Raw genomic sequence first — 136,146 nt, 5'->3', positions numbered from 1 at the left:
GTCTCGGGCTATGAAACAGAGACGGCAGATGGCAAAAATAAATAGAATGCTCGGAACAAGCTGGAAGATCGAAACTCTGAACATTTCGAAGCCAAAAATGAGCAGCTCATTCCCGCCAGAATAAACGAATATGGAAGGTAACGTGAAAAGAAACAACGGTGCAATCCACGCCAAAGAGATCAGATAAATCAGCTTTTTATTTGTCATGCGTAAGAGGTACTTGAGAGGCATCGTCACTGCTAGGTATCTATCTGCTGTCAAGACGCAAAGATTCGCCGTTGAGGAATAGAGAAATGTATGGCTGATTTTGAACCAATTTCCTGTGTGGTCGACGGGTAGCTGTGACGGGAAGAAACTTGAAACGAAAAGTAGGGGAAAATAGCTTAAACCGACGCAGAAATCAGCCAGTGCGAGGGACAGCACAAACCAGTTTGATGTTACACGAAGTTGTGGTCGTGTAATGATCAAGTACATCACAAAAACGTTTTCAAAAACAGTCAGGACTGTAAATAACCATCCAAAGATAAAAAACCACATTTCAATCATTGTTTTCGGATGCTGATAAAGTCCAACATTGTACATTCGAGGCTTAATTGATCGATATGACAGTGAGCTATTCCTGACTGTATCTAAAAGAAAACGAACTGCATTTGCTTTTAAATCGAAGTCAGCCTCTTACGTTTAGGATCCAGGCACGATCAAAGCAGAAAAAATTCAACTGTTTTTTGCAATTAGCAATTGACGATAGAGTTAATTTACCATACGCAAGTTTCCTGAACCCAGCTGCTTCATTCGTGCAATAATTATGCAGCCAGGTGCAAAAAGTTTTGCAATTTCCTATTTTGATCAGCTGGATTTGACACAGGGTTTTTCAAAAAACCCTCAAGCATTTCAACTTTATTTGGCGCCTGTGACAAGGTTCTTGAACTTTCCAATGAATTTTGAAGGGGACCCACTCATTTCGTTCACAGAGAACATAAAATTAGATTACTATCGTGTTCTCTTGTCAGAGTTGTCAGGGGGCGATCACGTAATTGTTTCAACATCTTGAAAGTGTGCGGGGTAAAAACTGACGACACTTCAACTCCGCTGAAAAAAAATTCTTCAAATGTACCGTATAACATCAAAATCTTGCGGGATTTCCTGGTTGAAACTAATTTTTTCGAGTTCTGTTCAAATAAAAAAAAAAATAACCAACCAAAAAATGTCAAGAATGTTTCATATTTTCTAACTCAGAAAAGCCATATGCAGAAAAAACCGACAGCTTATTAATAATTCTTAGATATATGTATACTTCAATGTTAGATATATGTATACTTCAAGTTAGAAAAAAGAGGTCGAACAGACGCTTTATTCTCATGTCGAAATTTTAAAAGATTTCAATGAATGTAGTCAATTTCCCCTTGTTCTTTCTGTGTGATATTTTTTGGACAGCTGTCCGCATCAGAGTAATATTTTGTTCTTACGGAAGGAAACTCCCTCAGACTTATTAGGGGTTTACTTTCGCTGACAGCTCAAAGACATCGGTAATTAACTACATCGATAGGATCAAAGTTGTTGAAAGGTTCTGGAAACAATATTCAGCGGCAAAACAACACTTACGTCATCTCTTGACAGCGAGCTCATGCAAATATACAGGGCCTTAGAGGGATGATAAGACTAATGGCTAATCTCTTACCTTTCTTGTTAAAAAAACAATTTTTTACGGTAAACTTTTTTCACGACCGACTGTTAAGAAAGAAAATCTTTAACGACAACAACGAGATCGCGGTGAGACAAAAACTTTCAGGAGCAGAAATATAGCTCCACACGCACGTGCGTTTGAAACTTGAAACTTTGAACATTTCAAAATCGCTTAGCCATGCGCCGTGAACGTGCATTTAAAATTTTACACCTTTCTTTGTTGTCCTCTGGAAAACAGCGACATGAAATGGCCAAGCTTGCATCGTTGAAGACTGGAGGCCCTAAGGGAAAATAAATGGCATCTCTCTTTCGATGACGCCTGCACAAGTCATATCGAAGAATAGGTCTTAGGTCATTTATGAAAAATCATTTTCAAAATGAATTAGTTTTTTTTTAATATACCGTCGAATTGAATGTTATCCCCAGCTTCGCTGGCGATAAGTTTATCGCTGTGTAAGTTCCTTAATAACTGTAAACGGACGCGTTAGAATTAACAATAGCACCCTGTAGCTTTCGTAAATCCAGTGCCACAAGAAGATGGGGTCATTGGTCGTCAGTAAATTTTAGCGCTGATATATGGAACGGTATAAGATAAGCTTCGCGTCGTGGTTTCCTACGCTTATCTCGTGTTCTCCCAACCTCCCGTGTGTTTACATCAGGCTATGTAAACACGGAAACCATTTTACATTTCTTCAATATTTGATGCCGGATGATTAAGTGATTGTATATACTCTTTTAATCTTATACATTTTTTGTATGTTTAACTAGTTCTTAATCTAAACTTAGTATTCTTCTGAGGACCCTTCTGTAAACCATTTCGTGACGTTGGCGTCCTCATTAAAGATTACTATTATTATTATTATTATTAGCTTGCAGCTGTAACCCCTAGACCCCTGAGTGATCAACACCTAATTTCTCCTTTCTACATCAGCCCTAAATCAACCATTAAGGTAATGAGAATGAAGGAAATGACCGCTGACCTAAAAAACTCTTGATTGTTAAACAAATTCTCCTTCTGGTTGCCGCGTGAACTTTAATAAATTCTCCTTTTCAATACGTTAGAAAATGTATAGAGAAAAGTATGGAGAATATGCATGTTGATGTTAGGGTCAGCGAGGAATTATTTTCCGCTCTGTGCTCTGAGTTGCTCTTATAAAGATGACTTTCAGGCTATTTCCGTAAACTTTGAAATTGAATTTTTTTTTGCAATATTTGATGGCGAAATGCCTTTGTTTCTCTTCTTCAAAGGAGAAAGGTATATTAAGAGTAAGTTTCCGCACAACCAACAGAATTCCTTATTGACTAAGAGACTTTCTCTTGTTGTTTTGTTGCTCAGACCCCGCCTTGTTTTTCAAAACATATGGAGCCCAGCCCCCATAAGATTTACAAGTGGCTACGAAGGACTGGGCGAAACCCTGCACCTCACAGACGAAAACAAAGATGGTGGAAGGGAGTGATTTTGTGGAGGAAAGTCCAATTGCGAGAATATCTCACAAAACGTGTTTATAGGCACGCTTTTTATAAGCGCGTTCCAAGCCCAAGATGAGCAGGTGGAGGATCGTACGGTTCGCTAGAGATGTGACTGTAGGCGCTAGTCGCCTCGTTGGAGTCACAGTTGTTCGTTTTTTTATGTCATGTTGTACAGTTTTTGTGATCCTGTGGATCGCTGTATTTCTGTACGTCAGTTTTTACTACGCTTACATGCCAACCGTTAGTCATGTAAGGCCAGTGTTCCTGCTTTTCAAGTAAGTTTGCCCTTTTTTTTTCATTGTCTTTTAAGCTCGGTTATTAAGAAATAGGCGCGTCGAACTGTTTCGTGAATGATAATTTTTTTTTCGTTTCTGTTTACGTTGTTTTAGCTCTAATTGCGATGATTCTCGAGGGAAAACTTTATGTTCCTTCCCTGAAGCCAATTTATCTCTGAGCACTGGAGAACGAGTGAGTAAAAATTTGGAAGCAGTTTCATTGTAATGTTACCGCGAGTAAAACTCGTGACTTGTTGATCCCTTTCATTGTTCTGCACAGTGGTGTTGAAGTCCATTTTGCCCTCGCGCAAGGATTATCCAATGTTTCTCTGTACGATTTCAGAATTAAGCGTAGATTAACTGGTTTAGTGTACTGGCTATTGTTAGTTCTCACCTTCACATCCTAAGCTGCCCAATTTTTTTTTTCCCTGTTTGATCCATTGTGTCTTGAAATACTGTACACTACATGTTAGCGCCCCAAATTACGTTGATCGGGGCTTACAAAGCACTTATCAAATTATCACACTTTTCACTCGTTTTTTTTTATAGATATTAATGAGAGGGCAGCGCTATCAGGTTTTTCTGGATCTTGAGATGCCACATTCTCCTGTTAATGAAAAGCTTGGTTAGTAATCAGTAAATGACTGCCAATAGTGATCTGTTCATAAATTCTCTTCACAATTTTAAGATGATTTCAAACAGATAGGTATTGAGAATTAGAGGAATGATCAGCTTTTTTTCAGGACTTGCCCAGTGCATGTAAGAAGAATTAGCTTTTTGATCTTGGCAGTTTAAGTTAACCTTTTCATTTAAAGATCTGTTCACTGTATGTTTCTCATAATTTTAGTTTCTCCTTATCATTTAATTTTATCTTTTATATTTATCTATATTTTAGCTCCTCACTGCAGGTATACATGCAAAATTTCCCAGTCCTAGATTTTATTCACTGCCATGAAGCTTTTTCCAGCTTTTTGTGTGAAATGGAACAAATGCAATATTTATGTCGCAATGTATTGCACAACCAATGATAACAGATTTTGGGGTCTAACTCTATCAAGTGGGTTCTTGAGGTGGAATGAAATCTACTCTACAAGATAATGTTTTTAATACTGCATATCAGAAAAAGTCATTACTGTGTTTGGAAATGTTTGGAAGTTGAACTTAACAGTAAGGTATTCAAATCAAAGTAACATTGGAATATCTTTTTTTTTCTGGTCATTTCTCCATTTAGGAATGTTCATGGTTAGAGTAACCTTTTTATCTGAATCTGGAAAAGTTTTGGCAAGTTCAGAAAGATCAGTGAGTACATATCGTAGTTATATAATTTTTTTCACTCAAGGGCTGAATTTCTCATGTCTTACAGGTTACAGCTATTGAGATACTGCACTTTTTGTCTATGTAAAATAATAATTATTCTCCAATGACCAAGTTAATATTTTTTAATAATCCTCAAGACAAAGTCGAGGGGACAATTTGATAATATTCATTGAGCCTGAGGGAAATAACTGTACAGTTGTTCAGGTACTTTCAAATTCTGCTGTAAATTTTTTTTTGTTGTTCAAACTGTTCTGTAAATTAAGATAGCAGTGAGCATTTTCTTTTATCATTGTTGTTACTTGTATCTAGAAAGGCAATTAGTTTCCACCAGAATATAACAAGATCTTTTAAATACTTTTGAGAATTGTTAGGCCAAACTTGGCAGCGTCCTTTGTACTCTTTGGAATTGAATTTTGTCAGTAACATTGACGAAAAGCAAGGCAGCCATTTTAGAGTTTAATGTCACCTCAATAATCTCCTTGCTGGAGGTGATTATAGTGGTGACATTGAATGCCAGTGGTGATTATGGTGAGATATGATTCAATCTATGACCATTTCTTTAATCAACTGAGCTATCATAGCAATATGTTTTTTATTCCTTACTTGAACAGGGCATGCTTCATTACAAGTCAGCCTTGTTACAATCTCTTGCCACTGTTTTTTACTCTCTGCCAATGGTTTTGGGTTTCACTGAGGAGAAACAGATTGTGCAGATAAACCTGTTTGAAGAATATGTCGAGGACTCGGTATGTATATGATTTTGTTTTGAACCAGCTTTTCACAATCTCTGTTTATCAGTTTTGGTTGCTATTGATTGTCCCTATGATTTGTTGATAAGAGCCTGTAGCTGACCAAAACCACCAACTAGTCTGCGATCTTCAGCCAGCTACTGTTACTTCATTTTTCAGTTTTTATCATCAGTCTAGTGCTATTTGTCAATCTCAGCATAAAATTATGTGAGCAGCATTGAGTGCCAAATGGAAATAAAAATAATTTCTGTAAGGGTTCCTGTTCTCAAACCATGCAAAATTTTGTGTTTTTACATTGTTGTTTTTGCAAATGACAGCTAAGAATGCACACAGTTTAAAAACACATGTGCTGGGCAATTATTCTGCCCATTAGATATTTTGTTTTGTTGTGTCCTTGTTGCTGTCACCGTGGTAGTTTGCTCAATATCCCTAATGTGTTAGAGTGACTAGCATCTAATTTCTCCTTACAATATCTCCTGTGAATCAAACATTAGGGTGATGAGAATTATCGAAATGATCAACAACTACAGAAGCTCTGGATTGTTAAGCTAATTCTCCTTGTCAGCACCTTAGGAAATGTATAGCAAACAGTATGGAGAATATGCATACTGATGTGAGAGTGTAAGGGGTTAAGGGGATGGATGTTGAATTAGATCTCATCCTGCTTTGTTTCGTCCTAGTATCACCCAGCAGTTGGGGCCACTGTGATTGTACTCAGCAAAGAAATTGAAATCTACTCTGCTGCCCTGAGGATTGAAGCTCACTTTGTGGGACTGAGGTTAGTTCATATCTCTTCCGTAGGGGGTGGGAAAGTAGGGAAATCTATCACGTGACCGCATTAGTTTGTCATAATAGTATAAATGAACGAAGCTTCTTCAAAGTAAGTGCTTGCAGGAAATTTCTCGTCTATTAACCCTTCCCATTTTGCATGCTTCGTCTCTAGGTACATCATGATCAACTGGCCTGTAACATCAGCTTTACTGTCAATTACCATAAACTTTTTCATCATCAGCGCCGTGTTCTTCTTCGCGTACAGCGCTTTCTCGCCCGACTCAGGCTACGAAGAGCACGTAGAACAGCCTCAGGCAGATTTAGACACCGTCACCGAAGAACAACAGCGCACGCTCTCACGAAGACGAGCCAGAGGGGGACTGGACAGGCCTGGAACCGAGGATATTCCCTCGGCCTCTTCAACCCGGCCGCCCAGGACGGGTAGGTTGAAGCCCAAAAAACTTTCTTCGTCACGCACCCAAGCACCCAGTCGTACAAACGGAGGAATGACAAGATGTGCCTCCTTTCCTTCCTCTAGGTGGGACTGGTGCATTCTTCAAAGGGCTCCAACTTCGGCTGCACACAAGGCACCCTGTTCCCTCCATAGAAACGGTCCGCGTTACCATAGTAACGATGATCTGGGTTGCCGGACGGGCTTTTCGTGTCCTGGTGTCGTTGCCGATGGGGATGGTGAGTATGGCGGCCAAGCTGCCCACTTCCAGAATACTCGGCACTCACCAGTCGACACAGAACCCTACTACATCTTGAGTTTCCGTGAGGGAAAAGCGTGGAGAAGTGAAAGGAGGCATGGTAGTGACAATGGCGATGGGTATGCTGTGGCACAGTATAGATCCAGTAAGGATGGGTATCCTGTGATGCGACAAAGAGCCGGTGACGATGTATTTCCCGCTCTGCAGCCTGGCTCTAGTGGCTTGAGATCAAGGCGCACCTGGAAGAAAGTTCCGGAACATGACACAATGTCTAGTGGCAGCTCAACAGAGTGCGTTCATACACGAAGGAATCGGCAATTACTGGGGGCAAGACCTCGTGGTAAGAGCTTTGATTCCGTACGCGGATGTAACCACCCTGCATACGGACGTGATTTTGATCATAACTGCCATCACGAGTGCAGAGATGGCAGTGATCCATCTATCTACGAGCACTTGCACAGCAGGGTTCCTGATGGTGCTGCTTCCTCGTCAGAGTACCTTCACAATTTGGCCTCAGGGGCCGTGAGCACACAGGACAGTGGTCTTGTCTCTTCAGAACAAAGCGTGAATCGGCCTGTAAACGACAGCGAGCACGGAGCGTCGATACACAAACGATCGGTGAACAAGACTCGAGCCAGATTTGGACTTTCATTGAAGAGGATGCTTTCAAAAAAAGACGACAAGTCCTCGTGATGAAAATGTTTTGACGCTTCACCTTCACGTGTTTTATTCTTCTTCTTCTTTAAAACGCTCCTAAGTTTGACGCTTGTCTCTGATTGTTCGTTTTTAATTTTTGTGCCTGAATCACGGCCAACCGTAATATTCCTGAAAAAATCGTCAATACCCCTCTCAAAATCAAGAATTTTTATCCACACACAGAGAGACACCTTTGTTTTAGAGAGGCCCGAGGTGAGAAACAAACGCAGTTTTTTTTTTAATTGCTTCAAAAGCATCGGTCATAATTGTGATTCATTTGTTGGTATCTCCTGCGCAGAAATTCCTTGTATAAGACAGTTTCTTGTTACCTTGCAGACACAAAAGGCGCGGGACTTTTCTTGTTCCTGAAAAGTGTGAAAAGTGTGCGCCGAGGGTAATCCGTGTTTAAGTTTAGTCCTGAATATTAGAAATTTTGCGCACTAAAGTTTTATCAACACGGGCGAAATTTGTCGCCAAAGTCAAAGTCAACTTGGAGGGCGACTTATCTAGGTTGTCGTAGCGTATGTTGAGATTACCTTTGTTGGATCCATGCATGGTAATTGGAAGTTTACTTTTCTGTTCTTTTGGCATGTGCGCTTTTTCATTAGCGATTTTAGTATGTAGCGTCAAACGATAGATGAGAAGGTTCATCTCAATTTACCCCCTTGGTGCGCATGGCTTAAATTTGTCTCAGTACACAACTCTTGAACGAATAATTCAGGACTATTCTTTCCAGAGGAGTAAGATAATTGTTCTTGGCGCCCTTTTAACTGAAATATTGGGCAGAAAATTTTTGTTGACAGAGGAAGGTGCGTTGATTTCGGTGATACCAAGGAAAAGAATACCGATGAGAAATTCTGTCACGGATAACAGACTTTGTTTTATTTGAGACCCGTTTTATTTGAATAGATTGTTTTACTTTTTCAGATGTTGTGTAAATTAAAATGTTTTGGGTTCTTGGGAGAAGATTCTTATTTAAAATTAAATGACATTAATAGAAAGGTGTTCTACATTATTTGTAGAAATTCTCGCGCGCAAGAACTATTGTCAATAAGGTTAGATATATGATTTTAAAAATTTAAAGTCACTTAAGGTTAGAGATAATAAAATTGACTTAATAGGTAATTCAAAGACCGGCATACTTGAAGAAATTTTGAAGAAGAACTTGTCGAGATAGAAGATAAAGCGGAGGAAAATCTTCAGAATTACGAATCCGGTTATCAGTTTGCAAAGTTGAAAGACGGACAACCACGTAGAAATACTTCCCGATGCCGAAGCAAATGGCACAAAAATTAAAATCAAGAGGGCCGTATAAAAACGATTCAGGGCAACAGAGTCAATTGCCATCCATTTTTTTTCTGGCAAATCAAAACAAACAGCGAAGCAACCGTCGATCATGTAACGCGCGCTCAATTTTTCAAACGAATTTGGCGCATTCACTTGGCATAAAAATTTCTATGTTCATGTAAAAATCAAATTGATCAAAATTTTCCATTGCTATAACCTTATTGATCATAAAAATGACGTCAAAAATGTTCAAAACTTTGCAGTGAAACTACTCGGCTGCGTCTTGTGGTTTCACTTCAGATTTGAACATTGTTGACGTCATTTCAATCATTAAGGTTATCGACGATGGAAAATTGTAGTCAATTGTTTAGTCAGATGCACCCATGCGTTAAACGCATGACCCTCAGCAAGGAAGAACGTAGTTACGTTAACGCTGAACTGGGCAAATTGTCTCTTGGTTGCAAAAATTTACTAGCCATGGATTATGTACGCTCCTCTCTAATTAAGCTAGCGAACCGGTTTGAATTTTAATTTCAAATTAGTTTCCTATGGTACTTGCAAGAAGAATTTGACAATAGAGAGCTTAATCTTTGAGTTCGCGATAATTTCCTTCATTCTCATGACCTCAATGTATGCTTCAGGGCCGATATTGTAGGGAGAAATAAGATGCTTATCACTTGGGCATCAAAGGGTCAAACAGTGATTACTGCAATTAGCTGATTTTGCAGCCAAACAGCTGTCCAGGAAGATTTCCTTTTGCAAACGAAAAAAAGAGGAGACGCAAAAAAAGGTCTGGCATTAATTGCGAATCTTTTGCAAGTCCTTTCCAACGGCCTGGTAGAGTAAGTATTCCTCGTTTCGTGCCGGAAACGAATATTCGGAATTTACTGTGTATTGCGGATTCTGAAGCTCAGTACATATAAGAAAACACTCATATCCTTTTAAACCCGTCCGATAATTGGCAGTGATGCAGCTGTCAATCACCGTGGGATATACACAATGCGATTGGTGGATTTTATTCCATTGTTTTGTATGTATGTTGGTTATTGCTAGTATATCACGAACGGAAACTTAAATTAGAAAAATCAGTTTTAAGTAAAAAATAACTTGAATTGATTTTATTTTTTGGATTAACCACAAATAAAGATAGACAGGAAAACTTATGATGTGATAAATAAGTGAAAATAAAACAGTCTATCTTGGCCAATTTCCTAGTTTTCATAACAAACACAAAGTTCATGTTCGTCGACGACAATGCTCGCGTTTAAGACTGGAATCAGTTTCCCTTGTACGTTACTGGTGCATAAAACCTGAATGCATCTTTCTCCTACCAAAATTTACTAAACTGAGTTTTTGACAGTTAATTCCAAATCATTTCATCATCAAGATGCAACCTTTTTGAAGTGTAAGATTTAAGTTTCACTATTATGAAAGTGTTCATTGTGGTGTGAGCTACCTCCGGTCCGAAGCCCTTAAAACAATGTAACAAAAAGAGAATTCATTGGGCTTTTATCTTCAATTAGAGCGTTATTTTCAAATTTAGCCAATCGCAGCAAAGTGCCGAGGACTAACGTCTACAGTTTAACAAAGCAAAGAAGGCTAGCTCACATCTTTTCATTTTCAAAACTTTCAAGTTTTACGCAATCTGTTCAGAAACAGCTGTGAATTTCGGTGGCAGTTTTTAGTCTTGCGAGCGAAAGGTGAAGAAGATGCCTTTTATACGAGAAGCGATTTCCCTTTTGGCAGTTTGTGCTGTTTTTTATGGGTTAATTACGATTTTATTCGCAATCTATTGCTGCAGGATATTCGTTAAATGTGCGAGGAAAGGCAACGATATGGAAAAGAATGCTGACGACCTGGATAGATCCATGGAATTTGAGAGCATTACCGAAACGTCGGTGTGCATCGACGAGTCCGGAAATAGGACCTTCACCCATCAAGGGAACGTTAATATCTTTCAGGATGACAACAAACTGAGAAGGTTAACGCTTTCGAATCTCGACCAAGGAAACAACCTGCGGTTCTCTCAACCAGAAGGAAAAGACATGAAAAGGTCGAAAAAAGTTAAAAATCACGAGCAAACAGGTTCCGTACGATCTTGTTTGTACAACGACTTCTCTATGGACACACGTCTTTAAACGCGAAATTCAAATTTCAACCGGTAAATTTACCTGTTTTTGGTGTTGATCTATTTATGTTACACATTCAAGACTACACATCTTGGTTAGAACTGTAAGCAGAGACCGCTTTTGAATAATTTAAGAACAGCCTTTGTAAACCGACGTAATGTAAAAAAACGCGATGGTGAAATTCCCGGAACTTGAAACAACGGAATAGAGAGGCCTTCCTTGTTAAACAAGTTCAAATTTTCCTGTAACTTAATAATTGTGACGGTACGTAGATTTTCACGAATTTCGTACTTAATGACTAAAAGATATATTATGTTATTGTCTTGAACTGACAGGATCGTAATCATATCAACATTATATTTAAAGCAAAATTTCACCATTGCCGGCCTTAAAAACAAAAATAAAGGGGAAAAGTTAGTTAAGAAACTGTAGTGCTACATCTGTGAGGAGAGACGGAGGGGTATAACAAGATATTTTGGTTTTATCGTTTTGACGAAAGAGCCAATGCTTCAAACGTCAGCCTTAGAAATTCTTCATGGTGGACAATTTAAATTGAATACTAAGTTACATTCTTTTTGAAAAACTATCTCAAATGTTACTGATTACTGTGAAACATTTTCTCTGTCTCATATTTTCTTTAACTGTTATATTATCAAATAATCAAATAACATTTTCCGCCCTCATCACTGCATCAGTACCGCCATATTTAATTTCGATTCCAGTCTCTTCCCTGGAGCCTCCCGTTTTTACTTATGAACACGTAACGAAGGAGACGTGGACTCTGGGAGAGAGTTAATTTTCGATCCCAGAGGTCCTTCCAAATTGTTGTCGTCAGTCATGCGCGATAGAGGAGAGAGCCTTGGGGAATGGGATTGCGTCTTATGAATGATGAGCGCTGTTTCCATATATTCACCATACGCGAGCGCATATGATGATCTTAGGAGAACTGTAGAGGTGATAACATGTTCCTGTAATGTAATTGAAAACCTCTACTTCTCAGCCAACTCTATACCAGTCTCGAACTCGTGCATCAAACCAGTTTTCCTGACTCATTATGTTACGAGAATCTTAAAACTTTACTCTCTTCACCAGCGCCTCTCAGTTTTCTATAAACGCAAAGGGAGGCTCTGGGGGCGAGATGGAGTCAAGCGTTATCTCTTCAATATCTATCAACGGTCTTCAGGGAAGAAATGTTTGCTCCATCCGTTAAAAGTAAACACTCTCGTAAGGCAAATTGAAAAGCTTGTGATGAAGTTTTTTCTCCATTTATTCAAACTGTCAGTTTCATTTGACATAATAAATGCGAAATACATTAAAGACACCTTTACTTTGACGGATGAGTTGACAAAGTTTCGACAGATAAATCAATTTAACCTGATGACGTATCCGCTTGCTCTTAAACAAAGATGGTTATGACCGGAAAAGCTTTTAATTTCCGAGTATAAGTTCCCATCATTAACGCGGCATTTTATACTTCAAAATTTAAATTTCATATGAGATTGGGCAACAAAATAAGTGCCAATCATGATACGATCTGCAATTGAATGAAGCCAGGAAACTTATTTCTGACTAACGACATTTTGAAATAACAATAAAAACAAAAAGAAATGCCAATTGAAAACAAAACAAATAAACAAATGGAAACGAGTTTTTAAAAGGCCAGCAACATTTAATATGCACGAGAGATAACGTTGCTTACCGGCCTATGGGTTTGATGAAATTATTGTGATAAGGTTATTTTTAATACTTCGAAACTAGCGCATTTATTTTCGATGAGTTTAGAATCCAGCGCGGAACTATTTAGAGTCTGGAAACCTTGATATACATTACCGTGGTTGAAAATGTAAAGAAATCGATTTGAATATGGTACTCTGTAGAGAAAAGGTAAATTTGTTCTGGTGCACGTGGGGTTTCTTGTTACAAAAAAAGAATAACAACCCCTTACCAAGCTCAACAATACAGGGGAGCAAAAATCGCCTGTAATGTTTGATAGAGTACGTGGAAAGCCCACAAAGAAAATTAAAGCCATGTCTTTTCTATTTGTTTTAGCGGTCTAATTTTTTTCCGGCTGGAAAAGCTGAAAATATAAAGATGACGGCGAGCAGTATGACTCTCTAAGGCCTTGTCTTTCTGTCAGTCTGTAGACAATTGGTTTGATGTAAAGATCAGAAATGGAAATACAAAAACTGACTTTTGATATCGACAAATTGTGAAAACCTTTTCGAAGCCATATGCCATTTTTCAAGGAGTGAGCGGAAAAATCAAATAGTTATTTAAAATTCAATTACGTGTACACCGCAAAGCACCGAGTGTTGACGAAAAAAAACCGGTTGCGACGGTAAGAGTGACTTGTTCGAAGAGCAACGTTGAATTGTTAAGGATTTGGTCGTTAAAGCTGAATTCATTTGGGGTGCAATTCGAACTGAGCCACGGGGATATCAGTAGATTAATCAGTTCGAGAGAAATTCACTTGGAGTTCCGTTTTGAAAATAAGAGGAACTAAAAGTGTATCCGACGTAACAAGATTCAAGTCAAAAGACAACAACTGTATTTGAATTCCACGTTTTAAGGAAACAAAAAAATGTGTACAGGCTAGAAGGGTCATCATATTTGGCGCAGGCATCGTGGATTTGAAGTCGACTGATTTAAAATGTCAGATGCAAACGTTTCGCCCATCGTTGGACAAGAAATATGGGCTGCAGTATCTGTTGTGTTTTGTGTTGCGGTTATTTTGATTTTTCTACTCATTTTATGCTGTGCTTACCGAAGACATCGAAGGGTTAGGGACCTGACTATGTTCATGCCAACAGAAAACACTCCAGCACCATGGCTTGTTTGTAATGGTAAAGACAAACGCGAAGATAGTGATAGATTCACTTCCCAAGTGTAGGGAGCGCGTTTACATGATAAATATACATCGAATACATAAAGAAAGATTTGACGATTTTCGTTGTTTCACAAATACTACGTAAAAGCAACAAAGATGGCTGATTCATCTGATGAAGAAGCTCTTAATTCCGAGCCGTTGGCAAATTTATTTACCTTCACGAACCTCGGGCCGGGTAAAGGGAACACAAGTTCACAGAGTGAAACGATGGCGCGCAAGTTCGACAAGCGTTTTGAATGAAAATCGTTGCAGACTTCAGTGAGGAAGCAGGGTTGGATAATAAGATAAAATTTCCCAATTCTACTAGGTCCTAACTAGGTCAAAGATAAAAAAAAGCTTTATGGCGAAACATTCTGTTAGTCTTCAAACTATATACATTTCTTTAAAAATGAAATGGACACACTTGTCCTTTATAACTAACCCACAAGCTTTCTCCCTAAAAATTTCGTGACATTTCTCATTTTTCAACTTGTGCGTAAATTAGCCGCTATTCATATGCTGATTTTTATAACCGTTTGATCTTTGGGAGGTTATACAACAATTCACAAGACAGTTTAAACCTAGTTAAAACAAACTTCGGTTACAGAGGGTTTACATAATGCAATATTTCATTTTTCCTTTTTTTTAAGAATTAAATGATGCACCGAAAAACTGAAAATTTAAGTTTTTAACGTCAGTCATTCACTAAAAACTACAGGGAAAATGTACTAAGCGTGCGCTCGACACTTTTGAATTTTCCCCCAGGGCAAATAATTCATCTATGTTAAATTAAGTACATTTTGATTTGCTTTGGTCCACGTCCACTTCTTTGAATTTAAAAAGAAGTTTCTGTTAAATAAGAAAAAAAAAAAAAAGACGGCAGTGGAATTTAAGACAGTGTTGATGAAAACTGAATTTTTTTTATTGAAAACTGTTGCAATTGCCAGTTTTCTTGATATAAATGTGTTAATAAAATGCTACAACTAAAGTAAATAATCGAATGCCTTTGACAGATACATAGAATTATTATCATTTTTAATACTAAATGTAAGGCACAAATTGTAAATGCCAGTTTGTTCGCATCAGGCAATCAGTCAAGTTTTATCAACAAATTTGTCTTTCATAATGCGCTTTGATCTTTCATCTTGATAAATTAATTCATTTTGAATTCAATTCTTTATTGCGAATGTGTTCTGCGTTTTAAGTGCGTCAGCGTTGGAGAACCTAAGTATATTATTGCGCGAATTGACGTTTCCTGAGTGAAGAGTGAAAACATACCGGCGGGTTTAATAATTTTCTTCATCTGTTTTTTCTGGCGAGTTCAAGCCTTAAATAATTTGAAATCTGAAATGTAACCATGAAATAGTTCTGACACCTTTTCGACTCGGGCTTTGTGGCTTAGCTTTTTGACATGATTGTAACAATTAAATGTTCGCTTTAGCGCTCAACAACATCTGCATGCATTCGCATGAAGTAGATTCACATAGAATTTGAAAACAAGTTAACTTTGCGAGACAATGCACAATGGTTCTCTTCCCCGAAAACCGCGAAAGAGAAAAACGAAATTAATTCAAAACTCAGTGATCCAGATACTTGAAAACATGGTAAATGCAATTCCTATTAATGAGTTGAAATCCCGAATGCTCTTTTTTCAACCAGCCGCGAGTTATTGTGTCGTCTTGAAACTATATTGCGAAACGTAAGGATGCTGAAATTTTTACATTTTATTGATATTTCGCCCGAGAAAACGAGATGAAAATATATGAATTATACGCCATTTAATAAATACCGTCAAACTAAGCTCTATGTCTCATGGAAAGAGTTCCCTTTTAGATAACGTAAGCGAAAGGGAAGCTATATTGGTGCTCTTTGGCTTCTCGGAGGTTAATAATACTTGACTACAACGACCTTCGAACAGTCTAATCACGTGCGCGCAAATAGACCGTATTTTTTATCGGTTTACTGGCGTAATAGACCACGTAGGATGTTGAGAGAGCAGGAGAAACGGTTTCCGAATTACTCGGCTCCTGCTCATGAGTTACAAAAGCGCCGGATAGAAAATGCGGTCGTTGCTTTCATAAAATGAATTTTAACGAAACACATTATGTTTCAATTTTTTATGGGTTTACCATTTCTACTTGTCAGGGCTCTTTAACGACACTTAAAATTCAGGGTAATAAGATGACATTAGGTTTTTCGTCATCCCTTCTTTACTAAAGAAAGCTATTTTATATCGCTAGACTAAAATAAGAAACTTAAAACTACAAGCTGTTTGAAAACCCCTCTTTATTTAGTGAATATACTACAAAATTTAATTAAAACTTTGTGCCTGTCGAAAAAGACCACCAACGTTTTTGATCATTTTTTCCATGTTAAAGTATTCTATCATTAACCTCTCTCTTCTTAAAGGATTTTTTTCAATCTTGTGGCGCTAAGCAAAATATCCCTCAAAAACGAATAGTCAAGAATAAATTGAATAAATTGAAAAGTTAATTCAACTCCAATTTGAAGAGTTATCCCTTAAACATAAAAAAACAAACAAACAAATAAAAAAACCCAATATTGCCTAGAGATCGCCCATTATTTATCAGTGGGGAGGGGGGGGGGGGGTGGTTGTTTCACAACAAGATTTACCTGATCCCCCTATAAGGCTCTTTAGAATTCTAATGACCCATCATTGACAGTTTTAATTTTAGAGTTCCTCCCCTCCCCTTCCATGTTAGGTTATTAAAAAATCTTGGCAATTAATTTCTCTTAATATTTGCAACAAAGTCTGCGTAGCGAGGCTCCTTAAACAGGGAAGAGGGAGGAGGAGAGCGGATTCATGGGATGACAGAACACTCCATATTCTATCGTCCCCTTCCCCTCTTCATACTCTGTTAGTGACGCCTGATCTCCTCCCCCCCCGTTCTCTCTGAAAACCACGTGCCCCCTCAAGTCCTTACACTTCCGCTCCCCCCTAAGACGACTGATAATGATCGATTCCTCAAGAACTCACAAATATTTCTTTAGAAACCTCTAACCGTGTTAAAAAAAGATAATAATAGAACAAAAAAACAACAAAAATAAGGTGAAAAACCCCCGTACACAGCTAACGTTAAACGGAAATTCATTAAACCATCCGTTACAACTGTTACATCTCACGTTGTCAAAACGAGTCTTTTTAAGGTATTCTTGCAGATCAGTTCTCTCTGATGTTGAGCGTCACGCGTTTACTAGTCATTGCCTCACGATGAATTTCCATCTCAGGCCAAGGTCCTTGGCTTATCAACAAGCCTTTGGCGCGTAAAATTTTCAGGAGAAACATGAGGGACCAAACACGTGACTATAACTCTGAGCACGCATTCTCAATAGCGCCAGGCTTTTGGATGACCAATCATTTCGTGTCAAACTGAGAGACGTCGAACCTTCTTTCTCATAAAGAGGGCTCTTAGATGGCGAAAGTGGCCGTGCAAAGCCTGGACTCCAAGGGGGAGTAGGCGCCGGACCCACACCACAGCAAAGGCTCCCGGGCGGACAAGATCGGCAGGGGGAGCGGACTGGGCGTGAGGAAGGGCTATGACTTTCGAGGATATTCTTAGAGCCTGGTAAAGAGCTGACTGGGCAGGTCATGGGAGGGACTGGAAAGTAAAGATGAGAAGCTGGAGAGTAGAGTCCTTCATGTGGATAATAAATGCCTGAGTGGTACGGGAACGACGTCCGAGGGTGTTGGCGTTCTTGTTTTCGATGTTTCGCCCGCCGATTTTGAAACCAGACCTGAAAAAAAAATTATTTCAATCAGATCTTTACTTGCTTTTAAGAAGTACTCACATTTATCGCTAAATTTTATCTCTACTGTCTCCCGCGCGCGGTAACTCGCCAGCAAAACGCGATGATGCATGCACTAGGATCGCGCCGACTCCAGTCGAACATTGAAAAGGAAAAACATATTTTTTGAATCAGTGAGCATTGCGTAAATAGATATTTTACTACGTGGACAGTAGTGAAACGGAAGCTTAAGATAGTTTAGAAGGAGAACAATAGGAACATAGTGACAATAAAATACAGAACTGAAAGCCAAATAAGAATATGCCCTAAGGGATAATAAAATAAGTGAAGCATGCACCTTACAAAGGACACGACGCAATCATCAACAGACACGTGTATTTACAATGGCGTCGAAATAATCGTGAATCGTAGGGAGATTAATTTTGTCTCAAAACTTTTATACAGCAGATCCAATTTCTTCACCGAAAAGAAAATTGCTAAAAAGAATTACGGTTTTTATTTTAAAAGGCACAAATATAGCCCCATTCTTTTAGTTGTTAGTATGAATTTCCGGAAGAGAAAACAATCGGACAGGTTTTTTTACTCTTTACAAATGAAAAGAAGAAAAGAAGATTTCAGGGATTAATTTCGAAATATTACAACGGAATTTTGCAGGTATATGAACACTTGAAAACCAAAATTAACGAAGTGCGAAGATCTTGCAGCCATTTATGATCAATTGTCGTTAAAACGAGAGCAATGAAACTGGGTTTGAAACTTTCTGTGTTACTTTTAATTTGCAATCTTCAGTAATTTCTAAGCACCGTTCTTTGGTCTTTGTTAATTAGGGCAAGGTGTCTCAGCATGTCAAAGTACATGATGTTACAGCACAAAGAGAAAGGCTTTAGAAACTCTCATGTGTATGTACTACTGTTCGAAAAACTAAAAAAAAAAAACCAAAAACGAATCTGTCCGCGAGCGAAAACTGTTTGATCACCCCTTTAGCCATGTATTTTTCAAGCGAGAAAACCCAATTGTAACACGTGGCACGCGTAAAGCTCAGCGAGTTCTTTCCCGTGCCAATAAATAGCGTATCATTTCAAAAACTCACAGCTCGCAAATATATCAACCTCATCTTTTATTTCAACTTTTGTGCGGAGTGGTAAATTGTTTGTCAAAACACGACAACACAGCCTGCATTTGAATAATAGATGTTTAGGAAAACTCAACCCAGCTTATTAACTGCCTACTCGACTAATGAAAGAACTCTATTCTCCCGCCGAGATGATATTCAACAGGCAATACGAAACTTATTTACCTGAAATATTAATAACACGTGCCATACGGTAAATTGTATCAAAAGAGCTAATGAGCTATCTGTTACACAGCTTATTCTAGGGCAAAACTTCCTATCAATAATGATCAATTATCACAATAAAGTACAGAATCGTCCAGAAATTGACAGAGCTCCGCTGTAGTTTTCCATTTTACAATCAGAAACGTTGCCATTTATACCTTCATGTATTTTACTTGCGTAAAACGTAAAAATTTCCGTCCTGGTTTCAGCACAAACGTATAGGAAACGTAATGTAAGACAACTCATCGAAATTTAAGAGGTGTGTCTCTAAAAAGAATTGATTAGACCAAGCTATTTAAAATTCTATTTGGAAAAGGAATATTTAGTTAAATTTTGAATTAGCCCTGTTGATATAACGGTTCTCTGGGTCTGAACGTGTTGTTCTTATTTGAAAAATAAACAATAGATTAGTAAATTCATAATCATAGCTGGCTCAGTTTCTTTCGACATCACGAAAGCAGGTTTGCGGTAAATGAAGCGTTGCAAATTTGGCAAATTTACACATGGAGAAGTCCCAAATTCGCTTTCATAAATCTCTTTATCTCTCTGTTTCTGGTCGGGACTTAGTGAATATTTTTCACACAAGGAATTCTTTTTAATTCGCCGTTACACTAATATCCAAAAATCTCAAACGGTTTCTTAAGACTTAAGAAGTGGCTAAACGAAGCGTACACGTACGCTCATTGGAATTAGGCGGCCGTGTGTAAGAGATTGGCTTTTCTTCACCGCTCTTGAAATTAATCAGTTATCTGAGGCTTCTATCAACAACTGCGACGAAGTTAAATTCGTTATCTTGTTTCAATTTGACCAAATGCTTGTTCTGCTTAAAAATTTACGAAATAGTGCGGGTTCGCTTTGAGATTGGACAAAAGAGTCATTCAAGTGGGTAATTTCGGAAAAACTAATTCTCTGCGATTCGAGATTCACCAACAATTTGTGTAACCGCTTAACTAGCAAGTACGAAAAAATTATCTTCAATTATTTTATTCACGTTTTTCGGCCAAAGGTTAGTGCCAAATTTTTTTCAATGTTTATTTTAACTGCTTAGCAGGTTGAGTTCTGTCAAGCCCTTCACACCTATCGGACAATACTTGTTTTTCAAGTGCTTACTGTTTATTAATGACATCCAAAGATGAATGAATTTAAAAAGCCACTTATGGTTTTTTTAAACTCTATTTACTAAGATATTCGATCAAGCCATAGACCTCAGCCTAAACCTCAGAATTATAACATGTTGCAACAATGAATCCGGTGTAGAATTCGCCAGAAGAAGTTTGACGCGAGCAAAAACGCAGCCGTGTTCTTTCCTAGCGAATTTGCCCGATAATTCAATTTCCACTTCGCCCAGACCTCCGATATAATAATTTGCTAATGGCAAACTTAAGAAATTGTAAAAAGTGTCATTTGCGTCTAAATACGCTTTCACAAAACAAATGCCGCCCTTATTCATATTGATACAAAAGGTACTCCTTGAATAATAGATGCGCGAAATTCTTCAACTTAGGTAAACAGAAACCTTGACAATTTGCCCTGTTCTAGAGAAAACCATTGTATTCTCCAGACGGACTAGATAAGACGCCTACACTTTGGACTTGAAAAGTGGAAACATTTTTCTTCCCTGACCACAATAATTTCTGCGTTCAATTTTAAGGCCTCTTGAGTCAGATCGATGCGGTAAGTTTACTTTCCGTAATAACTTCCAACAGCTGCTAATTAAACTGTCTGTTCACACCATATACACACGTGCGCCGCAAAGCAGGTGGAAGCTTTACTGCGCTTGCGTGGTATCGTCATAAGCTAATTTAAGCTTTACAGATTAACACTTAACATTTCTCTCAACAGAAATTCTCCTTAAAGCGACGCGCCCATCAGGGTCAATCACCAAAAAGTGCGCGCTTTTGAAATAAGTTTAATCCCAGCGCTGTTAATTCCAATTCTCTTTTTTCCTCGAACGTGCAGGTAGCCCAAGATGTTTTTGTGTCCTTTTAATTGAAAGTAATAACAAAAACAAAGATAGCTATTGATTCGATTAGCCTTGGCCGCCCATGAGCGCAGGCCTAGAAGACAAGAAATAGAGAGAGAGAGAGAGAGAGAGAGAGAGAGAGAGACAAGAGACAATTTGTGGTTCTTTCAAGTTTCGTACCTGTACTCGGGCCTCGTTCAAGTTGATTCCCTTTGCAAGCTGTTCCCTCGTGAATACATCAGGATACTGGGAGCGGTTAAATGCTTCTTCCAAAGCATCAAGTTGAGCCTGCGTAAATGTCGTTCTGTGGCGGCGTTTGCTGATGCTAAGCTCTTCTGTTGATGTTTCTTCTTCTTCTCGTTTCCTCTTTGCGTGGAAACCTTTATGAACAACGTGAATTAACAAGCACGCTTGGGAATTTTTTCAAATGCTCACAAAGTCACCAACACAACCCAAGTATCTTCGATTTGTATTCATACCAGTAATGAAAAGAAAAAAATGTCCACAGTAATATTGGTAACAGCTTTATATTTGAAATAAATATGAGTTTTATCTATTCCAGAAGAGCTTTGTGGCGCGCAGCAGATTCCGTGCTGTAAATAGCAGCTTGGTCTTCTCCAAAATGACATACAATGAGCTTTGTGCCACAAGCAAGCAGTTACAAAGGAGAGACGTATCCTATATCCTCGACCATTGACTTTGCAATGAGGTGTTACTTTGCTTAATGTTTTCTGTGTCACTTGAAACTTTTCAACATTACATTATAGCCTGTCTGATCTAAATTAAGAATTTACCTTTTAATAAGGGGTCTTTGACTTCTATGTCGTCCTTCTCCTGCTTGGTATGCATCGGATTCGATTTCTGATCGTCCGAATCGGCTGGAATTTCCCGGTGGAATTCCGAGACACTGCCAAATTGCGAGAAATGGTCTCGATCTGACATGGCGCTCTAAACCATTCGCGTACGACAAACCTCTCTGGGCCAATGTTAGTTGCAAGTGTAAGAGAAACTGTCGAAAGATAATTGCTTTGTAAAAACTATTTGCATTGCAATGAGCTTGTCGACCAATCACAGAGCTGTGTTTAATTGTGTCGCTGTCTGGCTTGTCTTTGTTCCCATCTGATTGGTCGAGAGTCAGTGCCACAGTAGTAATTTAATTAGATTCAATTGATAGTTAAGAGCCTATTTGGGCCATCGGTCCCGCTGTTTTGTTTGAATAACGTTTTGACAGAAGCTATTAAGCGGCAACCGTCTGAAAGAAATAACACCAAACTCCCTCCCCGGGTGATTCACTAAGGTCCACAATTCCATTAATCAAATTAGCGACAAACAAAGGGCTTTTCGTAGGACGGGTAAACGAATGTATTTACAAGCACTCCAGCCCGTTTCTGCTCTGTCGCTCAGGGCAGAAAACAATACAAACAACTGACAGCAAATGTTTGCTCTCGACGCAATTTATTGGTTGACGCGATTTGGACAAAGTAAATCCACTTCAAAGTAGATAACTACTGGCCGACGCTCAAGATAAATTATAGCAGGTTTAATCTTGGAGATAAGCCTGCAAATTATCTGTGAGGTACAGAAAGACCATTTCATTGAACAAAATTAACAATTTGCATGTTATTATCTTTCCTAAAAATTCAATTAACTTTTTCTCTCTTTTTTGGATGTTTAAAACGCAGGTCGGTCGGACCGTCCTCACAGGTGTTAAATGAAGTCTAAACAAGAGGTACGCGACTTTATATTTACCTCGCAAAGGAATTTTATGATCCAAAGACTTCAAGACTTTGTTAGAAAGAAGACGTGGGAGATAATATTCAATTGGTAAATGAAATTCACTCAAGAAAACCACTTTTAAATATTAATTAAAATCCATCCACCAGTACACGTAATATTTACTTGGCAGAATAAAGTCAAGTGCTTTTATCAACACGCGGCTTTGAAAATTTGCCGAGATTTCAGTGAAAACACCCTTGAAACTCACAAAGGAGATTTCGAAGAAAATTTATCTACGCCCTTAACTTGCGAAATACTACTTCAGGCGTTTGTAATTCAAGGCAATTTATTCGTTGCATTTAATGTCGTCAATTGCCAAAAAGCCTTTGAGCTAATTACATTAAAGGAACAATTTTAATATCTGAATAATTTTATCATTAAGAGAGTCTGCCATGACTAAAAGATCCATCAGGTGATTTTTGTTTTTTAACATTTTTGAATTTTTTTTAACGTAAGCAAAACATGCAAATACAGATGTCTTTGTAAATGTACGTTACCCCCGTAACTAGGATAGGCCTGAAAAAAATGTAAATTTAAAAAGCGATTTTTAAGAAAATTGTTGAATTAAACAGGTCTCTCGTTAACAAGAATTTTATTCGTTTGTTCGATTTTTTATCATCGCAAGGCTCCAATTATTAAAGAAGAAAAAAAACTTAAGAAACGAAACTGGCTAAACTAAAGTAATTGACTTTAAGTAAGCAGTCATAAATATAGGCCTGTTTTGGTTATAATTAGGATTCTTAATCTTTAATGATTTGGAGCAAATTGCTTTTGAGTGTGGCGAGCCGAATGGACCTGGAGGAAAAATGATAATAATTTATCGAGCAAAGTGGCTTGGTATGAATAGCGAGGTGTTTACAGAAACCTCAGGTTTTTGAGAAAAAAAGTGAGAACGAAGTAGATTATCGACCTTTCCGAAAGTAACTAAGTAAACATTGTTTTCATGTTGATAGCTTCGTAACCATTTCAAAAGATGTCGGCAAATTGCCCACGCAAATTTTGTTAATTCTACGTTTAGTGATAATGAGTTTCAACTACATAAAGGATGTTTAATCGATTGTATTCAACTCAATTGTGAGGCAGATCGAGAAAATTTCTCTTACGCAGCACGAATTTAAAAGCCTATCCAAAATTTTGGGCCGATTGTGGCGGAATTTAAGCAAAAAGCCAATTTCTATTTTGTACAAACTTACCACAGATAACAGTTTCTTTCGAATTGTAGATAACCAAATAATTAATCTTAACTTACTTGAACAACGTGCTCGAAAAATATAACTTACAAAGTAAAATTGCTCATTAAAAACTTTCATTGTCCAATAGTTAATTATATGAATTGTAAAATGTATTTCTAATAGGGTCTTGGGATAACACAGATTCAAAACATTACTGCTTCCCTGAAGAAATCGTGAATTCACCAAAACAGACTGAATCTTCTTCTTTGAAAAAAAGTTTTTAAAACAGACGAATCAAAAGAACCTTTCATGTTCCGTAGCGTTTAATATTTTAAGCGTGGAAATATTCAGAACTTTTAAATAAGTTTATCTGTTTAATTATTGTTAATAACGCATGATGTTATAATTGATAAATATTGACTCCTTCTTCGACCGTAAAATAACTTTACGTTTGGAATTGAAATTGGTAATTTCAATCACTTAATATTTGAAATTTAAAATCTTATTTTAAACTTAAACGCACATCGATCAGTTAAACTGTTCATTAAAGAACTTATTGTAACGTTTGTTTGCATTCTCATGTTTCATTAAACCTGTGAATGGCTTTCAATTTTGCAAAACTCCTCGTCCACAAAAGAGTTCTAGAAGGTACCTGCTTATTGCATTTTTCAAGAAGAAAAAAAACAGTGACCCATGAAAGAAAAACAAAAAACGCAGAGTTACTATAAGCGAAGAGAAGACATTCTTCCTACACAATTATGAGAAACAAATAGTGGTGAAAATATATATTTTTAAAAGGAAAAAGTCGTAAAACTCATAAGAGATTTGGATGAAAACGTCACTGGTGTTTTACAACTTCACCTGCCTTCGCACTAGTAACACATGCAAATGCTGCCTCTTAACTGAACAAAAACTGCCGTAATGAGATACATCAGCTAAATTCAAGTAATCCTTCTATATTTTACAAGCTCGATGTGAAGCTGTTAAAAAAATTAATGCAGCTATCACGACTAAACAAGCCTAATTATAACTATCAAGAAAACATGTGTTTTTCAAAACCGGGAAATTATGAGTTTAAAAAATCAGCTTTCAAATTCCGACGTAAGAAATTGCTCATTCAAACTTATTTCGTGCTTTTTATTACAAAGCGACAGCGTCAGGAGCAGGTACAAAAAATATAATTTTTTTGATGAAAACAAAAAGTTCTGTTCTACCCTTAAGTCTAAAAAAACCGTAGACAAATAACTTTGTTATCAGAGAACAGAAAAGTTGAATATGGAAACATCGTTTGAAATGAAATGCAAATTCAAAGAAAATTAGCCCTAGGGATATTCAAAGCTCATTGGAAAAGAAAGAGCGCAAAAAAAGAAAAAAAAAGTTTCCTATTACAGTCAAATTATCTAACTACCCACGCAAGATCCAACCTTAATGGCAGTTATTCACTGTAACTTCAAGCGACCTTTTAATCAATTAGATCGAAATTTCTTTAATACGATAAAGAAGAGTTCTTTCTCTTGAAACTGCTTTGTTTGCCACTTTGCAATTAAAACACAGTCTGCAAGAGAACTCGGCTATTTGGACGGAAAGAGACAAATTTGAAAAAAAAAATTGTTTTATCAATGGCTTCAATCTGAAGATCTTTACTTCACGAATTTAATCCGTGTTTAACAAAGTCAAGTTGCTACGTGAAAAGGTGTTCATAGATAAGGTTGTTGAGACTAAATTTCCTGGAAACTGGTTCATGAGTCGGTTAAACGTTTCACTACGAAGATTATCCCTTTTAACTTCACTGAACCACGGGCACGCTATGATCTGCAATCAGGTTCGAAAATTCACAATTTTTGTAAGTCGTCGAGATGAAACGTAATTTATTCAAGCTTGTCTTTAACTCAAATGGCCTTTTAAAAATTTCTAAATGAATGGTTTCTAGTTTAGCAATATGTCCATAAATTTCAAATTCTCTCGAAAGGAAAGATCAGCATTGAATGGAACAGAAAGCGAAACGTCTCAAAATCGTTTTCTTAAGTTGCCTTGATGAACGAACGCTCGCAGATTATTCGACTTTCAATGAATTAAAACTTCGCCCGAGAGACAGCGAAATTTTCCTCGACTGAAAGACTGGTTAAATCATTGTTATGCTAATCTTTTGTCCAACAATTACCTGGAGAAGACCACTTTAACATATAACGACAATGAGTTTAAAACAAAGACAAAAGTTTTTACTATTTGCTCGCTATATCTTTAAGCAAGTAAACCAACCACCGTCGTGGCATCTTGATCACCAAACTTTAAAATCCAGACCCTTCATTCTAAAGTCGTTCGCACTGTCCTCAGAGGCAAATTCTCTTGGTTTTGAAATTGCAGACTGGTCGTCAAGTACTCATTGAAATTGAATTGTTAGATGAAAAGGGGTTAATTAGTCTGTCTGTGGAGTCTTCTTTGAAAAGAAAATTCCATAGGAAAATTTTCAGTCTCTGGAAAAGTTCATAACTGACTATCACAGTTTTAATACCGTTTCAAATTATAATTTAGGTGTTGGTCTTGATAGTAAATGAGCTATATTTTCTTAAAATTCACCCGCAAAAAATGCAGTGTAGACTTAATGAATCTTAAACCCCTGTCTGAAAATTCCTTTTTTTAATTTCCGTTTTTGTTTCTGTTGAGAAAAATAAACTTAATGTCAGAATGCGGTGATAGTGCTAAACAAAAACATGTGGGCCAATTTTATATTTATAAAAATTTTGGACACAATTCAAATGTCTTTCATAGTCTCATGTGATGACCCGTAACCACGCAAGTCTGATTCTACATCACGTTGTGTTTACACCTTCACTAAGAAGGGTTAGAGTTCTTTCAGCGATGGAGTTACAAGCTATGGTAACCTTTCTTCTTAAGCTCATAATTGATTTGAAAATTCGAGTGGAATTTTATATATAATCAACAATTTTTGAAATTGCCCTTTTTGGTACCAACAGGAAAACTGCATCTTCTTTCACTCGATTCTGTTCTTCTTAAAAAGACGTCCCGAAATAGCACAGCAGCCATTTTGGATATTACCGCTTCAGTAAACATAAGTATGTGATATAAAAAAGGGTTGACTCAAATTCCCCGCCAACTCGAACAAGATCCGATTTTCCTTGGATTTGACCCCATTTTCCCATTCATTATAATGACCATCAGCTAACTCGACTTAAATCGAACTCCCCGTTCACTCGAATTAAGTTTACCTTCCCTTGGCTCAGGTTTAATTTGATAACTCGAACTTAATATGAAAACTTCGGTCGTTAAATGTCTAAGTGTCAGAGCAGAGCTAATTGACACGCCTTAACCTTCAATCGTGATGGAAACGAACGTGATGAAATTTATGAAAACAAATTAAATGCATTTAGCTCAACTTCCCGACCTAAAATTTCTCATGAAAAAGTTCTTATAGAACAAACTAAAAGACTGTTGATTGTGCAATGATGGAAAAATACATGATTCGTTATCGACTATTAACAGGATAATTAAAATTCAACAAACCATAACAAACGTGAAGACCACAACAAAAACAGTATGCGCACTGCATACTGGCCAATACTGGGTCTTTAAGTAAACAGTTATTAAACCCCTGCTACCATTGTTAACTTTTTATTGTTCATTTCCACTCTTGAAAGGGCCGCGGAAATGGTTTTTACAGACGAATTTTATTTACAAACAGCATTTGTTTGACAAATATATCTTTTATAATAGAGGTCTTTAGTTTCTTTGACGAGGCAAATTGTTCAAATCGTTTAACCACATGCGCCCCCATCGTCAACAAATTAACTGGCACATGGAGCTCTCTTTTGAAAGAAAGAAAGCCGCTGTAGGTTTATCACGGGCGCAGTCGCCCCTCACTGAAAGCAAATGTCAACGTTGAAATTGCAAGTCCTATAATGTAACCTACAAGTGCTCCTATCACACAAGGAATGGGCCACACCTGAAAAAAATGAAAAATATGATTCATTAAGTAGCTTTTTGCTTCACCCACCCATTATTAGTATTAATATTATTATTATTACAATTATTATCATCATAAAAGGATGAGGATTCTCTTTGTTGGCATGAGTGAGGAAAAAAAACACTCAGCAGTGATTTATTATGCCTGGAATTTGGTAAATAGTGTCCAATGTTCCTACAAATATCTATCAGAAAAAACTCAAAATAAATAGCCCCAGTCCTCTCCCGGCCTAACCTGCCAGGGTCTGTCCCAGTCCAAAGGAATGGGAAAGGCTCCAAGCCATGCTCCTAACAGTGTGAATATAATAGAACATTGGAAATATGCTTCAGGAGTACCATCTGACCTGTAAATACAAACACATATAATGTTTATCATGGTCTCACAAAAGAAAATGTGGAGTGAAATGAGCTTTATCACCACTAAATTCCAAACCCTTCATCATGAACAGGCCAAACAAGATTAAAAGGGAGCTTTGTCACTTTCTTTTGGAAAAATGCACCAAGTCCTGAATTATATTGAACAAGACGCCTGGAGACATTAATGTGGGATGTGTTGGTCTTTATCTTCAGTCACTCTGGTTTTGTGTAGAAAACAATAAATTTAACGCTGACTCTTCTTATTACAGGGAATGAAATCCTTAAAATTTAATATATGCTTCATTGTTAATTTTTCTAAATTCTTGGTGTTTGCCCACATGATGGTGGAATAGAACCATGAATAAAATTTATCTGTTGATCAATTTTCCAAGTTGAAGGCTTTAACCCTTTACACTCTAACATCAGTATTCAAATTCTCCATACTTATCTCTGTACATTTACTAAGGTGCTGACAAGGAGAATTTGTCTAACAATCAGGAGTTTCATTCGTTGGTGATCATTTCCTTTAATCTCATGACATTAATGTGGGATTCAGTGGTGATATTGTAAGGAGAAATTAGACACTAGTCACTCTTAAGGGTGAAAGGGTTAATGATGAACAGGGACAAGGGGTTTGAAATTTGTGACATGAAAAAATTTCCTTGGAAATGGAGATCAAAAGTTTTCACTAGTCCAGCATACTTATCCATAAACAAGAACCTAGCACTTACCAAGAACTGAAAAATATCCTAGGAAAGAGTTCCAAATGTGCTCCTAGCAGACTACAGGCAGGAAGGACAACTAAATGTGACATTAATAATGCCCAGCAGAAGGTTTCCTCAGTTTGTCTGCATAAGAGTTAAGATAAAAGTCGTCAGTGAAGGAACAAGGTAATTTTCCATAGAAACTGTGGTGCTGGGTCAATGAGGGGTATCAGAAGATAAGTTGATTTTACCAACTAAGTTTAAAATGTAAATTGGCCTCCACAGAGCAGTGGCCCATTGACATTATCAACTCAATTATCATAAGTGAAGGTTGCCAAGCAAAGCCACTTGCTAGTCTGCCATCTCTAGCCAGTTACTTTCAACTCATTTTACAATAATTGTTAATGAACAATTATGCAATTCATAAAATACCATCAAAAAATCTTTTTCCCTGCAGCCATTTCCTATTTTGGACTTACAGGTACTTGGTGTTCCAAGCATAGCATGCATGCATAGCTTCAATTAAAAAAAAAACAAAAAAACCAACAGAAAAACAAAAAAAAATCATACTCTGTGATTGAAGCTCCAAACAATACAGCAATAACATGAAAAATTGCAGCTGATCCAAATACAAAAAACATAAGCTTCAAAACTTGGGCTATCTGTAAAATGACAAACAAAATGATTATCCACATTGTGTACGGCATCTATGAGGTGTTATAAAAATAAAAACTAAAGCAATCTTGATGATCTATCAAAAGTAAGCGAACATCACAAAGGGCCATTAAGAGATAGGGCAAAATTTCCACACAACCCCATACTTCATTATGCATCCACATATGGGGCTTTGTTATTCAGTGTATCATTAATAAGATGTGGATGAATAATTAAGTATGAGGCTGTGTAGAAATTTTTCCAGAAATAGAAGAAAAACCATCAATTGTAACTGAGAGAGGGAAATTTAAGTCAAACGAAAACCTAAAACACGAGCTAAGAACTTAAGGTGACAAAAGATTTCAGAGAAAAGTTATTCAAAATTCTAGTTAGGTTAAAAGTAATAATACTAACCAAGTTAGCATTTGAGCTGATATGTTCATGAAAAAAGTGACAAAACACAACCCCTTCTTGCAAAGTTAAACCATGTCTTGACAAGGTTTAGCCTGTAAGGAGGGCTGAGTTGATCAAATACTTCTCTCACGTGTACCCTTTAAAACATTTGACTGGATACCATTTGTTGTGATTCAACCCAAGCCAACAATTAATAATGGTAATTGAACTGAGTGGAGTGCAATTTGGGCTTAAATCATACGTGTGATTTCAAAATTGAACAAGCGCACGACATGAGTTCAATTTGAAATCACAAGTATGATTTCAGACCAAAATTACACAACAGGAGGTTCAATTACTACTTTATAACATCCATTTTGAAATCACCCAAATACAGGACTTGGTCAGTTCAAATATTTAATTACTACAATACTGAGCCAGTTTGAAATTAAATTCATCCATTTTTTGGGAGGAAAAAATAAGAGTTTTGGAAACGAAAGTTGAAAAATTTGCCACATGATCCTTCATGTCTTTCATCTTCCTGCAATTTGATCGGTTACTTTAAACAAGCCTTGAAGTCTGATTGGTTGTTTTGTTTTTAGTGTAGCCTCCTCATTGGCTGGAAAAAAGGTGCAATTTAAAGCAAAAAATGGTGCAATTCGTGAATAAATTGCACCAATTAGAGCCAATCAGATTACAGGGACCACCAGTGATTTCAAAATGGGTGTAATAAACACCTAAATAAGACCAAATTTTCCCAACTTTAGCAGCGAAAAGCAATGAGAGAGAAGAAGATTAGATAACCATTACCAAGTCAGATCTTGAACTACAAAAGGGGAAAAACTCACCGACAATCTCATCCTAGATTTTGTACGGATAAGTGTAAAACACAACATGGCAAACACGAAACAAAATAACCTCAGAGATGCTGCTGAGCACGTTAATAATGAGACAGAAGTTGAAGCAAAGTTTGAAACCGCAACAGAAGTCCACGCCGCCAATACTTGCACCAAACTAATGGTAAAAAAGTCTTTTGTAGAGTAAAGATGCAGAAACGCTGGTGCAAGGCCCGCCATCTTGTGATCTATGGTCCAGACTGCTCGCGTCCGTTCCTGACCGAGTTCCAGTTTCTCCTCGAAAGTAAAAATTAACATAATTTTTCGCTGTGTTCCTTGTCTCGCGTTTCGTACATTGTCCTACAGTCTCGGGTTGGTTTATCACTGCCTACCCTTTAAATTTCGACTTGCTGACAAATCAACGGGTAATAATAATTATTATATGCGTACTGTGATGTACAGTTTTGTTGTGGCTACTGCCTCCCATGGCATGCTCTCTCGGGAGTTTTAAAGAGAAATTTCTAAGGCAAACAGACAAAAGGGCCAATTACGGCAAAGGCTTCCACCCTAATAAAAACAACTTCTCAAAGACCAGAACGTTGAATCAGCCAACTCATTCACCTAACAACAGCACAATTGAAGACTTTATTTAATTCTCACTGATTGGATATATTTTTCATTCACAACAGAAAGCAATCTATGATCCTTCTTCTTTCACTGGCGCACGAACATAGCGACTCAGTAGCTTTCTTCGCAAAATTAAAAAGTAACAAACTTCTACTGCTACGAAAGCTCATACTAAAACAAAAGTAGGTGTATCACTAAGAGAAATTACTTCCCCGTTTGCACAAGCTAAGTGTGAGTTTAAATCTATGTACAATACAGCTACAGGCAACGAAACAGTATCTGCCCCCTTTGTACAATACTGAAAATGATGTACATATACAACATATTCCTACAATTATAAAACGGCTGTACAGTTTCTTTGCAGGTACAGGTTTTCAGGTAGAAAAGCATTTGCATAATTTCCTACCCCATTGAAAAAACAGAAAGCTATTAAGTTGTTGGATAAAAGTCAGTATCTGAGTATCAAGCGCACCTACCCTCCCCTAACCTAACATTAATCCCAACTTGTTATCAGTTGACTGTTGATGGATTAAGGGAGGGGTAGGTGGGCAGTTGTTCAGATACTGACATTGAACCAAGTCTTTCCTCCGCAGATAAATAAATGTCTCCCTTAACGACAACACACAACGCAAATTTCTCCCTTGCCTTTGAAGTGTACACTTACATTCACAACTATGACTACAGTGAATTTTTACCGAGTAACGGCTAGATTCTAGGTTATCAATCGTCTAATGTAGAGTCTAAATTAAAAGAAAAAAAATTGAATTTCAATCCTAAAATAATGACTACGATACTTCATGTTCAAGAACAATGCTGAGATAAAGTGAGCCCGCAATTATGTCAAAAAGTTGCTAGGCAACTGAGATTATCCGTAGCCCAAGCCTAACGTCACAAATTTCCGAATGGTCCTTATTGTTAAACCTCCGAACTCAATTTCGTTTTCTGATTGGAGGAGAAGTTGGGAGGTGTGACAAAACTTTTTAGAAACTGGCCCCACGGGAAACAGTTAGCTTTATTTCCTTGGGGCCAGTCATTAAGTGCTTATTGTGCGCACTCCACTACGAAAGGTAATGACCTAAGATCATAAAAATTTTTCATCGATCGTTAAGACACGGAAACAAGAAGCCAATAAATTCTACTATTCCTTTACAATTTGACCTCCTACGAACTTGAAATAAAATACTAAAAATTGTAAAAGGTGCAAAACAAAAGGGTAGAACAGTTTGTAATCAAACGAATAAACTGTCTAAGGCTTTGCCAACAGACATTCTTCATCTGACCAACAGACCAGATATCTACCAGCATATATAATAGACTATCAAAGAAGAGATTCTAAAAACGTCAACATGCTTTAACTCTCAAGGACTTGCTCTCCATTTTTCCGCGGCCTCTCGTCTAGCATCGGGAAGGATTTGATTACGGACTCCTCCCAAGACACTAGAGGTGGCCTCTGTAGCCAGAATAAAGGGCTGAACTACGGTCGCTGGGACCTGGCGCAGGACACCACCCACAGCACCTGTTACTCCCTTCTGTTCGTGTTCATCTTTAGCCACTTGAACAATGTTTGTGGCTGTTTGACCCAGTCCCTGAAAACCAAAGAACCAGTATTTTTTTAAAAAAGTATTTTTAATTCTTGTTTTCTCGTCGTCATATTCCCACCAATATCGTAGCTCCACTTTCTGCACATAAACACACACACAACCCACAATTCCTCCAATCGCTCTGATGAAGGGCTAACGCTCAAAACGTCAGCATTGAAACTCTCTACGGTGGCCAATTCATGTTATCAACTCTGTTGATAATACTAAATTACCCAGTATTTTAAAGGTCATTCAGAGGTGTTGCATATTTTAACTCACGCGACGGACTTCGCCGAAAGCAGGGACTGCTAGTGGTATTAATAATCTAAGTCGCACAAACCATATTTTGAAATTAAGACGGCCGGAATAAACCTGAAATTTGAAAGAGCTCGTAAAATAGAGTGATAATGATCCTATAAGGAATTTTAGCGTGTATAAAATATATGTCTGACCTCTCTGAAGACTTGGTAGGCATTGGATACTCCTTCACGTAAATCAAACGGCTGTTGTGCCAGCCGATTCTGGCCCCGTTTCACTGGAGAGTCTGGACTCACTACGTCATATGCTGTCTCTGCTGCGGACTGAAAGGAAAACACATCACCCCGAAAATAAGTAAATGGGTAAATAGATAAAAAGATAAATAAAATAAAGAAAACACTGGAGAGGCCACTAATTCCGAGAGTATATCGAAGAGATAGTATTAAAAGTAAATGCGAAAGTTCCGTCTGCCAACGGTTCACTTGGAAGAAAAAGATGAGAAGGAGGGGGGGGTGATACCTTGAAGTCTGCCGCTTGAATTTTAACTATTACTAATAACAGTATTTTACCTTTTGAGACTGCAAGAGCTTATTTTGCATAAATTTGTTCACCACAGGAGTCACATTTTGAAAGATAAATACTTCCAGGTCGAGCTAAGTAGGTACTGTTACATAATATTCCGCCTCGATGAATTTAGTGGTAAGCACATTTCTTTTGATAAAGAAAAAATTATCTGAGGTTTTCATCAAAGCTACACGCTAAGCAAACTCACCTGCTTTTGGCTGAAATTCACAGTGTTAAATTTCTTAGGACATTTCCTCTTACCTGTATTATCTGCACCACTCGGTTGGTCAGTTCAAGAAAGGCCATAGCAGATGAAGTAGTGAAGGAGTTGGCTCCCCTCTGCAGCCCCCTCATGACACGCCCATCCCGCCGGTACTGATCAATAGGCAGCCATACCAGGTCCACTAATCCCTGGAACAGCTGAAGAAAGGAGTGCACAGGACCGACTCCACCCAGTATCCTAGGCAGTTGGGTGCTCCTTATGTCCGCAAGCCACTCAGACAACGCGTAGTTGATCACTCTGTCCATTCCAAGCAAGCCGCTACGACAACACAGGCGTTTGAGACGCAGCTCAGAGCAATTGAGCTGACCAAGACCGATTAACAGACCAGCCAAGGTGCCCTGGAGAAAAAGAATTCTTGTAAGCGAGAATAAGGGCGAGCGAAGTCGTATAAGCATTAAAGCTGGTACCCCGATTTTACAGTGGAACGCATATGGGAATATCGCTACTGCTACTGAAGGCGATTCTTGTTCATCGTAAGAAACCTCCGAACAATTCGTCACATTTTTATGACGGTCTGCTGGCAGCCGTTTGAACTTCGAGATCAAGGATAACACTTGAGGATTCAGGCCAAACCTCGAACCAAGGCTTGTGTTCTGCTTCCAGTTCCGGAGTCCAGCGTGCTCATCGCTCGACTACATATCTCCTTGCCCAAATCTCCCGCCTTTTAGGGGTATTGGGGCGAGAAAAAGGTGTCCACTTCAGAATTGTAAACAGAAATTCAAAAAAAGACCTTCCTTGAAACGTGATTTTAACTTACAAACAAAACAAAACCAGCATAAAGATTATTTTCTGTGACCCATCAAACATCAAACTCATCTTACCTGCTCCATGTCGACTCTCTTTCCCTGATAATCCAACCTAATTGGTACCTCGGGAGAAAATATAAAGGACCGAAAGAAGGTAGGGGCTGGCTGGAGGGTGTCTGTTTCTGACTCACTTGCTGACTCTACCAGGGTCTCTTCGGCGCCTGGGGTCTCCAATAACCACTCAGAAGACGGGGGCGGCCTAACAGGACTGGAATCAACTGAACTAGATCCTAACAGAGGCCAAGAAAAAAAAAGAAAAAATGAACGATAAATGCAGAAACGGACGAGCGAAAGAACAGAACCAACATGGCTAAAAGCTCTTTCCCTTGAGTGAAACCAAACCAAATCTTTGATTGGGGGCAGAAGCTTATAACCTTGAACAGGTTCTACGCTTCTGAATGAGGCCAATGAGAAATTAAAACAAAGTCGGCATCAACAAGTGATTGAACGCCGCTCCAACATGTACGGTTGCAAATCCTCAAATAATTTCCGTTAAAAATTAGGCACCCTGGTATTTGGGAAAATATTAAAAAATGTACCTTTTGGGTTTTTTGCAGCTTCTCCCATGACTTCTGAGAAGAAATTCCTCAAGAAAAATAAAGCATCCTTAAAAAAGAAGATAACACAAATAAGCGTAGATAAAGGTTTTGAAGGCCATTTCAGTAAGAAAGATTCGTTTTAATCGCTTGTTTATTAAACGGCTGCGTAAACAGAAGAAAACCCTTCAACGTATTCATACTCATTCTCTGATTGCGTGACGGTGACGTCAGTAGATCAGGAGCACTGCGTGACTTTACCTGGTCAACATTTAGCCTCAGAGGCTGTATAGAAACTCTCAGATTACACTCTTGTGCTTTGAGACCAGGATCAGGCCGAATATGAAGCATCTTGAGCAGGATCTAAACAAGAAAATTGTTAAAAAAAAGAAAGGTGAATGTCTATAGTGCTTATTCGAGGAAGAAGACCAGCAACTGTAATCCACCACAAAGGTATTTTCCTACGCAACCCGAACTAGCATTGCCTTCAGTTTTTTAACGAAAGATCTGAATGGAAAAAAAAGTTAATTTTCCAACAAAAATAAATCATTTTTAGACTTTTCTGCCACTTTTTTTTCTTACTTTTTATTTCAGTAAATTTCATCCTCAAATCTTTTAAAAAAAAAATTCACAAACATTTCTTACACCTCGAATTAAACCACTAGGGGCATGTTCAGTATCGGATCTTTCTGATCACCGACGACGTTTTATGTCTGTTAATGACCAAGAGCCAGGTTACTTACCATGTTGGCATGGGTCTGTTTCGGACAGGCCTCAGAGGTGTACTGGTATAGGAACTTGTTTATCTGAGAAAGTGCCAAGCGGTCCCTGATCTCAACATCTTGCACGAGCACTACAATCCGTGAGGCCTGTTCTGTGTCCTCGGGGTACTCCTCGTACTGCAGACGAATCTAAAGAAAAGAAGGCGCAAATATTTACCCTCCGCTGAAGTAAAAATTACTCGGTGCTAACCTCACTCTACCTTAACCAAACAATGTCATTTCATTCATGTTGTGAAAACTCGACTGACGCCAAAAGACGCTTCTTAGAAAGACATACAGTGTTAGCCAGATGGAACAATGTCCTTTATTTTCCACTCGGCTCTCAACCCACCCCTGGGGGCAGGTATAATCTTTTGCAATTTTCCCTGAGTGGGAGTGGAGAAAAGCGCGAGGTGAACGCAAAGGGAAAGTTGGCAAATTATAAAACATTCTGATTCACTGATGCTATAGGAAGGCATCTAAAGGCGGATAAGCACATATAAAAAGTCCCTTTTTTTCGCGCCCCCTTCTCGCACGTGGACCACGTTTAGCTCGTGCCTCGGGCGTGTCACGCAATGCCTCTGCTGGTCTGAATTACCCCTGATCTGAATCGCTTTCCCCCTCCTTACTTGTGTTCCTGGATAGCGTTGGTTCAGTCCGTTGATAGCACATTCGCAAGGGCGAAATCTGAACTGACTTAGGTTTGAATCCTTGCGGAGGATTCCGAAAGTGCAATTTTAAAATAGTGCATTTTATTCAGCTATAAGAAAGTTTCAAGCTACGGCGACTCTTTCGGTTTTACTCCTTACTCCACTCAGTGAATCCCTGAAGCATTTTCACCTCTCACCTTCTCCATAACATTCAGTTACTTCTATCCATGCGCCTCTTTGCAGATACTAGTTAGGATACCAATGCTCACCTTGTTTAAATAAAACTCCATCAGCACATCGTTGTTTCTGTTTGGTCCTCCACTGAGTTTGTTTGCAGTTCTCGCGGGTGCAGTGTTTTTAGTGAGTAGCGTTGTGGGTCTCTTCACAAAGGAACTGTCCACAGCCTGTCCTCTTTCATCCAATGCAAAGCTTATCCTATAAACAGAACTTATCAATTACAAAATTGTTTTTCAACCGTCGACGAGGTGAGGGAAGACGGCTTACTAACGTCGCATTTTGCTTTCGACCTATTCCACACAAGAAAAATCTAATCAATATCAAAATTTTCAACACACTTGCCTCTTAGTCGTTGCAGCAGGAAACTGTAAATATTTCTCAGGGTCAATTTTTTTTAGATTAGTTCTTTACTAACCCAAAGAATCTCCGTGAGAATTGTCTTAAAATATTTCTTTTGGTGGAAAAATATATACTTTCCACACTTAAGTTAAGAAAGCAAAGTTATCTTAACTCACTTCTTCCTGGTGTCACGTGATACTGATCCACCAAAGTCCCGGCCGCCATATAGATGCCATACAACAGACATTTCCTTAAGCGTGCAGCAGAACACCGCTGGTGGAAAATGACTCGGGGCGCAGAGTTGGTCGCTTGGACCCAGCTATGAAACAAGCAAACACAACCAGAACAAGTAAATTAAACTATAAAAAGGTGCCCAACTCAGTAGAGTGATAAAAAGAAAGAAACCAGCCGATATCGACCTTAAGGAAGTATATATGTCAAAGAAACTGGGAACGCTAGGCTTTACAGCGTTCATTCGCTAATGAAGCAAAACCGTTTCCGAATTTCGTCATGTCGTCTATTCCTTGCAAGAGCTTGTTCTTTGACGCTAAAGAAATGTCGGGTACCAGTAAAAAGTGAAGCTAAACTTTCGCAATAAACCTGCAAGGCGGAAAAGTTAAGAATTATTCCAGCTTATAACATTTTGCCTCACGTACAATTCAGTAAAGTTACGCGCGGAAACAGAGCGAAACAGAAAGAGTTAATTCAACTGCACAAGACACAACCTCGTCGTAAAATACGTACGGGAACAGTAAAATGATTGTCCACAATGCTGACTTGTTCATCTATGAGGCGTTTGATGATTACTTCATGACTCAAACCCTCAGGTTCTTTATCTGGGTGTTCCAGAATACAGAAATCGTCATCACTATCCTCTTCTTCTTCCTCCACCTCCCCCGGATTTGGTAACTCTGCGTTTGTTTCTTCCGAGGGGTAATACTCCTCCACAGGGCTGCTCAGTTCGTCATCAGGGAACAAGAAGAGATCTCGTCTTGGTGATCTGGAAAGCTGATGACTGAGTTCTCCTTTGACGCTCTGACATAAACAAACAAACAAACAAAAAACGCTGATTTAACGCCAGTAAGTTGCAATAGGAAGAAATTTCTCCCAAATGTGAATCAGAACACACACTCCTGTGGAACTGAATCTGTAATAAATTATAGTACCTTGTCGTGTAGGGTTTCTTCATCAGAGCGACTATCCACCATGGCCTCGGTCATGATATTGCTCAGTTCTCCCTCATCTATGGACCCTTGCTTGACTGGCGGCTCGGCTGGACAGCGGCTTGGAGTCTAAAAAATGCATGCGGGTTACATGCGAAGGGTAAATGTCGCATGAACAAAACTACGAAGCTTGAATACAAGAAGTTCAAATAATGCACGAGAGCGAAGAGAAGAGCAATTCTCTCGCAACATTCTACTACGCAACGGAAATGAGTACCTCTTTACGCAGTTCTCCTACAATGAAAAGATTGACAATTTTGCTACTTACCGGGGGGTTTTTCGTGGCATCGGGTACTTCCGGTTCGTAGCTAGGTACCAGATCCCCGTCCGCTGCAATGTACTGAATCAGTTGAAGCAGTGCGGAGCATGAGTCCGAACATGTTCGGACATTGACTATGTTGTTGGACATGCGCAGTTCTAACTGAGGGTGACCCTGAATGGATATTTAATGAATTCCTTCAGTAACTTTAACGTTGCAGAATTAAAAAAGAGTTTCAAAACGTCTTCTTTAGAAGCTACTTTCGTTTGATTAGATAAAAATTTAGGAAAGTGTGCCACTATGAGCTCAGTAGGCGCTCTCAGCCAGCGGTCAATCTTACAAGAGCAGGCTCACGAAGACGGTTGCAACTTCGTGATGGCTGCATTTCTCGACTGAATAAGAAATGTTTAATTTTCAGTAGCCCTGAACAGTTTTGTAGCGGAGTAAAGGCTCATTCATGATCTGTTCGGCATTTGTGGGACAGAATTCTCCCTGGCGATTGACTGGCCATTTAAGCGACGCAGCAGTTTGTTTGAATAAATGTATATCGCAGCAAAATTTAATTTGATACTCAAGGGTTAGAGCGCTTATGCAGATTTAATATATGTGTGATCATCTTCGAAAATGCGTGCGATAAAATCTCGATTAACAAGCATCTGATTGATTGAGAGTGCAGGGAGGTTGTTCCAGACAAACCTCGGCGCGAAGGAAGCAAAACCGATTGAATCCTACATTATTTCGACATTTAAATGAAAATTGTTCGGCTAAGTAAAAATGCAAAATGTTCTAACCTGTTCACTACCATCACTGGTGAATAAAGAGAGTTCAAACATTCCGAGATCGAGAACACAGACGTAGTCTGGAACAAAGATAATCATACCACCTGATCAGCTTCACGTGAATAACAACAACGCAACCAAAAGTAAAAACAAAACAAACCCACGGACAAAAATAAGAAACTACGAAGAAAAAAATTTCAGATTGAACCTACTTCTGATGTTCGCAGCGCCGCTGCATTTGTCGGAGAGATATAGCGCTGCGTCATCGATAATAAACCTGTCAGGAAAAAACAAAAACAATCAGTCAGTCAAGTAGTCTACAAATCAATGACTCACTCAATTATATAATCAACAAAATGTGACCGGTCCCGTTTTAGCGCAATAACACAGTTTAAAACACCCTTAGCTGGCAACTCAAGTTAGTTTTGTCTTTTGAACAGAATTGATGATGCAAACTGGCCACCATAGAGATTCTCTGAGGTTGACGCTTCCTTCGTTAGGCTTCGTGTATTCGCTCTAAACCCCTGACCATGGGCTAACGTTCGAAACGTCTACTTTAGAAACGGACGGGAAACACGCAGTTACAAAGTCGCTTACGTCGCTTTTTTTTTCACTGTTATCTAAAATTTCACCCTTTTCCTAATTGCTGAAATGTCGTAGTTTTAAGCTCACAAAATTTCGCTAAAGAGAACAAGCCAAGTAAGTTTCCTTACCTCAAAAGAGAAACATTAGACTCGATGGTGATGTTGCTCGACACGCTGAAAGTACCCATAGTTACAAGAACCCGTAATGGTAAGTGAATTGGCCTGAAAAATAGAAAAATTTAAAAAATTACTCTCAAACAACAAATAACAACAAAATAACGCAGCGACGAATGAATGGAATGGACGGATTCCAAAAATGCTGCAGATTCCACTCACCTGTAGTCAATGGTCCCCTCCCATACATGAGTATGGAACACTGTTACAACCGCTGGGGGACTGAAACCCAGCACTGGATCATCCTTCACGTCGAAAAAATCGCGAACCTGTAAAGAATGAAGTTTTTTTAAACAACTGTTAACTGCTTTACACTACTCTCTTTCACTTTCAACACAGTTGTTGAGTGAATAAAGAATCGCTTTTGGAAGAAAGGGATTGGAAACCTAAAAAACGTAACAGTGCATACCTGAGTGAGCCACATCTGTTTAGAAGCCAACATTCTATGGCGAAGAGTGCTTCTACGCAGTCCAAGAGAGAACAAAATCTCCTAAAATATCAAAAACAGCAGAAGCAAGGGATCAGTCATTATTCATAACATGGAAGGCGAGGGGATGGTCAGAGGATTCGGGGGAAATTACCATGATTTTCAAGGGGGAACGGAGGGGAAATCAGTCATCGATAACAGAGTATAATAGAATACTACAGAATACTATACTGTAATATATTAAGATACTACAGAGCCTCGGGGGGGGGGATCAGGTAAATTTTATTAAAACATAATCAAAATCCTTCCAAAATGCGACTTCCCCCCCCCCCGGCCATAAAGAAAAGGAAAATTGAAAGTAACATTTTCTCCTGCCACTACAGTGAAATAGGGTTACAAGACAAATCAGTCTTTTTTTTACCTTAATGTTCTTCGAAGTATCTGCAGAGACTTTAATGGCAATCGCAAACATCGGTTCACCAGTCCTCCCATCACCTTGTCTCACACCAGATTCAGTGTGATAGAGGGTAGACTGGAGCTCAGCTCCACTAAACGCAGACTCCATAGACTCATGGGATGCCTGTGGAACCACAGGTGCGTGCTGAAAAGCGACCTTTTGCGACTGCAGGCTCAGATAGGTAAGGTCTGCTTGGCTCTTGTAACAAGCCGCTAAGAAGAATGAGACGTCATTAAACTCGGCTGCTATTTCTCCCAACACCTCCTCAGAGCATGAGCTAAAATCCTTGGAACTTCCACTTGGAGACCAAATCTAGAAAAAAATGCAAAACTTCATAGAACCTTTAAACAAATTTTTGAAAAATGCTCATGCTTGCGTGCAAATCGTACCTCACTCTTAGGAAACATTGCCAGTCTACCCTTGTTCACACTAAGCGTCAGAGTAAACGCTGTCTGTCCGTTTGGGTTGGATTTTGCACGTTTGTACTTGTTCTCCAGCGATGTGAAATTGCTGCTGTCTTCTTCGTCGGAGGAAGAAGCATCTGCATACGAAGAAAAGGTGGGTCTGTTATGTCAAACCGTCATAACGTTCTTCCCACTTAGGTTAATATGCATAACAACTCGACCGCCCAAAGAAGAATGAAGTATGTGATTCCCTAAGTGGCAAAAACAGTTAACTTAAAAGTTTTAAAAGATGTTTGACCCTTATAAACTCCTAAAATTCAGTATAAGGTTATTCTCCCTTCTAGCTGTAATTGTTTACAGTTATCATTTTTCAACCCAACGTGCTTACAACAATCCACGCATGCACAATCCTTAAGAGTGTACACCTCAGAGGAACTACGTAACGGTATGGTTACTTGTATCTCGGTTGAAAATACAGCCTTAATTTTTTATGCTCATCATTTGAAATCTGTTTCAATATTTTCCATCCTCGACTATCCTCAACATGAAAGGAACTTTGCACGTCGTTATAAACGACCCATGCCATGCCAGAGCGAGTTTAGCCTTACCATCATCGTAACTCCGAAGCCCTGATCGACACATGACAAACCGATCCGGTCCTTGAGCCCGCAGCATCTGACTCGCCAAATCCAACCCTGTGCTTACACTGAAACTAAACGGGTCCGGCCGGTCAGTAGGCGAGGGCGCCATGGGTTCCCATAGCAAAAGGTCACTGGCCAGCCTAGCAATAAGATAAAACAACAAAGCTTTATTTCTGTGTTTACAGTAATTGGGGAGCTGTCATACTCTGACTCATTTTAATTTGATTAGACTGAGAGCGCCCGAAGGAAGCAACTTGCAATATAGTCTATTAAAACATGATAAAACTTAAACGAATTAAATCACATATTTGACCTGTGAATGGAAAGCAAGTAGAGATATGATCATCGCAGGTAAGCGGCAATTAAAGAAATCCCAGACGAAGAGCCTGAAAAAAATTCGGAAACCCCTTACTACCAACAGGGCTACGAATCCACATTTTAAGAGCGAGCCAAATTTTAGTGGGTTCTTCATTTACATAATGGTTTCTGAGCACAATTGAATGAAATGAATAACATTTTTGACCAGCAATGATAAACAAATAAAGATATGATCCTTATAAGCAAGCTGAAATTAAAGAAAAGGCACAAAAAAGAGCCTTCTAAATCATGGTAACTATGACTCACTCCGTTAGCTAATAAGATATAACGCAAACTCGGAATTGCTCACTAAGAGGGCAAGATGAATTCATCTTGCGTGCTCGAGTTTACCAACTTTCTGCTTGCGAAAAAAAATGCCAGCTGTGTCATAACACCACTTATGAGAGGCCGACGCAATTTAAGATCTAAATTTCCCGAGAAACAACTCAGTAATGCTTCAAGTTAGCCGTAAAGCTCAGATACGTAGTGACACCAAAAGCTTGTGGTGGAACCATTTCGCAGGGTTGAGAGATCTGACCTTCTATATCTCTGATGTTTTATCCAAGCACGGAATAGGGAAATCTTTACAGTTCTCAATTGCCAGTATATGTTAGCTTAAATCACCTGTTATAGATGTTCTCAAACACATCCTTCGTGTGCAAGTTCACATCAAACCTTGAAAAGGAGCATTCCACATGTACTCTTGAAGTTGCCACAGTGTCCTCTTGGAATTTTCTCATTTCCTCTTGTGAGCCAGGCATTAGCAGCTAAAAAGGAAAAAAAAAAACCTGATTGAAGAATCATTGAGGATGAAGCTTCATTTCATAGCCAAGCTCTTGAATAACTATTTGCATACCTGAATATGAAAGTACTCTTTGCAGTCATGAACATTACCTAGGCAATAGCGATACCGGTACAGTGCTCTACCAACCGAGCTAACAAGCCAACTGGGAGCTGGTCATTTTGTTGGTTCGTTAGAAACACATGAAGTGATGAACATTAAGCACTGTAAATATATGTAACAATCGTATGTGTGAACTGCGCATGAATATGAGAAAGACACGATCATCAATCTCATTTACTTATTAATTCGCAGTTCACATGAACGACTTTCCTACATTCACAGTCATTCATTTGTATACCGTTAGCACCAAAAATGTACACACACTGCTATTACTACTTACCTCCTCTGTCTCAAACATAACAGGTCTAGAGGAGAATGGCGACGGCTCAGCTTTCATCACAGGATACGCATCAAGAGAACTAAGAGGCGAGTTATCTGAGGACGGAACTTCCTCCAAAGCTGATAGAGGAGCCGGGGGCTGGACTGTTATCACAATTCTTAGGAGAAAAAAAAAAGGTAATTTTTTTAACCTAGGTACTAAGTCCCACAGCCATACAACTATTGGCCTTCCCTTCTGCCTATAGCGATCTTATACCGATAATTCACTCGTGACAGTACAGGGACGGATCCCAGAATTCTTGAAGAGGGAAAGGGGGTGAAGTCCACACTTTGCTTCAATAAAAAAAACACATTTTTCTCTTACGCTATGTAGCCTACCCAAGCTAGGAAATATTTCGAAATAAGCAAATTTCAAAGACTCCATATGGAGCATAAAAACACTATCTTCTTAAAGCAAGAAGTTTGGTGTCAGACAGATGGCGAAAAAACCTAAAGGTCTGAAGGGAGAGAATGTATCCAGGCCATCCCCTCCCCCCCCTCGACCACCCCTTCACTGAAGTACCGGTATTCTGACAGATAACATGAAATATGAAGCGGGCCTCTTAACTTGTATGCAAGACTTCCAAACATCTCATAGAACGATAATCAAGAATTACCTTGGCCGACCAAACTCTCCACTCCCTGTCTCATTGTCCGACTGACAATGTGTTACACGAATAACTGGCATTTTACCACTGCTTGTATCCTCCTGGAAATAACCTTTTTGAATGCAAAAAAAAAGGGTAAAGAGGAAGAAAGAAAGAAATCAAGATGAGTTTGTGACATCCTAATTACAATGACCTCCTTTTTTTCACGGGTTTATGGATGTTTCGCCCTTCAAAGATTCGCCCCCTACCACCTTCGCGAGTTCACTCTCCTGCCAATTCGTCCCCAAATCTTCCAACTCGTTTCCTTGCAGTAGAATGTAATTATTCACTTTGAAAATCAAAATGTGCTTCAACCAACATGCAAAGATCGATCTAAATGCAAATTATTGGGCGGGTTTAACGACGCACGACCCTTGCAGAGTAATGCGAAGCCGCTACATTACTCCGGTCTTCAAATAACTAGTTTGACATCGAGCCAAATAGTTTTTCCTTGTGGTGCTCCCTCTTAGTTGATAGGTGCATACAGAGGTGACCGTATTTCAAGTGTTGCATATATCAGAAAACATCTATACCTTCTAATTCTTTGAAACTGAAATCGTACTGGCAAGAGCTTTCTGAGCCAGAATACAATGTACTGAATTCAACAGCTGAGAAGTCAAATATGAAACGCTCCTTTCTCAAGGATTTTTGCCACCAAGGTCGTCGGTCCACAGCTGGCCGTAAATCAGGAATTGGAACTCTTAAATGATAACACAGAACAAAATATTTCATATCAGATGACTTGAATGCATCAACAGACTTGCCTTAGTTAAAATTAGATTTTTACCCTTGAACACACGACTGGTCGAAGCAGAAATCCTGAATTTTTACTGTTGAAAGTCCACGGTTGAGTGTCAAAAAATAATAATCCCCATTACTAGCTTTAAGCCTGTGTGGAGGTGTATCTATCGTTTCCGTTCGCGCTCAAACCATGAGCCACGAGAGGCTTGGGACGAAAGATCTCGCATGTAGCTTTGCATTTCATCACTTAGCGCTCACAAAACCTCCAGCTACCAAAGTTAAGTAACTTTCCTGGATTTCCTAATTAAGAGTTGAAAATAATATTATTTTGTTTGAATAAATGTTTCCTCTGCTTGCCTTACTGAAGAGCTCACCTTACGACTAGTGTTAGTGAAGGGCAGGTGAGGTTAATGTTAAAAGGCTGTTCTACTGAGGGAGTGTCATCCATGGCTTGAGTAAACACAGCCTGCTGGTTCTGCAAAGAACACAAAATAATCTTTAACGTCAGTATAGAATGTTACCACTGAAGAAAGATGAAATCCCACGTGAAAAGAGTGTTATATAAATTTGTTATCTAACTCTAATTTTGTATGCTAAGCTAAATCATGCACCACGCATTTTGATTAGATCTTATATATGATCTATAGGAAGACAGATACGTAGATGACGTCACTAATAACAGCATTTTACTTTCTCATATTAAAAAACAAAGTCAAAGTTACCATAGGTCTGTACAGTAATAAATCACAGACAACGTCAAAATGTGGTAAGAACATCAGTGATACACTCTGCTGCATCTTGTATGCCACTTTTTTGTTCTAACCACATTTTGACATCATCTGTAAGCTTTTACTGAACAGAGGCAAGGTAGCATGAACAGATAATTTTTAAATTACTCTTATTACCAAAATGAGGTGAAGCGCACATAAAATTGTCTGCAAGTAGAATAAGGAAGATGGTAAGTTCTGAGCTCTTGTCACGAGCGTGGGACAAAGATTCCCCATGTGCAGAATATTTCTTTGTCTCACGCTCGCCACAAGACGAAAAACATCTTTCTCTGAAAAATTTGTCGTTGATAAATCTGAGCACAAGTAGGGGCTTAGTAGCAACATACCACAACTGATGGATTGCAGGATTTAAACACGTGGGATTGCATGTTGGAGGGATGGTTCATGAAGACTGGCTGCGGGTTTAAGAGTGCGGTCAGTCTGTCAACAATGGAGACGTCCAGTTCACAAAGAAATCCACCGAGCTCCAAAGATAAATCCAGTTTGGGCAGTACAATGTTGCGACCTTGAACAACCCCCTAGAAATTGCAGAGGAAACTTTCATCAAAGTTGTCACAATGTCTTAGACACCAGCTACATCTCATGGGAGAGGAGAGGGGTGGGATACGATTGAAGACTGCCAACGTTTTTTTCCAGATGTGTCCTAATTTTTTTATGGAGAGGGGGTACTGGTGAATGTGCTCTTACGTAAAGTTGGTGCTAGCACCTTAACATCAGTATGCATATTCTCCAAACCGTTCTCTACATTTCTTTAGGTGCTGACAAGGAGAACTTTTTTAACAATCAAGAACTCCTTTACTTGGTGATCATTTCCTTCATTCTTGTGACCTTAACCCTTTAACTCCCAGATCAAATTTGTAATTCTCCTTACTGTCAACCATACAATTCTTCTAATGTTAGTTTAGAGAATTTAGTTTTGAATCAACTAATTATCCCCAAATTGATATTTTTCTTGATTCTCATCACTCATCTGGTTGATTTTGTATTGATATTGCCAGGAGAAATTATTTCCTGGTCACTCATGGGAGTTAAAGGCTTAATGTGTAATTCAGGGGTGAAAATGCAGGGAGAAATTAGATGCTAGTCACTCTTAGTCTGTGCTGGAACAGAAAATATACAATGCAGCTGAAAAATAATTTATATGAAAACTATAATTGCAAGAGGACTGAGTTCACTCACTGGAGATGTAGTTCTTTGTGTGCTTCTGTATTTAATCCTCAAGCAGGGACGGGAAAATGTTGGATTCATCCCAATATATGGTGTGGTTTGACTATCACCAGAAAACGACTTCAGCAACTGAAAGAGAACAAAAAGTAACTTTACTACACATCTGTGTGAGAAACAAAATAGAACAAAGAATTATCAGAGGCCTGTTACAAAGTCATTCTCAACAACAGCAAAAATTGAAATAGTAAATCTAGGAGGTGATTTCAAAGGGTAAACAATGGGTGACTAAGACAGAATTTCTCCATACTACACCAATACAATATCAAGCAGAAAAGTGATGAGAATAAATTAAAATATCAATTGGGAGATAATAAGTTGATCCAATACCAAAATCTCCAAACTAACTTCCTACATATTGCATGAAAGAGTGTAAGGAGAATAACTAATGAGATTTTGGGATTGAAAGGGTTAATAGAGTGGTTGTGTAACTCTCTAACTCCCAGATCAAATTTGTAATTCTCCTTACTGTCAACCATACAATTCTTATTCTGTTAGTTCAGAGAATTTAGTATTGGATCAACTTATAATCCCCAAATTGATATTTTTCTTTATTTTCATCACTTGTTTAGTTGAAATTGTATTGAAATAGTATGAAGAAATTCTCTCTTGGTCACTCATGGGAATTAAAGGGTTTAATAAAGAGAAAATTGACTGTATTTACCTGTGTAGAGGAATAAGGCATTGAAATGGATGTTGAAGAAGATGAACGCTCAAACAGATACTCAGTTAGCTCCAGTTTCCCTGCAGACAGTTCACCATTTCCAGTCTGATGTGAGCTATTAACCACTCTTTCGAACTCAAACGACAGCGGAGCAGCCATGCACCTTAAAGGATAGATACAAGGTCAGAAAATTTCTACACAAACAATAAATAATAACTGTTGCAGGATATTGCACAAAGTGTCCTTTGCCATTTTTTTTTCTGCCCATCAAAAGTTTGCCTCTAGCAACCTTTTTATGATTTGAGGTTGCCAAATGGCCACTCTGAATCATTGTGAGCTTGAAGCCCTGTTAAACATTTATAAAACCACATGACACATACCTCAGATGGTCTGCACAGCATGCTGATGTAAATTTTGCAGCCATATCCTCAAAGTCCTTCCCTCCAAATCCATAAGTGCCAATACCAGCGAAAAACTTTTCAGCCATTTGGGACAATGGATGAATCTGACTGCTATCATCACCAGAAGGACTGCCCCCTGCGTCAGGCACTGGAGACAGCACTGGGTCAATGTGAAGCACTGTCACAGCCACACTGGAGAGCTTCAGACATACCTTAGTCACATCTGGACAGGGGTCATCCAAGGCTGCTATTCCAGCAAGACCAGGATTGATTGATGAAGACAGACTTCGTCTTGAAACATTGCTTTGAGGGGTGTCTAAAAAAAGAATTGTGTATAATACACATTTGAACTTGATACACCAAATAATGCTATTAGACCACTGGTAATAGGACTACACAAAGTTTGCTTCCAATTACAACTGTAAATCCTTGGATAGATTGATGCCTAGCACATTTACTTCAACTTCAGAAATGTCATGGGGTGTTAATTTGAGGGAAGGACGGAAACTTAAAAACCCAAAATGTGGCCAGAGTTAATTGCTATAATGGCTTTTCGAATGTTAATGCATTTGTGCAAATACAACAATTTAGAGAATTCAAAAAAGACAAAGTTGACCCTTCCAAACTTAGCCTGAAGCAAGGAGACTACAAATTCACATACAAACTCATGATTTACTTACTACTAGTACTATCTGGAACAAGTACGGTTTGTTTTGCACGAACAAAAACTGTATTGGCAGCTTCTGCTAGAGAGGTACCTGGAGTAAACATATTAGAATAAAAACATCAAACAATTCTTTAACAAACTTTAAGCTTATTCATCTTTAATCGAGCTTTCTGATAGGTTCCAAATTAATGAAATGACATAACCATAATTATTATCATCGTCATCATCATCATCACTATTACTAAATATATTCCAATAATTATTATTATTATTATCATCATTATCATTATTAAAATTATTAGAGAGATCAGTACAGAGAATATGCATGGTGATATTAGGATGTAAAGGGTTAAATAATTTCCTAGCTGTGAGGTATACACATTTATAATCATGGCATCTCCTTTCTTGTACAAACGATGCTGTCATTTATATTGTATCATTAGCTCACCTGGTATTTGTGTTTTGTGGCTCATGAATCTCTTATCACATCCTAAAGAGTTCATCAAGTTATACTGGGAAGACTGCACCCCACCCAGAGTTCCTAACGATGAAAACTCTGCTGAATGCAGCAAACTTCCCGACGATTTTACCGGCAGCATGTCAGCTGGTAAGACTGGTTCTTCCAGAGGAGGTAGGACATCATGATTGGATGACATGGAATAAAATGTATCCTCTCCCTCCTCTCCCTCCTCTCCTAGGATGCTGTCATAATCGGCACCTGGGGAGTAATGTGAAGGTGTATCATTTACTATGGCAGAGTCAAAGGAGAAGTTCCAGGAGTCTACACGTTGCCGCCCTTGTCGCTGTCTCTGCTCCTGCTGTCTTGTGGACGTCATTTGGTTCTGCAAGTCTTGTTCTACTTTCTGGTAGTCCTCTGGTTGCATGGGTTTGTTGACACCATGGCCTTTGTCAGAAGTATGGCTGGACACATCTGAAAGGAAAACAAAAGTACCTTTTTATTCCATTGTTCTATTTTCCAATATCAGTCCTGAAGGTGTTCATCATCACAGCAACTAAAGAAGAAAAATTTATCAATGAAAGTGACAGAAAATTAAATTACAATAGATTATCTGCAAGTTATACTTACATCACTGTATTTATCTGCCTACAAATTACCTCAAACTTGTTTTAATCTTCCTGTATGTCTGTCTGCATACATATATGTGCTTGTTTGCTTTTCTGTAACTTACCTGGAGAAGAAAATCCACTGCAAAGTTCTAAGAGCAGATGAAGTTGTTTGGGTGACAAGAAAACATTCATTGTTCCAACAAAACATTCAACATCCACCTAACGAAACAAAAATTAACCATCATGATAACCACTTTGAAGTATATAACAATAGCACTGAAAATTATGTCAGTGCTTGATGATATCCTAGACTACTAACCCTAAACAAAGACAGTGTCCATAAAAAGACACTACATTGTAGAGTCATGCAGCTAATAGTTCCAATGACATTTAAATCATATGCTGTTAATCTCCCATAACGATTCCCTACACCTCTTTAAATTTACAACTTTATGGTCAAGGGGGGGGGGGGGGGGGGTTAGAAACTGAACCTCAGTTAACCCTTTACACCCTAACATCAGTATTTGTATTCTCCCTTCTGTTCTCCAGACATTTGCTCAAGTGCTGAGAAGGAGAGTTTGTTTAAAAATCAAGATCTTGTTTAGTTTGGTGATCATTTCCTTTATTCTCATGACCTTATACATGATTCTGTGATGATATTGTAAGGAGAAATTAGATGCTTGTCACTCTTGGGGTCAAAGGGTTATCTACTTAGAAACTGAAGTCCTGTCATAACAACAGAGTAATTGTTTCTATCAATGGTATATCACAATTAATTTATTGCCTATTTTTAAATGTGACAATGGTATATAAGATCAATAATTTTATCACCTTATTTGCTTTTTTTAGACTTGAAAGTGGTAAATAGGAACTTCCAGTTCTTTCATAATTTTACCATTACTGTGTATTACATCAATTTGGTCATAATCATATTAATAGTAATTGTACGTAGAGTTCCATAATTGTTTATTCTTAAACTTTACAGTGGATACATAGAACTGAAATGTTATACATATTGTTTAGATCAAGAATTGCACAATACTATTATTGCAATGGTGCATTAAATAAAAACTAAAAATTCTGTCATACTTGTATGGTAATTAAACAGTACACTTATTATTTAGTTTTAGATTTGACAGTAACTAGTGTTACATAAAAACTTAAAATCTAGTCATCATACGCTAATTGTACAATGCCTTGACCTCAGTTCATTGCTGTGAACATCACTTTCATATTCAATGGTACAGTGTAGAGTGCAATGTATTAATTTTGAGAGCTGACAAAGGTGTAGAGTAAAATTCATTTTCCATCATCATACACTAACCTTTGGTCCTGGCACAGTGACATTCTGTTTCAGTTTCAGTTTAATCTCAGAGTGACCAGCAAATGTCACAATCTTAATTTGCGGCAATAAGCTCCCTGAGAGTGAAGGTTTGCTGATCTGATCTGCTGATAATGAGAGTCTTCCAAGAGGATTTGATGGGTTATGGAGAAGAGGAGAGCATGACCCGCTAATAAGGGAGGGTGGGGGTGAATGAGAGAAGTCAGGGACTTGAGACACTGTTCTTGACTCCTCTGGAAATTCATCAAGATGGACAGAAACTCCAAAGATCTTGAGGTTTTTGCATGCACAAGCAGCAGGTTCATAAACACTCTTGGCTTTAAAGTGACTATTCTCCTCAGCCAGCTCCGTAGAGAGATCTAGATAATCAATTCTGCAAATGGGGTTGACATTGCCGATTAAAAATATTTCAAAGAATCAACAACAACACTAACAATATAAAACTCATCCATTACAATTCCAAAGTGAGCGATGTGTTTGTACCTTTTAATGTGTATTTCTAATCCTATTCCTGTCACTGTGTCTTTGGGTAAATGCTCAAATCTAATTACTGTGTCTGTGAAAGACAATTTCACTCTTGCTAACACTGTGACCAAGGGAGAGAAAAATGTTTGTCAGTATATAGAAAAAAAAAATGATTGCTTTCACTGTGACAATATCATTCATTCATAGCTGTACAAAAATAACTGAGACATTTGCAAAAGGCTTCACGCAAGAAAATAGATGATTTGGTTTCATCAACTGAGTTGATAACTAAAAACAATTGGCCACTGTAGAGAGTTTCTAAAGCAGATGGCTGGAGTGAACTGATGCATTCTGACAAAGGGCTGTTGCTTGAAAAGTCAGCTTTAGAATCTTTTTATGGTGGTCAATTCACATTATCAACTCAGTTGATAGAACCAAATTACGTTGTTCAATACCACTCACAGTCACAGCACCACTGCAGCTTCTCTTATGAAAAACTTACCCAAGTGATTCACAAGAAAAAAAAGGTTGAGCAAAAACAACTCACCAGACTCTATAGTTTGTGCAAAGGACTCTAAACCCTCAAAGGGTTGGCTAGCTTCAGCTTGTTCTTCCCCACTGGACGGACTTTCCTTTAGGCACTCCTGAGCCAGTTGCATACTTGTAGTCATTGCATTGAAGATCATTGAATCAGTCATACTTCCTCCTATTGGAAAAAAGTTTGGATTTTGCTCCTGTAACATTTACAAAGAATTCATACTTAAAAAGAAACCTTACAGCGAGGACAAGAACCCACAACAAACTCAACAGCAGGTCTGGGAATCAAACCCAGGCCACGGTGGAGGAAGGTAAGCACTCTCACCACTGCACCAAACTCAACTGATAAATATAGCTCAGAATACCTGTATCTACTCTCTGCCTGGGCATGATAGTAACTTCAAGACCTTGGATGTCCATACAACAGCTTTCACTAAGAAGAGCTGTCCAAGGAACAGACACTGAAATGCTTCCAATAAACCCATCAATGATCTCCAGGGGTATTCCAGCATTGTCTAGCATTTCATTCACTGACTGAAATTAAGGAAACACAGCACAAAAAAAATCAATATCTAATTGAATTAGCCTGCACTACAATGTAATCACCCTCAAAAAAACACAGACAAATGTTAGGCAACCCAAAAAAATTAAAGAACAAACAAGATTCACAGTAAACACAAAAACATCAGGAAATATTCCAGCCATAAATTTTGCTTACAGAAGCCAGATTACTTTTAATTAATTCAACATTTCGAGTTTGAGCACATAGTGCTCTCCATTATTTTAACCACATCAAGTAAAATAAATTTTCAACCTGTTAGATTTTTCAAGAATTCCTAGCCATTTTAGGCAGTATTAAGAGGCATTTCAGTTAGCAGATTTATATCTCTTACCAACACAATTCAAGATCTGTACTGTAAGTTACAGACCAAGTTTTTCCCTGCTTGGATTTAATTCAAAAACAAGGTTCTGTAACTCACAGTATGAACCAAGCACATGAGGTTAGTAACTAAGTTAGTAAGTAACTGTTAATTATATCTCTCGGATCAAATAGAAGGGGGAAGATTTCAAATAAACAAACTTTTGAATTCAATGGGTCATACAGTGAAACAAGGCCCACTAACACACATACTAACCAAAAGATATAATTATAATACTGTTCACAGCCTAAAAAGAAGAGCACTGTCTTAAGTCTTATGAAAATTTTATCACCTTTTATTTGGACCTAGAAATTTTAACAGCTCATCAGAACTACATGGCATATGTTGATAACAAGTAAATAAATACCATAAACGTCCATGTATAAGCTGCACTTTTTTCACAAAATTGAAGCCAAAAATCAAGGGTGCGGCTTATCCATGGATACATCTGTGTTTGGAGTTCTCAAAAACCTAATTAATATTCATAAAACTTCTTAAGATGCCAAGAAATAAAAATAAAAGAAACTGAGAGCGTGTTGCTGTAGTTCATTAACTTTTTCATTGAGTGGTGGCTCCTAAAGGAGCCGTTTGTGTCTTCGAGTGTTTATCAGTGAATCTTGCTCTCCAAGAGTTCTTGCGATTAATTTTCACTTTACTCGAACAACTAAACACCAACATACAAGGAATCTCTTGTTGTTTATTACTACCTTCATGGCAAATTTGTCGACTGCATTATCAGGCTCCTGTTCTGCATGAAGTTTTTCACCTATTGCGGGTTTCCAAAAATCTTCTTACACGTGGTATCCCCAAACAGCTGAGTCGAAAGGCACAGACTCCTCCCAACATTTAAAGCTTGGCTACTAAGCACTTTGTTTGTTTGTTATTTTCAATGCCGAAGGAATTTCAACTTTATGGCATGTTTCGAAGTGATAATCTTGACAAATCAGATCGAAAGAGAATTTTAAGTTAAATATTGTGTAAATTCCAATGAAAAAGAAGGTACAACAAATTAAATTTCGCTTTCTTTAGACTTGATAAATGTGAAAGATAGCCACAACTTCTATGTCAGTGTTTCAAAACCTTGATTGTTTGTAGCAATAGAACTCTACTGAAACTTCAAACAGTATTGTTTTTATTTTTCCCAAATTCTGCGCCTCCAGATCGGGGGTGCAGCTTATCTACGGATGCGGCTTATACATGATTGTTTACGGTACTTTTGCAAAGTGAACATTGATGTTACAACATTTCCCTGTTATTAAAGAGTTATGCTCAATTAATTTTTACTTTTCTATTGTCATCAATTCATTTGACTTTTCACCAATACAAAAAAATTATCCACAGCATTATAATTTATAGAAAGCAATATGACCCAGGAAGTCAACGCACTTGTGAGACTTTCTTTTGAGCAACACTGAACAGAGGATTACATGCAGCTTTAACAATATTTAACAGCACATCCATCATTGGATCCATAGCAATCATAAAGATGGACAACTGACTCGAGTTTTACCCAGCATTTTATGTTATTTTGACCACAATCTCAGTACAGACAATCAAGCATCAAATGCCATTAAAATTTAATCAAAATGTATTAATTCCTATTAAGAACTTTGCAAAAATAAAGTAGGTAAAATCTGAAATATCACTTTCAATGATGGCTTTAAAACTATGCCACAAGTTCTAAAACATATTATGTTTGTATGAAAAAAATTACAAGTAAATCGAACACAAACATCTGTGTCAATATCACCTAACGCCTTTGGCTCGATTCCATTCAAACCTAACAAAATGGCACACAAATGAAAAAAAAAAACATTTTTTGCAAATAATCATAACGTTCGATTTCAAAGCCACAAACTGAGAACTTCGACACATTACAAAACATTTCACAGTCTAGAACAATTCGTGTAATTCTGAAATACTACATTGTACCAAAAATAGGAAATGATTTCTAACTGCGATGCTAAGAATACCTTCCATTTATTTCGCTTCGGACCGCGATGAGCAGTTTTCTATTCAAAATCTTTCAGCTAGAAAGCACGAAGCCATCTTCCTTTGTTCCTTTAGCATTGAAAATTAACTTTACTCACCCAAACGTCTAATGGGACTTTGTCTACTCTTCCGGTGCCATTGTAAAGATCGACAGTTAACTGATCTAACGTGAGTTTCTCTTGCAGAAAATGGCCGAGATAGTGCTGTAATAGGTATCTACAGGCCCTTTTCTTTATAAAGTCCGACCAAGGGAAGAACCACGGCATTGCTGCTATGAACTCCGTGGTATTATTTTCATTATCATAAGCTTTTTACAAGAAAAGATCGCTGTTGGACGTGCAATTCGCACGTCCGCCATCTTGCCTTCATGAGGTTGTTATTGTTTTGGATATGACGTCAGGTTTTCCCAGCATCTTTTTCGGGCATAATAAAAATGTTAATTTGACAATTTTACACCTTATTTCGTCTTTACATCTTTCGGTTTCCAGGATGAACCCGCTCTTTTCAGTAAAAAATTAAAAATATGCTCATTTTCGTCCAGTCACATTGTGTCAGGATAAATTCGTCTTCAGTCATTATTACGAATACTGACAAAGAGTTTAAATTTAGTGGACATGGATCGTTCAAAGCATATAAAAGGGAAGCTTTGCGGAGCGATCAACAATTTACTAGACTTTCAGAAGTCCTAGAAGAAACAAGAAGTCAAGTATCTACAGAAGAAGTTCAAAAATAAGACAGCATGGCTCTTCGTTTCCCATTTCCAACCTATCAACCATGCAAGTAAGTTTTAAAAAAATCCATAGATATTATTTGATAATGCAAGAGGAAATCAAGGAAAATTTGACCATTTTCACTGTAGTCCAAATTTCTTAAGGGCTTAGCTGCCGTGAAATTTATATGAAGGACTTTAAATTTTCCACAGTAGCGCTGTGTTTGATTCTTCGGGTAGAGTACTTTCGGTTAGAGTACAATTTGACCCATGCACGCCTTAGAGCAAATCTTAGATTCTCGTCTATTTCTTAAATTCTGCTGCATCTACGTAAAATGTAAATGCAATTCCATAAAACTTGGTAGACGTTCATTGTAGTGAGGCGGGGGTACCGATCTCGTCAAACACATCTTTTTTAAATGAATTTACGCGTCAAGTATTTAAAAGGGAAAACTTCAAATCTCTCTTCTTGTGTACAAGGTGTCATGAAATCTTGAGGTTTTCACCGAAAAAAACGTATATTTCAGGAGGGTAATCACGCCTCACGCTGGTTTATAACTTCACGAATCGCGCTCGCCTTCCTGTAAAATTCACGCGTCACAAATCAATATTCTGGCCTTAATCACATGTCACGTATGAAACCTTTGCCACCCTCACGTAAGTATTTAAGCGTTTCGATGACTTATTCTTTTCTTCATACAGTTACAATAATCGAGTGCCTGGATGGTTCGACTTTTTCCACGATCCATGGAGACAGATGGCTTTGGCATTTGAACAAGAAGTCGGCTGCTGGGTGCCGGAACAGTCTGACAAGAGAACGGTGAAGATTGCGTCTGTTCTACTGAGTCACTTCAAACCTGAAAACATCACCCTTGAAGTTGATAGCGACAAGGTGACCCTACATGGAAAGCACCGCTTAGAGAAAGAAGATGGATTCGAAGCAAGCGAGTTCAAGAGGATCTTTAAACTTCCGAAAAATGTCGATCCAACTACTGTGATGTCACACACTACTCAAGATGGACGCGTCCTCGTCATAGAGGGCTTAGAGCGAGTGGAAGAGAATGAAGGAAAATTTGAGACCAAGTTGGATGTCAGAGGCTTTAAACCAGAAGAGATAAAGATTAAGCGGCAAGGAAAAGAGTTAATTGTCTTTGGAAAACGCAGATTAAAAGACGGCAGGGCCAACCGGTCACCTGGTTTCAGTCACCGTATTCGGCTGCCCGATGACGTTGTCATCAGTTCAATAAGATCGTGCTTGTCAAAAGATGGCCTGCTGACGATTGAAGCATCACGTGACCCCACCTTATTGCCGCGCGAGAGAGCGGTTGATATTGTCCTGGAAACAAATGGATCAGAGGATGAACCAAACCCCTTGATCAGCGGACAACCAGCAGAGACCAAATTAGATTAGGTCGAGTTTGTAAGAAAGAGATGACATAGTATACGAATCTTATTTTATCTATGTTGGTACAGTTGATTATTTCAGGCGAGGAAAGTTTGATGAAAATGAAAATTGTTTTCTTATTAAGTTCATGAATGATGCAAATAACATATCTAGTTTGACTTTACATATTTGATAACTGTTGTTAGAATTATACACTTTATAGGAAAGAAGCATATGAAAGCATTGTAAATGAAGTTAGCAACATTACAGGGTAATTTATCATAATCAACTGAGTTGATAACGTAAATTGGCTACCATAAAGAGTTTAAAAGCCGACGTTTTGAGCAATAGCCCTTTATCAGAGCAATGGGGTTGGGGTTAGGCTTGCTCTAATGAAGGGCTAACGATCGGAACGTCATCTTTTAAACTCTTTACGGTGGCCAATTTACATTATCAACTCAGTTGATCATGATAAATTACCCTGTAATGTTGCTAACTTCATTTACAATGCTTTCATATGCTTCTTTCCTATAAAGTGTAAACCGACATAGCACCACAGTTTCTTTAGAAACTAACCCCCTTCATTCAATAGAAACATTACAGTTTATTTTCATAAATGTAACTTATTTTTGGCTGTTTTAAAGTTATTCTGGGAAAGGAAATTATGCAATAAATAGTTGACAAAGTCGTGATTGTTTTTCTTGGTCTCATCCAGAAAGTCCTGCCGAAAGCATAGGGTCTCAAGGCAAAAAAACCTTGAATGTGACATTCCCCTTAATCTGTTACAGAAACAGGGCATTAAATTTATTTGCCACTGGAAAGCAAGACTTGCTCATATTTCAGCAAGTAACCCCCCACAATTTGAAATGACACAGTGAATTTATGTTTATGTCAAAATCCATCCCAAACTGTTTGTCACCCAGAGACCCACAAAAATGAACAGGAAGTCTTAACCCTTTAACTCCCAGACCAAATTTGTAATTCTCCTTACCGTCAACCATACAATTCATATAATGTTAGTTCAGAGAATTTAGTCTTGAATTGACTATCCCCAAATTAATATTACTCTTTACTCTCATCACTTATCTGGTTGATATTGTGTTGATATTGTAAGGAGAAATTCTGTCTTGGTCACTCATGGGAATTAAAGGGTTAATACTGTGAAACTGTATTCAGATCTTGGGAAGGGGCCCTGGGGGGGCCATGGGGGGTCAGGCCCTCCACTCCCTTATTTTGGGTAAAAATAAAAAAGGAATTGCAGAAGGGAGAAAAGACAGGGCAAGCAACAAAAACCTGGACCCTCACCTTAGCTCAAGATCTGTATCCATCGCTGATATTAATCATGTGGCAGCTGTTGAGGGGATCAACTGTCTGCACAGCATCTTTATGACTCCAAAAGAATCTAATAAATTTATTCCAATTCAACATTTTACAAATGCTTATTTCACATCTTGTCACACCAAAAGAAAATTAAATTATGGTAAAGATTACCATACTCTCTGTGAAACCAACTTAGCAAAACTCGCGTTGAAATCAAACTTGGCTTTATTTTTATTGTTTATGCTCTCTTGAGTTATTAACCCTTAAACCCCTTGGGGCAAATGGCATCTAAATTCTTATTAACCCTTTCATTCCCACAAGTGACCAAGACAGAATTTCTCCTTACAATATCAATACAATATCAAGCAGGCAGGTGATGAGAATAGAGAAGAATATCAATTATGGGATTATTAGTTGATCCAATACCAAATTCTCTGAACTAACATCATAAGAATTGTATGGCAGATAGTAAGGAGAATTACTAATTAGATCTTGGGAGTGAAAGGGTTAAATATCACCTCTTAAAGTACACATTCCGGTCACAAGAATAAAGGAAATGATCACAAACTAAGGCTCTTGATTGATAAACAAATTCCTCTTGCCAGCACCTCACGAATTGTATAGAAAACAATATGGAGAATGTGCTTACTGATCTTGTGGCCTTTAAAGCAGTTACCTGCCTTTAATTTGTTATTTTACTCAGTGCACAGGTTCAGATATTTCATCAACTTGAAAACCAACTTAACTTGTGAAATTCTTTCCAATTTCGAAAAAATTACCTCACACTTTCAAAAAGTTAGAAAAATATTCCAGTTTAAATTATGTGAACATTTTTGACTGCCATGCATTGAATTCACTGAACAGATGACAGTCCCAGCTAACGTGCTACATTAATGATGAAATACCAAAGCATGATAAATAACTTTTCCTTTCTAATTATCTCACCGCCTAATGCGTAATTCACGCAGCCTGAGAACGTTGTCATACTAAATGTTTATGATGACCTTGCAAAATGGCAAAATTATTGCACAGTGCACAGCCTTAATTCAATCGAGTGTGAAGCGAAATGTCAGCCATCACTTGGCCCACAGGCACAGGAGTATCCTCACCAGGAAAATACCACTATCAGGCACATCACAATGCCTTAAACCACAAGCCTACATCTCGATGAATCCTTTTACGCCGCTGGTAACATGAGATGAATAAAGCACGTGGAGTCACTGACATAAATACCTTATTCGTTGTGTAGGAGACACCATAAAATACTTAGTTATGTTTCTCAAGCCAAATTTTCCCTAAAAGAAAATTTAATGCACTTTTACGCAGAGAAATTCTACTGCAATCGTAGCACGATCGACGTAGTGCTGTTCGTTGTTGTCCGCCATATTGCAAAATGACGTCATATGTCTCCCAGTGTCCATTTCGCTCCTGCTAAAAAAATTTTCTAGAACTTTCGGGAAATTTCTGTCTTGCACTTGAGCTGCTGTGTCAGGATGAAAAGGCAACCAGTCATTCTTATGAGGCACTGACAAGTCCCCTAATTTTAGCAACGATGGATCCTTCTAGAATAAAAGCCACGAGTATATATGGACGGTTTTCGCAGAGCGATCAACAGTTCTTAAGAAGACTTCAGAGACCCTACAAGAAAGAAGTAACTACAAGCTACAGGAAGCAAAAGAAGAATTTCATCAAAGGAAAAATATGGCTCTCGTTCTCAGATTTCCAACCTACCATCCTTGCAAGTGAGTTCCTAACTGTTTCAATACAAATGTCAATGTAGAGCCTTAAAAAATTTATTTATCTATGCTTGAGTAATATACCTATTTTCGAGCACTGGTGAATCATTTGATATCAAGGGACATGCTAACATACTTAATTATTATTTTCTGTAAGAGTATTAATGAAGTTTCGTTGAAAAAGCCACGGCTACGAATGGATAAGAATAGAATATTTCTACCTGTTTAGACATTTAAAAGATGTGTGAGTGTTTTTTTTTCCTGACTATCATATTAAAAAATTTGCTTTTTTTTTTCTGTGTTGCAGTTATTACAACCAAGTGCCTGCAGGGTTCGACTTTTTCCACCTTCTGTGGAGAGAGATCGCATCGGCATATGAACAAGAAGTCGGCAACCCTTACTGCCGTAAAAGACAGCAACAGTCTCACAAGGGAGCAGTGAAGATCGCTTCTGTCCCGCTCAACCAGTTCAAACCTGAAGACATCACATTGGAAGTTGATAGCGACAAGGTGACCTTACATGGGCAGCATCGCTCAGAGAGAGAAGATGGATTTGACACAAGCGAGTTCAAGAGAGTCTTTAAACTACGACAAGATATCGATCCGACCACCGTAACGTCACGTACTACTCAAGATGGCGGCGCCCTCGTTATTGAGGGCTCCAAACTGGTGGAAGAGAAGGAGGACGACGGAAAATTTGAAATCAAGTTGGATGTCAGCGGCTTTAAGCCAGAGGAGATCAAGGTACAGATCCGTGGAAATGAGTTAAGTGTCAGTGGGAAACACAAATCCGAAGATGGCGAGGTTTACCGGTCACGTGATTATAGTCGCCGCATTGTGCTGCCTGATGAAGTGGTTCTTGGTTCAGTGTCGTCGCGATTGTCAAAGGAAGGCCTCCTGACGATTGAAGCATCACGTGACCCCGCTTTGTTGCCAAGCGAGAGAGCCGTAGACATTACCACGGAGACAGATGAACCAGAGGATGAACCAAAACCCTCCACCAGCGGTGAAACAGCAGAAACTGAAGAGTAATTCGATCACTTAAGAACAAGAAGACCAAAATGTACCAATCGTATTTGATAAATTTCAGTACAACTAATTATTTCATGTAAGGAAAACTAAGCCTTTAACTAGCACTAAAATAGCAAAAACTTAAAAAGCACGTATTTGATGTATGGCAAAAGTAGCAACGTAATAGATGAGAGGTGTGAAGACCTTCAATTTCTCTGTTGAATGAAAAATATAGTCAAAACCAACAGTTATGTTATGATTAAGTTTTCAACTAAAATATTTATGATTGTAATTGAATTGAAGAAAAAACTTTCATATTCAAATATTATTGTATTATTTTTGAAATTTTTACCGGGAGTAATAGACTCTGAGCTTATATTTTTTTAGTCGAAAAGATTTAATTGTTATCTTTTTCTGTTTCAATTCTGAAACTATCTCTTTATACGTGGTATGACATTAGTGCTGTCATTTAAATTAACCCTTCGACAATTCAAATGAATTAATTCAATAAAGTTTTAACACCAGCGTATTTCTGTTTTTTGGGTTTATTCCTACAAAACTAGAAAGGAAACCTTTCTTTGAATTTGCTTAAGTTGTTTATACGCGACCCGGATTGTTTCTCAAACTGTAATCTAATGAAAACGGGGCGCGCAGTTAAAATAGATGAAGAATTATATTCAAACGAAACCTAATGTATTAGTTTTTGTTCATATCCTGATAACATAGAGGAGGGTCCCAATGGGGTTAACCGTTAGCCGTAAAACGGCCAAAATATTTAGCCGTTAGACGTAAAAATTGACAAATTTTAACCGTTAGTCGTAAAAAAAGTTAACCGTAAAAAATATCTCTGGTGGAAACAATGGAAAGGTGTTAACCGTTAGCAGGAAATTGGCCAAAATTTTAACAGATAGCCGTAAAAGCCATCACCCCATTGAGACCCTCATAGAGGGCAAAATTACTGAATGTTGACTGGTCGATGAAGAAAGTATTTTTTCTTAATTTTGCCTATGAAGAGGGCAAAATTGGTCCTCAGGATGCCTAGCAACAGCTTATGCTATCGCGTAGTTGTTGCCAAAAAGTTGAAAGTTTGCCAGCAGGCCTGGTTTTCAATATCCTGGTACGGTTGTGCAAAAATAAAATTTAAACTAACTTCATTCGCGCGTTCGTGGTGATTGATTCTTTGTCAATATTAAATGGCTTCCCGTGACCGATTACTCAAGAGCGCATTCAGAAATTCAGTATTTTTCCCCTTTATTTCATGAACAAGTAATCGCATTGGGTCCTCGTAAAATTAAGGATTAATATCACTTGTGTTTTTAGCAACTTCTGAAAACACGTGTGATATTAATCCTTAATTTTACTCGGCCCCATGCGATTACCTATACAAATCGTTGAGTAAACACGCTTTGTTTTTTTTTTTTGTTTGTTTTTCGGAAACTCCATTCAATATGAAATGTAATAAAGAGCGAATTTCTTTGAATTTGCGATACCGGACATCCCTTAAAACTGTCAAAGACAATAATAATATAAATCGAAAAATAATACCATAATAAAATGGAAATTGGAGAAACTTAACCAAGTTACTTTAAACAATGCTGAAAATTAAACGACAAACAACTCATATCTGGCATTTATTGAGTTTATTTTTGTTTCTCCCGTACTCGTACTTCTCGAGTCGAGGTTTGTTTTAACCAGTCAAAATCAATTAAGCCGCGCGGTCGCTTGAGTTTCCTGAGCATGGAGGCAAAAGATTTAAACAAGAGTTTTGGCCGGTTTCTCCCTGCCGTGGCGATTTCTAGCAATACCCTTGTCATCTATCTGATTGTAGCAAAATGACGTCTTTGTAAGAAACCGTACTGGTTTATTTTGTCTCTGACAACCGCCGATTTTTTTGTAAGGTTTACGTACATATTATTTTCTTTGTTATCGGCTTTTTACAAGAAAAGATCGCTGTTGGACGTGCAATTCGAATGTCCACCACTCTGCATTCACGAAGTTGTTGTGGATTTGGAAATGACTTCAGGTTTTCCCGCATCTTTTTCGGGCATAATAAAATGTTAATATAACAATTTTAGGTCTCTTTACGTCTTTGCGTCTTTCAGTTTCCAGAATCAACTCGCTCTTTCTAGTTAAAATTAAAAATATACTCATTTTCGTCCAGTCACATTGTGTCAGGATAAATTCGTCTTCCGTCATAATAACGAAGTACTGACAAAGAGTTTAAATTTATTGGAGACAGATCGTCCAAAGCATATAAAAGGGAAGCTTTGTGGAGCGATCAACAATTTAGCAAACTTCCAGAAGTCCTGAAAGAAACAAGAAGTCAAGTATCTACAGAAGTTCAAAAATATGAAGGCATGGCTTTTCCTTTCCCATTTCCAACCTATCAACAACGCAAGTAAGTTTTAAAAAAATCCATATATAGATATATTTGATAATGCAAGAGGAAATCAAGGAAAAAGTGACCGCTTTCACTGTGGTCCAAATTTCGCAAGGGCTTAGCTGCCGTGGAATTTATATCATAACCGACTTTAATCTTTCCATAGTAGAGTTTTTGATATTCCGGGTAGAGTACTTTCGATTAGAGTACAATTTGACCCATGCACGCCTTACAGTAAATCTTAGATTATCATCTATTTCTTAAACTGTACTACATCCATGTAAAATGTGAATACAATTTCATGAAACTTGGTACACATTCACTGTTGTGAGGCGGGGGTACCGATCTCGTCAAATACACCTTTTATAAACAAATTAACGCGTCAAGTATATTAAAGGAAAACTTCAAATCTCTCTTCTTGTGTACAAGGTGTCATGAAATCCTGAGCTTTTTACCGAAAAAACGTATATTTCAGGAGGGTAATCACGCCTCACGCTGGTTTATAACTTCACGAATCGCGCTCGCCTTTCTGTAAAATTCACGCATCATATATCAATATTCTGGCCTTAATCACATGTCACCTATGAATCCTTTGTCACCCTCACGTAAGTATTTGTGCGTTTTCGATGACTTATTCCTTTCTTTATCTTACAGCCACAATAATCGAGAGCCTGGATGGTTCGCCTTTTTCCACGAGCTATGGAGACAGATGGCTTTGGCATATCAACAAGAAGTCGGCTACTGGGTGCACAAGGGAACCGTGAAGATTGCGTCTGTTCTACTGAGGCACTTCAAACCTGAAAACATCGCACTTGAAGTTGATAGGGACAAGGTAACCCTACATGGAAAGCACCATTCAGAGAGAGAAGATGGATTCAACACATGCGAGTTCAAGAGGGTCTTTCCACTTCCGCAAAATGTCGATCCGACTACTGTCACGTCACGCATTACTCAAGATGGCGGCGTCCTCGTCATAGAGGGCTTAAAGCGAGTGGAAGAGAAAGAGGATGACGGAAAATTTGAGACCAAGTTGGATGTCAGTGGATTTAAGCCAGAAGAGATAAAGATTCAGCTGCATGGAAAAGAGTTAATTGTCTGTGGAAAACGCACATTAGAAGATGGTGGGGCCAATCGGTCACGTGGCTTCAGTCACCGTGTTCTGCTGCCTGAAGACGTCGTCGTCAGTTCAGTAAGATCACGCTTGTCAAAAGAAGGCCTGCTGATGGTCGAAGCATCACGTGACCCCGCCTTATTGCCGCGCGAGAGCCGGAGCGGTTGATGTCCTCCTGGAGACAAATGAAACAGAGGATGAACCGAAGCCCTTCACCAGAGATGAACCAGCAGACACCAAATTAGAGTAGATCGAGTTTGTAAGAAAGAGATGACATGGTATATGAATCTTATTGATAAATGTTGGTACAGTTGATTAATTCAGGCAAGAAAAGTTTCATGAAAATCGTTTTTTATCAAGGTCATAAATGATGCAAATAACATATCTAGTTTGACTTTACATATTTGACAACTTTTGTTAGAATTATATACTTCAAAGGAAAAAAGCATATGAAAGAATTGTAAATGAAGTTAGCAACATAACAGGGTAGTTTAGTATTATCAACTGAGTGGCTACCATAAAGAGCTTAAAAGCTGACATTTCAAGCATTAGCCGTTCCTCAAAGTAATGGTTAGGGTCGGTTAATAATAATACCTAATTACCCTGTTATTATTCCCACTGACACAGCATTACAGATTCTTTACAAACTTACCCCTTTACTCGGTTTTAACAGTGGCTGTTTTAAAGTTATTTTAGGGAAGGAGATTATGCAATAAATATTTGAAAACATCAAAATTGTTTTCTTGGTCTCATCCAGAAAGTCCCACTTAGAGTGTAGGGTCTCAAGGCAAAAGAACTTAAATGTGACATTCCACTTAATCTGTTACAGAGACAGGGCATTAAATTTATTTGCTACTGGAAAGCAAGACTTGCTCGTATTTCAGCAAGTAACCCACCACAATTTGTTCAAGAAATGACACAAGGAATTTATGTTTGTGTCAAAATCCATCCCAAACTGTTTGTCACCTATAGACCTACAGAATGAATAGGGAAGTCATTAAGTCATTACCTTGGACAAAATATTTAGCTCCAGTCCTCCCCTAAATCATCTGCATTACTAATACAATATAAGTGCATCCACAGAATTTTATCAGAATATTGAAACTTTGTGAAACTTCTGTGAAACTGTCTTAAACAGACCTCAAGTGGCAGCTGTTGGGGGATAAGCTGTCAGCAAAGCATCAGTATGATCCCAAAAGAATCTAACAAATTCATTCCAATCCAACATTTTATAAATGCTTATTAACATCTTGTCAAAACAAAAAAAATTAAATCATAGTAAAGATTACCACACCTCCTGTGAAACAGAGTTAGCAAAACACACATTGAAATCAACCTTGAATTGATCTTTATTGTTTATGCTCTTTTCACTTATTAACCCTCAGACCCCTTAGAGTGTCCAGCATCTAAATTCTCCTAAAATCTCACTCCCCAAATCACACATTCAGTCACAAGAATAAAGGAAATGATCACAAACTAAAGCTCTTGATTGTTAAACAAATTCCTCTCCCCAGCACCTTAGGAATTGTATAGAAAACAGTATGGACAATATGCATATTGATGTTATGGCCACAGATATTAAGTTGCCTGCCTTTAATTTGCAGTTTTACTGAGTGTGCAGGTTCAGATATTTCATTGACTTCAAAACCATCATAACTTTGAAATTTCTCAAAAACCACCTGACACTCATAAAGTTAGACATTTTTGACTGTCATACATTGAATTCATCGAACAGATGACTGTCCTTGCTGCTATGCTCTATTAATAATGAAATACCGCAGCATCATAACTTTACCTTTCTAATTATCTCATCCCCTAATGCGTAACCCACGCATCCTGACAACGTTACCATACTAAATGTTTATGATGAACAAGCAAAATGGCAAAATAATTGGCAAAAGATTCAATGAGGCGCACAGCTATAATTTAATCGTGTGTGAGGCGAAATGTCAGCCACCACTTGGCCCACAGGCATAAGAGTGTCCTCACCAGAAAAATAACACTATCAGGCACACCACAATGCCCCCAAACCAAAAGCCTTCATCTCAATGAATCTTTGTACGCCGCCGCTAACTTAAAATAAAGTAAGTAGAGCTAAACAGACTCCAAGAAAGTGAAGCCACTGACCTTAATACCTTATTTGTGGCGTAGGGGACGCCGTTAAAAAAGTTACTGATGTTTATCAAGCCAAATTTTCTCTAAAATAAAATTTTATGCACTTTTTCGCAGACAAATTCTTTTGTAATCGCAGCAAGATCGACGAAATATTCTTCCCACATGTCCGCCATATTGCAAAATGACGTCATACCTCTCCCAGCGTCCATTTCACTCCTGCTAACAAATTTTCTAGAATTTTCGGGAAATTTCTACCTTGCGCTTGAGCTGCTGTGTCAGGATGAAAAGGCAACCAGTCATTCTTACGAGGCACTGACAAGTCCTCTAATTTTAGCAACGATGGATCCTTCTAGAATAAAAGCCACGAGTATATATGGACGCTTTTAGCCGAGTGATCAACAGTTCTTAAGAAGACTTCAGAGATCCAAGAAGAAAGAAGTAACTACAAACTACAGGAAGCAAAAGAAAAATTTCAACAGAGGAAAAATATGGCTCTCGTTTTCAGATTTCCAGTTTATCATCCGTGCAGGTGAGTTCCTAACTATTTCAACACAAATATCAGTGTAGATCCTCGGTAAACTTATTTATCTATGCTTGAGTAATGTATCTATCTCCTAACACTAATGAATCATTCAATATCGAGGCAAGTGCCAATATCCTTAATTATTATTGTCTGTGAGAGTATTCCTGAAGTTTCGTTGGAAAAGCCACGGCTACGAATAGATAAGAGTAACATATTTCTACCTGTTTAGACACTTAAGAGATGCGCGAGTGTTTTTTTTTTTCCGACTATCATATTAAAAATTTTGATTTCTTCCGTGTTGCAGTTACTACAACCGCGTGCCTGGAGGGCTCGACTTTTTCCACGATCTGTGGAGAGAGATCGCATCGGCATGTGAACAAGAAGTGGCCAACCCTTACTGCCGTAAAAGACAGCAACAGTCCCACAAGGGAGTAGTGAAGATCGCTTCTGTCCCGTTGAACCAGTTCAAACCTGAAGATATCACACTTGAAGTTGATAGCGACAAGGTGACCTTACATGGGCAGCATCGCTCAGAGAGGGAAAATGGATTTGACACAAGCGAGTTCAAGACAGTCTTTAAACTACCACAAGATATCGATCCGACTACCGTGACGTCACGCACTACCCGAGATGGCGGCGCCCTCGTCATTGAGGGCTCAAAACGGCTGGAAGAGAAGGAGGATGACGGGAAATTTGAAATTAAGCTGGATGTCAGTGGCTTTAAGCCAGAGGAGATCAAGGTACAGATCCGTGGAAACGAGTTAAGTGTCAATGGGAAACACAAATCCGAAGATGGCGAGGTTTACCGGTCACGTGATTATAGCCGCCGCATTGAGCTGCCTGATGACATAGTTCTTGCTTCGGTGTCGTCGCGATTGTCAAAGGAAGGCCTGCTGACGATTGAAGCATCACGTGACCCTGCTTTGTTGCCAAGCGAGAGAGCCGTAGACATTACCATGGAGACAGATGAACCAGAGGATGAGCCAAAGCCCTCCACCAGCGGTGAAACAGCAGAAACTGTGGAGTAATTTCATCTTTTAAGAACGACAAGACCAAAATGTACCAATCGTATTTGATCAATTTTATTGCCGCTAATTTTTTCATGTAAGGAAAACTAAGCCCTTAACTAGTACTGAAATAGCAGAAACTTAAAAAGCGCGTCTTTGATTTATGACAAAAGTAGCAACGTCACAGATGAGAGATATAAGGATCTTTGTTCTGTTCAATGAAAAATATAGTCAAAACTGACAAAGTTATATTATGATTAAGTTTTCAACTAGAATGTTTATGATTATAATTGAATTGAAGCAAAAACGTTCATATTCAAATATTATTGTATTATTTTTGTAATTTTTATCGGGAGTAATAGACTCCGAGCTTATTATTTTTTTTAGTCGAAAATATTTAATTGTTATCTTTTTCTGTTTCAATTCTAAAACTATCTCTTTATACATGGTATGATATTAGTACTGTCGTTTAAATTAAGCCCTCGACAATTGAAGTGAATTAATTCAATAAATTTTAAAACCATCAGTGTATTTCTGTTTTTGGGTTTATTGCTACAAAACTAGAAAGGAAACCTTTTCTTTGAATTTGCTTAATTTGTTTATAGGCGACCCAGATTGTTTCTCAAACTGAAATATAATGAAAACGGGGCGCGCAGTTGAGATAGATGAAAAATTACATTCAAACGAAACCTCGTGTATTAGTTTTTGTTCATATCCTAATAACATAGGGGGAAAAATTACTGAATGCTGATTGGTCAATAATGAAAAGGGTATTTTTTCTTAATTTTGCTTGTGAAGAGGGCAAAATTACTTGCTGCCGATTGGTCCTCGGTTTGCCTAGCAACAGCTTATGCTATCGAGTAGTTGTTGCCAAAAAGTTGAAAGTTTGTCAGCAGGCCTGGTTTTCAATGCCCTGGTATGTTTGTGCAAAAATAAAATTTAAACTTACCTCATTCGCGCGTTTGTGGCGATTGATTCTTTGTCAACATTAAATGGCTTCCTGTGACTGATTACTCAAGAGCGCATTCATAAATTCAGTATTTTTCGCCTCTATTTCATTAACAAGTAATCGCAATGGGTCCTCGTAAAATCGAGGATTAATCTCACTTGTGTTTTCAGCAACTTCTGAAAACACGCGTGATATTAATCTTTAATTTTACTCGGCCCCATGCGATTACCTATACAAATCGTTGAGTAAACAGGCTTTGTTTCCATCCAGAAACTCCATTGGAAATGAGGTTAAGCGACAAATCGCGATTGATTCTCATCTATTTAATGGTGTTTAGTCCAAACGAAACCCAACTTTTCACAATAACCTTTGTATCGCTTTGTACCCTGCATACAATCATTTCGGAAACTTCATTCAATATGAAATTTGATAAAGAGCGAACTTCTTTGAATTAGCGATACCAGTCATCCCTTAAAACTGTCAAAGACAATAAGGGTTGGACTAACAATACCATAATGAAATGGAAATTGGAGAAACTTAAACAAGTTACTTTAAACAGTGCTGAAAATTAAACGACAAACAACTCATATCTGGCATTTACTAAGTTTATTTTTGTTTGTCACGTACTCGTACTTCTCGAAGATCTTACGTCGGGGTTTGTTTTAGTCAGTCAAACCCAGTTAAGCCGCGCGGTCTCTTGAGTTTCTTGAGCATGGAGGCAGAAGATTTGATCAGTACTTTAGGCTGGTTTCTCCCTGCTGTGGCGATTTCTAGCAATACCCTTGTCATCTATCTGATTGTAGCAAAACAACGTCTTTGCAAGAAACTGTACTGGTTAATTTTGTCTCTGACAACCGCCGATTTTTTTGTTAGGTTTACGTACATATTATTTTAGTTATTTTGGGTTTTTTACAAGAAAAGATCGCTGTTGAAAGTGCAATTTGCATTTTCGCCATTTTGCCTTCATGAGGTTGTTGTTGATTTTGGAATGACTTCAGCTTTTCTCAGCATCTTTTTCGGGAGCATTAATGTTAATTTTATAATTTTGGGTCTCTTTACGTCTTTCAGTTTCCAGAATCAACTCGCTCTTTCCAGTTAAAATTAAAAATATGCTCATTTCCGTCCAGTCACATTGTCTTAGGATAAATTCGTCTTCCGTCATAATTACGAAGTACTGACAAAAACAATAATAATATAAATCGAATAATAATACCATAACGAAATGGAAATTGGAGAAACTTAAGTAAGTTACTTTAAACAATGCTGAAAATTAGACGACAAACAACTTATATCTGGCATTTATTGAGTTTACTTTTGTTTGTCCCGTAATCGTACTTCTCGAGTCGAGGTTTGTTTTAACCAGTCAAAATCAATTAAGCCGCGCGGTCTCTTGAGTTTCCTGAGCATGGAGGCAAAAGATTTAAACAAGAGTTTTGGCCGGTTTCTCCCTGCCGTGGCTATTTCTAGCAATGCCCTTGTCCTCTATCTGATTGTAGCAAAACAACGTCTTTGTAAGAAACCGTACTGGTTTATTTTGTCTCTGACAACCGCCGATTTTTTGTTAGGTTTACGTACATATTATTTTCTTTGTTATCGGCTTTTTACAAGAAAAGATTCCTGTTGGACGTGCAATTCGAATGTCCACCACTCTGCATTCACGAGGTTGTTGTTGATTTGGAAATGACTTCAGGTGTTCCCAGCATCTTTTTCGGGCATAATAAAATGTTAATATAACAATTTTAGGTCTCTTTACGTCTTTACGTCTTTCAGTTTCCAGAATCAACTCGCTCTTTCCAGTTAAAATTAAAAATATGCTCATTTTCGTCCAGTCACATTGTATCAGGATAAATTCGTCTTCCGTCATAATTACGAAGTACTGACAAAGAGTTTAAATTCAGTGGACATAGATCGTCCAAAGCATATAAAAGGGAAGCTTTGCGGAGCGATCAACAATTTACAAAACTTCCAGAAGTCCTGGAAGAAACAAGAAGTCAAGTATCTACAGAAGAAGTTCAAAAATAAGACAGCATGGCTTTTCCTTTCCCATTTCCGACCTATCAACAATGCAAGTAAGTTTTTAAAAAAATTCATACATAGATATATTTGATAATGCAAGAGGAAATCAAGGAAAAAGTGACCGTGGTATAAGTTGTATAAATTTTCGCAAGGGATTAGCTTAGGTGGAATTTATACTATAACAGGCTTTAATCTTTCCATAGAGTTGTGTTCGATTTTCCGGGTAGATTACTTTCGGTAAGAGTACAATTTGACCCATGCACGCCTTACAGTAAAATCTTAGATTATCGTCTATTTCTTAAACTGTAATACATCCATGTAGAAAGTGAATACAATTTCATGAAACTTGGTACACATTCACAGTTGTGAGGCGGGGGTACCGATCTCGTCAAATACACCTTTTATAAACAAATTAACGCGTCAATTATATTAAAGGAAAACTTCAAATCTCTCTTCTTGTGTACAAGGTGTCATCAAATCCTGAGCTTTTTACCGCAAAAGACATATATTTCAGGAGGGTAACCTTGCCTCACGCTGGTTTATAACTTCACGAATCGCGCTCGCCTTTCTGTAAAATTCACGCGTCACATATCAATATTCTGACCTTAATCACATGTCACCTATGACTCCTTTGCCACCCTCACGTAAGTATTTCAGCGTTTCCGATGACTTATTCCTTTCCTTATCTTACAGTTACAATAATCGAGAGCCTGGATGGTTCGACTTTTTCCACGAGCTATGGAGGCAGATGGCTTTGGCATATGAACAAGAAGTCGGCTACTGGGGGCACGAACAGTTTAACGAGGGAACGGTAAAGATTGCGTCTCTTCTACTGAGGCACTACAAACCTGAAAACATCGCACTTGAAGTTGATAGCGACAAGGTAACCCTTCATGGAAAGCAACGTATAGAGAGAGAAAATGGATTCAACACATACGAGTTCAAGAGGGTCTTTCCACTTCCGCAAAATGTCGATTCGACTACTGTCACGTCACGCACTACTCAAGATGGCAGCGTCCTCATCATAGAGGGCTTAAAGCACGTGGAAGAGAAAGAGGATGACGGAAAATTTGAGACCAAGTTGGATGTCAGTGGCTTTAAGCCAGAAGAGATAAAGATTCAGCTGCATGGAAAAGAGTTAATTGTCTGTGGAAAACGCACATTAGAAGATGGTGGGGCCAATCGGTCACGTGGCTTCAGTCACCGTGTTCTGCTGCCTGAAGACGTCGTCGTCAGTTCAGTAAGATCACGCTTGTCAAAAGGCCTGCTGATGGTCGAAGCATCACGTGACCCCGCCTTATTGCCACGCGAGAGAGCGGTTGATGTCCTCCTGGAAACAAATGAATCAGAGGATGAACCGAAGCCCTCCACCAGAGATGAACCAGCAGACACCAAATTAAAGTAGATCGAGTTTGTACGAAAGAGATGACTAATTGATAAATGTTGGTACAGTTGATTAATTCAGGCAAGAAAAGTTTCATGAAAATCGTTTTTTATCAAGGTTATAAATGATGCAAATAACATATCTAGTTTGACTTTACATATTTGACAACTTTTGTTAGAATTATATACTTCAAAGGGAAATAAACAATATGAAAGAATTGTAAATGAAGTTAGCAACATTACAGGGTAATTTAATATTATCAACTGAGGGGCTACCATAAAGAGCTTAAAAGCTGACATTTCAAGCATTAGCCATTCCTCAAAGTGATGGGGTTCAGATTAGGGTCAGTTAATAATAATACCTAACTACCCTGTTATTATTTAGAAACTTACCCCTTTATTCAGTATTAACAGTGCACTTTATTTTCATAAATGTAACTTATTTTTGGCTGTTTCAAAGTTATTTTAGGGAAGGAAATTATGCAATAAATATTTGAAAACATCATAATTGTTTTCTTGGTCTCATTCAGAAAGTCCTTCTAAGTGTAAGGCAAAAGAACTTAAATGTAACATTCCACTTAATCTGTCACAGAGACAGGGCATTAAATTTATTTGCTACTGGAAAGCAAGACTTGCTCATATTTCAGCAAGTAATCCATCACAATTTGTTCTAGAAATGACACAGGGAATTTATGTTTGTGTCAAAATCCACCCCAAGTTTTTGTCTCCCAAAGACCTACAGAATGAAGAGGGAAGTCATTAAGTCATTACCTTGGACAAAATATTTAGCTCCAGTCCTCCCCTATATGATCAGCATTACTAAAAAAAATCCGAATGGATCCACAGAATTTTATTGGAATATTGAAGCTTCTCTGAAACTGTCTTAAACAGACCTCAAGTGGCAGCTGTTGAGGGGATAGGCTGTCAGCAAAGCATCTGTATGATCCCAGAAGGATCTTTTCAATTCATTCCAATTCAACATTTTATAAATGCTTATTTTACATCTTGACATACCCAAAAAAATTAAATTATAGAAAAGATTACCATACCCTGTGTGAAACAGAGTTAGCAAAACTCACATTAAAATCAAACTTGGCTACATTTTTATTTTTCATGCTCTTTTGAGTTATTAACCCTTAGACCCCTTTGAGTGACTAGCCTGTAAATTCTCCGAAAATCTCACTCCCCAAATCACACATTTAGGTAGCAAGAATAAAGGAAATGATCATAAACTAAAGCTCTTGATTGATAAACAAATTCCTCTTGCCAGCACCTTAGGAATTGTACAGAAAACAGTATGGGGAATATGCATATTGATGTTATGGCCACAGACATTGAGTTACCTGCCTTTAATTTGCAATTTTACTGGGTGCACAGGTTCAGATATTTCATTGACTTCAAAAGCAAAAATAATGTAATGAAATTTTGAAATTTATCAAAAAGGACCTGACACTCTCAAAAAGTTAGAAAGAATATTCCAGTTTAAATTCTGTGAACATTTTTGATAAGCATGCATTGAATTAATCGAACTGACGACTGTCCTTGCTGCCGTGCTTTCTTAATAATGAAATACCACAGCATCATAAATAACTTTACATTTTTAATTATCTCACCGCCTAATGTGTAACCCACGCAGCCTGGGAACGTTGTTATACTAAATGTTCATGATGACCTTGCAAAATGGCAAAATTATTGGCAAAAGATTCCATGAGGCGCAGGCGAAATGTCAGCCACCACTTGACCCACAGGCATAAGAGTGTCCTCACCAGGAAAATAATACTATCAGGCACACCACAATGCCCCAAAACCAAAAGCCTTCATCTCAATGAATCCTTCTACGCCGCCGGTAACCTGAAATAAAGTACGTGGAGCTAAACAGACTCCAGGACAAAGAAGCCACTGACCTTAATACCTTATTCGTTGTTTAGGAGGCGCCGTACAAAACTTACTTATGTTTCTCCAGCCAAAGTTTCTCAAAAGAAAATTTTATGCACTTTTTCGCAGAGAAATTCTTTTGTAATCGTAGCATGATCGACGAAATATTCTTGTTACTTGTCCGCCATATTGCAAAATGACGTCATATGTCTCCCAGTGTCCATTTCGCTCCTGCTAAAAAACTTTCTAGAATTTTCGGGAAATTTCTACCTTGCGCTTGAGCTGCTGAGTCAGGATAAAAAGGCAACCAGTCATTCTTACGAGGCACTGACAAGTCCCCTAATTTTAGCAACGATGGATCGTTCTAGAATAAAAGCCACGAGTATATATGGACGCTTTTCGCCGAGTGATCAACAGTTCTTAAGAAGACTTCAGAGATCCAAGAAGAAAGAAGTAACTACAAACTACAGGAAGCAAAAGAAAAATTTCAACAGAGGAAAAATATGGCTCTCGTTTTCAGATTTCCAGCTTATCATCCGTGCAAGTGAGTTCCTAATTATTTCGATACAAATCTCAGTGTAGATCCTTGGTAAATCTATTTATCTATGCTTGAGTAATGTATCTATCTTCTATCACTAATGAATCATTCAATATCGAGGGAAATACCAATATCCTTAAATATTATTGTCTGTGAGAGTATTCCTGAAGTTTCGTTGGAGAAGCCGCGGCTACGAATAGATAAGAATAAAATATTTCTACCTGTTTAGACACTTAAGAGATGTGGGAGTGTTTTTTTTCGACTATCATCTTAAAAATTTTGCTTTTCTTCGGTGTTGCAGTTACTACAACCGCGTGCCTGCGCCTGGAGGGCTCGACTTTTTCCACGATCTGTGGAGAGAGATCGCATCGGCATATGAACAAGAAGTGGTCAACCCTTACTGCCGTAAAAGACAGCAACAGTCCCACAAGGGAGTAGTGAAGATCGCTTCTGTCCCGCTCAACCAGTTCAAACCTGAAGACATCACACTCAAAGTTGATAGCGACAAGGTGACCTTACATGGGCAGCATCGCTCAGAGAGAGAAGATGGATTTGACGCAAGCGAGTTCAAGAGAGTCTTTAAACTACCACAAGATATCGATCCAACTACCGTAAAGTCACGCACTACTCAAGATGGCGGCGCCCTCGTCATTGAGGGCTCAAAACGGCTGGAAGAGAAGGAGGATGGCGGGAAATTTGAAATTAAGTTGGATGTCAGTGGCTTTAAGCCAGAGGAGATCAAGGTACAGATCCGTGGAAATGAGTTAAGTGTCAGTGGGAAACACAAATCGAAAGATGGCGAGGTTTACCGGTCACGTGATTATAGCCGCCGCATTGAGCTGCCTGATGACATAGTTCTTGCTTCGGTGTCGTCGCGATTCTCAAAGGACGGCCTCCTGACGATTGAAGCATCACGTGACCCTGCTTTGTTGCCAAGCGAGAGAGCCATAGACATTACCATGGAGACAGATGAACCAGAGGATGAACCAAAGCCCTCCACTAGCGGTGAAACAGCAGAAACTGTGGAGTAATTTCATCTTTTAAGAACGAGAAGACCAAAATGTACCAATCATATTTGATCAATTTTATTGCGGCTAATTATCTCATATAAGGAAAACTAAGCCCTTAACTAGTACTGAAATAGCAGAAACTTAAAAAGCGCGTCTTTGATTTATGACAAAAGTAGCAACGTAACAGATGAGAGATATGAGGATCAAGTTTGTGCTGTTCAATGAAAAATATAGTCAAAACTGACAAAGTTATATTATGATTAAGTTTTTAACTAAAATGTTTATGATTATAATTGAATTGAAGCAAAAACGTTCATATTCAAATATTATTGTATTATTTTTGCAATTTTTATCGGGAGTAATAGACTCTGAGCTTATAATTTTCTTTAGTCGAAAATATTTGTTATCTTTTTCTGTTTCAATTCTAAAACTATCTCTTTATACATGGTATGATATTAGTACTGTCGTTTAAATTAAGCCCTCGACAATTGAAGTGAATTAATTCAATAAATTTTAAAACCATCAGTGTATTTCTGTTTTTGGGTTTATTGCTACAAAACTAGAAAGGAAACCTGTTCTTTGAATTTGCTTAATTTGTTTATAGGCGACCCAGATTGTTTCTCAAACTGAAATATAATGAAAACGGGGCGCACAGTTGAGATAGATTAAAAATTACATTCAAACGAAACCTCGTGTATTAGTTTTTGTTCATATCCTAATAACATAGGGGGAAAAATAACTGAATGCTGATTGGTCAATAATGAAGAGGGTATTTTTTCTTAATTTTGCTTGTGAAGAGGGCAAAATTACTTGCTGCCGATTGGTCCTCAGGTTGCCTAGTAACAGCTTATGCTATTGAGCAGTTGTTGCCAAAAAGTTGAAAGTTTGTCAGCAGGCCTGGTTTTCAATGCCCTGGTATGTTTGTGCAAAAATAAAATTTAAACTTACCTCATTCGCGCGTTTGTGGCGATTGATTCTTTGTCAAAATTAAATGGCTTCCTGTGACTGATTACTCGAGAGCGCATTCATAAATTCAGTATTTTTCGCCTCTATTTCATTAACAAGTAATCGCAATGGGTCCTCGTAAAATCGAGGATTAATCTCACTTGTGTTTTCAGCAACTTCTGAAAACACGCGTGATATTAATCTTTAATTTTACTCGGCCCCATGCGATTACCTATACAAATCGTTGAGTAAACAGGCTTTGTTTCCATCCAGAAACTCCATTGGAAATGAGGTTAAGCGACAAATCGCGATCATCTATTTAATGGTGTTTAGTCCAAACGAAACCCAACTTTTCACAATAACCTTTGTATCTCTTTGTACCCTGCATACAATCATTTCGGAAACTTCATTCAATATGAAATTTGATAAAGAGCGAACTTCTTTGAATTAGCGATACCAGTCATCCCTTAAAACTGTCAAAGACAATAAGGGTTGGACTAACAATACCATAATGAAATGGAAATTGGAGAAACTTAAACAAGTTACTTTAAACAATGCTCAAAATTAAACGACAAACAACTCATATCTGGCATTTACTAAGTTTATTTTTGTTTGTCACGTACTCGTACTTCTCGAAGATCTTACGTCGAGGTTTGTTTTAGTCAGTCAAAACCAGTTAAGCCGCGCGGTCTCTTGAGTTTCTTGAGCATGGAGGCAGAAGATTTGATCAGTACTTTAGGCTGGTTTCTCCCTGCTGTGGCGATTTCTAGCAATACCCTTGTCATCTATCTGATTGTAGCAAAACAACGTCTTTGCAAGAAACTGTACTGGTTAATTTTGTCTCTGACAACCGCCGATTTTTTTGTTAGGTTTACGTACATATTATTTTAGTTATTTTGGGTTTTTTACAAGAAAAGATCGCTGTTGAAAGTGCAATTTGCATTTTCGCCATTTTGCCTTCATGAGGTTGTAGTTGATTTTGGAATGACTTCAGCTTTTCTCAGCATCTTTTTTGGGAGCATTAATGTTAATTTTATAATTTTGGGTCTCTTTACGTCTTTCAGTTTCCAGAATCAACTCGCTCTTTCCAGTTAAAATTAAAAATATGCTCATTTCCGTCCAGTCACATTGTCTCAGGATAAATTCGTCTTCCGTCATAATTACGAAGTACTGACAAAAACAATAATAATATAAATCGAATAATAATACCATAACGAAATGGAAATTGGAGAAACTTAAGTAAGTTACTTTAAACAATGCTGAAAATTAGACGACAAACAACTTATATCTGGCATTTATTAAGTTTACTTTTGTTTGTCCCGTAATCGTACTTCTCGAGTCGAGGTTTGTTTTAACCAGTCAAAATCAATTAAGCCGCGCGGTCTCTTGAGTTTCCTGAGCATGGAGGCAAAAGATTTAAACAAGAGTTTTGGCTGGTTTCTCCCTGCCGTGGCTATTTCTAGCAATGCCCTTGTCCTCTATCTGATTGTAGCAAAACAACGTCTTTGTAAGAAACCATACTGGTTTATTTTGTCTCTGACAACCGCCGATTTTTTGTTAGGTTTACGTACATATTATTTTCTTTGTTATCGGCTTTTTACAAGAAAAGATTCCTGTTGGACGTGCAATTCGAATGTCCACCACTCTGCATTCACGAGGTTGTTGTTGATTTGGAAATGACTTCAGGTGTTCCCAGCATCTTTTTCGGGCATAATAAAATGTTAATATAACAATTTTAGGTCTCTTTACGTCTTTACGTCTTTCAGTTTCCAGAATCAACACGCTCTTTCCAGTTAAAATTAAAAATATGCTCATTTTCGTCCAGTCACATTGTATCAGGATAAATTCGTCTTCCGTCATAATTACGAAGTACTGACAAAGAGTTTAAATTCAGTGGACATAGATCGTCCAAAGCATATAAAAGGGAAGCTTTGCGGAGCGATCAACAATTTACAAAACTTCCAGAAGTCCTGGAAGAAACAAGAAGTCAAGTATCTACAGAAGAAGTTCAAAAATAAGACAGCATGGCTTTTCCTTTCCCATTTCCGACCTATCAACAATGCAAGTAAGTTTTTAAAAAAATCCATACATAGATATATTTGATAATGCAAGAGGAAATCAAGGAAAAAGTGACCGCTTTCACTGTGGTATAAATTTTCGCAAGGGATTAGCTTAGGTGGAATTTATATTATAACGGACTTTAATCTTTCCATAGAGTTGTGTTCGATTTTCCAGGTAGATTACTTTCGGTAAGAGTACAATTTGACCCATGCACGCCTTACAGTAAAATCTTAGATTATTGTCTATTTCTTAAACTGTACTGCATCCATGTAAAATGTGAATACAATTTCATGAAACTCGGTACAGATTCACTGTTGTGAGGCGGGGGTACCGATCTCGTCAAATACACCTTTTATAAACAAATTAACGCGTCAATTATATTAAAGGAAAACTTCAAATCTCTCTTCTTGTGTACAAGGTGTCATCAAATCCTGAGGTTTTTACCGCAAAAGACATATATTTCAGGAGGGTAACCACGCCTCACGCTGGTTTATAACTTCACGAATCGCGCTCGCCTTTCTGTAAAATTCACGCGTCACATATCAATATTCTGACCTTAATCACATGTCACCTATGAATCCTTTGCCACCCTCACGTAAGTATTTGAGCGTTTCCGATGACTTATTCCTTTCTTTATCTTACAGTTACAGTAATCGAGAGCCTGGATGGTTCGACTTTTTCCACGATCAATGGGGACAGATGGCTTTGGCATATGAACAAGAAGTCGGCTACTGGGGGCACGAACAGTCTAACGAGGGAACGGTAAAGATTGCGTCTCTTCTACTGAGGCACTACAAACCTGAAAACATCGCACTTGAAGTTGATAGCGACAAGGTAACCCTACATGGAAAGCAACGTATAGAGAGAGAAGATGATTTCAACACTTGGGAGTTCAAGAGGGTCTTTCCACTTCCGCAAAATGTCGATCCGACTACTGTCACGTCACGCACTACTCAAGATGGCAGCGTCCTCATCATAGAGGGCTTAAAGCACGTGGAAGAGAAAGAGGATGACGGAAAATTTGAGACCAAGTTGGATGTCAGTGGCTTTAAGCCAGAAGAGATAAAGATTCAGCTGCATGGAAAAGAATTAATTGTCAGTGGAAAACGCACATTAGAAGATGGTAGGGCCAATCGGTCACGTGGCTTCAGTCACCGTGTTCTGCTGCCTGAAGACGTCGTCGTCAGTTCAGTAAGATCACGCTTGTCAAAAGAAGGCCTGCTGATGGTCGAAGCATCACGTGACCCCGCCTTATTGCCGCGCGAGAGAGCGGTTGATGTCCTCCTGGAAACAAATGAATCAGAGGATGAACCGAAGCCCTCCACCAGAGATGAACCAGCAGACACCAAATTAGAGTAGATCGAGTTTGTACGAAAGAGATGACTAATTGATAAATGTTGGTACAGTTGATTAATTCAGACAAGAAAAGTTTCACGAAAATCGTTTTTTATCAAGGTTATAAATGATGCAAATAACATATCTAGTTTGACTTTACATATTTGACAACTTTTGTTAGAATTGTATACTTCAAAGGGAAATAAACAATATGAAAGCATTGTAAATGAAGTTAGCAACATTACAGGGTAATTTAATATTATCAACTGAGGGGCTACCATAAAGAGCTTAAAAGCTGACATTTCAAGCATTAGCCATTCCTCAAAGTGATGGGGTTCAGATTAGGGTCAGTTAATAATAATACCTAACTACCCTGTTATTATTTAGAAACTTACCCCTTTATTCAGTATTAACAGTGCACTTTATTTTCATAAATGTAACTTATTTTTGGCTGTTTCAAAGTTATTTTAGGGAAGGAAATTATGCAATAAATATTTGAAAACATCATAATTGTTTTCTTGGTCTCATCCAGAAAGTCCTACTAAGGGTAAGGCAAAAGAACTTAAATGTGACATTCCACTTAATCTGTCACAGAGACAAGGCATTAAATTTATTTGCTACTGGAAAGCAAGACTTGCTCATATTTCAGCAAGTAATCCATCACAATTTGTTCAAGAAATGACACAGGGAATTTATGTTTGTGTCAAAATCCAACCCAAGTTTTTTGTCTCCCAAAGACCTACAGAATGAAGAAGGAAGTCATTAAGTCATTACCTTGGACAAAATATTTAGCTCCAGTCCTCCCCTATATGATCAGCATTACTAAAAAAAATCCAAATGGATCCACAGAATTTTATTGGAATATTGAAACTTCTCTGAAACTGTCTTAAACAGACCTCAAGTGGCAGCTGTTGAGGGGATAAGCTGTCAGCAAAGCATCTGTATGATCCCAGAAGGATCTTATTGATTCATTCCAATTCAACATTTTATAAATGCTTATTTAACATCGTGCCGCACCCAAAAAATAAAATTATAGTAAAGATTACCAAATCTGTGTGAAACAGAGTTAGCAAAACTCACATTGAAATCAAACTTGGCTATATTTTTATTTTTCATGCTCTTTTGAGTTATTAACCCTTAGACCCCTTTGAGCGACTAGCCTCTAAATTCTCCGAAAATCTCACTCCCCAAATCACACATTTAGGTAGCAAGAATAAATGAAATGATCATACACTAAAGCTCTTGATTGATAAACAAATTCCTCTTGCCAGCACCTTAGGAATTGTACAGAAAACAGTATGGGGAATACGCATATTGATGTTATGGCCACAGATATTGAGTTACCTGTCTTTAATTTGCAATTTTACTGATTGCACAGGTTCAGATATTTCATTGACTTCAAAAGCAAAAATAATGTAATGAAATTTTGAAATTTATCAAAAAGGACCTGACACTCTCAAAAAGTTAGAAAGAATATTCCAGCTTAAATTCTGTGAACATTTTTGACAAGCATGCATTGAATTAATCGAACTGACGGCTGTCCTTGCTGCCGTGCTTTCTTAATAATGAAATACCACAGCATCATAAATAACTTTACATTTTTAATTATCTCACCGCCTAATGTGTAACCCACGCAGCCTGGGAACGTTGTTATACTAAATGTTCATGATGACCTTGCAAAATGGCAAAATTATTGGCAAAAGATTCCATGAGGCGCAGGCGAAATGTCAGCCACCACTTGACCCACAGGCATAAGAGTGTCCTCACCAGGAAAATAATACTATCAGGCACGCCACAATGCCCCAAAACCAAAAGCCTTCATCTCAATGAATCCTTCTACGCCGCCGGTAACCTGAAATAAAGTACGTGGAGCTAAACAGACTCCAGGACAAAGAAGCCACTGACCTTAATACCTTATTCGTTGTTTAGGAGGCGCCGTACAAAATTAACTTATGTTTCTCCAGCCAAAGTTTCTCAAAAGAAAATTTTATGCACTTTTTCGCAGAGAAATTCTTTTGTAATCGTAGCATGATCGACGAAATATTCTTGTTACTTGTCCGCCATATTGCAAAATGACGTCATATGTCTCCCAGTGTCCATTTCGCTCCTGCTAAAAAACTTTCTAGAATTTTCGGGAAATTTCTACCTTGCGCTTGAGCTGCTGAGTCAGAATAAAAAGGCAACCAGTCATTCTTACGAGGCACTGACAAATCCCCTAATTTTAGCAACGATGGATCGTTCTAGAATAAAAGCCACGAGTATATATGGACGCTTTTCGCCGAGTGATCAACAGTTCTTAGGAAGACTTCAGAGATCCTACAAGAAAGAAGTAACTTCAAGCTACAGGAAGCAAAAGAAAAATTTCAACAGAGGAAAAATATGGCTCTCGTTTTCAGATTTCCAGCTTATCATCCGTGCAAGTGAGTTCCTAACTATTTCAATACAAATCTCAGTGTGGATCCTTGGTAAATCTATTTATCTATGCTTGAGTAATGTACCTATCTTCTAACACTAATGAATCATTCAATATCGAGGGAAGTGCCAATATACTTAATTATTATTGTCTGTGAGAGTATTCCTGAAGTTTCGTTGGAGAAGTCGCGGCTACGAATAGATAAGAATAAAATATTTCTACCTGTTTATACACTTAAAAGATGCTCCTTTTTTTTTCTGCGTATGTCATTTTAAAAATTTTGCTTTTCTTCTTTTTTGCAGTTACTACAAAGGAGTGCCTGGAGGTTTCGACTTTTTCCACAATCTGTGGAGAGAGATCGCATTGGCATATGAACAAGATGTCGGCAACCCTTACTGCCGTAAAAGACAGCAACAGTCCCACAAGGGAGCAGTGAAGATCGCTTCTGTCCCACTAAACCAGTACAAACCGGAAGACATCACACTCGAAGTTGATAGCGACAAGGTGACCTTACATGGGCAGCATCGCTCAGAGAGAGAAGATGGATTTGACACAAGCGAGTTCAAGAGAGTCTTTAAACTACCACAAGATATCGATCCAACTACCGTGACGTCACGCACTACCCAAGATGGCGGTGTCCTCGTCGTTGAGGGCTCAAAACGGGTGGAAGAGAAGGAGGATGACGGGAAATTTGAAATTAAGTTGGATGTCAGTGGCTTTAAGCCAGAGGAGATCAAGGTACAGATCCGCGGAAATGAGTTAAGTGTCAGTGGGAAACACAAATCGGAAGATGGCGAGGTTTACCGGTCACGTGATTATAGTCGCCGCATTGTGCTGCCCAATGACGTAGTTCTTGGTTCGGTGTCGTCACGATTGTCAAAGGAAGGCCTGCTGACGATTGAAGCATCACGTGACCCTGCTTTGTTGCCAAGCGAGAGAGCCGTAGACATTACCATGGAGACAGATGAACCAGAGGATGAACCAAAGCCCTCGACCAGCGGTGAAACAGCAGAAACTGAAGAGTAATTCGATCACTTAAGAACGAGAAGACCAAAATGTACCAATCGTGTTTGATTAATTTCAGTACAGTTAATTATTTCATGTAAGGAAAACTAAGCCCTTGACCAGCACTGAAGTAGTAGAAACTTAAAAAGCGCTTATTTGACGTATGACAAAAGTAGCAAAGTAATAGAGGAGAGGTGTGAAGACCTTTGTTCTGTTGAATGAAAAATATAGTCAAAACTGACACAGTTATGTTATGATTAAGTTTTTAATTAAAATGTTTATGATTATAATTGAATTCAAACAAAAACTTTCATATTTAAACATTATTGTACTATTTTTGCAACTTTCATCGGGAGTAATATACTCTGAGCTACTTTTTTTTAGTTGAAAAGATTTAATTGTTTTCTTTTTTTATCTTTTCAATTACTTATCTATCTCTTTATACATGGTATGATAGTAGTATTGTCGTTTAAATTAAGGCTTAAACAAATTGAAGTGAATTAATTCAACAAATTTTTGACACCATCAGCGTAATTCTGTTTTTTGGGTTTATTGCTACAAAACTTAAAAGGAAACCTTTCCTAGATTTTGCAAAGTTGACAAAAAATATAAATCTATAGTCTTAAGATGTTCATACGCCGCCAGGATTGTTTCTCAAACTAGAATATAATGAAACGGGGTGTGCGGTTGAAATAGATGAAGAATTATTTTCAAACGAAATCGAATGTATCAGTTTTTGTTCAAATACAAATCGTTGTGTAAACAGGCTTTGTTTCTACCAAGAAACTCCATTAGGAACGAGGTTAAACGTGAAATCGCGATTGATTTTCATCTATTTCAATGGTGTTTAGTCCAAATAAAGCGAAACTTTTCACAATAAATTGTATCACTTTGTGTGCCATTTACTTTGCATGCAATCATATCAGAAAGTCAATTCAATATGAAATTTAATAAAGAGCGGATTTCTTTGAATTAGCAATACCGGACATCCCTTAAAGCTGTCAAAGACAATAAGAACTGGAATAACAATACCATAATAAAATGGAAATTGGAGAACTTAAACAAGTTACTTCAAACAATGCTGAAAGTTGAACGCCAAACAATCCATATCTAGCATTTATTGAGTTCCTTTTTTTGTCACGTTCTCATACTTATCGAAGATCTCACGTCGAGGTTTTTTTGTGGCCGGTCAGAATTTAAGTCGCGCGGTCTTTTGAGTTTCTTGAGCATGGAGGCAGAAGATTTATACTGGATTTTTGGCTGGTTATTCACTGCCGTGGCGATTTCTGGAAATACCCTCGTCATCTATCTGATTTTAGCGAAACGACATCTTCGCAAGAAACCGAACTGGTTTATTTTGTCGCTAGCAACCGCCGATTTATTTGTAGGGTTTACGTACATTCCTCCGTTTTACGCGTGTAAAGAATGGTTTTCTTGCAGTGAACACGTTTGGTTTGTGAGGAAAACGATTCAATGGTTATTTCTTTACGCGTCTGTATGCAACCTTTTTATATTAACTTTAGATCGTTACATTGCTGTTACATCACCACTAAAACATAAGAGATGCTTGACACTAGGTCGAATCGCCATATTGGCATTGACCGCCTGGTTTATACCGGTAATATTCCGAGTATGCATCTACACCCCAATTTATCTCAAAAACAAGGAGATTGCCTCGAAATATCTTGTTCCTCTGTTTATGGTGATGTTTGAGTTTGTTTTATGCATCGCTCTTCCCTTCTTTACGTTTCGCATGGTTCACATTGTGAGGAATTTGCGAAAGAGCAGAGGAAACTCAGAAAACCTTGAACATTCATCGATTATGGAATTGAGATCTTCTACGATTCGAATTCACGTTAGCGAAGAAAGACGCAGAAATTACAACATCAACGTTGTGGTTTGCGTTGTCATCCTTTTCATTATTTGTTACTCTGTAAATCTTTACACCTCTGTTTGTTCCGTTTTTAATTTGTGCTCGATATCTCAAGAGTTATGGTATATTCGACATTTGTTGTTGATCGCAAATTCTGCCCTAAACCCTGTTGCTTACGCTTTACTCAAGAGAGATATGAAGAGGGCGATTTTAGCTCTGGGACGCTCCAAGTCAAATAATCAAGTCAGTCCGGTATCTGTGGTAAACTGATTTGAATCAAAGATGATTCATCACAGCAAACAGAGGCAAAATTGTGTTACGCTGCAGAGCTGTTCTGAGTTGCACCGCGTGTCCTCGAGGAAGAACAATACATTCTCGCGTGTTTCACCCGCGCGCGGTGTCGTTTACGTATGCCATCTACAGTGTGTTACGCATTCTCGTCCCCAGAGCCGCTCGTCTTCATCTTGAGTTGAAACCAAGTGACTGAAAGAGGACTAGAAAAGGAATGGATGTTGCGCGAGCCCAGAAAAGTGGGTCGATCAGAAGTCGTCCTCTTTGTTGCCAGCAGAGCACAGGGAAGGAAAGGGAATATAGGGCAGGGAGGGGAAAGGAATGGGGGGGGGGGGGGGGGCAGGGGCGAGTGGGTACAAAACGGACAAGGAAAGTTTTGGGATGAAAAGCTACTTTGTCTTATAAGTTATGAGACAGAAGTGAGAAATATTTTATCATTTATTAAATCTGAAGCTTCTTTTTATTTATGATTAAGGATTCAGTTGAACAGTCATCAATAAACAAGATATCGCACCAAACCTAATATCAATTGCGAGAAAGTTGAGGCAATTTCTGTACCAGACCCCTAACGACACGAAACCTGACTGAAGTTACCTTCGTATATCTCTCTCCCTCTCTTTCCTCCTTTTTTATTCAACTTATATTTTCCAATCCTTTTTTCCTTTCAATAAGATTTTATCAAGCAACCTGCAGAGAAGCCACATCATCATTGGTGCGTCGTGAATATTGCGACTCCTTCAATGCGAAACCTCGTCATGAGACAGTGGCCCACCTTATATTCTAAGAATCAAAAACCGAGATTTTCTCTTCTTTTCGAGAAAGCTCTTCTCTTAATCTGTTATTTTAAAGGATTACGAGTAGTTTAAAAAAAAAAAAAAACACAACAACAAAAACAGACAAACAAGCAAACAAAAAAATGGCGCTGTTTTAACCTTAATCATAGGTTCATGTTTCTTCTTTCGCCCTGATACCAGGTTACATATTTCTATACTTTTAATCCAAAATAATCACCTCATGTGCTAATCAGATTTTCAAAAATCAAAACTTTCTCTCCTTGTTGTAGGTTTTTAGTAGGGAAACAAGACAATAATTTCAAAATAATTGAAAAAAAAAAAAAAAAAAAACAGAAGAATTTTCGACCCCTATTGTTTCATCAAAAACTTGCAAAAGCTCTACGAGAGTTTGTCGTCTCCTTTGACTGCTATTCCTAATGGACTTCATTCCCAAAACATGAAACACTGTATAAATAACTATACAATTTTCTGTTTCATAACACACATCGACCGACACTCATCACAAAAACGTGACGGAAGGTTGAATTAATTCGAACCTAATTTAAGCGTAACGTGATATATTATAAAGGTTATAATTTGAGACACTCTTCAAAATGTTCTCGCTTTGTGAAATTAGTTACCGTTGTGAGCTTCGTTCAGCGTCTCTCGCGAAAGTGTCTGTCTCCATCCCTGCATTATCGAGTGTAGTAAACTCGGTAATACAAAGTCTTTGACCTGAACAGTGAATATGAATTATCAAACTTGAGAAGATACACGCCGCGGCCTGGATATAAGTGACTTCCAATAATCACTTCCTCGTTACAAGGCCTCCGTACGACAGGCAGTACTTCGTCTACTCTTGGTTTGGGGGGACTGGACTCGTTTTCAGCCGATTTATCCTCTTCTCCGAATTCCTCGTCATCAGATTCGTTCACCGCGACGGTGATGTTCTTGGTTTGCGGTTGCGACCATTCAAAGCTGACTCCAAAGCCTAAATCGTAGAATTCAGTGGCAAATTCCCAAAATACACATGTTCCTAAGAATGAAGGGTAACAAACAGTATTTTTGAGCCGATAAGTGTTAAAATAGTGGAGTTTTCGACGTAGTAAACTGGATAAAACTGCAAGATGCAGGGCCACTTATTTACATCTCCTCGTACTTTGTACTTTGTACTTCAAAGTACTGAAGTACTTAGCTCAGCTGACAGACTATCTTTGAACCCAGATCAAAATTTTTGACACGAGTCGATCGAGTTTCATTTAAACTCGTTTAACTTGCCAGTACTAGTAAATAGCCAAATTTTGTATCTTAAAATTCAACTTTAAACAACAGAGGTCAGGTCAAGGCTCTGGGGAAAGAACCATAGAGTTTGTATAAAAAAGTAAGAGTTTGTGTGGCTCATTCCTTAGAGCCTCATTTTGACGTCTCTTGTTTGATACTCAATTTCAACACATTGAAATTAGGCTGATGTAGGACAGTTGTCCTGCACTTACCCCCTTCATGTGTAGGTACACGAACTGTCATCGTCTCCCCACGTCCAACAACTAACACAGAAGTAGGATCAGACTTGAGATGCTGAATAAACTCTTGGACTTTTGGACGCGTCCATAATGAAGGGGGTGCTATCCTTGGGGTGCCATTCACTGCCATTGTCTTGGGCTTGACAACAAAGAGCATATATCATGATTCACATGAAAATAAAAATGTCTACCAATAATTGGGCTAATAACATTTTGACCTGTATCTTTCTGTCTAGTTTACACTTCAGATGCAATGGGAAAGTCAAGTTACCAGTGTTGTCATCAGAGCACAAAAAAGACCTGGCAAAATCCCATCCCGATTTGTTGAGCATGATGTGAATTGGAGTACATCTACTCTCCCTCTCTGAGATGTAAGTCCATTGCAATTTACAGTACAGAAAATTTGCATCCTGATGTTTGGGTGTTAAAGATTAAAACTGCAACTTAGCTGATCTACCTGTTGATCTGGTGTCTGTTGTTGTTGATATTGCTGCTGCTTATTCAACATTTGTTGTTGCTGTTGTTGTAAGAGTTGTTCCTCTTGCTGCTGCCTCAGAATAATTTCTTGTTTTCTCCTGAATGTGATGGAAGTAAATTAACTTTTACCCAGTAGGTATTTCTGTATATTGGACACATACTAGATACTTCTTGCATATCAACTTGAAATGCACCCATACTGACACAATTCATGTACTCCATACTAATGCAACGACTTCACTGCATTATAATGTTAGTATCAACTATACTGGATGTTAAGTTTTGCCCTGGGATAAGTTTTGTTGGTCAGATTTTCCAATAAAGAGCACTCTTATCAATAGAAGAGAGAACAACACCACCACAAGTGTGGAACAAAGTCCAATAAATCCTCTAAAAATGATTCAAACCTAAGCCAGTTCCAATTTCACACTAGAAAGCTCTACCAACCAAGCTCAAGAAAACTGGCAGCTGGCCTACATGTAGTTCAAATTAGAAAGGGTAACAACATTTCAAGCAAATAATCATCTCATTTTTAAACACAGTTTGCCATGATAGCAACTTGCTATAATCACCTCATGCAAGGTGATTATAGCAAGATATGATGTAATCCTCAACCAATAAGAGCATGCCCATCTTCCAAAAATCACCACAGCGATTAAACTAATGAAATTTACATGTATTATAACTCTCAGCTAGTAAGTGTTCTATGATTGGTTAATTTAGCAGGCCATATTTCACTGTACCGCCTGCTACATTAAAAATGTTGTTTAAACTGAAATCTTTCCCCTCTATTTGAACCCAGAGATATGATAAATATCTTACTAACCTACATGTACTTCTCTCAGTTAGTACTGTAAGTTACAGAACCACCTTTTTTCAGTTGAGATTCACACATTCTGAGTGGACCTTGCACTCAGTTAACAAGAGGTATGTAAAATTCACACACCAAATAGAATTATAAAATAATTCAAATAGTGCGTGTGCTCTGATTGGCCATAAAACCATGTGTGTATGTAAACAAAGTTTTTTTTCCTCTTTCATTAGTTATTTTATAAAAGAAATGTAAAATGGTTTCCTTGTTTACATAGCCTGATGTAAACACATGGAAGGTTGGGAGAACACTCAATAACCTGGAAATTACTCCGCTTTGCGGTTTCCTATGCTTCTCTTGTGTTCCCCCAACCTCCCTCATCTTTACATCAGGCTATGTAAACACGGAAACCATTTTACATTTCTTCAACATTAACCCCTGTGTACCTTTCCTCCTCTTCTTCTTCAGCTTTTCTCCTCATTTCCTCTTCCAACAGTCTCTGCCTCTCTCTCTCAGCAGCTTCCTCTGCTTCCCTTCGCAGTCTTTCCTCTTCTTCCTTTCTCATTCTTTCCTTTTCTTCTTTTTCTTTTTGTTGTGCTTCCATCCAAGGAGCTAACTCAGGTGAACATGTCCCTAGTAATGTACAGAACTTCTTCATGGCTTCTCTAGGCTCCATGTTACCGAGGCTCTCCCATGCTCTCCTGATGAAGAGAAAACAATAAACGTAAGAAAAATTAGTCGTGCTAATTTAGCATCAAAACCAGTGACAAGGGTTGAAATTGAAGCCATAAACCGAAGGCATAGAAGAAAGACAGTAAATTCCATTTAACACCTCAATTTCCACAACTGAAATATCCTCATATGTGTCATTATACGGGAATGTGATGAGAATAAACAAACTTATCGGCTTCAGTAGTTATCAACCAAGGAGGAGGTGCTAGTGCCAAAAAACAAATTGTCTACCAAATCAAAGCTTAGACATTCCATATCTTAAATTCTTGAATCTGCCGCTGAAGAGGGTATATTATTGATTCAAGAACAAATGGTGGCTTAACCCTTTAATTCTTAAGATCTAATTGGTAATTCTCCCCTCCAGCTGCTACACACATCCTTGTAAATTGGTTATGAGAACTTGGTGTTAGATGAAGACAACAGCTTCTACCTGATAAGTTTGAATATTCTCATTAGCTGTTTGCTGGATAATGTAAGGATATTATAGGGAGAAGTTTCATGTTGATCACTTCTAGGAGTTAAAGGGTTAAAAGGGATAATTACATGGAAATAAGAGACTGATGTAAACTTCAATGCTTCACTATAATAGCCAGATTTTATTTCTTCGTTTATCCTTTATCTATTCATTCATTCAGTTATTTATTTGGTTATTCAATTAACATCTTTACCTCCTGTCGTTGCCAATAACATCAAAATATCCTACATCTGGGTACTTTTCAGGGTCAAAAGTTCCACTTGAAACTTGTTTCCAGTATGCAGTCAGCTGAACTTTGTCATCATAAGTAAGCTTTATTATTTGCTTTTCTGCAGAGTGAGAAATAAATCAAATGCACCAATGGAAATGCATGTACAAGTTGCACTAAACTAATCTTGAACACTCAATTTAGTCTTGGATTCACAGTGACACAGTCATACAAACAATTTGATTGGCTCTAACTCATGATCTGTTGGAGGACAGACAAATAAATGCTGTTCCCATTAACCCTTTACACCCTAACATCAGTATCCACATTCTCTCTACTCTTCTCTACACATTCCCTTTAGTACTGACAAGGAGAATTTGTGGAACAATCAAAGCTTCCTTAGGTGGTAATCATTTCCTTTATTTTTGTGATCTTAATGAATGATTCAGCCATATTACTGTAAGGAGAAATTAGATGCTGGTCACTCTCAGGGTTTAAAGTGTTAACAACATTTTTCTTTTTATCATATATATCAAATTAATTCTATGTTGCCATGAGTCTGTACAGTAATACAGTTGAACTTGTATTGAGCGGTCACCCATGGAGAATGGCAGGGTGATCCCTTAATACAGGTTAACAGCTTATGCAGGTTCCACAGAATAGGGGTAAATTATGAAAGAAAATTTAAAAAATTGCATAACGCCATAATTGACCATTACATGTACAAAAGTTCCTTTAAAAATACCACTAAGATTGATTTTGGAAGATAAAAATACATTTAATTTAACTTGAAAGATAATTCTCAGTTTAATTAGAATGGTTCGGCTTGAAGTGATCCTTCAATGCAGGTGGAGGACAATACAAACAGGCCTTTGGGACTCATTAAAGAGTAACTGACACTGTTACGTAGAGGTGAAAATTACAGTTATAAGGGGTAACAATTTCAGGACTTTGAAAACCAACTGCTTGAAATAGGGTGACCACTTAATTTAGTGCTGCTTAATACAGGTCTGACTATAGATCACAAAAGATGTAAAAACCTGGTAAGAACATCAGTGACACATTCGCCAGTAACTTATGTGCCCCTTTTTTGTTCTTACCACATTTCAATGTCATGTGTGATCAATTACTAAACAGACAAACTGCAACATGGAATCTATTTGTGTTCTATTTGTGGGAAATGACGAAACCAGCTGTGATGAATGCTGGGGAGTACAATCACAAAAAGATCTCCCTCTGATATGCAAAACAGTGACAAAATACAATACTCCAAGTCCTTAAAGGCTCTAAGGAATTTTCCCAGAGCTCTCTCAAGGACAACAAAATCCTGAAAAAATTTCGCCAAATTTAGATGATTTCAAATTACAAGAAGCAAAAACTTAGAATTAAATGAAAAAAAAATCTATGCAGCCCTCCAAGGTTGATTACCTTTGTCTGGTAAGTGAAGGGACACGAATAAAGTAATTTCAAATTAAAAGATGTACAAGCTAGCTTCCGCAAACTTAAAAGAATTTAGATAAATGGCACTTTAATGGAACAAAAACTAGCAATTGTGTAAATAAACTACTTCATCAAGGTAATTATCGCGAAAAAAAAAGCAGAATGGGTTATAAGAAAATCAGAGCAACCTAAACAAATACAAAATGTATAAGAATTTACAGATATGCAGAGATGAACTGCGCAACTGGCATACCTTTGTGATAATACTGTAGGCAAAGTTTGTAGTATTCCGGTAAGGAAAATCCATAATTATACGGTAGTTCTTTTTCTCCTGTTTCTGAAGCTCCTTCGGTCTCCCCAGAAGCGTTTTGGTCGTCAGTAATGGTTAAATCATGAGAACTTTCCACAATATCGTTATTACCCTCGCCTTCCGCCATATTGCCACGAGTACGAACCAATAACATGGAAGCACGCATGCTCGGATTTTTGTCAAACCGGAAGTCAAGTAGCAACAGGAAACGAATAAAACATCAGCTTTTTGATGACAGTTAGTAATAGTTTCCTCATTTTGGCGATGGCCTGCTTTTCTTTTGCAGTGGAAGCCGCTATTCATACAGTTTTAAATGTTTCTGAGAATATGCTCCTCTTTTCTAACAGAATCAGGAAAAAAGGTAAATCAAAGCTTTACCCTGTCAGATTGAGAGGCATTTCTGCTAATCACTGGCTTTGCTAAATGCGTCTTTAAAATGACATCTCAAGCGAAAACAACTTGCTAATATAAAAAGTGGTAAAATCACGGAAAGGGGATGGAAAGTGGGAAAATTTACCCGGTGTCTACACTGTCTTTACATGTCACGAGTTTTCATGAATATTGTAACTAAATCAATTCCAAAATAGTTTGGTTAACTAAAATCAAAGCATTTTTCATGTGCCATACGACTTTTGACCTCCGCTTTTCAGATGTCGGCCTTTCTTTATTACGGAATAAAATAATACCTTATCACAATTTTTGAGTAAAGGAAATGACTGATGCGGTACAACTCATGGTCAAAGACCGCTACAAGAGCGAACAGGTTGCACAACTGATCGCATGATCATATGTATTGTGTAGAGTCACGCAAGGAAACCAAAGAGGTGAAAGATTACATTACAAAACCTGTTGCTGTTGTATTTCTCAGAAATATAACAGCAACCACAGCTGTCACGATGGAGGCGTGGGGCTTTATTCTTCAGCTCTCTTTTCTAGCCCTTAGTATGAAGGGAATTAATGCCGAGAAACCTGCTTGCAACAGCGAGATATTCTGCCGCGGCGATCTTCTTCACACCGTTCAAATGGCTCGTATTTTTAACGACTCCAAGACGTTTGTTGATATGAGACTCCAGAGTGACGAAGCGGACGTTTTGCAGGCATTCAAGGCTCTTGGACCATCGGCTAACATATCGAAAGAACAAGTGATCAAGTTTGTGAATGAAAATTTTCATCTCGTAGGACATGATTTGCAACAGTGGACTCCACTCGACTGGCGAGAAAATCCCGCTTTTATTGATCACATAAAGGACAAGAACTTGAAGACCTTTGCATCGAAGCTCAATGAGTTATGGAAGAAGCTGGGAAGAAAGATAACTGACGAAGCGCGAATGAACCCCGCGCGATCTTCTTTGATTTTAGTGGCAAATCCATTTGTTGTTCCTGGTGGTAGATTTCGAGAATATTATTACTGGGACTCGTACTGGGTTGTAAATGGTTTACTCGTTTGCGGCATGAAAGACACTGTCAAAGGAATGATTGACAACTTCATTCAGCTGGTTAACACCTTCGGGTTTGTTCCAAATGGGGGTCGCATTTACTACACAAATCGAAGCCAGCCTCCATTTCTAATCCCAATTGTGGGCCTTTACCTCAACAAAACTGGCGATGTAGACTATGTGAAGTCCATTTTGAATGCCCTGGAGAAAGAATACACATTTTGGAGGAAAAATCGCACTGTTGAAGTTGAATTGTCTTCTGGAAAATATAAGCTGTCCATCTACGCTGCAAACATGAATACCCCAAGACCGGAGTCTTATTATGAAGATATTCACACTGCTCAAGAAGTACCTGAAGACGCCAGATCAACTCTGTTCCAAGACATAGCATCCGCTGCCGAGAGTGGCTGGGATTTCTCGACCCGATGGTTTAACCATACTGATTACAAGAGGGGGTCCCTCAGTAGTACCCGGACAAGGCAGATCATACCCACAGATTTGAACAGTATTCTCTATGCTTGCGAGAATCTACTAGAAAAGTTCTTTCGTATGACCGGAAACACTGCTAAAGCAGATGAGTATAAAAGCTTCTCAGAGGCCCGTGCAGCTGCTATAGAAGCTGTATTATGGGACGAAAAGGGACTATGGCTTGACTACGATCGGCAATTGAAGAAAAGAAGGGGTGATTTTTATGCGTCAAGCGTGGTTCCACTCTGGGCTGGGGTTATTCGGGGCAACATTACAAGAGAGATGATAGTTCTGAGGACGCTCAAGAGACTTAGAGTCCTCGATTACCCTGGGGGTCTCCCCACCTCGTTGTTCTCATCAGGTCAGCAATGGGATTTTCCAAATGCATGGCCACCCTTGCAACATATGCTTATTGCAGGTCTTGCAGAATCAAACGGCGAAGGGATGAAACAGGAAGCCTTGAATTTCGCTCAGAAGTGGATCACTACCAACTACAAGGCGTGGCGTGCTACCAGTCATATGTTTGAGAAATTCAACGTGAGCGTTCAAGGTGCCCCAGGGGGTGGGGGTGAGTATGATATTCAAGTCGGGTTTGGTTGGACCAATGGAGTCATTCTAGACCTGCTACAACGATACCCAGACGAGTTGGTCAGCGGACAAGCGCACACAACACTTGTTAGAAATCCACCACCAAAAGCCAGCGGATATCTGGTAGCGGCAACCAACACCTTTCTTATTTGCAGTATTATTTTGATAGTATTTGGAATCTAGTCTCGTACCCACGCGGTTACACGGTAGGATCTGGGTATGATACGAGATTATTTAGAAACTAAGGTACCTCTGTCACACCTCAATTTTTCCTGACGTGACAATTGTCACGCAAGAGTCATAATACAGGCTTCGTAGACAATTAGATAGACTTTCAAACCTCATTTAACATACTCGTTCCATATCAAACGATTATGTCAATTACAACGGTATTTAGCATTTTTGTTACATTGTGGTTTAGAAGTGTAAACTTATTAGGGTCAGGTTTCAATAATAAAGGGGAGGGTAGGGTAGGGGATAGTCGCTGGGATGGAGGAAACCCTCGAGTGACCGAGTCGGGATTGGTTTATTTCTAAATTTGATAGATTGAGAACTTCTGTGCCTGTTTTATGGACCAATCAAATTATGATGTAGAGCAATAGTAAAAGCTATTGGATTTCTTTCGATACAGTTGAAAAAAGCTCTACCTATCTTTCTCTTTTAACTTCGGGTTGACGAACGTACCCTGGTCATGTAGAGGGTGCAAGAAATTCCAGAAAAATAATTCAAATGAGAAGTTTGCTCTTAATTTACATGCGTAAACATTCATGTCACAGAGTAAACTGACCATGATTTCTAGAAATGAATCACTAGGAAAAATTTAGGGCTAAAAACATTTATGAATGTACCCCATATGGAACTGCTTGACACTTTACTCTTTAACTTTGACCTTCGAATCGGATTAAGTAAAAAGTCAAGATGAAATCGTCATCACTGTTTTTTTTGTTTGTTTATTTGTTTGTTTTATTCACAATAGGCTTCTCCCTTTTTGTAATCCATCTTGTTCTTGTTCCTTTTCCTTTTGAAGTGTCTTGTGTCGACTAATCGGACCTTGTTTATGTGACTAAATCTCCTGCCATGTTATGGTGTCTGGATTGTGTGACGTTTCCACTGTAGCAGAGCGCTACGTCTGGAAAAATCTCTCCACTGCTTCAGCTGCGGGATAAAACACTAGTTCATTGAAATGCACACCATCCAGAGTCCCTTTCGGGTAGGAGCTTGAAACGGGGTAAACATCGAGAACTAAGAAACCAGCCTTGCACATCGCCCAATTCGCGTAAGCATTGAATAGTTGTATTCTCTAAACAAGATAAAAATAAAGTGTAAGAATCATCTCAACTCAAATAGAGGTAACTTTTACCAGACTATTTATTTATTTATCTCCTAATTTATTTAGTCTTGAAGAGAATTTTAGTGGCTACGCCTTTTTTGACTTGATGGTTTGAAAAAATAATTATAGTTATTACACTAATACAATTAAAATTAATATCATCAATATTTAAATATTTTCTTTTAAACTAATCACTATTGGCATGTGTGCATTAGCCTGTTCTAGGCGTTCAGCTGATAAAACGAAGCGAAACAGTGAACGGCGCGATACCAGCGGAGGAGTGAAAAAACGACGGAGTTTTGGTCACGTCTGGTACCCGACCCAAACCTCTCTCGTCCACGACATTAGCGCTGTTTACTATCGCGCTTCGTTTTATTAACTGAACGCCTGGAACATGCTTATGTGCAAAAGGGTGTGTCCGCTATCAATAAAACTACCTGATCGGAGTGAAAACGTCGAAAACAGCCACTGTACAGCTCTCGTTGGTCATGAATGGCAGTAGTGCTCTTCCATATAACAGTTCCCCTATAATAACGTTTTAACACGCTAATAAATCCATTAATTACTTTTTGATAATTGTAAAAACTCGCGCTCTTCAATAGGTGCACACCCGCATTCAGAATAAGGGCACTGTCTTGGTCCATGTCAGAGCGCGTGACTACGTTTTGTAGCTCGTAAAGGATCCTGGGAATGTTGATAGGCTTCCTGCCAAACATCAAGTTCATTTCTTCTTTAGCACTCTGTGTTAATACATACACCCATAGCATCGTATGATAGCAGGCTCGGAAGACTTGCCAGCAAAGCGGCCGTTTTAGAAGAGACTCGTAAAAGTAGCGATTGAGAGAATCGCCATAGACCCACAATATTCCTCGGCCTTGTTGGTGTCCAGATCTCCCGAGGCTTGCAGTGAAGCCTGAGGACGTGGTCGTGAAAATAACGATTTTTAAAACATCACAAAATTTGTTGGGCTTAAAGATGGCGACTTATTTTGCTGCACAGTCGAACTTCTCCAAAACAGACGCCAAAGTAGTGGAGGGAAATTTCCGTAATGGAGAGCTGCCCGAATTACCTACGTTGCCACGGTGTTTTGCAAAAAACAAAAAAGCAAGTATGCGCATCTGAATGTATTGATATGAAGTACTTAAACGTGGTCTTACTGAAAAAGGAAACGTTGTACAACGCAACTCCCTGATGTGTTTTTCTTCCAACGTCTTTTTCATACTGGAACGCTTTTCTCGAATAACATCTTGAATGTTATATTTTGGATTAATATCAGTATCTGCGCAACTACCCACCTACCCCTCCCCTAACCCAACATTAACCTTAACTTGTTATCAATAGAGTGTTGTTGGGTTAGGAGAAGGGTAGGTGGGCAGTTGCCCAGATACTGATATTGATCCAATCTTTTCTTACTTTTTCTCGTTTGCAGGGTCTACATTTTTCCCGTTTTCACCCATTATCAGAGGATGGAAGACCTAGGAAAAGAGTTTGTATGATGCTAAAACTGTTAACAAAAGAATCGTCAGAACACCTGCCTGTTTGATATGGCCTCCACTGTTCACCGATCCATGACCCATATCCGTCAACTAAAAGATTACATTTCTCTTTGCAGGCTGTTTGGCTTACTTTTTTAAATGCATTGATCTCTGACAAAAAAAAGTAGCGAGACGATTTGTGTATGAGGTGTTCTATCTCACAGAAATGTTCACTCTTTGATTTTTGACTCTAACACAGAATGTGAACGGGAGATACTGACACAAACTGCGTTTTTCATCGGGCAAACATTATGTACCCGCAGATAATTGTTTTGCAAGCCTATCCTGTTCCTGAAAAGAAAGATACCCCAATGAATTAAAACTTTTAGCCTGAAGGAACACAATTTTGTCTATGTTTGCATTTGCGTTACCAAAACATCTGTAGAAAATTTTTTTATCAAAATTCGTATTTTGCGCCAGAAATAACGAGGCGTCTTGACGAGAAGAGGTTGCTCTAAGGGTACCCCTTACGCTATATATTTATTGTAGATCATGCTGCCATATCCTGAACCAAAGTATCAAACAAAAATTCGAATATCTTTTGCAATCCCTTTTAAATCATCCTCATGGTTACACAATCAATACGTTATCTCACCCTTGGCTATGATCGTTGAAGGTGAGGGAATAGTGAAAGTAATTTGTTCGCCTCCTAGTCGCCCCTGCAAGAAATCATGCGTTCTGTTACCCAGGCTCCCATGTGGCTGGAATGAACCGTGTCGACAGCCTGGGGAGAGAGACATACACTGAGGTTTGGAATTGTGTTTGTCAGATTGTGCACTATTAATTTTTTGTAAAACTCAGTTTCGGGAACAATCAACTTTGGATCACGGAGTCCACCATAATCCCTGAATCAATTCAATGGGAACATATTTTTTGACAGGGTTGGCGATCTATCTACCTTGAGCATGAAATTAGATATTAGCGCGAGGATGACTTGTTAGTGACTCTGCTCATTACAGATTCATTTTCAAATGTTAAGCACCCACCATCCTACAAGTATTTATGAACTTAGACTACTTTTTATCAATGTATCATAGATCTAACGAGGATTCGAACATGGGTTATAATTTTAGAGCGCCAATACCTTTTATTTTGGATATCGTTGTGTTTCTTATTACCTCTCATAAACCAATCCACTGGTGGATCTTTGAATCCCTTGCATAGCGAATAATCCAATGTTATCTCCGCCCTGTACAGCCCAGGCTCTTCTGGCAAAAACATAGCTTCGTATACTCCGTTGTTTTTGTCGTACACCGTAGCTGCCATGTTGGAAGGTCCCCGAATGTCAACGCGCCAAGAATCCCCACCGATTGTTTTATTTTCGTTTTTCACTGAAACTGACTGAATGTAAATCTTGCTGAAGAATCCTGCAGGTTTAATATCCAATTGTTTGACATAACTTTTGCTAGCTCTTGTTTGAAGCTTTTTGTCCAGCGGTTTTGCATCCCAAGACACCTGTGTTAAGCAATGACCAATCAAATTTTTCCATTCGTACCTGTGCATGCGCATTTGGCACCAGGCAAACTTGAAATCGATCACATTTTTTCTGTAGTTTAGCCTTTCATTTTTGAAGTGTTTTTCAGCGTCAAAGCATGTTATAAAACTTATGAAGATGAGTATAAATAGTGTTGTCATTGTGCAAGATAGGCAATGCCGAGGCAAGAGTCATTTCCAAGATCCTTGTCGCGTGCGTTTACACCAAAACGGGAGCCATCGATTTCAGAAAGCCGAAATATCTCAGGTCTTTATCTCTAATGCAGTCCTCAGAAACAACTTCAGAGATATCTACAAAACAAAGGGTACAATTTTTTCACATTTCGTTCTCTTGTTGCAATACATTTCAAATATCAATTTTGAGCCTCCTTGATTAAAAACTGACCAGCTCTTCTCAAAGAGAACATGGGGCTTTTCAACTCATTTTTTTTTCAAATATGGTTTAATTCTAAATGGCTCTCAGTATTTTATCATTTGAATTCCAATTTTTTTTTCCCGTGGACACATGTTCTATTCTCCAAATTAAGAAATTCTCATGGCTGAGCAAAGAAAGGATAGGAAGAAAATACCTAAATTTATTTGCAAAGCCTCAAAAGTTGCAGGTGATCAACTGGAAACTGTTAACGAAAAGTAATGACATATAAAATAAATTACAAATTCTTCAGAGTTACATGGGGAATAATGCATGACATAGTGTTTTGAGGGTTCACAAATCGATCTTAGTTTGGGCGGGGAAAATAAGATACTGACGAACTAACAAACTTGTTTGCTTGCTTGAACTCACAGTCTCCTTAAACCTTTTACCATTTGATTGATTTTTCAATATCAACTGAGGTAAATGTCGCATATCTCATTTCTAACGGTAATTCAAACACTTTAATGCAGAATTTATCGTCATAACACCAACAAGAAATAAATAGCGGCGGGTGTTTATTCAACAACGTACCTTCCATCTTGAAAACACAAATATGTTAGTTTTTTTTCTGTGCAAATATGTAGTGCAATATCATAAACAACCTATTGATATTGTTATCCGTATAACAACTCTTAACACAATTGAAACGAGTTTTATTCAAAATATTTGCCGTGCTCTTCACGGTAGACGTAAAAATCGCTGAGATTATAACGAACATTGAAATCATTATCACAGAACCCCATCAGGGGCTTGATTCAGTTCATGCTAAGTTATAAGTTAAATTAGTGGATACTTACAACTATTCAACAATGGTCCAAGAAATCTGAACTGTGGTGTGGTTGATGTTTGTTGTACATAGACTTGTTTAGGATAAAAGCGTTGTTAAAAAGAGGTTATCCATCTTATCTTATTTATTATTTCTCATGAGTAGCACACGCGAACAATACATCACATGCAAATTTGTGACACGGAACAGGTCAAACTTCAACCCATTCCTCACAGGTAACAAAAGTTTTCTTCTTCACTGATTTCCGCGCCGTTTTGATAGGGCCTGGTATTTACTCTCTCTTTACTATTTTGGCAAAAACAACTCTCTTGAATCTGTGTTGCATCGTTCACTTCGTCACCTGAGTCAGGAGTTGTATTCTATTTTTCAAAAAAATGTATGATTCTCTTGAGGAAGGGTACGATTTCCCACAATTTTTCCGCGCAGAAAACTCGTTAAAAATAGAATGAAGACTGTCAAAATGTCTAAAAAAGATAATAACTAGACTATAACGCACAGCACATTGCATGTATTCGGAAAAAAATCTTTTCAGCAACATGAGTGGCAATTTACAAAGCCAAGCAGTGCGGTTTTATGCAATCGAGCAATTTTCGGTCAAGTGTTGGGAAAACATTCCCGGATTGATTTGGTGTTGCTTTACTTCGCTGTTATTGGTCCGAAAAACTCGCGCCACTCTATCAACCAATCGGATTCAAAAATGAACCAAGTCTCGACTTGGTCAGTCGCGTTTTCCCGCGCTCCAAACTACTCTTCATTGGTTCCTTGTAATATTTTCGTTTCCTTTGATTGGGACAGAATGGCGTTCACGTTCGCGTACGGTCCTCCAGCAGATCATAAGCAAACATCAATCAATGTGTTTGTGCAATTTAACCGTGGTGTCATCCGCCATTTTGAATTGTTATGCTGTAGTTTTGCTCCCAGATTCCCGGTTCCCTGTCCTTCGTCCTTCGTTCCCCGTTCCAAATTTCAAAAACATCTCTTCTGTAGCTACATAACACCGAGGGAAGGCTCAATTAGTTCAGACTTACCATGTCGGCAGAAAGAACGTTTGAAATTGCTGGAAACTACACAGATAACCACGTGAAAACCAAGAAACTCTTCTGCCATTTGAGCGGTCGTTCTGGTTACAGGTACGGCCAAGGGACTGGTTCTAGAAAAGTAACCAATCACACCCCTCGCAAGAATAGAAGCAAAGTTTGAATTCGTAAACAGCTAGACATTGAAATCCGATCAAGTATTCGTAAGGTGCAAAATGGTACTACAGGTACTTTTATTTTAGATTTAGCGTTTTTTCACTTTTGTTCAAGGAAAGTTACTTAGTAAGTTTGTTGTTGAATTACTTTTCTAATTAACGGCGTTATTTTAGCGTTCTTCCGTACGAAGACACGACTTTGATAGCTCGGACGACGACGAAGACAATATTGGCGATGAAGATCTTTCACCTTTCCAAGTTGACTGGTAATTGAGTTTTATGAACCACGTGTAGGGCTTGGATCAGTCATAATAAGCATATGTCTTGCTATTTACTTACAACTTACTGGCTTATACCGTACTTTCTTGTTGAATTGTTCAATCCATTGATCGGTACGTTAAGTATTACTGCGAGTTCTTCACTCTTGATAAATCGTACTACGAACACTTTGGATTCACAGTTTCTGTGCACTTGCTCAAATGAAATATAAATTTGTGCATTTAATTTAAGGATTGATCTTTCGTTCACTGGCTGCTGTGCAGAAATAGTGGGTATCAGTGGATTGCCAGGTAAAGTGAAAAATTATTTGGAAGCTAGCGTTATGCAAACTGCAAACAAAGGATCATCTTAAAACAGTGTAGAAATATCAAATCACACACATACACTGTTCTTATTATGTCTAAAGAACGTCCGGGTTTTTGACCGAAGCTGGACGTTAAAGTTCCCAGCTCTTCTGAATAAAGGTCTTGTACAAATAATCTTGCCTTATTTTATATGCTGGTTAAATTATCTAACTAACTCAACTTTTTTTTTCCCTTAAGGTTGCAAGTATCGTGAAACAAACAGAAATTTAGCAGTCGATATGAGTATGATTGTCATTTAATGCTTATATTACGAGTTGAAATCAAACCTAACTTAGCATGATAATTATTTTGCAATTTTGTTGTTCATGCAGCCCAGTTAAAAGCTATGGACATCACAGATGTGTTTGTGTTCTGCTCTAGTAGTGAGATGGTCAGGTAATCTGCTTATAACATAACAGAAAACATGAACTGAAAGGGGCCATAAATTGTTTTACTTTTACCCAGACTATTAAATGTGATTTTCTAGTCTCATTGATTGGAATGAAACTTCCTCACCCTCTCTTTTGATGTGGCCTAAATTAATATGGCCCCCTTTCCCCTAGCACAAACAATCGTTAATTGGAGTACCATGCATTGCCTTTTCAGATGCAGAGTTCCTTCTCTCATAGATGAGTACAGTTGGGCTGGTTTTGAAGTTCATCATTTCCCTGTTGATGCAGGAGGTGTTCCAACACTGGATGAATGTAACAGTATGATTAAGCAGTTACGGCAGTGTATTAGTTTTGGACGTAAGACGATTTTACAGTAAGTATTATAATTAATAATAAATAGAAAACAATCGTTGTTACAAGCATGGTGGATGTTTGTCTTGTTACTTTGCAGCTCTGTAAATATCCACCACATACTTCATCCACTTGGTGAATAGATGTAAATTGTCCTTATTAGCCAGTGGTGCTTCTTTGGAATTAATTTTCAAAAATCAATCAAAATGTTTCTAAACACAGTTGTCAAAGTTATGTTACTTAGCATAACTGACAACTCACTTTACTAATCTGAATACAGATATTAAGTCAACAATTTAAACCCAAATCTGGTGATCTTTACAGATTTATGTTGAAGCATTATTATTATTATAATTTATTATTATTATTATTATTATTATTATTATTATTATTATCATTATTATTATTATTATTATTATTTTGAATTCTATTACTTACCTCTTTCTCCTTATAGCTGTGTATCCGGATTAGGAATTTCTTGTTTAGGTGAGTTTCTTCTGTCATTTATATAGAAATTTCTACCTTTGGCCACTGATTACTTTTTTATGTTACAACTTGTTTCACCTGAGATTGCATTGGAAACTAATTTGAAAATAGTTAAGGTAACTTTTGTATCTGTTTTTTTTATCATTATTATTAAATAGAAAATTCAATTTCCTGGAAAAAATAAGTATTGACATTGCTCATTCTCATATCTGATTACAGAAAATGAAAAGTTATCTTTCAGAAACTTATCTATTAAAAGTTGATGTTGAGATTTCTTGGTTCCTATTAATTTTATCACTCTTCTTCTTGGCAAACCCAGATTATAAAAGACAATGTAGCACACTACTCTACATTGATGTAATTTTTGCATTCTTTTGTGTCAGTGGCAGCAATTTTGTTGTTAAGTTTGGATGAAACTCTGTCCCCTGATCATGCGATATCCAAGTTACGACAAATCAGAGGTCAGAGAGCATTTCAAACAATCAAGGTATGTTCAAGTGAGTTTGATTGAATTACACTGAGTTTAATTTTTTTTTTAGGTTGAGACCACAAATGTGGGAAGATTTCATATCTAGAGATTTTTTCTTTTTTATTTTGAATTTCTATTTGGCCTACATTGCTTTTTTACCTAAAAAGTGAAGGTGATGTGTGGTTCCATCTGTCAGAAATTTTGATTAGTTGTGTGATCATGCAATTAGATCTTGGCTTAAATTATAGCAATAATTAAAAATCAAGTATGAACACCCAGCCTTCCTTTTCCTCATCCTACATCTTGACTTTTAAGTCAAAACCTCCTTCTTGTGCTGTGCCCCACCATTGTATACATTGTAAACTGCAGGGGGGGAACCTTCTAAAGCATTTTCAAGCATGTTCCAATACCAGACATAACCTCGTGTGTCAATCAATTTGAAGCTTCAACTTTCCCATTCCAGGAAGCCCTGCTGGAATTTAAACTTTTAAGGAAAACTTTGTTAAAATGCCTCACCCAAGTACAGGATTTGATGGTCTTTTCTTTTAGAAAGGCAAAATCAGCAACTGTTAGAGATAAAACATTTCTGTTTCAGACGAGAGACTTGACATCTCCAGTTCAAATTCTCCACCCCAGCAAGGCAAGGTTCAACTCCCCACCCCTTGGGCATGGACAATGGGCAAAAGCCTGTGGGTTGCTGTGGGTGGGGATGTTGAAGCTTTGAATTAATAGATGTATTATTTGATGTTTTCTTTTGGTTTGGCTTTCTCTTAGGAATACAACTTTGTCCTTGAGTTTCGGGACTTACACAAGGCTCATGTTGAAAATCAGCAGAATTCTGCAGAAGCTGCACCAAGATCACTTTCAAGATGAAAGGAAATTAAATATTGAAATAAAGTGTAAATAATAATGTGTTGCATAATTAGGAATTTTGAAAAAAAGATTTTTCTCAAAGTTATAAATACAGTGTTGTCTTGTTATCTTGTTTGAATAATTCATTACAGAACAATTTTATCGAGTGTCAAAGTAATCCAGAATTACTGTGGTTTGATGATTAATTATGCTCTCTGTTTGGTCAAAAACACTTGCACCCCATCTCAAACAATCAGATGCAAAGCTAAAAGCAGCCACATGTTATTCACTTGTGTTCACATGCACCTCAGGTAGTTTTTTTAAGCCTCAATTCACTCAAGTATTTCTTGCTTTGGAAGCCTTTGGTGTGTTTGCTTTGAGTTCTTGTTGTTTCCTTGTAAAGTTAGATTTACTTTGGTTTCAGCTTTGAGGGAAACTCAGTTGAAAAAGGCTCTATTCAACTGTAACAATTTAAAACCATGAGTCATTTCACTGAAATTTGTAGGGTTTAAGTTAAGATAAACATTAGTATATTTCCTTAAAATATAATGGTAATGAACTAATTTAAAACTAATGTAAGACAATGTTTCTGATAGGGATGTTTGAAAATGAATTTGTTGCTGTACTTGTTAATGGTTGTTAGCTAGATCTTTAGATTTAGGGACCTGTCATTATTCTTGGCAGGGGGGGGTGGGGATGAGAGGATTTTGGTTGTGTCCTAATCAAGTTTACCTGATTATCCCTTAAGGCTCTGTAGTGTTCCACCTTAATTGGCAGTCAATTTTCTATAGTCTCCCTGTATACTCTGTTAGCAACCATTGATCCCATTGCTGTTCCCCCTGAAGACCATGTGGCTCTCCCAAAATCCTCCCACCCCACCAGGCAAGAGTATTGGATGTATTGTTGTATTACGTCTTTTGAAATGCGACGTTTAGAGTTTGATTTCGTTGTATATATGTTTAACATCTTACGCATGACATGTTCTGTTCTGCTTAACTCAGTCGTGATGATGAACAGGAAGGAAATGGAAGACATTCATTTTGACGTGTTTTTAACCAGTTACTATCACACAAATAAACGGTTATTGTTACTGATAAAGTAAAGTAGTTTTAAAGCTTGATATCGAAAACACGTGGGAAAAAATGTGTAGATCAGTTGTGTTAATCTGCTTTGTAGCTGGATAAGGCATTTTATTCTAGCATACAATTAAAACGTCATATTAAAACATTTTCAAATGAGATTCAATAGAGTTTCGAAAATTTTACAAATTATTCCAAGATACCATTACTATTGGTTTACTGCGTTTCGTGATTGGTCTAGAAAATTCGCCGCCTCAACCAATCAAAATTCCAAAACTGAAACAAAGCGCGCTTGGTCAATCGCGTTTTCCCGCGCTTCAGGCAATCAGCGTATTTCCTCTGTGAGTTCTCATTGGCACCCTGTGGTATTTTACTTTGCTGTGATTGGTTGTTGTGGGTACTTTTTTTTGGTTTAACGGCACTCAAAAATCTTTCACAAAGAATTGTCAAGTATGAGCATTGGTTTAGCGTCACTGCATTTTGGTTGGCTAAAAAATCCTGCGCCTTCTTCTGAACTAGCCAAATACAAAACGAACACCAATCATTAGTTAATGACCTCAATCATTCATTGTTTCCAGCGTTTTAGTTTGGATGATGAGTACTAATTAATTCTTTAGCATACCAACCTCCGTTCTATTCAATAAATCGACAGTGGTTTAACGTGGTTTTTATCCTTATCCACAACCATATTCGTCATCACAGTGGTCAAAATCTTGACTGCAGACCACGCAATACCACTCACAATTGATATTTTAACAAAATATCGACGTCAAGTAAACATATTCCTTCAGCAAGTGATACGTTGCGTGACACGTTGACGTTAGCAGTGTTCAGGTTGTACTCTAATCGCTGACGGCGAACGGCAAATTGGCCAATCAGATTGCGACATTACTGTCAATTTTGGTAAAATTGTTTGTCTCATTGGCTCAATCAAGTCAACTCAATTAAGTTATCTCTAGCCTGCCACTTTTGCCTTTGAACTTTCCGTCCTAATTATAAGGCGAGAATAATATCTTACAAAGTAAACGATTTTGCAGACCTAAGAAGAGCCGCAGAGGTTAAACCACAATAATAATTTTATCACTCCACGACTGTCATTTATTTTTTTGGGCCAGAAAAGTTATTACATCCGGCATGGGTTCGTTTAGTTCGAAGGTGTTAGCCTCCCGTGACAACAGAAGCAGTCGCCAAAGGTTTGAAACTGAAGAAAATGGTGGTGAAATGGGAGAGGGAAGAACCGAGCAACAAGATGAAATGGCGAAGGAGGATAACCAAGAATGCCCTTCCACAAGTCGTCAGGAGAACTCCCCGCCACCGAGAGTGCGGCAGTCATTTTCATGGTTAGTGGACACACCAGTGATTTTGACGACCACTGGGAAAGAGCAGAAAGCAAAAGGAAAAAAATGCACGGAAGGGAAAGAAAAAGCAAACTACGTTTTAAAATACAACAATGGAAACTATCTCAAATCTTTTGAGCACTTCACGGACGTTCCTTCGTCGAAAACGTCCAGCGCACGACAACCAAAGCTGCTAGAACCACGGGCGCCTACAGGAAAACAAATGAATGTTGAACGCTCGAGGCACGAGAAAAATAAGTAAATTAAGGAGACATTGAAAGAAAACCAGGCAAATGCAAGCTTTACAATAAAAAGTGTCTTCCCGCCATCAACGAGTGCAGGCTATCGTTTTGGGTTTGGAGTTGAGCTCGTTCAACTGGCGTTGACGATGGAAAAATTTTCAGAGAAGTGTCATTAAGCCTTTAGGAAACAGAAACCAAGGGGAGGTCCGAACGGCTCGATTTTTTATTTTATTTCTGGCTTGCAGTTTTGTGCTTTGCAATGGCTAATATCATTAACAACGATTTGTGCGGAAAATTTCTAACCATGTGCCACGATAATAGACCTTGAACGTGTCGACATAAGTGGACGAAAAGAATGGAAACATAAGAAATTTCTTTTAACAGGTGAAAAAAATGTATTCTTAGACTTTCTATGATTTATGTGCGTAAAGCTTTCAGAAATTGATAGTGTTTTAGCTGAAAACGACTTCACTATAAATTATGTTGTGGCTAGCCAGTAGTATGAATAAAATGTTTAAAAACTTTTTTTCTTCGTGTTCTATCCAGCAAAATTGTATTTCGTACGTAGCGAACACCAAAGCGATTACGAAATTTCTCCTCAATTGTGCAAGCCAAGCTGTTTAAAAATAATTACAGTTTTCACTTCTAGCCAAATAAAAGTATAGTTTGTAGTGAATTCTAGAAGTTACGTCCTGGGAAGTGAAAATATTTCAAGAACCACCAGACCATGCGAGCAAGTGTTCTTATTTCTCGAGGAAGCGCGTTAGGCTTATTTTTGGGCGAAGTAACAAGAGAGGCGAACGCCGTAACTCGACCGCCTTTAGTTCTTTTTTCCTCGACCACCGACTGATGTGCTGCTACACTATTGCGCACCCCCGAAAAAGAGAGATCGCCTGATCACAAGTTAGGATCATGAGAATAACCTCAGGAAATATGATAAATGAATGAATGGAGAAATGAACAAGAAAATGAAGAATCGAATCAAACAAATTAATCAATAAGTAAATAGTCAATGATTAGAGCAGACCTGGTGCGTGAAGTTTAGGGATCGCATTTTTTTGTCTACCATCAGTAAACGGATAATCTCATCTATATCCATTCCATGTTTCTTCCCTCTTCGTCGCCAAGCGATAATTTCCCTCTCCTTGGTCACAAATCGTAGTCCGTCATGCATCTCATGTTGTGTTGCGTGACCAACAAAAAAAACGTGTGTGAGCTAAGGCCCGGCAAGAACTTTTGCATGACCTTTCTGATCACTTGAATTTATCCAACTTCAATTTGTTGAAAATTTTCTAGAATATCCATCCATGCAAACGAGCTCAGTGGAGACAGGTGAGAAGAGATCAACTTTACATTAGCATTACATCGTCACCATGACCGAGCATTACTGGGTTTCCACTTTGCTGATGACACTTCCGGTTAAACTGCCATATATGGCATTATCCCGCGAAGTTTGTTTACCTCTGCGAGGGTTTAAAATCTGAAATTTAGCTCGTGGTTGCATCAGATCGTGTTTCTACAGTAAACGATCGAAAATGTCCCTGTTTCCTAAATGGCGTATGATTTTGCCAGCTGTGCATCGCATTAGGTGAGTATTTCAACAACTGGTAGATGAATTTTTGTCTTCGCTGTCACAAAATTTATTTGTTTGATCGCAGAAGCTTGCAGATACAATCAAAATTTCCAGACTCTTCACTTTACTTCTTTAGTCTAGTCTTGGTACATTCGCCGTTGAAAGAAATCTATGAAGAATCTAACTACTCAATTTTTTTCAAGTTATTGGGAAAGAGTTGACTGAATGGCAACGTTTGACACAGTTACACGTTTTGTCCAACTTTATTAGGCATGCTCCAGAAATTTGGCCAAGTTACGTTAGATTCATGCCATCGTTGTGGGAGTCATTCCATTCTCCTCTGTACAGAAAACCTGTACTTGGCACAAGTTACACATACATTGAATTCACTGAAAGTGGAGAGGGTGCAGCGAAAAAAGAAACCAAAGATGTAGGAGATGGTGGAAAGGAATCTGCAAAATCAGCTGAGAAATTTGTGGACGATCGTGAAAGTTTCAAAGTGTCCTTTGATGTTTCCAAGTTCAAGCCAGAAGAAATTACCATTCGCTCAGAAGATGGAGAGTTGTTGGTGGAAGGCAAGCAAGAGGCGAAGAACGAAGAAGGTTACTCGACACGCCATTTTGTGCGCTCATACTCCCTTCCCAGGAATATCGACCGCGATTCATTTCAGTCACGCCTTTCCAAAGAGGGAATCTTAAGCATCGAGGCAAAAAAGCTACAAAAGCCAGAGGCCAAGGACAATTTTATCAAGATCGAGACAGAGGATTAATAATAGTGAAGAAGAAAGCATGCTTCGTTTCGTAGGACAAACAAAATTAGCAGGAGGTTTAATCAAGGATGCCCTTATACTTCGTTAGCTTTCAAAAATAGGTGTAAACTGTGTTCGCTTTTCATTTTTATCCAGCCTTAGCTCAGAGACACAAACTTCTTCTTCGGATTTTTGATCATCAAATGTTTGGATGGTTTTGAATAAAATGGCAAAGAATCATTAAAAGCGAAAGGTTTGTCATTCGAAAAGTGCTGACTCGTCTAGAATGCCAATTAGGGGCGGGGTAGGGTGTAGCTGTAACTGCTTGATAATTGGCCCCACTAACTGTCAAATAAGTGTAACGGTACATGTGAACTCAATGGCCTCACGCATTTTCTTGAGAGGTACTGTTCAATCTGCAAACAGGTTTGTTGACAAACCTCAAACATATCAAGTGGAAGTATTTACCTTGATCAGTGACACCAAATTCTCTTAACTAATCTGCAAGGAAATGTATAGAAGCTGGAGTGGAGAATTAACAATCAGATCTTTGAAGTTAAAAGTGTAAATTAACTCAAAACACTTACTTGAACTCCTTCTTGGAGGAGGCTGCATTGTATGTTAGCATGGCATACTTCTCTTTTCTTAAATACTAAATGCATAGCTGGATGTTAGGTGAAACAGAAAACTGAATATTAGATATCTAAAATTGCCCCGTTATCAAGAGTCTTTCATAATTAATCTCCTAAATGTAAACTCTAATACTCCTTTTGGATGTCTACACATTTGTCAGATAGTGGTGAGAATTTGATTTTATCTCCAAAAGGGATATGTGTAAACCTTGGTTTAGATATTACCTTCATTCTTTTCAATTCACATTACATAACTGAAAGGAGAATTTCAGGGTTTATTACACCCATTTTGAAATCACTGGTGGTCCCTGTAATCTGATTGGCACTAATTGGTGCAATTTATTCTTGAATTACACCATTTTTTGTTTTAAATCACATCTTTTTCCCAGCCAATGAGGAGGCTACACTAAAAACAAAACAACCAATCAGATTTCAAGGTTTACTGAAAATAACTAATCAAATTGCAGGAAAATGAAAGACAATGAGTATCATGAGGCAAATTTTGCAACTTTTGTTTCCAAAAGTCTTATTTTTTCCCCCCAAAAAATGGATGAATTTAATTTCAAACCAGCTCAGTACTACATTGAACTGACCAAGTCCTGTACTTTGGCGATTTCAAAATGGATGTAATAAAGTGATAACTGAACCTTGTGTTGGGCAGTTTTGGTCTGAAATCATACTTATGGTTTCAAATCGAACTCATGCTACGCCCTTGTTCAATTTTGAAATTATGCATGTGATTTCAGCCCATATTGCATTCCACTCGTTTCAATTACCATTATAAATCATTCTTAAATCAGAGCGGATTACACAAGTAATTCTGAAGAACTGATATTCTTTCTGAAGCAGTGAAAGCAAACAATGATCAAGAAAGACGACTTCATCTCCATCAATTTAATTTCATTTGAAAAGCTTGAGAAGCAAGAGTTGAAAGCAAGCATGTTTGGAAGATGCACATATGCTACTTGCATATGCATGCCTGATATGGTGAAAAACTCATTCTGTCCTTTCTTGTAGTCCACTTAATCGGCTGATATTGGATTACATTCAACACTCATCATCTGTAGTTATAAATTAAAATTGTCTGTTTATCACAGTGTTCACCTTGATGTCTGAAACATTACTTTTTCTTACATCTTGACCCTTGTAATAATAACCTTTTATAAATAAAAATTAGTCCTCAGCTATCTAAATTTAAATAAATATAACAAGCAACCCACAAAAATCCTGAATATCAACAATTTGGTAGTCATTGCAAACTCGTGCATTTAACCAAATGGTGTATTTTAGAAACCTATAAGTCCCATGTAAAGTTCACCCAGATATCCTTAAATAACATTGCTAAGAGTCTGGAATCAAGATGTTGCCTGCCTTCTTTTCCAAATGGTGGCATGTGCTACCGACCACTGGTTTTCACAAGCATTTTCTCTGATGAGGAAAGGCATTAGCTTATCTTCAATCAGCTCAAAATTTGGACCCAGGTAACTCTTCAAATTGTCAAATCCTGTGACAATCTTTCCATCTGCATCTTTATAGCCACCAAGCCAAAGACTCTATACTCACAAAAAAAGAAAAAAAAAGATGTATCAAGATACCTGTGCTCAGTGATGTTCAGGGTTGTAATTAGAAGTCAGCAGTTTGAGTAAACCTGCCAGCTGGAGCTATCAGACCATTTTGCACTGGCTCAAAGGCAGAAAATAAGTACTATCTGAACTAATTCTAACATCAATATCTGGCTGAAAAAAAAGTTACTCAAATATGACCCTGAATGCTGGAAATCACATTCCCCAGACCCTCCTAGGAGGGCATGTTGCCAAGCAACATGCCATCTTTACTATGCAAGCATCATTCAATTCAGCCACCCTCAGTTCAGCGCATTTTGTAATGACAATCCTGGTTTGTAATCATTCATCCTTCCCATAATGTTATTATTTGACTACAAAGAGCTAGTTTTGATGTTTCTACAATACATTATGGTAACAATGTTACAGATATAATCTACCAGCAGAATTCTCAACAAACCAGCTCCATTACATTCTTTTTCAAGAAAGGACAAAAAAAGGAAATTTGACTTATGTTTTTCGGCAACAAAGTACTGATGACCACACTTCTATAAGTGCTTCTGAATCAATGATCTTACCCATTGATGTTTATAATTGAGTTAAGGAGGTAATTACTTTAAATCAAACCATGGAACTTGGAGGCCTGTATGCCTCGTGGTGAGTTCTAGATCATTAAGTCACCTATTACTAGTACTAAATTTGTGCTCTTGAGGAGCTCAAAATCCTTTCTTTTCTCAGTATCTTATACTGACAGTATTTTCAAATTGTCCATGGAATGTGTAAAATGCTAGTTTTAACCTTCAAACAAATTATCTTCTAGTTCTTAAAAATATTACCTTAGGTGTAAACTTCTCTAACCATGAATATGGTGATGTAATGACCAAAACACCTCCAGGTGCCACTAAAAATGGAAGCCTATCTAAGAACTGATAGGGATTAGGAAGACGGCAAACTAAATTTGCTGCCAGAACACAGCCAAACTGTCCAAGATCACTGGGCAAATTGCAGGCATCTCCTTGATAAAAAGATAGACGACTTCTATCCTGGTAAAAAAAAAAAAAGAAAAAAAAAGATACAAAGTTGTGGCTAATGTCACACACCACATACATCACAACTACTCCTTGGGAAATAAGCAAGACAAACACAAATTATCACTTTGATACCAGCTGGTAAATATGCTCCTGTGACCTTTGCATCTACCAACTTTATCTAACCCTTTCCACCCTAACATCAGTATGCATATTCTCCTTACTGTTCTCCATACATTTCTAAAGGTGCTAACATGAGACTTTGCTTCATAATCAAGAGCTTCTTTAGTTGGTGATCAATTCCTTTATTCTTATAATTGTGATGTGTTATTCATGGGTGATATTGTAATGAAAAATTAGATGCTTGTCACTCTTAGGTATCAAAGGGTTAAGGAACCTCCTTTTAAGGGACAATTGCACATTCTAGAAAAAGGTTCCTAAGTGCTACCTACTGAAAATTTTAGCGTTTAACGTTAACGTTTCCTATACCCCACTCCCCCCTGATTGCTTTCTAAAAAAAAACAACAACAATGCTGTGCCAATACAAAAAAAATGAAATGAAATAAATTAAGTACTGTGTGTAAAATGATCATTTCACTAACATCCAACCAATCAGATCTTATGATTGGTCAATATTATATCTTAGTATTTCCCCAGCTAATACAAAGTAGAAACACCTACATTGTTGAGATGACTTTTCTCACTTGTAACCCCACTGAAACAAACATTGTACAACGTGACTTACTTACAATGTCAAGATCAACCTCAGCGACATGTTTAGACACAAGACTTCCTTCAGTTTGGACAGAGTACTCCAATCTTCCATAAGTCTTGAGTTGATTGCAGGCATTAATAAAACCATGGGAAAAATCAATTCCTACAACTTGATCAAACCTCTTGGCTAATTCAAATGAAGATCGACCAACAGCACATCCTATGTCGAGAGCAATGCTCGGCACATTATCCTAAAGAGATCGAGATTTAATAGTTTAATCACTTTTTAGCGAACATACAATAAAGAAAGAATTCAAATTTAGTCAGATGTTATGGTCTTTTCCTCCAAAGCTGAGGTTGTAAGAGGACCATCCGTACATGAGAAACACTTAATTCTACAGTGTGGAAATAAGGAGTTAGTTGCCGCACTTCATCTACCCGTGCAGTGGCCAGAATTCAAATTACTTTGACATACCTTAAACTTTACATTCGAAATTCCGTGCAAATTATTGCGAAATAGAATTAAAATTTACGTTCATTAGCATATTCTTTACTTGTACAGTGAAAAATTTACGATTGTTAACTCACCCCAATATGTTTAATACACTCCAACGCACATCGCTTGGGAAAATCAAGAGAGTCATGAGGACCAAAGCCATATGGTAACAGTTCATCTGGTTTGCCAAAGTGGAAAATAAGATATTCGCCGAAAAATTTTTCTGTCTCATACACGTTATCGTGCGCTTCGCATCTATTGGAAAGATAACGACAAGCCAGTAACGTCAGAGCAGAAGCACCTAGCGCGCTAGCCGAGGCAATCATAAGACTTTTCTCCATAATTGGTAGAAACTTGAAGAAGTATTACAGATTAATTCGCCGAAGTAAACGACCTGACGTAGACAAGATCTCCGATTTGGTGCTCGGGTGAACAGGTCATCGCCTAGGGCAAGTGCACTCTACCAGAGCTAATGGTTTAAGCGAATTTTTAAGCGAATGAGGGCAACGGAAATGGCAAATGGCTATAAAAGGAGTTGAAAGTAATATTTTATTGGTGGCACGTTAAGAGACTTTTTTCCTCTAGAAGTAGCAAAACAACAGATATGGTATGGGTTAGGAAATCTCAATAAAGCAATTGAATGTTTCTGACTAACTAGCTAACTGAATACATGTACTACGTTTAAAGCGTTTCTTAGCCTGTTTCAGGCACAGAGCGAAACAGTAAATGGTGGTAAATACTTGCAGCCGATTCGCGCTCTGCTACTTTATTGCGCATCCGCCAAAAAAGGCACGCCCTATCACAGTTTACTGACAGCGTAAGTGATCGGGAAGGAAAAGAACAACGTGGGGGAGGTGGTTGCGTTGGGGCGTCATTTCTCTCTCTGAAGAACATTTTCTTTTCCAGGTTCTCCGACATTTCAATTTAGATATGACTGATATAACGCATCGACTTCTGCCACAAGTTCGGGCACAAGTCTCCTTCAGCTTGGACAGTGTAGACTAATTTTTCATAGTTCTTAAGATAGTGACATGAATTTATTCAACTTTGTGAGAAATCGACCACAGTATTGTGCAAAAGTAACGCAAGCGAAATGCCCGAATTTCGTCTTTTTTTCTCGCGAACTTTCTTCGAAATTTCGTGCGAAAGTTCGAATGACAATTCGAGGCTTTTTGAGCGAATTTTCTGATGAACAAAGAGCGCTATTTCGTCGAATTTTCGCTTCGAAGCGAAAGTTCGGCGAAATTATCAAGAAGCTAGACATCAGCAAACAAATCCCTCGAGAAAGAAAACTTTCCATCGGGTTGAAAATGTTTTAAAACAATTGGTTCATACATCAGCTGTGCGTTCATCGAGATATGAAGCACTTAGGAAGTTTGGAGAGCACTCAAGAAGCTAAAGTTGCTCTCGGCTATGCCTCGAGCAACTCTTACGCATCTTTCGTGCTATCCAAACTTCCCGCATGCTTCATATCTCGATGAACACACGTTGACATATGAACGAATTGTTAATTAATAGTATTACCAGCACTTAATAAAAGTAAATGCATTGCGGCAATTATTACATTGAATTCAGAAACTTAGAATCGACCAATTGCCACAAGCTATATGATTATTTATAAAATAGGCCTTTCACTGATATTTTTGTTGTAGGAGGTCAAAGGCAGAGGATTGCCCGTTGAACAAAGAGCGCCATTTCGTCGAATTTTCGCTTCGAAACGTAAGTTCGGCGAAATTTCGCGATAAAAAGCTTCGGTTTATTGCCTACTGCTCGAAATTTCGGGCTGGACAGACTAAATCGTTTACCATGCGATTTTTGCGATCTATCATTCAAATAACGTTCACGAAATACACGACAGGTCCTCGGCTGAAGTTTTAAAGTCACGAATACAAACGATGAGAAATAATCGCTTAACTTACCAAGAATAAAGACATTAAGTTTGGTTTTATATCAGAAAAGACAAAACATAAGATTGTTCTGATCATTGTCATCAGATGCTGCTGTAATAGTAAATTTTCTACATCGCTTTTGACTCCAATGGACAGCACACACGTTTTTGGCCGATATGGTATCCGAATGTTTCTTTTAGTTTTCGCAGATTACGTTCACACATGAACAAATTTGAATTCCGTCATTAACGTGGGAAGTTTGGATAGTAATATGAAAGAGGATTCAAAAACTTACTTTGCAGGCAAGAGAGACCTAGCACCGTTTGGTACCCTTATTCTAATTCCACCTTGACGAAAACCTTCCCCATTGTTCGAATGATCTTTTTTATTTTCCTTGCAGAGACAAATAAATCCGATGTAAGTTGCATCACGATTATTCCGACTGGTCGCTAAATTCGATGTTGAATCCCAAAAGTCAGTTACAAATACTTCTCTGCCTTTATTCATTGACTAATTACAGTAAATACAGAAACTAATGAGCAAAAACGAAACAAATGGCATCGATCCTAGTTTGGCCTGTTCTTGCGGAGGTTTTGGCATCGTTTGGCAACGCTTGTCTTGCACTGGATGCGTAGGCGGTCGTCGGCGCCGCGGCACTGATATGCGAATGATGTCAGTACCTCAGCTGAAAATAATCTAGAAAAGAAGTGTTACTTCATGTTTTTTGACATGTCGGCGGGGTTTTCAAGCAGACGTTTTTAAATCGTCGACACCAAATTGTCTATTGACTTGGGTGCGTATTCCAAATGTTGAAAATGTTATAATACAATTGGTTCATACGTCAGCTGTGGGTTCATCGAGATATGAAGCACTTGGGGAGTTTGGAGAGCACTCAAGAAGCTAGAGTTGTTCTCGGCTACGCCTCGAGCAACTCTTACGAATCTTTCGTGCTCTCGAAACTTCCCAAGTGCTTCATATCTAGATGAACGCACGCTGACGTATGAACCAATTGTTAATTAGTAGTCCATAAGCCAAATCTCGAAAGAGGCCTAGAAATTGAGTTTCGTAGCACCCCCAGGAGACATAGTGAATTTGGTATCAAATTAAAGCTTAGGACCTATATTTTTAGAATCTACTTGTTTTCAAACCGTTAACGTGTGTTATAATGAGATATTGGGCTGCTTCCATGGGGGATGGGGTGAGGAGAATTTGCTTACTATAGTCGTGGTGAGAAGAAAAATGGTCCATACCTCTAACAAACATCAACCAAATTGGTTCAAATTTGCGAGATATAGTTGTTATATCATAAGCTACCCAAATGTGTTATCAAACCTGTAGTTTTGGTTGCCATGGCAACAGGCACCAGTCAAATACTGCTCGGTTATGAAATTGTGTGGTTTTTCGAATACAAGATGAAATTCTATATATTTAACTCAAGTTCGATTTCTTGATTTCTAGATTTCTTCTAGCTAACAAAACGACGTTTTCAACTTTTTTGGAATGCAAATGTTTACCACAAACCATATAAAATAATGACTTTAAGTTGAAAAGAGTCTTTTATTGCAAAAGTCGTCTTAGAGGAAGCAGTTTTACAGGCTTTACTTCATTGACGATCTGATAGTATCAAATCAGCTAAAACGGATTTGCTTCTTTAATTGCATTTTTTGTGGCAAACTAATTAAGTTACGATTGTCAAACGTTTTGCTTTCATTCCAAATGTCAGTTCCTCGTTATTCAAAACCTAACACAAAAAGTTAACGTTGTCTTCTTAAGAATGCTGCTTCAAAGAGATCTGTGAGTACTGAGCCGATAATGACGATAATTTTTACTGCCTAATGAGTTAGAGATAACATAGATCAAGCCAGCTTCTAGGAAACGTTCAGCCAGTTTGAACTTGTGGCCCAACTGGAAAAGTGCCTTTGTCATGTGGCAGAAAGTAGCGGGAAATGAACCTTGTTTACGGAGAAAAGCCGGGAGAAGTTTGAGAAATGCTCTTTGAGACGAAATGACCACATCTGGCTACAATGATGAACCACTGGAGAGAGGAACCCAAAGGAGGGTACCACAGGCAATGTTACCAGAGTTATACTAATGTAGGCAACATATCTAGGATCGAAGGGACTGCTAACAAGGCCGCGCCTGCATCTGCTAATCAAGAAATCGCTGCAGACGAACCAAGTAAAGAGCCACCAGCAAAACGCTTCCATAGATCTCATGTTCAGAGATTTGATATTGATAAATGCATCATTTGCCAAGTGGAGAAATTTAAACGTGGAAAGGGAGCGAGATCAAGGGAAGCTCTAACCCAGAATATCAGCGAGTATGGCAGTGCATTCCTCCTCAGAGCAGCTGAGATAAGGGGCGACAATCGTGTGCTACCGCAGATAAAAGGACAAGATTGTATTGCTCGCGAGATTAAATACCACAGATCGTGCTAAAAGAATTATGTTCGCCTTGAGGCACTAACAAAGCTCGAAGCTCAGCAAAGCGAGGCTACAGCAAAGTATTTAGCAAATTGTGTCATTATCTTCAAAGGGAAGTCATTATTAAAACAAGAATCCTCAACATGATAGAACTTGTTGGAAAATTTGTTTCACACCTAAACGAGGAAGGCTTAAACATCAGTGACTACAGGTCATCAAAGCTCAAGCAACGATTGAAAGGAGCATTTGGAAAACAGTTAGACTTTCGCAAACCTTCTGATCCTAGCCAGCCGGAGCTTGTTTATAGCGCCAATGTTGAGAAGGGAGAAATCTTCGAGTCTTTGGTTTCGCAATCAGATATGACAGATGGTGGGTTAGAGTCTGGAGCGGAGGAGACTGATGAGCAAGACCCAAGAGCCAGGAAGGACGTTGCACATCAGGTTTATCACGCGTCAAGTAAGTAGCTTCAAAGTAATACGTTCTAGTGATAATATGGAGGTAAGAAAACGAAAAACGCAAAGCACCTTTTCGAAAAATAACGTTTTGCAAAGTAGACAAAGCACTGCTTCGCTTCGTTCGTTTTTTCACAAACTCTAGTACACAGTGTAACGCCACACTGCGACAACCGGAAATAGTTTCGTTTTCCATACCCGTAGCCCCCTCTCGCCGCGCTTTTTATTAAATTTTTTTCTCACGCCCAGTCTTTCGCGCTGCGCCCCAACTATAAACTGAAAGTCTGGAAGAGGCTAGCCATACCGGAAAAAAAATACAACTAAATTGTTATTTTTTAAGTGTGAGTGCATTTATTTTATTCATTTTACCACTTTAAGGTAAAGGAAGCTGAAATTTGACGATTTCCCTAAAAAAAACAGGGTCTTAGTTTTCCGGGTCTTAGGTGTTAGCTTTAAGGACACCCGAATTCCCTCGAAAAGCCACGAAAAGTCAGGAAATTCGTCGAAGTTCGTTTGCGTTACTTTTGCACCTAAAGTTCAACCAGATATCCTAAAACAACATTGCTAAGAGTTTGGATTCAAGGTGTTGCCTGCCTTCTTTTCCAAATGGTGGCATGTGCTACAGTCCACTGGTTTTTACGAGCAGTTTCTCTGATGAAGAAAGGCATTGGCTTATCTTCAATCAGCTCAAAATTTGGACCCAGGTAACTCTTCAAATTGTCAAATCCTGTGACAATCTTTCCATCTGCATCTTTATAGCCACCAAGCCAAAGATTCTGTACTCGCAAAAAAAGAAAAAAGTCGACGTATCAAGATACCTGTGCTCAGTCATGTTAAGGTTGTAATTAGAAGTCAGTAGTTTGAGTAAACCTGCCAGCTGAAGCTATCAGACCATTTTGCACTGTCTCAAAGGCAGAAAATAAGTACTATCTATCTACTATCTATCTAACATCAATATCTGGCTGAAAAATAAGTTACTCAAATATTATCCTGAATGCTGGAAATCACATTCCCTAGACCCTCCTAGGAGGGCATGTTGCCAAGCAACATGCCATCTTTACTATGCAAGCATCATTCAATTCAGCCACCTCAGTTCAGCACATTTTGTAATGACAATCCTGGTTCAGTATCATTCATCCTTCCCATAATGTTATAATTTGACTACAAGGAGCTAGTTTTGATGCTTCTACAATACATTATGGATGCAATGTCACAGAAATAATCTACCACCTGAATTCTCGACAAACCAGCTCCATTACATTCTTTTTCAAGAAAGGACAAAAAAAGAAAATTTGACCAATTTTTTTTGGCCAACAGAGTAATAATGACCACACATCTATAAGTGCTTCTGAATCAATGATCTTACCCATTAATGTTTAAAATTGTATTAAGGAGGTAATTAATTTAAATTAAACCATGGAACTTGGAGGCCTGTATGCCTCGTGGTGAGTTCAAGATCATAAAGTCACCTATTACTAGTACTAGATTTGTGTTCTTGGGGAGCTCAAAATCCTTTCTTTTCTCAGTATCTTATACTGACAGTATTTTCAAATTGTCCATGAATGTGTAAATGCTAGTTTTAACCTACAAGGCTAACTTTAGACAAATTATCATCTAGTTCTTAAAAGTATTACCTTAGGTGTAAACTCCTCTAACCATGAATATGGTGATGTAATGACCAAAACACCTCCAGGTGCCACTAAAGATGGAAGCCTATCTAAGAACTGATAGGGATTAGGAAGACGGCAAACCAAATTTGCTGCCAGAACACAGCCAAACTGTCCAAGATCACTGGGCAAATTGCAGGCATCTCCTTGATAAAAAGATAGACGACTTCTATCCTAGTAAAAAAAAAAAAAAAAAAAAAAATGACACAAAGTTGTAGCTAATGTTACATACCACATACATCGCAACTACTCCTTAGGAAAAAACTAAAGACAAAACGCAAATTATCACTTTGATACCAGCTGGTAAATATGCTCCTGTGACCTTTGCATCAACAAACTTTATCTAACCTTTATATCCTAACATCAGTATGCATATTCTCCTTACTGTTCTCCATACATTTCTAAAGGTGCTAACATGAGACTTTACTTCATAATCAAGAATGTCTTTAGTTGGTGATCACTTCCTTTATTCTTATAATTGTAATGTGTTATTGATGGCTGATATTGTAATGAGAAGTCAGATGCTTGTCACTCTTAGGTATCAAAGGGTTAAGGAACCTCCTTTTAAGGGACAATTGCGCATTCTGGGAAAGGTTCCTAAGTGTTACCTACTGAAAATTTTTAAAGTTTAACATTTCCTGTACCACTATGTGTAAAATGATAACTTCACTAACATCCAGCCAATCAGATCTTATGATTGGTCAATATTATACCTTAGTATTTCCCCATCTAATACAAAGTAGAAACACCTACATTGTTGAGATGACTTTTCTCAAACCCCTCTGAGACAAACATTGTACAATGTGACTTACTTACAATGTCAAGATCAACCTCAGCGACATGTTTAGACACAAGACTTCCTTCAGTTTGGACAGAGTACTCCAATCTTCCATATGTCTTGAGTTGATTGCAGGCATTTATAAAACCATGGGAAAAATCGATTCCTACAACTTGATCAAATCTCTTGGCTAGTTCAAAAGAAGATCGACCAACTGCACATCCTATGTCGAGAGCAATGCTCGGCACATTATCCTAGAGATCGAGATTTAATAGTTTAATCACTTTTTAGCGAACATACAATAAAGAAAGAATTCAAATTTAGTCAGATGTCATGGTCTGTTCCAGATGTTGTAAGAGAACCATCCGTACAAGAGAAACACTTAATTCTACAGTGTGGAAATAAGGAGTTAGTTGCCACACTTCATCCACGTGCAGTGGCCAGAATTCAAATTACTTTGACATACCTTAAACTTTATATTCGAAATTCCTTGCAGATTATTGCGGAATAGATTAAAATTTACGTACATCAGCATATTCTTTCCTTGTACAGTGAAAAATTTACGATTGTACTCACCCCAATATGTTTAATACATTCCAACGCACATCGCTTGGGAAAATCAAGAGAGTCATGGGGACCAAAGCCATATGGTAACAGTTCATCTGGTTTGCCAAAGTGGAAAATAAGATATTCGCCGATTAATTTTTCTGTCTCATACACGTTATCGTGCGCTTCGCGTCTCTTGGAAAGATAACGACAAGCCAGTAACGTCAGAGCAGAAGCACCTAGCGCGCTAGCCGAGGCAATCATAAGACTTTTCTCCATGATTGGTAGAAACTTGAAGAAGTATTACAGACTAATTCGCCGATGTAAACTACCGGCACGTGGAAAGGTCTCCGATTTGGTGCTTAGTGACCAGGTCATCGTGTAGGGGAAGTGTGCTCCACCGGAACCGATGTTTCAAAAAAAGCGAATGAGGGCAACGGAAATGGCACATGGCTAAGAAGAGTTTAAAGTTCTATTTTATCGGTGGCACGTAACGACAACAAAACAACAGATGTAGTATGGGTTGGGAAATAATTTCGGCTCCATGTCGGCGGTTAGTCGCAGGCAGGAGACCAAACGAAGGAGCATCGATACAGTACACTAGTAACAATATTTTGTGATTCACCTCGGTATCGCTTGTGTCGAATATGTAGTATCGCCATCTCCCTATCCTTATTTTAAGGCCTCCTAGTGATATTCTTGAAGGATCACGAAGCCTTTTGGCTTTGGCTGGCCAGGCTAACTTGAGTATTTCAGTTTCATCTAACCAGGTGAATTCGATTTGCGTGTAGAAATAAAGTTTCGGCAGAAAATGGTTTATTGAAACTGAAGTGTCGGTGCCTTTCCATTTTCTTTGTGTGCAGGTGATGAAGAGCTTTTTCCCGAAATTTTCAACACGGTAAATTTCATCGATATGTTTCATTCCCAATTTCTTGCTTTTATCTAGAACTGAACTTCGCCCCAAATGTGCCCACATTTTCTTTTATAAATCCTGTATTGTTGTGGTGTTTTGACAAGAATAGAGAGCTGGATTTACCTGTCGGTTTCTTCGTTCAAAACGATGTCCTGGATCTTTTGTTTTTGGCGGGTAACAAAAACGTCGTCTCTGTAGCGGAAGTGTGTTCTTCTGGAAGTGACATTTTGAGCAACTGAAAAATATATTGGGAAGCATTCGTATTTCCTTCTGCTAGAAATGATTATTAGGTCCTTTTCTAGGGATTTCTGAGTTAAAAAGTAAAAAAAAAGTAAAGCCGAATATAACTAACCAGCCAGATGTAAATAGTACACTCTTTATATAATAATTTTTATCCCAACTTTATCACTTCCGGGGATGTAGCTCAGTGGTAGAGCGCCCGCTTCGCATGCGGGAGGCCCGGGGTTCAAATCCCCGCATCTCCAGGATAAAACCACCGAAGTGATTATTTTCTTTATTTTGAAACTTAATTCTTTTTTTCTAATTTGGAATTATCGCTCACAAGCAAAGTATCTTTATCATTCTTTCTGTTTTCGACTGGAAACGAAATCATCTAATTTTAGCTAAGGAAGATTTTCTTACTCTGAGATGTCAATCAAACACTGTTAACGATTCACACCCTAACATTAATATCTAAATTCTCCACACTTTTCTCAATTTGTTTTCTATGATACTGTCTGGGAGAATTTATTGGACAGTAAGGAGCTTCCTGGATTGGTGATCATTTCCCTTATTTTCGTGACCTTAGTGAGTGATTCAAGAGTGATATTGTAAGAAGAAACTAGTGCTGTTAATCTTATGGGATAAAGGATCGACAATAATAATTATTTACCTTGGTTCAACAACTTTATTAGCATTGCTTATACCAACAGTATATTGCCTATTGCATCAGTAAAAAAGAGGATAAATATCACAAATATGACTAATATCACAAAATTACTCGATTACATAACAACACAGCTAGGGTCTGGGAACCCTATGATGTTCTCTTGCTATAATCATAATCAACCAATCAAATTCCTCTTTATGCAGCCAAAAAAATTTAACTCACAATCAGAGCGTTTCCCTTGATGTAATCCACATCACTTACAAGGGAACCTTTGTTCCCACAAGATGTGGAACACCAAAGGTCCGGTTCAAACGTCGAACTTTTCATGTGCCGAACCGAGTATTAGTTTGGGTTGACCCAAATAATTAAGTTCAGCAGTTGATTTAAACATGAAACCTAATTAGTCAAACTTAATTGGTTCTTTAAGTGTTTTCTTTCTTCTGATTGGACACTTAACTTTGTTTTAAATTTGGCTTCACAACCCTTCAAAATGTGGAAAAGTGTCCTAATCCAAGACCATTTTTTTTTTGAGGTAGACATTTTGAAAAGTGTTCTCTGATATACCAGCTAGAAAGACGGCCTCTCTATTGCTATCTATTGAAAAAAGAAAGAGGTGGGGTGGGGTAGGACTTGAGTGTTTATGATGCAGTGAAACCCATTATAAAACACAAAGGCAAATTGAGGAGGAAAACGTTTATTTTAAAAATCTCACACCCAATTGCCCTACAGAGCAACTATTACAGTAATAATTGACTTATTTACCAAGGTTTTCAGTTAAATACATCTTATTAAGAGTCTTGATTTCCATACAAATCCGTAAATTATCATGTTATCAAAGATGCAATTGCAACCCAAGGATAATTTTCTTTTTGTATGCTAAGTGGTACCAAAACTAATTTTACCAGGAGAAAATGTTTAACTTAATACAAAAATGCATATTACACTCACCAATTTTGATTGATTTGATACTCATTTACAAAAAATTAGTTAAATATTTTTGCTGCTACATTTTTTTAAGAGTAACATGAACCCTATAATTTACGAATATACCACAGTGGAAAATGACAATTTGGGTGACAAAGTAATCTGGCTTTAAAGCCATCCACTCAATAACTCCCAATATCTGTTAATCCTCCCTCCTTGCTACAGCACATTTCCTTGTAAATTAGCTATGAGAATTTGATGCTAGATCAAGATAACTTCTACCTGATAGGTTTGAGTTTTCTTGTTACTTGTTTGCAGGATGGTGTTTGGATATCAAGAGGAGATGTTACATGCTAATAACATCACTTCTGGGAGTTACAGGGTAAATCACAACTCAGAGGAGAAAGTCACAAAGTAACAGTCCAAAAAAGCTTTTGTTTGACAGATAAATCAGAACAGATGTACCTCAACATTACATAAATGATGTAACTTGAAGCATTAACTCACAAACCAGTAAAATGATTAAAACAAGAAAAAAGACCACTGTTTGGTGGCCAATGGCATAAGGGCAGCCATGGACACATTAATTGTATGCCCAAGCTTAATTACCTTTTAGTTTTTAGCTTGACTCATCTTTACTCAATCTCACCATCATTTATTATCATTTAATTTGGTTCTTTCCAGATCTCATAACTTTTCACTATACAAGTCACAAATGATGTAAGTCAATGCTAATAACCTGAAAAGAGCCTCTTACAGTTCACTGAAGTGCAATAGTCTGCTTCTCAACCAACTTTCGAAACAAACCATCTGGCTCAGCCATCAATTCCATATAGGATCCAGCCTCAGAGATTTGTCCATCACTCAACACAACAATATTGTCAGCATTTTTGATGGTTGACAGTCGATGTGCTATAGTTATGACTGTACGACCCTTCATTAACCTCTCCAAAGCCTCTTGAACCAAGTGTTCACTCTCTGCATCCAGGGCACTAAGATGAAAGAAAAACTGTGGTTTGAGCTGTGGTGTGACACATAATTTCATGAAAGTACAGTCTACTAGCCTTCTGAAAGCAATCTCAGTGTCAATTGCTATGTTAGTAGAGACAGGGCAATGGAAGGCACAAAGGAAGAAAAACAAAGTTGCAAGGCACATGAAAACTAGTTGAAGGAATCAAATTTGTCATTCTCAAAAGAGAAGGGTTTGATGTTACTAAAAAAAAACTATTACGTTATGAAGTTGAAAGTTTCATGATAGGCTTGGATGTTATTACTGATTACTCAATAAAGTACATATACCTTGTGGCCTCATCAAGCAGCAGGATGGAAGGGTTCTAAAATAAACAAAAAAATGGATTGTTCACAGATATGAAAATAAAAGACCACATCATGAACACAACAATTAAGTATTAAAACTATTTAATGATGGTCTTCATTACCTTCAAAATTGCTCTTGCAATAGCAATCCTCTGCCTTTGACCTCCTACAACAAAAATATCAGCGAAAGGTCTAAATAATCATATGGTTTGTGGCAATTGGTTGATTCTAAGTTTCTGAATTCAATGTAATAATTGCTGCAATGCATTTACTTTTATTAGGTGGTGGTAATACTATTAATAGTATATATTTCATTGCTGCTATAAATGATTACTAATTACACCCTAAGTCTTACTAAGTCTGATCTGGTCCTACTTGACCAAGTTTACTCCCCATCAGTTAAGGGCCCAAACACAAACATTGAGGAAAATTGGCAAGAAATATAAAAGGTGAGATTTGGCAAAAAATACTGCATTTAACTATATTTTGGCAATCTGTACTCTGATAAGAGCTTCCCTCAAGGCTGGTAATTGGACCAATCACAGTGCTTGCAGTTATCGATAGTTGTAGTAAAATTATTTATTCTGGGACTAAAAGTGTGAAAAATTATCTATGTTTCTGACCTGAAAGCATTTGTCCCCTTTCTCCAACAACAGTGTCAAATCCATTAGGAAAGCTCTTGATGAATCCATAAGCATTGGCTTGCACAGCAGCATCCAAGATGTCATCATTAGTCACTTGCTGACCTGTATTAGCTCCATATGCAATGTTGTCCGCAATTGAACATGAGAACAGAATAGGTTCCTTGAGAGAAATCAATCAAATTTAAAATTACAGTCTCACTTGGAGGTTTACACATAAATGATTCTTAAAAAGTTCTTAGTGGCTGGAAAAAAAAAAAGGGAACTAACAAACACTTAGAAAAGTACTCTGAGTGGCCTATAAACCGTACATTTTACCAAAAATTTGAATATCTAAATAAGTTATCTCATGGTTGTTTAGTGTCATCAACTAAATTACCCTGTTATACTCTCTCACCAACGCAGCACCACAGTTTCTTTAGAAACTTACCCCCTTTATATCATGGTTGGATGTAAGGTTACAAAGCGATAATACCGGCAGTACAAAAAGATGGATGATCAGGAAGAGGAATGGTATATTTAATATCAAACTCAAACTTATTGTACAACACCTGATGAACTGTTCCAACTGCACCTCTTAGCCAATCAGGTGACAGGGTTCGCACATCATGTCCTCCAACTATAACCTGCCCCTTTCCAGGGTCATATAGACGAAGTAGTAATGACCCTAGGGTACTCTTTCCAGATCCACTTGGTCCAACAACGGCTGTGATAGACCCAGCAGGCACCTCTAGATTAAGTCCTCTGAATATTTCCAGGTCAGGGCGTGATGGATAAGTAAAATGAACATCCTTAAATGTAATTCCATCATTTAGGTCATGCATGTCTGGACGTAAACCCCCTATGAAATGGATAGCAAGGTTATTGGAAAAATAAAAAAATGTGATCGATGCATTAAAAAAAAAAAACAGATGAAAAACTCGTCAACAAGGCTGCCCACTTTTAAAATATGAGCAGGAAGCACATTTCCTGCTTACTCAAAAACATTGCCTGGTTTGATAAAAACCCATTATAGTTGTTCAAAGCAAACCAGAGTCTGAATAAGTCGTTCTGTGAAGTTGAACTCACAATGACTATAGACAGCTACATGATCATCAAACACATCAAAATCAAAGCCAAGCAACCAGTGTACCTATTTTTTTTATTATAATTATCAATTGTTGCACAGAATAAAACTATGAACTATCACAGGCTATTAGTTAATTAATTCCAAATTTACAATCAAAGCTGACCTGTCAAGGGTATGGTAGGATTCCTGTCAATCAACTGCCACAAACGCGCACTGGCACCAATTCCCTTCATCAATTCTGAATAAAATGAGCTCAGACCTGCAAAAGTAAACAAAAAACAAACCAACATGTGAAAGGTTGCTTGAAAGTGAAAATGACCAATACAGCCTGGATCTAATTACTGTGTTCGATTAACAAAAGAATATTGCTTTTCTTTTTAATTCTTTTGGATGGGACACCTGTACTGGTTAAATACATTTACTAACCCAATGACATTACGTCCAGTTTTCTGTCTGTTTGGTGGTACATGTACACATACAATCATACATTTGCACCCAACCACACTAAGTCATAATAAGTACCATGAGAATGCATGACAGTGTAAGATTTTGGGTTGATAACTTACTACTTTAAGTTACATGGAAACTTCTAGGACTCAAACCTGGAGAGTGTTATATATTAAAAACATAGAGACCCCTTCAAATTTACAGCAAGGAGATTGCAAACTTTTAAAAAATAACTGAAAAATCATTTAGTTGACCATTATGGTGACTGATACATTTTTCTGTCAGATGTCAACTAGATGATTGTATGAGTGAAATTTTAGAGAAGAGTTTAATTCTTGATTGAATTTGTGACAAATTCTACATATTTCACCAACATGACTAAGAGAACATGACGCATTGAATGATAAGTAGCCACAAACAGCAGGTTAAAGTTTGGTTCTAATTTAAGTTTTTAGTTTCAGAATGATTCACTTACCTCCAAACGAGATTCCCACAAATCCAGCATAGAGAAGAAAAGATGTAAGATCTCCAACAGAGATCTGAGCACTTGTCATCATCATTCCACCACTGTACAACACAGAAAGCATGATGGCATTACCTGATAGTCCTGTCTGTAACACAACAAAACAGTGTCACATGAAGGTGAACAAAAGCAAATATTCACTTGTCGAACTGAATGAATTGCCACTTGTTAAAAAAAACAACAACCAGAAAACTCACAAATCCAAAGAACACTGCTCTGGCAAGTGCCTCTTTCTTTGCCAGCTTGAAAACATCTTCAACACTGTCCTTGTATCTACATTTGGTAAAAATAGAAAATAAAAATCACCACAAACATTACAAGGTGTCCAAATGTGGTACAAACATCAGTGACAAACTTGGCTATGCCTTGTGTACCCCTGTTTTGCTCATTACCTCTTTTTGACATTGTCTGTGATCTATTACTGAACAGATGCATGACAACATATAAGCTATTTGTTACTCGTAACAATTGCATGGATATTTAGAATATACCTTTTCATCTAAGGAAACTCACCTCTCAATTTCCTTCATCTCCTGTCCAAATGCTCTCACTGTACGTATATTGCTAATTCTTTCTTCTGCAACCTAAAATTTTTTAGCAAAATTAAAACAACACTTCCAATAAACTTTACATGTTCAATTGTAACTAAATTCCAAGTGTTGGCCCTTTTCAATAAAACTGTCAACTTTTCAGGATTATTTCTTAATTTCTTCAGCAGATGCCAGCTACAACTTAATGGAGGTCAGTTTAACCCTTTCACTCCCAAGAACTCATCAGTAATTCTCCTTACTATCTGCCATACAATTCATATAATGTTAGTTTAGAGAATTTGGTACTGGATCAATTCAAATTCCTCTTATGACTATTTTTCTTTATTCTCATCACTTGTCTGCTTGATATTACATTGACACTGTAAGGAGAAATTCTCTCTTGGTCACTCATGGGAATTAAAGGGTTAATACACAATTCAATGCATTCATCAAATTGTATTCTGAAGTCTGTCTTACTTGAGTAGATTCTGCTAAAGAATCTTGAGTTCTCTTTGTGATGTTACGCAGATAACGTCCATACATGATAATGGCAATAGCGACTGGTGGCACAATACCAAGGACAATGCTGGCTAACTTGGGAGACACATAAAACTAAAAAATGAAAAACAAATAATGTAGCAATAAAACATTGAGATATAACAAGGCCATCATCAACCCTTTACACCCTAACATCATTATGCATATTCTCCATAATGTTCTCTACACATTTCCTAGGTTCTAAAAAGGAGAATTTGTAAAACCATCAAGAGCTTCTTAAGTTGCTGATCATTTCCTTTATTTTCGTGAATTAAAAATTTGAGTCAAGGAATAGATTGAAAAGAGAAATCAGAATCTTGTCACTCTTAGGGATTAGAGGGTCACACAATTCCAAGTTCAAAATGATGCGTAAAGTTTCATGAAAATGACAGTTTAAGTTACTGTAATTTTTATTTCCATAGTTCCATTACAATTGGTCTGGCTCAAGTTCTACCAAAATGATTACTGAATATAGAGTGAGGATGTCAAATTTTTTAATTAGCAACAGTTAACCAACTAATCGAATACTAATTTCATGTTAGGTTTTCCACTTCTTTACAAATAAACCAAAGAAAAAAATTTGCAGGGGCTGTAGAGCATGTGTCAGGTAAAGTAACCTTTACAATCAAACTCACCATCATTGACACGCCAGCAACTGACTGAGCCACAGCTCGCAAACCATCAGACACATTGTCTGTCACAGCCTTTCCTACGAGGATGGTATCTGCTGACAGGCGATTAATCAGTTCTCCAGTTCTTGTTCTGTCAAAAAAGGCTGTTTCTTGTCTCAGTATGGCTCCAAAGAGTCTTTCACGCAGCCGCTTGATAACTTTCTGCCCTAGAAATAAAGTGCACAGAGCTTAAGCCTAAGCAGTGCTTAGGTGCTACTGAAGGTAAAGGCCATTAAAAACATGTTTATTGTTATAAATAAAGACAATCCTTTGTATTACACAAAAGCAAAATGCACAAGTAAAGACTGAAAGACAAAAATATAGGAAAAAATTTAACATGAATAAAATGAAAGAATCTCATTTTATTCTGTTCTTTTCAATAGAAACAAAAGGGTTGTATTGACTGCCTTCACAAAAGGAAAACATCACAACCGTATTTAGAAAAAATATGGGAATGGTTTTAATTTAATAGGTAATTATACAGAAACTTTTAGTGATACCTAAGGCTGTACAACCTAAGGTGGACAGAAAATACATTTCTTTCCTCACCAGATACTTGAATTAAGTAAACTCTTCCAAAATTGGCTGCCCCGCCCAAAACAAACACACCGCAAAGGATTTTGCAGACATAGGATAAAGTTTCAACCATTTGCCTTGTATCCTGGCTTGTACTGTAAATAATGTCAATGATCTTTCCCATACAAAATGGAACAGACATAGTAACTGCTGAAGATATAAACAAAAGGCCTATGGCTCCTGTGGAAAGAAGTCAGAGTAATCTAACTATAAGTTACGGTTTGGATTGCCATAGTTTGAATGTTACAGAATCAATGTCATAGCTCAATAAGGATTGAATGACAGTTACCAATGGATCAAATACCTGACTGACTGATTAACTGCCTCTGTAACAGACCAATTAACTGACTGACTGATTTATTGTCATATCCCAGTACAGTCTGATCAAATTATCGACTTGAAATATTGCCTTACATGTCAATAATAAAAGAAAAGATACTTCAATTCAATCTGATTTATTTGAGTTTTAAATACAAAATTATTGTGACTGAAGTGTTTCCCTTCAGATTATGGACTCCGAGGGAGCTCCATAACATGACTTTCCTGTCAACCTTGGATTAAAAAGCCTCTTTCCTCCTTTTGTGCCCATATACTGACAGTTGAACGTAATATTTGCCATTCCACCTCACCCACAAATCAGCTTATGCAGTTTTAGGTTTCTCCAAAAGGTGGGTTAATTGGCAGTTGCTATCTCCAATTTCCTCTGCTTAAAGGTTACTATAAGGTTTTGTTTGACCAAGTCTTTCAGATTTCACTGTTACTTCGAATCAGCTTTTAACAGACACATTGCGTAATAAGCACATTGTTTTTCTAACCCGCCTTCCCTGTTTTCAGAAAATTATTGACCCTTCAACTTCCAAGGTGTGATTGTTAATTCTCCCTTTTAGCTGCTACACATTCCCTTGTACAACAAAGGTGCAACAGAGATCCAAGACACAGTGGATCATGTCCCTCAGTGGTCAAACAACAAATTCAAGCTGAACTTGTTAGTGTGCAAGGAACTCCATACAGACTTTTGAAGGAAACCAAATGAGGTCACTCTAATTGAGGCCAATGGCAATTCCTTAGAAACCATTAATTCAGCAAAAGTGGTAGGCATTACTATAAGGGGTGACCTAAAGTGGAACAATCATGTAGATAATAGTACTGTGAAAGGATCTCAGCAAATCTAAATAAGCAACTTAAGCATGCTGGTATTGACTGCATATCTCTAATTCACTTCTACTGCACATGTATTCATTCTGTCTTTGAATATGCCTCTCAAACTTTCCATTCTAGCTTACCAGTCTACTTGTCTGATCAAATTGAGAGGGTTCAGAAGCAAGTTTTAAGGATCATTTATCCAGACATGCTGCACAGAAAAGTACTAGAAGATGCAAATCTGAAAACATTTTTGATAGGCAAGAAGAATTATGTGCAAGTCTATTCAATCATATCAAAGCATAAACTAGCTGACCTGCTACCTACGCAGAATAATGTCTCTCAGTACAACCTAAGAAATAAGCAAATTTTATTGCTATGCCTGGTATCAAAATCAAAAAGGTTTCAAAATTTCTTCATAAAGTGCTATGCAGCAAAAGAGCTGTCATTGTTAATATTTTCAATTGTTTATGTTTGAAATTTATTATTATACGATTTATGTTTTTTGTAATACATGCTTTTTTAAATTATGTATATTGCACAAGTAATTCAGCTATTACCTGCCAGTTGTGATTTTAATAATAATACTAATAATAATAATAATAATAATAGGAAAAAGTAAATTAGTTTATGAGAATTTAGTGTTAGATCAAGATCGCAAGTTCTACCTGATAAGTTTGAACATTTACATTACCTATTTGCTGGTAAATTTCTGGACATTATAAAGAGAAGTTTCTTGTTAATCACTTCTGGGAGTTAAAAGGTTCTGGCAGGAGGGGGAGAGACAGAGTGATTTAATACACTCTTTAAGTGCTATCTCCTCTCTGACATTCTTCAAATAAAAACACACCTCTCTCAACTAAACTCATTCTACGCTGTTTTTTTTGTTAAGTAGGATCTCGCAAAAATGTTAATTTAGCGTGAGGTGTTGGCAGCTCTATGGTCATGAATCAAACCATTATTTTGCTGTGAGAAGTCCTACAAAAGATTGATCTTGGTACTTGAGGTTTTAGCAACTTGAGTAAAAGTTAACTTATAATTTAATTTCTCTTTGATTCAGGATTGTCTTCAACTAAATGATCACTCTTGATGTGAACCATTTAACTCAGACTTGTTGAATGCAATTCTTAAAATCCATCCTGAGAAAACATTGAGGATAATTAATTTTTCCACCAATCAAGTCACGCATTTCAAACTCTCCATGGGAAAAAACAGTACAAATTTACATGTACCTGCAAGGCTCTTGTATTCTGGTTTGGCCAACGACAGAATCCGGAGGAGATCATCACTCTTCAGTTGCTTTTTCTTCTCACTTTCTTTCTCAACAACCTTCGCTTTATCGCCTTGATCTTCGCTAGAAAAAGTTCGCACAGATCCTCCCAACATTCTGCATGGGAATATTTTAAGTGTTTCTCGGCTTTTCAAACTTCTGAAAGTTCGATTTTCGAATTTGAAATTCCCACCATTTGTCTTGTAAAAACACTTACTGCATAAATTCAATCGTAAGCGAATACACGAGAAGGAAGGAAGAATTCTCGAACGTTTGAGAATGAGAGGAGCAAATGCGCTGGAAGCAGACATCATGCGTTACCGGTACCTGTAGGCGTCACAGAGTGGAGGATCAAATCGAGGGGAAGCTTTACAACATGTGATGACAGCGATTTCAAACGAACGTCTGTCCATTACCGCATAATGAAGCTTGATATTTTAGAAAGGTTCCTTTGCGGGCCTTTCCTTAAAAATCGCTCTGAAGGTTTGATGCAATTCCGAAGCGATTATACAACACCTGAAAACTTTTAGCTAACTCACGCGAGTGAAATACCGCTGGTCAGCAAGTTCGTCAAGTCAATAAACGATGGTGAGAGAGTGGGTAAAGAAACTTACGTAATCAAAGATGGTTGAAATGTTGTCAGAGGGACCCCATCATCAATATTACGATCCAACTTTTTCGTAATAAAGCCCAAGTGAATGATTTCTTGTCTTTACAGTGAAATACTCCCCTGTATTAATCCCTGCTTACTCATAACAGCCTCAGTTCTCGCAAAAGCCAAAGTTCAAATTGTCCATAGCGTTCTAAACGGATTCCAGATTTTTTTGTCTTTGGGCTATGGTTTTATTTTTTTTAGTTATTTTCAAGTGTTTTAGCACAATGGCAACCCGAAATGAATTTGCGAGAGCGTTGATTATAGAGCCAGATTTGTCCATAACAGATATATGTTGAACTAATATGAGCAAAATGCGCTTTCTAAGTCTCCAAGCATGTCAAGTTTACCATCAAATGCACCTCGAATATCAGTCCACCAAACAAGAATCTACGCAAAACAAAAGAAGATCACAGGAGTTGAGTGAGTAGCCAGTGATCTATATTGACACTGGCTGAAAGGTTAAGTTTCGGCAATTACGTACACCTGTATTAAACATGAACCTAACGGAATGACGTATATATGTAGAGATCAAGCCGACACTGACTAAAGTTCATAGGTGTCGGCCTTAAGAATACAGGTCTTACTGTACAATATCAGAGAGGTTGTACATGACGTGAACGGCAAACAACAATATTAAACAATACTAAACTTCTAGCTGACTACTTTTAGCTGTTGATTGTGCCTAAAATTGAGTGAAAAGTCAGTTTAATTTTTTTTTCGTATGCCGTAATCGTGTACATCATGCTCGAACTCGCTGTTACTAGCAATGTGATAGATCTAATGATCAGGAATTTATCCAGTGAACGAGAATGCAAGAGGTACTTTCGAGAGATCCTTGATCACTCATCGAAACGGAACCAAGAGTTTCCTTAGATCAAAGGGAAACCGCGAGAAAAATGCGGAAATGTTTCATTGCGTGTAAAACTACTGCCTTGATATACAGTTATAACCGGCCCAAAAATCAAAACAAACCCCTCAGAAATGTCATTTGTGATTCTAGGAGTAATATATATAGATTGCAAATCGTGCTATTATGAAAAAAATGCTTTGTCACGAGAGCTGCGATGCGCATTAGGCGTTTGGATCATTCCAGACTCTGCTGAAACAGGACAAGCAAACAGATACCATCAAATATAATCACTGTGAACCACCGTGATCTATGAAGGTTCGTCACACTAACCCACTGGGTCAGGGGATTTTTGCATGAA

At 38.0% G+C, this 136,146-nt stretch overlaps 22 protein-coding genes, 1 non-coding gene and 1 pseudogene across 25 annotated transcripts in view; 15 read left to right on the top strand and 9 right to left on the bottom strand.

The window, feature by feature from the left end:
* LOC131784578 (5-hydroxytryptamine receptor 6-like) overlaps nt 1–684 on the bottom strand; it is a 1,528-nt gene extending 844 nt beyond the window's left edge. The window contains exon 1 of the mRNA XM_059101397.2: nt 1–684. This exon is cut by the window's left edge and continues 844 nt beyond it. Coding sequence (XP_058957380.2) covers nt 1–582 — 582 coding nt within the window. The 5' untranslated portion in view covers nt 583–684.
* Nucleotides 685–3,118: 2,434 nt separating this feature from the next.
* Nucleotides 3,119–8,597, top strand: LOC131784580 (seipin-like). Its single transcript, XM_059101401.2, has 7 exons — nt 3,119–3,428; nt 3,543–3,621; nt 3,978–4,053; nt 4,660–4,727; nt 5,357–5,491; nt 6,175–6,272; nt 6,438–8,597. The coding sequence occupies exons 1-7, from the start codon at nt 3,226–3,228 to the stop codon at nt 7,666–7,668; spliced, it is 1,890 nt and encodes a 629-aa protein (XP_058957384.2). The 5' UTR covers nt 3,119–3,225; the 3' UTR covers nt 7,669–8,597.
* A 7,641-nt stretch (nt 8,598–16,238) lies between these two features.
* On the bottom strand, nt 16,239–22,005 carry LOC131784557 (homeobox protein prophet of Pit-1). Its single transcript, XM_059101378.2, has 3 exons — nt 21,815–22,005; nt 21,201–21,400; nt 16,239–17,709 (listed from the first exon to the last, which is right to left on the bottom strand). Exons 1-3 carry the CDS (start codon nt 21,960–21,962, stop codon nt 17,248–17,250), a joined length of 810 nt encoding a protein of 269 aa, XP_058957361.2. The 5' UTR covers nt 21,963–22,005; the 3' UTR covers nt 16,239–17,247.
* Nucleotides 22,006–27,582: 5,577 nt separating this feature from the next.
* LOC131784577 (phosphatidylinositol-glycan biosynthesis class F protein) lies at nt 27,583–31,133 on the bottom strand. Its single transcript, XM_059101396.2, has 5 exons — nt 30,906–31,133; nt 29,581–29,672; nt 29,038–29,154; nt 28,185–28,293; nt 27,583–27,929 (listed from the first exon to the last, which is right to left on the bottom strand). Exons 1-5 carry the CDS (start codon nt 31,131–31,133, stop codon nt 27,825–27,827), a joined length of 651 nt encoding a protein of 216 aa, XP_058957379.1. The 3' UTR covers nt 27,583–27,824.
* Nucleotides 31,134–31,515: 382 nt separating this feature from the next.
* LOC131784530 (autophagy-related protein 2 homolog A) lies at nt 31,516–55,884 on the bottom strand. The gene is made up of 37 exons (XM_059101344.2): nt 55,616–55,884; nt 52,971–53,139; nt 52,616–52,774; nt 52,087–52,189; nt 51,586–51,976; nt 50,384–50,480; nt 49,642–50,124; nt 49,207–49,284; nt 48,506–48,842; nt 48,126–48,288; nt 47,417–47,533; nt 46,564–46,755; nt 45,824–45,924; nt 45,242–45,408; nt 44,679–44,781; nt 44,024–44,180; nt 43,464–43,606; nt 42,450–42,622; nt 41,827–41,978; nt 41,402–41,749; nt 40,963–41,043; nt 40,716–40,822; nt 40,509–40,601; nt 40,008–40,072; nt 39,808–39,875; nt 39,026–39,190; nt 38,701–38,826; nt 38,279–38,569; nt 37,711–37,853; nt 37,228–37,393; nt 36,291–36,458; nt 35,809–35,910; nt 35,551–35,617; nt 35,027–35,241; nt 34,184–34,543; nt 33,553–33,681; nt 31,516–33,106 (listed from the first exon to the last, which is right to left on the bottom strand). The coding sequence occupies exons 1-37, from the start codon at nt 55,781–55,783 to the stop codon at nt 32,879–32,881; spliced, it is 6,375 nt and encodes a 2,124-aa protein (XP_058957327.2). The 5' UTR covers nt 55,784–55,884; the 3' UTR covers nt 31,516–32,878.
* A 243-nt stretch (nt 55,885–56,127) lies between these two features.
* LOC131784546 (uncharacterized) lies at nt 56,128–58,296 on the top strand. The gene is made up of 2 exons (XM_059101367.2): nt 56,128–56,297; nt 56,929–58,296. The coding sequence occupies exons 1-2, from the start codon at nt 56,257–56,259 to the stop codon at nt 57,635–57,637; spliced, it is 750 nt and encodes a 249-aa protein (XP_058957350.2). The 5' UTR covers nt 56,128–56,256; the 3' UTR covers nt 57,638–58,296.
* Nucleotides 58,297–60,545: 2,249 nt separating this feature from the next.
* Nucleotides 60,546–62,085, top strand: LOC131784558 (alpha-crystallin B chain). Its single transcript, XM_059101379.2, has 2 exons — nt 60,546–60,672; nt 60,974–62,085. The coding sequence occupies exons 1-2, from the start codon at nt 60,632–60,634 to the stop codon at nt 61,695–61,697; spliced, it is 765 nt and encodes a 254-aa protein (XP_058957362.2). The 5' UTR covers nt 60,546–60,631; the 3' UTR covers nt 61,698–62,085.
* A 1,876-nt stretch (nt 62,086–63,961) lies between these two features.
* Nucleotides 63,962–65,987, top strand: LOC131784555 (uncharacterized). The gene is made up of 2 exons (XM_059101377.2): nt 63,962–64,074; nt 64,711–65,987. The coding sequence occupies exons 1-2, from the start codon at nt 64,034–64,036 to the stop codon at nt 65,333–65,335; spliced, it is 666 nt and encodes a 221-aa protein (XP_058957360.2). The 5' UTR covers nt 63,962–64,033; the 3' UTR covers nt 65,336–65,987.
* Nucleotides 65,988–67,696: 1,709 nt separating this feature from the next.
* Nucleotides 67,697–69,285, top strand: LOC131784559 (uncharacterized). Its single transcript, XM_059101380.2, has 2 exons — nt 67,697–67,811; nt 68,110–69,285. Exons 1-2 carry the CDS (start codon nt 67,771–67,773, stop codon nt 68,831–68,833), a joined length of 765 nt encoding a protein of 254 aa, XP_058957363.2. The 5' UTR covers nt 67,697–67,770; the 3' UTR covers nt 68,834–69,285.
* Nucleotides 69,286–71,491: 2,206 nt separating this feature from the next.
* Nucleotides 71,492–73,863, top strand: LOC131784593 (uncharacterized). The gene is made up of 2 exons (XM_059101418.2): nt 71,492–71,830; nt 72,471–73,863. Exons 1-2 carry the CDS (start codon nt 71,790–71,792, stop codon nt 73,180–73,182), a joined length of 753 nt encoding a protein of 250 aa, XP_058957401.2. The 5' UTR covers nt 71,492–71,789; the 3' UTR covers nt 73,183–73,863.
* Nucleotides 73,864–75,470: 1,607 nt separating this feature from the next.
* Nucleotides 75,471–77,011, top strand: LOC131784568 (uncharacterized). Its single transcript, XM_066169890.1, has 2 exons — nt 75,471–75,579; nt 75,875–77,011. The coding sequence occupies exons 1-2, from the start codon at nt 75,539–75,541 to the stop codon at nt 76,602–76,604; spliced, it is 771 nt and encodes a 256-aa protein (XP_066025987.1). The 5' UTR covers nt 75,471–75,538; the 3' UTR covers nt 76,605–77,011.
* A 2,425-nt stretch (nt 77,012–79,436) lies between these two features.
* LOC131784579 (alpha-crystallin B chain-like) lies at nt 79,437–81,380 on the top strand. 2 transcript variants are annotated; one of them, XM_059101399.2, is made up of 2 exons: nt 79,437–79,593; nt 80,240–81,380. In XM_059101399.2, exons 1-2 carry the CDS (start codon nt 79,553–79,555, stop codon nt 80,946–80,948), a joined length of 750 nt encoding a protein of 249 aa, XP_058957382.2. In that variant the 5' UTR covers nt 79,437–79,552; the 3' UTR covers nt 80,949–81,380. The 2 variants fall into 2 exon arrangements, with proteins under 2 accessions (XP_058957382.2, XP_058957381.2); XM_059101398.2 differs by having other exon boundaries at nt 80,234–81,374.
* A 1,840-nt stretch (nt 81,381–83,220) lies between these two features.
* Nucleotides 83,221–85,278, top strand: LOC131784550 (uncharacterized). The gene is made up of 2 exons (XM_059101372.2): nt 83,221–83,344; nt 83,640–85,278. The coding sequence occupies exons 1-2, from the start codon at nt 83,304–83,306 to the stop codon at nt 84,361–84,363; spliced, it is 765 nt and encodes a 254-aa protein (XP_058957355.2). The 5' UTR covers nt 83,221–83,303; the 3' UTR covers nt 84,364–85,278.
* Nucleotides 85,279–85,560: 282 nt separating this feature from the next.
* LOC131784549 (histamine H2 receptor-like) lies at nt 85,561–86,777 on the top strand. The gene has a single exon (XM_059101371.2). The coding sequence runs from the start codon at nt 85,571–85,573 to the stop codon at nt 86,483–86,485; it is 915 nt and encodes a 304-aa protein (XP_058957354.2). The 5' UTR covers nt 85,561–85,570; the 3' UTR covers nt 86,486–86,777.
* A 153-nt stretch (nt 86,778–86,930) lies between these two features.
* Nucleotides 86,931–93,401, bottom strand: LOC131784548 (Golgi resident protein GCP60-like). Its single transcript, XM_059101369.2, has 6 exons — nt 93,196–93,401; nt 91,488–91,623; nt 90,534–90,788; nt 89,257–89,374; nt 88,773–88,938; nt 86,931–88,315 (listed from the first exon to the last, which is right to left on the bottom strand). Exons 1-6 carry the CDS (start codon nt 93,377–93,379, stop codon nt 87,975–87,977), a joined length of 1,200 nt encoding a protein of 399 aa, XP_058957352.2. The 5' UTR covers nt 93,380–93,401; the 3' UTR covers nt 86,931–87,974.
* A 742-nt stretch (nt 93,402–94,143) lies between these two features.
* Nucleotides 94,144–97,152, top strand: LOC131784540 (trehalase-like). The gene is made up of 2 exons (XM_059101355.2): nt 94,144–95,867; nt 96,772–97,152. Exons 1-2 carry the CDS (start codon nt 94,149–94,151, stop codon nt 96,805–96,807), a joined length of 1,755 nt encoding a protein of 584 aa, XP_058957338.2. The 5' UTR covers nt 94,144–94,148; the 3' UTR covers nt 96,808–97,152.
* Nucleotides 96,868–101,355, bottom strand: LOC131784541 (uncharacterized). Its single transcript, XM_059101356.2, has 6 exons — nt 101,316–101,355; nt 99,728–100,394; nt 99,205–99,333; nt 98,610–98,720; nt 97,512–97,987; nt 96,868–97,044 (listed from the first exon to the last, which is right to left on the bottom strand). The coding sequence occupies exons 2-6, from the start codon at nt 100,242–100,244 to the stop codon at nt 96,868–96,870; spliced, it is 1,410 nt and encodes a 469-aa protein (XP_058957339.1). The 5' UTR covers nt 100,245–100,394; nt 101,316–101,355.
* Nucleotides 101,356–102,499: 1,144 nt separating this feature from the next.
* On the top strand, nt 102,500–106,881 carry LOC131784561 (cyclin-dependent kinase inhibitor 3-like). 2 transcript variants are annotated; one of them, XM_059101383.2, is made up of 9 exons: nt 102,500–102,569; nt 102,672–102,763; nt 103,008–103,066; nt 103,319–103,363; nt 103,453–103,516; nt 103,727–103,885; nt 104,318–104,349; nt 104,733–104,836; nt 105,593–106,881. In XM_059101383.2, the coding sequence occupies exons 1-9, from the start codon at nt 102,558–102,560 to the stop codon at nt 105,689–105,691; spliced, it is 666 nt and encodes a 221-aa protein (XP_058957366.2). In that variant the 5' UTR covers nt 102,500–102,557; the 3' UTR covers nt 105,692–106,881. The 2 variants fall into 2 exon arrangements, with proteins under 2 accessions (XP_058957366.2, XP_058957368.2); XM_059101385.2 differs by lacking the exon at nt 103,453–103,516 and having other exon boundaries at nt 103,750–103,885.
* Nucleotides 106,882–109,779: 2,898 nt separating this feature from the next.
* Nucleotides 109,780–112,185, top strand: LOC131784583 (heat shock protein hsp-16.2). Its single transcript, XM_059101404.2, has 2 exons — nt 109,780–109,916; nt 110,172–112,185. Exons 1-2 carry the CDS (start codon nt 109,864–109,866, stop codon nt 110,668–110,670), a joined length of 552 nt encoding a protein of 183 aa, XP_058957387.2. The 5' UTR covers nt 109,780–109,863; the 3' UTR covers nt 110,671–112,185.
* A 96-nt stretch (nt 112,186–112,281) lies between these two features.
* On the bottom strand, nt 112,282–115,483 carry LOC131784582 (uncharacterized). Its single transcript, XM_059101403.2, has 4 exons — nt 115,174–115,483; nt 114,621–114,836; nt 113,680–113,886; nt 112,282–112,834 (listed from the first exon to the last, which is right to left on the bottom strand). Exons 1-4 carry the CDS (start codon nt 115,420–115,422, stop codon nt 112,637–112,639), a joined length of 870 nt encoding a protein of 289 aa, XP_058957386.1. The 5' UTR covers nt 115,423–115,483; the 3' UTR covers nt 112,282–112,636.
* A 3,511-nt stretch (nt 115,484–118,994) lies between these two features.
* LOC131784569 (uncharacterized) lies at nt 118,995–119,908 on the top strand (annotated as a pseudogene).
* Nucleotides 119,909–120,181: 273 nt separating this feature from the next.
* On the bottom strand, nt 120,182–123,190 carry LOC131784552 (uncharacterized). The gene is made up of 4 exons (XM_059101374.2): nt 122,867–123,190; nt 122,329–122,544; nt 121,480–121,686; nt 120,182–120,621 (listed from the first exon to the last, which is right to left on the bottom strand). The coding sequence occupies exons 1-4, from the start codon at nt 123,113–123,115 to the stop codon at nt 120,424–120,426; spliced, it is 870 nt and encodes a 289-aa protein (XP_058957357.1). The 5' UTR covers nt 123,116–123,190; the 3' UTR covers nt 120,182–120,423.
* A 972-nt stretch (nt 123,191–124,162) lies between these two features.
* Nucleotides 124,163–124,234, top strand: Trnaa-cgc (transfer RNA alanine (anticodon CGC)). Its single transcript has one exon. It is a non-coding gene; the product is annotated as a tRNA-Ala (tRNA).
* Nucleotides 124,235–125,329: 1,095 nt separating this feature from the next.
* On the bottom strand, nt 125,330–134,812 carry LOC131784533 (ATP-binding cassette sub-family B member 10, mitochondrial-like). The gene is made up of 13 exons (XM_059101348.2): nt 134,246–134,812; nt 131,847–132,053; nt 131,262–131,464; nt 130,567–130,701; nt 130,073–130,143; nt 129,757–129,832; nt 129,512–129,647; nt 128,753–128,848; nt 128,072–128,361; nt 127,503–127,683; nt 127,002–127,045; nt 126,862–126,896; nt 125,330–126,554 (listed from the first exon to the last, which is right to left on the bottom strand). The coding sequence occupies exons 1-13, from the start codon at nt 134,595–134,597 to the stop codon at nt 126,323–126,325; spliced, it is 2,058 nt and encodes a 685-aa protein (XP_058957331.2). The 5' UTR covers nt 134,598–134,812; the 3' UTR covers nt 125,330–126,322.
* Between the last annotated feature and the right edge of the window lie 1,334 nt (nt 134,813–136,146).

The sequence above is a fragment of the Pocillopora verrucosa genome, chromosome 7 (genome assembly GCF_036669915.1).
Source record: "Pocillopora verrucosa isolate sample1 chromosome 7, ASM3666991v2, whole genome shotgun sequence".
Classification (NCBI taxonomy): Eukaryota; Metazoa; Cnidaria; class Anthozoa; order Scleractinia; family Pocilloporidae; genus Pocillopora; species Pocillopora verrucosa.
The sequence above is the reverse complement of the archived record's forward strand: the minus strand, read 5'-3'. Positions and strand labels throughout refer to the sequence as shown.

Bases quoted from the DNA above. Each gene is read 5' to 3' on its own strand.
- LOC131784580 (XM_059101401.2), top strand. From the start codon at position 3,226: ATGAGCAGGTGGAGGATCGTACGGTTCGCTAGAGATGTGACTGTAGGC. The intron at 3,622-3,977 runs GTGAGTAAAAAT...TTTTTTTTATAG, and splicing joins CTCTGAGCACTGGAGAACGA to ATATTAATGAGAGGGCAGCG. The intron at 4,054-4,659 runs GTTAGTAATCAG...TTCTCCATTTAG, and splicing joins TCCTGTTAATGAAAAGCTTG to GAATGTTCATGGTTAGAGTA.
- LOC131784557 (XM_059101378.2), bottom strand. From the start codon at position 21,962: ATGTCAGATCGAGACCATTTCTCGCAATTTGGCAGTGTCTCGGAATTC. The intron at 21,401-21,814 runs GTAAATTCTTAA...TTGTTCATAAAG, and splicing joins CAAAGACCCCTTATTAAAAG to GTTTCCACGCAAAGAGGAAA. The intron at 17,710-21,200 runs GTACGAAACTTG...TTTTTTTTTCAG, and splicing joins TGAACGAGGCCCGAGTACAG to GTCTGGTTTCAAAATCGGCG.
- LOC131784577 (XM_059101396.2), bottom strand. From the start codon at position 31,133: ATGGCGGGCCTTGCACCAGCGTTTCTGCATCTTTACTCTACAAAAGAC. The intron at 29,673-30,905 runs GTGAGTTTTTCC...GTCATTTTACAG, and splicing joins AATCTAGGATGAGATTGTCG to ATAGCCCAAGTTTTGAAGCT. The intron at 27,930-28,184 runs GTTAGGCCGGGA...CATTTTTTTCAG, and splicing joins ACTGGGACAGACCCTGGCAG to GTGTGGCCCATTCCTTGTGT.
- LOC131784530 (XM_059101344.2), bottom strand. From the start codon at position 55,783: ATGCCGTGGTTCTTCCCTTGGTCGGACTTTATAAAGAAAAGGGCCTGT. The intron at 40,823-40,962 runs GTATGCACTGTT...CATTCTTTACAG, and splicing joins AACAGATGTGGCTCACTCAG to GTTCGCGATTTTTTCGACGT. The intron at 33,682-34,183 runs GTAAGAGGAAAT...TTTTCCTTTCAG, and splicing joins GAGTGGTGCAGATAATACAG to TCCGCAGCAGAGACAGCATA.
- LOC131784546 (XM_059101367.2), top strand. From the start codon at position 56,257: ATGGCTCTTCGTTTCCCATTTCCAACCTATCAACCATGCAA. The intron at 56,298-56,928 runs GTAAGTTTTAAA...TTCTTCATACAG, and splicing joins CCAACCTATCAACCATGCAA to TTACAATAATCGAGTGCCTG.
- LOC131784558 (XM_059101379.2), top strand. From the start codon at position 60,632: ATGGCTCTCGTTCTCAGATTTCCAACCTACCATCCTTGCAA. The intron at 60,673-60,973 runs GTGAGTTCCTAA...TCTGTGTTGCAG, and splicing joins CCAACCTACCATCCTTGCAA to TTATTACAACCAAGTGCCTG.
- LOC131784555 (XM_059101377.2), top strand. From the start codon at position 64,034: ATGGCTTTTCCTTTCCCATTTCCAACCTATCAACAACGCAA. The intron at 64,075-64,710 runs GTAAGTTTTAAA...TTTATCTTACAG, and splicing joins CCAACCTATCAACAACGCAA to CCACAATAATCGAGAGCCTG.
- LOC131784559 (XM_059101380.2), top strand. From the start codon at position 67,771: ATGGCTCTCGTTTTCAGATTTCCAGTTTATCATCCGTGCAG. The intron at 67,812-68,109 runs GTGAGTTCCTAA...TCCGTGTTGCAG, and splicing joins CCAGTTTATCATCCGTGCAG to TTACTACAACCGCGTGCCTG.
- LOC131784593 (XM_059101418.2), top strand. From the start codon at position 71,790: ATGGCTTTTCCTTTCCCATTTCCGACCTATCAACAATGCAA. The intron at 71,831-72,470 runs GTAAGTTTTTAA...CTTATCTTACAG, and splicing joins CCGACCTATCAACAATGCAA to TTACAATAATCGAGAGCCTG.
- LOC131784568 (XM_066169890.1), top strand. From the start codon at position 75,539: ATGGCTCTCGTTTTCAGATTTCCAGCTTATCATCCGTGCAA. The intron at 75,580-75,874 runs GTGAGTTCCTAA...TCGGTGTTGCAG, and splicing joins CCAGCTTATCATCCGTGCAA to TTACTACAACCGCGTGCCTG.
- LOC131784579 (XM_059101398.2), top strand. From the start codon at position 79,553: ATGGCTTTTCCTTTCCCATTTCCGACCTATCAACAATGCAA. The intron at 79,594-80,233 runs GTAAGTTTTTAA...TTTATCTTACAG, and splicing joins CCGACCTATCAACAATGCAA to TTACAGTAATCGAGAGCCTG.
- LOC131784550 (XM_059101372.2), top strand. From the start codon at position 83,304: ATGGCTCTCGTTTTCAGATTTCCAGCTTATCATCCGTGCAA. The intron at 83,345-83,639 runs GTGAGTTCCTAA...TCTTTTTTGCAG, and splicing joins CCAGCTTATCATCCGTGCAA to TTACTACAAAGGAGTGCCTG.
- LOC131784549 (XM_059101371.2), top strand. From the start codon at position 85,571: ATGGAGGCAGAAGATTTATACTGGATTTTTGGCTGGTTATTCACTGCC.
- LOC131784548 (XM_059101369.2), bottom strand. From the start codon at position 93,379: ATGGCGGAAGGCGAGGGTAATAACGATATTGTGGAAAGTTCTCATGAT. The intron at 89,375-90,533 runs GTACACAGGGGT...CATCACATTCAG, and splicing joins GAAGAAGAAGAGGAGGAAAG to GAGAAAACAAGAAATTATTC. The intron at 88,316-88,772 runs GTAAGTGCAGGA...CTTCATTCTTAG, and splicing joins TGTACCTACACATGAAGGGG to GAACATGTGTATTTTGGGAA.
- LOC131784540 (XM_059101355.2), top strand. From the start codon at position 94,149: ATGGAGGCGTGGGGCTTTATTCTTCAGCTCTCTTTTCTAGCCCTTAGT. The intron at 95,868-96,771 runs GTAGCGGCAACC...TTCCTTTTGAAG, and splicing joins CAAAAGCCAGCGGATATCTG to TGTCTTGTGTCGACTAATCG.
- LOC131784541 (XM_059101356.2), bottom strand. From the start codon at position 100,244: ATGACAACACTATTTATACTCATCTTCATAAGTTTTATAACATGCTTT. The intron at 99,334-99,727 runs GTAATAAGAAAC...CTCTCTCCCCAG, and splicing joins AGTGGATTGGTTTATGAGAG to GCTGTCGACACGGTTCATTC. The intron at 98,721-99,204 runs GTGAGATAACGT...TTTTTTTGTCAG, and splicing joins TTCAACGATCATAGCCAAGG to AGATCAATGCATTTAAAAAA.
- LOC131784561 (XM_059101383.2), top strand. The intron at 102,764-103,007 runs GTAATTGAGTTT...ATTTAATTTAAG, and splicing joins TCACCTTTCCAAGTTGACTG to GATTGATCTTTCGTTCACTG. The intron at 104,837-105,592 runs GTATGTTCAAGT...GCTTTCTCTTAG, and splicing joins GAGCATTTCAAACAATCAAG to GAATACAACTTTGTCCTTGA.
- LOC131784583 (XM_059101404.2), top strand. From the start codon at position 109,864: ATGTCCCTGTTTCCTAAATGGCGTATGATTTTGCCAGCTGTGCATCGC. The intron at 109,917-110,171 runs GTGAGTATTTCA...CAACTTTATTAG, and splicing joins CCAGCTGTGCATCGCATTAG to GCATGCTCCAGAAATTTGGC.
- LOC131784582 (XM_059101403.2), bottom strand. From the start codon at position 115,422: ATGGAGAAAAGTCTTATGATTGCCTCGGCTAGCGCGCTAGGTGCTTCT. The intron at 114,837-115,173 runs GTGAGTTAACAA...CGATCTCTTTAG, and splicing joins AGTGTATTAAACATATTGGG to GATAATGTGCCGAGCATTGC. The intron at 112,835-113,679 runs GTAATATTTTTA...TTGTGAGTATAG, and splicing joins TAGAGAAGTTTACACCTAAG to AGTCTTTGGCTTGGTGGCTA.
- LOC131784552 (XM_059101374.2), bottom strand. From the start codon at position 123,115: ATGGAGAAAAGTCTTATGATTGCCTCGGCTAGCGCGCTAGGTGCTTCT. The intron at 121,687-122,328 runs GTAAGTAAGTCA...TTTTTTTACTAG, and splicing joins CTGAGGTTGATCTTGACATT to GATAGAAGTCGTCTATCTTT. The intron at 120,622-121,479 runs GTAATACTTTTA...TTGCGAGTACAG, and splicing joins TAGAGGAGTTTACACCTAAG to AATCTTTGGCTTGGTGGCTA.
- LOC131784533 (XM_059101348.2), bottom strand. From the start codon at position 134,597: ATGATGTCTGCTTCCAGCGCATTTGCTCCTCTCATTCTCAAACGTTCG. The intron at 132,054-134,245 runs GTACATGTAAAT...TTCTTTCCACAG, and splicing joins AGAATACAAGAGCCTTGCAG to GAGCCATAGGCCTTTTGTTT. The intron at 127,046-127,502 runs GTCAGAAACATA...TTTTTGTTGTAG, and splicing joins AAGGGGACAAATGCTTTCAG to GAGGTCAAAGGCAGAGGATT.